At 39.4% G+C, this 144,179-nt stretch overlaps 1 protein-coding gene and 2 long non-coding RNA genes across 6 annotated transcripts in view; 2 read left to right on the top strand and 1 right to left on the bottom strand.

Moving 5' to 3' along the window:
- FGF16 (fibroblast growth factor 16) overlaps nt 1-5,186 on the bottom strand; it is a 12,264-nt gene extending 7,078 nt beyond the window's left edge. For 2 of the 4 annotated variants that reach the window (XM_074601218.1, XM_074601219.1), the window contains exon 1: nt 1-4,777. This exon is cut by the window's left edge. Coding sequence is in view for 1 of the 4 variants with exons in the window: in XM_074601217.1 (XP_074457318.1) it covers nt 4,473-4,959 (487 nt within the window). In the remaining 3 variants the exon portion in view is untranslated. The other 2 variants (XM_074601217.1, XM_074601220.1) reach the window with 2 other exon arrangements.
- LOC141748726 (uncharacterized) lies at nt 4,416-13,119 on the top strand. Its single transcript, XR_012589083.1, has 5 exons — nt 4,416-4,581; nt 5,981-6,059; nt 6,594-6,675; nt 8,943-9,107; nt 11,239-13,119. It is a non-coding gene; the product is annotated as an uncharacterized LOC141748726 (long non-coding RNA).
- Nucleotides 13,120-37,029: 23,910 nt separating this feature from the next.
- On the top strand, nt 37,030-116,561 carry LOC141748727 (uncharacterized). The gene is made up of 7 exons (XR_012589084.1): nt 37,030-37,130; nt 38,095-38,339; nt 42,163-42,366; nt 88,450-88,601; nt 101,638-101,830; nt 110,168-110,319; nt 116,392-116,561. It is a non-coding gene; the product is annotated as an uncharacterized LOC141748727 (long non-coding RNA).
- The last annotated feature ends 27,618 nt before the right edge of the window (nt 116,562-144,179 follow it).

Genomic DNA, 144,179 nt, shown 5'->3' with positions numbered 1-144,179 from the left:
CCCTGCAGTCGGCAGGTGCTCAGGGGATGGGGGAGATGAGGTATGGACTTGGGAGCTGCAATTCCTCAAGACAAACAGGGAAGCAAATGACAGAAAACATGCTTTATGGACCAGTGCAGACATTTTGCGGGCTGAAATATGCCCAACTACACGCCTTGGCCTGGGGACACATGTTACCTTCAGAAATGCCAGGATCAGGCAGGGAAGGCAGCCTTCCCAAGACAGGCCAGCACACCAGGACCCTGGCTCGGCTGTGCTTGCTCCCCCGTAGTTATTGTGGTTTCTTATCTGAAAAGCAGCACAAATGGGGAGGGAAGAGGCACGGGATAAGGGGTGTTCATCTGCCTCCCACGGGTACAAACACAGTCCTCAGCACCAGCATGTTTTTTTTTTAATTTGTCTTCTGTCACCCCTGGGAAGCACGGAAATGCTGCTGGTCCCTTTTAGAAACCAAGGGATGTCTGAGGCAGCGAAACAGAGAGCTTTTCTTGAGTATACCCACAAGCAGGCTCTGTACGTCGCACGTTAACCCAGGTCTCCAAAGATGTGGTAAGGAGCAACCCAGGTACGGCATTAGCATCGTCCCTCTCTGAGTGGGTGGGTGAAACACCCCTCGTCTGGTGCAGGTTGTGTGAATACTTGCTGATTTTGCAAATGAAATTTCTTCAAGGTGTGCCCGTGACAATCTCTTCTGACAATGTCCCTTGCAATATTCCCCTTTTCTGATCTCTGAGTGGCACTTAGAGACGTGCACAGAAGATGACTATGTCGAAACTGCATTAAGAACGTAACTTAAACCCACAAAAGTCAGGAGACAGAGTGAAGGCTGAAAAAATGTGGGCGGATATCCACTCTGTCCTTAACTCACTCCAATTGCTAGACAAAATTGCAGCTCCGTACATCTGATCTCCAGCAGCACAGGGAGCGGCCACTGGGGCCAGCTCAAGAATTTTCTTTCCAGTTGTAGCGGTGTGTTTTTGTGGTAGAACATGCTTTTTATTTCCTTTTCCTTTTTCTTTTTTCTCTCCCCAGGACTTGCCTCTTTTTTTCTTGCCTTGATTATGCGTTATGCTTTTTCCTCGAGCCCTTCTAGATAATATTTGGAGAGATTTGATTAAGACGCTGTCTGGATTCATTTACTACCAAAGCACTGAATAATCTCCTGAGCTTTGCCACCACACACTCTCGCCTTACTATAAACCATCCCTCAAAGACCAATTCAGCTCCTTGCACCTGTCTCTTCTTACATGACTATATTCAGGAGCAGGGGTACAGAAACATCAGATGTTGTATTAATGGCTACAAACCTAAAGCTTCGGCTAAAAACCTCAACAACTGTTCAGCAACAGGTGCACTTATGTTCTGAATGTCAAAATCTACAGCAAAACTTTCTCTGGAGGTTTCATCAGCTTCTCTAGGAGACTGTGTTACAGATCCATTAGTAAGTTCGTACCCGAGAAGGGCTTCATTTGCTACCTTTATTAGTCTGCAGAAGAAGCTCAAGGCCTTTTTTCCCTCCTCACTTGCAGTTAAGAGTAGCACCGTTGGCGTCATTTGTTTAATGTTGCTGTATAGCAGAGACGAAGCAGAAAAGCAATTCCTCCTGGCAAGGATTTTCCTGGAGAATTTATCTCAGTTTCATTCTCAGAAGGATTCTCATAGGGGCACTAATGTCAGTCCAAACCCCCTCCAGATTCTTATTTCTTTGTACGGGAAGATTCTTAGCAGATGCAGTGAGAAGAGATACACTTTTGAAAACACTTTATTCTTTCTGGGATGACTCAGGTGGAGCTGCCAGTTCAGAGAGAAAATTTGGGCACTCTTCTTAGTGAGAATGAGCTTTCTTCCAACGATCCTGGAGGGCTTCACCAACTTTGCATTAAGCCTCCTCTAGGAAAAATAAGCGGTGCTCCATTGTTCTTGCATAAATCTGTATTTTTACAAGTATAAAATATCACATTCCAGAAGACAGGTGTGATTTAGGAATGCTCCAGTCCTCGACAGATGAGAGGGAATAGTTACTGTGATTGCTCAGGCAGGGTGGGTAGATGATGCTGCCACCTCCCCTGTGCCCTATGGGCATATCTCCTGAATGCTGTGGTACAAAAGAATCCCTCCCTTAGCCCTCCCCATTAGGACCCTGGTACGCTGTTCTGCATCACCAGGGCTTTGGCTCTTTATTTTCCTCTCTGGAAGATTTGGGTGTCTTGCACATCTGGTAACTTTTGGGATGGCTGAGCATGGGAGGGTGCAGATACTGTCCATCTTTTCCTGAACCCCTTCCAGTATGAGGAGATAGGGATCCAAAGTCCGGTTCCACCCTCCATCCCATCTGCAGCTGGATACGTGCCTCTGCTGCGGTGTCACAGCCATCCATGGAGCACATTAATTATCTGCTCATGGTATCAGGGAGCACCTTCCAGCCATGTGGGCTCGATCCACCAACCCACCATACTGGATTTGTAAGTATTTCCCCAGATGCCCCTAGATTTAAGGCAGCTTTAAACTGCTGCCCTGAAACCCTCGTCTAGCTCTGTTTCCCTCACCACAATTTTGTCATTCCCCCGAATCACTCAGGCTGCCTATTTCTGTAATAAGTTACTGCTTTCTGATTGCTGCATGCAAAATTTAGGAATGCATTGATACATGACATCCTAATACGAACCATACCAGTAACATTGGAATTTAAATATTCATGGCTACTGAATGCAGATGCTGAATACTGTGTGCCAATACGTTATTGCTTTGAGTCTCTGCTGAAGCGAGGTTTAGTCCAACTTTATCTGAACGCGAGGATTCCAGCCTAATCCTTTGGGGCTTTGTCTTGTAATTACAACAAATAACTATTTATTTTACACTGCCTCTGGGAAAACCCTGAAGCAGAAAACTATAATATTTTATACCTGAAGTCTGGTCAAGTTTACGTTGCTGGATGCTGACTGCTAAAACACTTAGGGAATGCCAATGTTTCGATTTATTGAAGGCACTGTGTGACTTAAGCTTAAGTGTGCAAAATTCATGAAAAGTTTTAGCCCATTTAACACGTTTTTCCAAAGTGTGTTTGGAAATACGCTTATTTTACTCAATCTTTATGAAACACGGAACTGAGACAAATGCTGCCATTTGAAACTGGCTGTTTCTTGTATAAAGATAAGTAAAAAGAATTGATAGAAATACTACGTGGCAGATTGAACTAAAACCGAACAGATACAATTGCTTTCAGCTTCTCTTAAAGTGGAACCCCATCACGTATTGTAGCATGAAAAGGTTAAAAGATGTGTGCCTTTCAGGAGGTAATTAAAGAACGCTTTGCCCACGAGCCTATTAGTACCTGACTCTGACCCGCGGGTTATGACTTTGTTGTTGATTTAGGCAGGGACATGCTATGCACACACCTGGTGTTTATGGAAAGCGCGGTACGGAGATAAGCTTCTCCAATTGTTCCAACAACATGCCTTAAACTACCAACAATAGCAGAGCAGCAGCGTTTCTCAAGTATCAGAAAGGGCCAGTTGCAAACAAGTAAAGGCAAAAAAAGAATTCCTTCACCGAGGAGTTAAATCATTTGAAAACTATAAAAAGTCTTATGAGCACTTCTTGCAACCTGTTGACAACATAGCTGAGATCACTGGCATGGGACTTGTTGATAGCTTACACAGACACCTGCACTAGATGCTGAAGTAGCGGGAATTTTTCTTAGCTGTGCTCAAACTTACTGTACTTCTTCGGCTGTGGCTTGGGATGCATTTTTTGAAGATTACATATAGTCTCATTAGAGATCCCTGCTCTGGTGTGACACTGATACAGGCGCTGCAGTCTTCCAGCTGTATCCCGAGCGGCAAGGTAAATCCATGGTTCTCTGCCTATTGTTCCATTTTCTCCTTTCTTTCCGAGGTCCCTTAAGTGTTTTTTTCCCCCTTCAGCTTCCCCTTTCCTTTCCAACAACCTCCCCAAACCGAGTTTCTGACACCCATCCAGCCAACTGATCCCTGCCCGCTTTGGGGAGACGCTCTTCTAATGAAATTCATGCAAGTAAAAGACATCAGCTCACAAATATCTGCGGAGGCCAAAAAAAAAAAAGGAAGGGGAAAAAAAAAACCCACCCCAACCCATGAAAAAGCTAGGAATTTCTTTTTCCAATGTGCTCTCTCCTTTCTCTTGCCTCCTCGCCACTAACTTCAGAGGCACCGCTAGATCTGGTCACCCCCCTGCACACAGTTATTTTCAATTTTTAATTTTTTTTTTTCCCCTCCTGCTAAGGCACGTTTTTGTGCACCTGCAGAAGGGCTGAGCGCCGGGAGAGTAGGAAATTGGAAATAAAAACTCCCGCATTGCTGGGGAGTGAGCACATTTGTTTAGGAGCCTAATTATATCCGTCCCAGGATGATTTATAGGAGCGGGGGTAATTAGTTCTGTTCGCGGGGCACCTGCTGCCGGTCGGGCCGGCCGGGCCCCCACCCAGCACCCCTTACCGAAGCGGCTGTGGTCCTGCCGGGTGCCGTGCACCGTGCCGTTGGGGAAGATCTCCAGGTGGAAGCCGGTGCGGCAGTAGAGCTGCCGCCGCCGCAGGATGCCCTTGAGGTGAGCGAAGTCGGTGGGGGAGCCCCGCTGCAGCCGCCCCTCGATCTGCCCCAGCCGCTCGTTGAGGAAGCCGGGGGAGTCGGCGAGGGGCAGCCCCCCGCCGCCGGCCAGGGCGGGGGGGAAGCCGTGCAGGTCGGGGTCCAGCGCCCCCAGGAAGCCGCCCACCTCGGCCATGGCGAAGCGCAGCGGCCCCTCAGAGCGCGGGCTGCGGCCGCCCGGCCCCGCGCTGCCGCCGGCCCCGGCCCGGCCCCGCGCCGCCCGCGCCTCCCATAGCTGGATGTGTCCCGCCGTCGGATGCAAACTGCACTTTATATACGTACACACTCCCCTTACATTGACATATTGGATATTTAAATGCAAGCCACACCTCACTGGCATCCCCTTTGGCTATTGCTTCTTTTTTTTTTTCCTCCCCCCTCTTCTCTGATCCATTTGGCTTTTTTTTTTCTTCCACAAAAAAAAAAAAAAAGGCTTCACTCCCTCTTTTATTATGAAAGAAAAAAATGGCAGGAAAAAGCTACACATCTCAGTGAGGCATAACAGCTCTTGGCAGGTCCCCGCCGAGCCGCCGATGAAATCATGGAGCCCCCGCACGCACCCGGGGATGCGGCGCTGCCGCTCCCGCCCCGGCTCCCCCGCACCGCCGGCAGCCTCCGGCCCTCCCCGGCAGCCGCCTGCACCCCCCCGGAGCCGGCACGGAGGCGCCGGGCCGGTCAGGGTCGGGCCGGGTTGGATCTGTCAGGGCCGCCGCCGCCTCAGCCGTGCCACCCCCCCTCCCCCTAACCTCCCCCCCCCCCAAAACGGACACGGTGGAAAAAATAACACGTGGGGAGAGGGCTCGAGACGCGTTTTTCAGATGAACGTGTTAAAAAAAATTGCAAGCGATCATTTTGAAAAGCGATCCCGCCGGCTTTAAGGCCGGGTTTACAGGCGGCGGGAAGTGAGGGAGGGCGAGCGGCGCTGCCCGGCCCGCCGCAGGCTCCCTCCCCACCTTCCCCATGTTGGAAACAGGTGTTTCCGCGCTCTCCCCGGCCCGCCGACACCGTATCTGTAACGGCAGCTGCCGGCCGCTCTGCAGACAGACGGAGTCAGGCTCGGGGAGACGGGCGGGGGGGGAACACAGACACCGACACCTCGGGGAAGGAGGGAGGAAGGGCCCGGGCCCCTGCCGCCCCCCGCGCCCCCGCCGCTGCCCGCCGCCCTGCCCGCCAGGCGGCGCTGCTGCTCGAGCCACGGCCTCAGCCCCGCCGGCCCGGGGCGCTCGGCACCGGGGTGGCCGACGCTTCGTAGCTTCCCGCCGACGTGGGGCTGAGGAGGCCCCGGGAGGCTAGGGCGTCCGGCTGGGCTGTCATGTCCCTGAAGTGAGGTGTCGCCCACGCCCTTCTTCATGCCCCGCCAGGCACAGGCAAACCCCCAGAACTGCCCCGAAGCCACCAGCCCGCTGGAGACGCCCCGGGACAGCAGCGTCCAGAGCTGAGGTATTGGTTGTGCCTCCCTCAGCGGGTCTCCTCTACGGTGTATCCTCACCAGTGGGTCTCATCTCAGTGGGGTCTCTCCCTCAGTGGATATCTCCTCAGTGGGTCTTGCCCCTCAGCGGGTCTCCCGCATGGTGGGTATCCCCTCAGCGAGTCTGTCCCCTCAACAGGTATCTTCCTTCAGCAGGTTTCCCCTCAGCAGGCCTCTTCCCTCAACAAGTCTTCTCTCAGCATGTCTCTCCCCTCAGCAGGTTTCCCCCATGGTGGGTATACCCTCTGCAGGTTTGTCCTCTCAGCGAGTTTCCCCTCAGCAAGTCTACCCCGTGGTGGGTATCCCCTCGGCATGTCTCTCCCCTCAGCAAGTCTGGGTTATCCCCTCAGCAGGTCTCTCCCCTTAGAGAGCCTCTCCCCCACAGTGGATACCCCCTCGGTGGGTCTCTCCCCTCAGGTCTCACCCCACAGCGAGGTGCTTCTCCCCACATCCACCCCAGAGGGAGGGTTGAAAGGGCTGCGACATGCAGCCTCCTCTCCCCGCAGGCCCAGGCAGTGCTGTGCTGTGAAGATACGAAGGAAATTATGATATGACGACGTGGAACACCCACACGTGTGTCTGCAGTGGGTGAGGAATCTGGTTTTTAAATGGGGGTGGGGGTGTTTTTTCCTGTCAGAGCTGTGCCTGTAAAAGGGGTGTATTTGATGCAGAACTTGACACATGAAGCCTAACCCTGTGTTTTTTTTACAGAAATATAGTCTGCTCCAGAGGTAGTAAAATCTACAGAAGTGTGTTTGTTGGCTGTTTGTTTATCGTGTATAGTTACATGGAGATAGCACTGTCTGAGGAGTTCAAGCATCCCACTGCAAAGATTATGATTTTATTTCTGTAGTATCTACAGGAAGACTCAGGCGTGATGAGGTAACTGAAGGAAATAAACCGTGCCTTGGTGAAAATGACCGAGGTCCAAGATGTGGGGGACAGACACAAGGACAGAACACCCCAAATCCGGAATTACTATTAAAGGCATAATCCTGTAAATGCCGTGAATTTAATGCAGGAAATTCATATAATGTGAACGATGCCACTACAATCATATATGCTCTTTTATAAAGACTGGTTTTGCTGAAGTAAGTGGAAGTTTTGCCTCTGGATTCATAGCGGTCACCTTATTTCTGAACATGGCTGAAGGCTGATCCCAGAGTATTAGGAAGAGAGCGGGAAAAACAGCTCCTGCATCGAAGGACTAACCAAACTCTGCAGAGGCTTCTGCCACTGACATCAATAGCCTCTGGATCTGTTACAATATCCTTAAACCCAAATCCATACAAGCACTTAGAGTAGCACTTAGGATACTGAAAAAGGTAACAGAGTTCAATTACATTACAGTAAAATCCGAGATAAAGTAAAAACCATAAACCTGTGTTCTTAACTAATGTATAACAAAAGCAGCGAAATCCCCCGTCCAAGCTGACATTCCTCACTTAACTGTCATGATTATGGTCAGCTTTTGAAGTGTTTGCAATACATTTCATTGAGAAGTTGTACAGGCTGGTACTACATGTTCTATTTAGGCACAACAGGATGCGGAAAAGGTAGCTCTCTCTTCTCTTTTTTTTTTTTTCTCTAATTTCCTGGTTTATTTATGTTTTTACTCAGCTGAGGAAAAGGCCGAGGGATTTGTATCCTGTATTGCTTGAAGAAAAAAAGGCATGTATTTTAAATACTGAAAGATAGAATAACTCCTTCAAAAGAAGAAACATGTTTAGCGATTTTTTTCATATGTATTACATAGAATACAGTTGTGCACTCATGAATTTCTTAAAGGAGGACAGAAACTTGTATACAATTTTTGTCACAGAACATAATGCGTTACAGAATTAATTTTCTGCTCTGCTTTGTTTCAGTTCATGCAGTTCCCCCAGGTTTATTCTTTGATTACAGCTTGTATTGTCTGCCTTGGGAACTGAAACGGTTACTGCCAAACTGCTCTCGTTCAATTTACAGAAGAATTAGCAATGATATTCATACTCAGTTTGCTAAAATAGACCTTGCAGACCCCTTCCTGAACACTGTCAACGTGCACGCTTAGCAAAGCAGTAAAAATATTAATGGCTTTTTTTTTTTCAAAATAATTACTATTCATGGAGAACAGCCACATTTGATATCTGACTATAAAATTCAAAGGAAGAGCAGGACTGGGGTCAAAGCAGTAAATTAATTAGAAAAGAGTAAGATAAATAAAGGCAATGAACAAATCTAGATACTGCATATCCTCTGCCTGGGGCAATTCCATTTGGCAAAGAAAAGGTCAAGACAGCTGAAAAAAATTTGAAGTAGCAATGGCCATGAATGAAAAATCAGACGTGAAGAATATCTGAGGATAAAGAAACAACAGAGCCTTGAGCTTTAATAAATAATACTTTTGCTTCCTTAGCACTTCCCACCTCGGGATGTCAAAACAATTTATGTACGCTAATGAATTAAGACTCACAACCAAGGTCACTGTGCATCTCCTTTTTCCCAGACAGTCTCTCTCTCTTTCCACTAAGAGAAGTTGTTCAAAGGATATTGATGGCTTTCTGTATTTGTTTGGAATTTTGGATGCATAGCAGCCCTGCTGGAGCAGTAGCTCTGACCAAGCTTCTGTATATCCAGAAACCGGACACGTCCACTGTGCATGTGCGGGGAGCCCTTCTGCCTTTTGTTGTGTGGCAACCATCTGTGCCACACATGCAAGGAATGTCTGAGGTTTCCTGGCAGATAAATAGGGCAACCTCCTTTGTGAGGGGGTGAATAAACAAATTTTCTTAAGGGGAGCAGAGGAGGGTTTATTGGTTTTTATCTTTGATTGTTTTTACTTAAGATAGCATTATTATTATCTTCTTTTGTAGTACTACTTCCAGGCCCTAGACCCTGTTTGTGCTGGATAGTGCATTAAGAAGTGCGTAACAAACCAGCACCCTTGACCTGAGGAATCTCACTGGTCTGTCTTGTGGAAGGATTTCTAATGGAAGGCAACATGAGTGAGGCAACAGAATTTCAGTCAATGTATACAAGTACGTATATATTTTTTGTGGCAAGTTTAGACTTGGTGGCAGAATGAAGGTAAGGGTCTAAGGATAAAGCTCCAGACTTGCCTACCTGGGTCTACTGGCACTACGAGGTGCCTAAAAAAATGATGTGATTTTCAAAAGAGGAAGTACCCACCTTTTCCAGTTATTGTTTATTTTGGTGTCAAACATGGATCTACTGGTTTTAGTAATCCCAGTATGGATTAACAAGTAGGAAGCAGAATCGTTTTGTCTCACTCCTATTTGGAGAGAACTGATGTAACTAAGATCTGTGGTCCATAGGGGAACAAGCTATGTACAGGCATGTGCAAGCAAACATCAGAGCTTTGTTGACCCTCGTGTATGCAGTTTTGCCTTAGTTCTATCCCATTTGAAAGTTGCAGGTACTTACTCTCCCTGAGAAATTACACCTTTCCTTGGCATGGCTAAGCACAGGTTTGAGTCCTGACTCAAATTATTCATGCTAACACATCTCCAAGTACTAGATGCTGAATGAGGAATGGGGAAGGCTTCTTTATTGGGGTAAAGTGGTGCATAATACAGTCATCTCCATTTGTAACTTTTTTTCTTGGGATTTGGGTTAGAATTACAGGACTACTGAGTCATTAGGCCTTTGGTATTTGGACAAGTGTACCAAAGAATATGTATCTGTGTAATTCTACCCCTCAGTATATTACACACCAGTGCAACTTGCCATGTGGATACTGATCGATGCCCAATTTTTCTCTCCACAGTGTTTGTATCTTGCATGTACCTTTTGTGTTGTAGTTTATGCTGTAATTTCATGCTAAGACAGCAGCATTTCCTTCCCAGCTGTTGAGCCAAGGAGCATGATAGAAATTAGAATAAGGGTATCCTGGTAAAATCCCTTCATTGTTGTCTTCTTTTTAATTTTTTTTTCCAACCATAGTTTATGAAACAATTAAGAAAAGGTTGGTAAGTAATGGGTTTTAGCAGGCTTGTCAGCTGATTCATAGGTTCATAGCTGCTAAGGGGTGGTGGGGTGCCGAGTTAGCAGTGAGTCACATCCTTCTCTGTTTTCACTGATGGAGAAGGAGAAGTTAAGGAGGCCATTCAAGTTGCAAAGCATGTTCAGGATGATGGAGTCTGTAAGGAGCGAGATCTTAAAGGACTGTTTCACGCTATTGTTGAAAGCTTACCATGACTTCAAATTCTATCCTAGATCTAGGGCATGACTGAAAGTTTTAGTCTGTGTTTTAAAGCACTTGTGCAGTGTGGCCATATTCCACAAACTTGATAGGCAGTTACTTCAGTAGTTCTCCAGAGTTTCTTAAGCTAAGAAGCTCTCAGTCACCAGGATGTAAGTCATTGTGTGGCTTACAGCTGAAATTTGGAGCTAGTTCTTTCTACTGGATTTGTCTCTTTTCTTAAGTAATAAAAAGGAGGATAACATCATAACTCCTCTCTGGAAAGCATAGACTCAGAACATACCTAAGGAAACACAAAAGCCAGATCTAGTCCTGCTCAAATAAAAAATGCTGTCATTTATTATGTTACTCTTCTAAGTGTGCACCTTTTCACTATAGCAACCTTTTACAGAATTATCTGTGACCATGGAGGGTTTTGTGTTTTTATCTGCATCAGTTAGTATTAGTCAAATATAAAAAAGAGTCACAGCAAAGGTCTGTCTAGCCCCATATCCTGCCTCTTGATAATGGCTAATAACTTGTGTATGGAAAACAGGACGAGTATAGAGTGATACTTCCTTTGGTAAACCCTCCCAGCTTCCAGTGGTTTCTGGTTTAGGGACCTTCCTGAGCTGGAGGCTGCAGCTGTATCATTGTTTTTGATATTCCTTGATGGACCTTTTTCCTTGATGGACCTTTTTCCATAAAATTTTCTAATCGGTTTTTTGAAACCCACTTGTATTTTTGGCTGCCATAACATCCCGTGGCAATGAGTTCCACAACATCATTAGGTATTGTGTGAAAATGAACTTCCTTTTGTTTGCTTTTGAACCCGCTTGCTGCCTGCCAGTTTGAGTTGGTGCCCTATTTTTTCTGTTCAGACTACTTTAAAATAATCATTGCTGTTTACCTTTTCCATGCTGTAACAGCTTGTCTAGATCTTAATTGTTGTTCTCCTTGTTTTCCAGGTTGAAAAGCTCTGGCTTGCTGAAGTTTTCCCTATGCTAAGGCTTTCCAACATGTCTTGCATGGTTTTGGTGCACCATTTTTCTTGCCCTTTCTTTGTATTTTGTATTTTCACAATTACTGAAACTGTGTTCAGTATTGAAGAGATGGGCATACCGTGGATTTATACAGAGGAATACTGCCATTTTCTGCTTTATTATCATTCTTCTAAAATTTCCTAACAGGGTGGTTTTTTCCAACTGCTGACACTGTGCTAATCTTTTCAGAGAACTATCCGCTTCTCCAGGATTTCTTTCATGACTTGTAATAGCTGATTTAAAGCACAGCGAGAATGGCTTTTTCCTCATACATTATTTTTCATTTATGAACTTTGAATTAAATTTACTATTTTAACACCCACTCATGGTATAAATTTTAGGTTTCATTTTTGGGAATGGCTTTGTATCATCAGCCACCTACCTACAGCATTTCCAGATCATTTATGGAATATGAAACAGCAGTAGTCACATCACAGACCCTATTCAGAGGCCTCTGGGGAGCTCCCTACATCACTGACGTTGAACATCTATTTCTCTTGTTTATGATCTTTTCACCAGCTATGTCACTTATTACCTCTTTCACTCATCTTGCAGTAAGGCTCATTTATGAGCTAGATTTAGAACCATAGAATCATTTAGGTTGGAAAAGACCCCCAAGATCTTTGGGGGGGTCCAACAATTTCATACCATATTTCGTACCATAGTTAAGAGTCTGACAGTTTCCCATGTGGTACCTGTGGAGATTATCAGTTAACCCTCATATCATTTTCTTATTTTCATCTGTTCTGCTGCCTTAAATTCATTCTCCTTGCAAAAAAGGCTGTAGGCTTCTCTATTAAAAGATTCATTGAGCTTTCTTGCTATTGCCTAATCGCCTTATGGGAACATTTTTTAAATACCTCAGTCAACTCTTGGTGCTATGAACTGTTCAGACTGAGGCACAGATTTACACATTGGAAGAGAGTTTTGTATTTTTCTGTGTTCAAATTGCTTTGGGATTTTTTGCCCAGTACCTGAACTTCCCGGTACCTCTCTTTAAGGATAGTGACACAGGTTCTCTCACTGGAGAACTAAAAGGAAATATATTAGCGTGTGGGGTGGAGTTAGGAAGTTTGAGCTCAAAGTTATTCTAGAAGTGGGTGATTAGATGGGACATCCTAAAACAAAGAACAGAGGGACAGGAAAGGGAAAAATAAATTAAAAAATCCCTTTTCCTAATTTTGCTAAAAGGCTACGGTTTTGGCATTTTTGTTGAGTGAAGCTTTTCAGCTTCAATAATGCTTCACATGAGTAAAATTACTCAAGTTCATTTATATAGTACAGTGTTAATTTGTATAGTATGTGTATAGAGAGACATAACAATCTTTTAAAATGTAAATAATCTGATTTGCTAATTATTCTGTAATTATTCTTTTCTATATATAAATTCTTTATACTTTCCTAGGTTTATTCTTTTCCCTAATGAATTAGTTAATTAAAATACAGCATTATCCTCCTGTTGTCAAAAAACCATCCGGGTACTTTGCAAGCTTGACTAGATAAATGTTAATTGTATGAGAATTCCATGATCAAGCAACCAACTGCCCTACAAATCATGTTGCTTCATCACTGCATCTCTGTGGAGAGAGGAACTAACTCGTTATGAAAACCACTGTAAAGGTATATTTTTTATGAATTCTGCAGGTAGCCAAAGGATAGGGAGGACATATTCAAGAAGGTACAGTCTTGCTTGTATCTGATTGATATCCACTGAAATATGCATTAACCTCCTTCAGGATGAGAGGCTTTTTTTCAGAACAGCCACTTGAGTTTCATAACTTGAGTTTCATTAAAATCTGTCATGAGAAATCGGGAGTTAACAGAATCCAGTTTCTATAGCAAATGCAGTGTATAGTAATCACAGTTCAGGTAGACCGAGTTTCATGTGAGATCTCAAAATGTTTATTTTACAGCATCCTTTGCCATGTTTGTATAACATTGCTGTTGCCTTTCTCCAGATGGGAACATGTAGGAATGCAGAAGGCAGATGGTTTGCTCAAGGACATGAGAATCTGTCTTCAGTGCAGTTAACTGGTGCCTCGCTAGCCCTTATGTTAGCTGTGCTTTGGTCTGAGTAGTCACTTGGATTGTGTTGCATTCCCTTTGTGAGCTGCTAGCATTCCTTAATACCAGGTAGAGCCCTGAGCAGCAAGCACAGAGTGAGCTGGCTGCTAAGCCTTTTTTGTCCAGGGATCCTACAAGTGAAAGACAACTGCATCATGTGGGTTTTTGTGCTGAGGAAGGATAAGCCTCACTTATGTTTTCTTTCTCAGGTAATTGTGATAGGATTTATCTGTCCTAAGTATGTGAGGTGAGGAAGGTACAAAGGCTTGGTCTGCATCCTTCCTGAGAAGAGATTCCAGCATCAAAAATGAAAGCCTTGTTTTGGCATTGAGAGCTGGTGGTTCTGGTCCTGGGTGGTATAGCTCTGTCTGAAGCATCGCCAGCCTCAGAGTTTTGCCTATGGTTGAGAAGCAGAATTCAGGTTGACACTAAGAGCTTGTGTTGACTGTAGCGAGGACAGAAACACAGAGCTGAGCATAGCTGAGACTAGACCTCAGAAGTCTGGATTCTCAAACCTCTGCTTTAATAGCATGGAATTTTTATGGCCTTGATAAAATTAGGGCAGAAAGATGAACATCATTTCATGCAGTATTTTAAAAATGTTGGCAAATTCTGTTACTGAGGTTTTCTGAAAGATTAGAAACTTTTCAGATATCTCCCTCAGCAATAAATGTGTCAAAATGTGAAAATTAAAATATCCTCGGAAAGTAGGAAGCATCAGTGTGTCGATCGCTTTGAAGATCTTGCTGATGCTGGGGCTGTGGTTTAATGTAGTGGGAATCTGGTGTTCTTTCATTCGAGAAAACAGAATCAAATGCAAAAATGAAAATAAAATAACACTTCTGCAGCTTTCTTTGTAAACAAATCAGAAACCTTAAGGCCAGGATAAGAACACAGTGGCTACCAACTGGAATAACTCAGCTTAGGCTTGATAGAAGGAAATGATAGGTCTCAAGTATATGCTACCTCACAGGAAGATTGTAATGAATTCCAGCCAGCTTCAAGAGAAAAACAAAACCTATTGATTTTATTCCAAAGGAATAAAAAGGAAAAAGAACAGATGTATGAAGTCTTCTGTCCACTTACTGCAATCTGCAGTGCTGACTTAGAAACAGATAATGGCTTAGCTTTCTTTTCTTCTTGTGCTTCCTTCTGTAGAAATGCCCTGGCTTAGACACCAAAAAGATTAAATTTGGGGTAGTAGAGAGGAGAGGGAACAAGGACCTCACACAAGAACTGACCTAAACTCTGAGGAGGTTTGTATAATCTAATTTACAATAAAATGGTATTTACAATGTTATCAGACAAAGCTTAGCAGTGTTAAGTTAAACAGCATATAATGTGATTAGTGGGGGAGTCATGCCCATGATGTCATACACATTCTCTGAACTCTTGGAATGGGCAGATAATGTCTCAGGCATTTATTCTCTTGTGACACATAAGAAAAGCTCCGTAAAGATTTGGGGGATGGGAAGGAAATGTGCGTGTACACATGCTCGACAGCACACGTGTGCATGCAGCTACAGCGGAGCTGACAACACTACGCCTCTCCCTTTGGCGCAGAGCTCGACCTGTGGTTGCACCCTGCTAGATTAGTGCTGTGTAGTGGTAAAAACAGGCCTTTGGGAATAGTTTAGAAGCTCTAAATTCTATTCTTGACTCTGCCACAGTCTTGGTTTTTGACCGCTAAATCTTCTTTGCCTCTGGTAACTCCATTTTTAACTAGTAAAGGTAGTCAGCCTTATCTGTAAAGTGCCCTGAGTGAAGAGCTATATGTAGATGGAAACCACTGGCATTCTGTTCATTATGCAGAACAAATACAGCTAGACCACAAAGAGCTTTGCTGTAGATAACAGCAAGCAATTTCACAGTTAGTAATGGCCCATTCAGGGAAAATTAAATCTTTATCTTTCTGTCTCTCTGAGGCATGCAAAATGGTATTAAAAATTTTGGCTAGTCTAATTAATCTGGTAAGCAATACAAATCTCAGCTATAGGTTCACATCAAAGATAATCTAGACTGTATTTATTTTAAAGCATGTTTTGGTTTAAAAAAGCTCTTGCTAAAAGCTTCTGAATCAGGCAAAGCTCCCCTTAAACTTGAAAATTGTTGTAGTGGCTGTGAAAGGACAGATTCTGGAGTAATATTTTACTTCCCATGTCTACCAGGGACAATGAGCTTAGAATATAGCCCATATTACTTCATGCATGTTAATGTTTAATAAAGATAAAGATTGCATAAACGTTCTTTCTGTCATGGTGTGAAGGCAGTATAAATTGTTTAACTCTGGTGTAGAGATTGACTAGATAGTATTCCTGTTTTCAGTGATGCGTGGAATGAATATGGGCTAGACTTGAGTTCAAATGGGAGTTGCAGATGTGGAGAATGAGATGGGGCCTGCAGACAGAGCTGAAAAAACTTGAAGAAAAGCAGTGGGCAGGAAGGAACAAGTGAGCTTGGAAACTACGGCTCATGCAATGTCAACTCTATTATATGTTAAAATCAACTGCAACACTTGCATGATACCCATCTTTTATCACAACAAGTAGTCATTGTCTTGGCTGCAACGCTGATGTATGTTTATGGCATTAGCGTGGATTTGTTGAGAAATGCATACATGAATTTTATTTGACTGCAGAGGCATGCCATCAAGAATAAATCTTTGTTCAGAAAGGGTAAGCCAAACTTTTGTCTCTGTGGCTGATAAATCAGGAGCAGGGTCCAAGTGTAATCTGAACAGAGTGGAGCATTGGCCAGCTTGATCAGACATGTGGGATGTACTCATAACAACAGTGAATGAAAGCGAAGCCTACAGGTAGACACCTTTTAAATAATCAAGGCTGACAGTTTTACTACAGTAGCACAGTTTAACAGTTTATAGGTATGTGCTACATCATAGGTCCTGCTTATGTTAAATAGTGTGCAAGCATTACACAGCTTATTTAGAAGAGAACTTTTATTTCAGGCATTTTTTTTACATTTGTTAATATTTTTTTCCATTCTTGCAGTCATTACAAATGGAATATCTTATTGTTGCAGATGGTATTGCCAACGGATGACTCTGAATGATGTACCAGAAAGACATTTTAAATGACCTAGATTAACTCACAGAGAACTGGGCATCCCAGATACATTCTCAAACACAGAACATTTCCAGGAATGAGTACTTCTGACACTCCTTATTGAAGCCATTTACAAAGAGTTATCTGATATCTGGGCAATCAGAGAAGCTGTGTGAAGGCAGATTGCACACAGTGCCTTGAGTCTTGAGAACTGGGCTGGGTTATGGACACGCTGTATTACCATGGTAAAACATCCTGGGCCTCAGTTTACCTATCTGTAAAAAGTGAAGTGCAATGCTTTGTATAGCACCTGGCCTAGGAAAAGTGTGTTGAATGGCTAGTGACAAACGCCAGTTAGGGACATATACAGTCCTTAAAGTAAAAAACTTCACAAACTGTAGAGCCTGCATATCTCAATGAACAAAATGCCTTCCTCCCAGCTCTCACAGGAAGCAAGTTAATTGGTAGGCCAATAACTATAATGAGGCAGAACCTGGGGTTTTGCATGTGTATAGTGAGATCCTCCCCTTGGGGCCAAACTCCTGTTCCATATTATGAAAGCAGTAAAAGGTCCCCTCAGCAGGTGCTGCATAAAGGCATTTCAGCTTTGCCTTTGCAGTGCTGGAATTGCCAAGCTATTGCTTTCCTGAGTCTCCAAATGAATTCCCCAACTCAATGTGGAACAGCTGTGTGATAGATACAGCCTTGAGAAAAGGGGTGGCAAAAGAACACAGCAAATGGGGATTTAATCAAATAGCACAGGGCTGCAAAACAACATCAGCATGTTTCTACTCGGCTTTCCTTTGAGTAAGGGAGACCCTCTCAGTATCATAGCTCAAAGAAGAGAGGTAATGTGTGATCATATGCTGTTAAGGGCTATATTGTGTAGTGAGGGTAAGTGAGTAATGCTGGCTGTGTTTGTTAATGCCATGAATAACAGCATGGTTTACCTAGAATGATGCCCAAGAACTTTACATCCTGAATAAAGATCTTACAACTGCCCGTGTATTGCTGCTGCCTCTGTAGGGTTAATGAAGGAATGGTTTACCAAAGCGCCTAGGCTTTAGCCGTTTGAGCCAGGAAGTGAATTAGAAACTGCAATGAGATGGGACAAGTCTGAGAGGGTGGAAGTAATTCTTCTAGTAGAATTTAATTAGGACAGGGTAGCATTTCTCTTCCTATATGATTGTGGAAGTAGTTGCTTTCTACCTTATTGAAGCCTTCTGAAACCTAGTTTGCATAAAAAATGCTCTCTCAAGTAAGAAAAGATTATATTAAGGGCCACAAATGGCGAGAGTTGCTGGTTTGTATTTTTCCTTAAAAAGGGTACTTTTAACAATGCTTTTATTTAATACTTTTTGAAAGATGAGTTTGTTGTGTGTCAAGTCTACCTACATGAGTTTCCAGAGAGCTTCTTAAGAGCTTTTTGGAGTTATTCTACCTTGTCAAATACTGACTATGCCTGTTTGATCTGAGTGATTGCTTAGTTCTAAGTGTTACGTCTGAAATATAAAACAGACAAGAAAAGAAGTAAAATGAAGGAAGAGTTTGTAACAAACAGAATATAGCTAGCTAAGTACTGTGGCATGATAATGTCTTAGAAAAATCAACATCATTATGAAACTGCCATTTTTTCTTGTTTCTATGTCATAAAATTTCCTTGAAATTTTTTGGTTTTGAGTATGTGTGCGCTTTACAAAGTGATCAGAAGTTAAACAGTAGCATCTGTCAGAGAAGATAAATGACCTACCGGCAAATCATCTCAGTTAAAAGGAAGACAAAAATCTATGGAGCAGCGGAATGAGTTTTAAATTAGCCATTTCACTTAACTTTGCCCTAATGAAGGGCTAATCTTTGGACCCCTGCAAAACAAATGAGAGCATCTAGTTAGACCCAACGGAAACCAGTCATTGAAAAGGCTTTTTCTTTATGAACCTAATTGGAAGCAAAATAATTCCTTTGATAGCTGTCTTCATTTAACAGTATCTTTCTCTTTTCCTGATTTATGTACAGTAAACTAAGGACTCTGTTAATTACAAACACATTTGCCTTTTGCAGATTGACAACTAAATATGCTTCAGTGAACCTGGCTAGAGCAGTCGCAAATAACATGCAAAGATCTGCAGTGCAAGTTCTTTAGAGGTTTCCTGAGAAGAGCTTCATCTGAAAGGTGGTAAGGTAGCCTGCACTTAAAAAGCCTTTACTGTATATTGAGGCAGCAGTGTGTGCAGAGTTAAGTGGAGTGTGGGCCACTGTGGAAATTAGCTAAATTTACACAAGTTAAAATCTGACCTGGGATTTCAAGGATATTTTATTCATTAGATTAGCTTGTTCTTCTAAATTTTTATGTAGTGGCAAAGTAAGTATTTCTTGTTCTAAAATCTGAAGAAATGATAGAAAAAACATTGGACACTTGATTGCTGTAGAAGCAGGATTGTGCCTTTAAGGCAGAAGGAAGGAATGTGTCAGTCATGGCCCCTCTAAAACAGGGACTTATCTTGATTATGGTATTAGCTTGGTAGTAGAATATGATCTCATCACTGTGAAAGATTACATGAAATATCAACTTGGCTGGCCTTAAAACAGCTCTGTTCTCAGTTGCATTTTCAATTGCTGCAGCTGACATAGGGTTCTGTAATTTGAAGAGATGGCCATAAAGATGTTTTGCAGAATTTGGCCTGTGTATTCAAGTAAGAAAATTCGTGAATGGATAAAAGCATGACTGCCTCTGATGTTTTCTCTTTGACTTTTTTTTTTTTTTTTTAAGAATTTCAAGAGCAAGCAAAACTTAACACCCTTAACTTCAGGGTACTTAGAATTTATATCAAACCTGGGAAAATAGATACCTGTCTGATGGAAAGTCACTGAACTCAATGTAGGCTAAAATGTGAATTATTGTCCACCTTCAAGGAATGATAGGTTTGAAGGGGCTAAGTGTGTGAGACAGTTTTGAGCAGTAGGTGTTCTGCGTACTGTAATCAGAGGGACATGGGAATGCTGTTTGTGGAGCACATGATATGCTGTGCTTGTACCTTCAGCTGTATGTTTGCTCTGAAGCCTAGAAGCCAGATGGCATCTTTCTTGAGTGAGTGAATACTAGGTGTAAATTATTCTTGGGTAGTTTTGGGGAATCCATTTTGCTTTGAATTTGTATCCTTCTGTTTTCACATTGAAGATGGTATTTTTAAAGAATCTAACTCAACTTTCTCCCTTGAAATTAAGCTACAGACTAATTATTTACTCAAGACAGTAAGGGGTCTTCTGAGTGTTGGAACGGTCAGTCTGGCAGATAAAAACCTACCTGGAAAGTAAATTTCAGCTTGAGTACTTAGCTGACAAATCTGACATTTCAGAGGCAAATTCAGAAGGTCTATTAATTTCCTTTTCGTTTTATGTCAACATCTAAAATGCTTCCTAAAACAAGAAAAAATTGAAAAAATATTTCTCTGCTAAATCACATGGATGCCTGGAATCTGTATTATGTATTTACTTGTTTTACTGATCTTAAATTCAAAGACCACACCAATGCCCTGGCCCAAGAGTAAGGATGGGAAAAGATACTAAAAACCTGCAATGGCCGGGGTTTTCTCACTCACTGATTCCAGCCATGATCTCCTCAGAAGCTGTCTTATTTGGAGAAAGACACTTACACCCCTCAACTCATATGGAAAGAGGGTACAGGAAGCCCCTAATGTTTGCAGTGTTTGCCCATTTTTTTGTCACTACTTCTTCCCTCAAATTCTGCTGTCCACCCATTTATCTCCCCCTTTTTCCCCCTAAATTCAGTTTTCTTCCCCCAATCCACTTTCCTACTCAGTGCCTCTCCTTCCTCCTGTGGTGTTTGCAGGCATAATCCTGCTCTCAAAATTAGTTTGTGCTCCTTCTCCGTTTTCTGCTGTGCTTACAAAAAAAAAAAAAAGCACCCTTTACAGAGGAAAACTCTCACATGTGCTGTCTTCCCCTGCGCACCATCCCCTTTCAGATTTCTGCCAAAGCTTGGACTTGTATCCTGGCTGGGTGCAGGGCAGGTTCAATAGCTACTGCACGTTCCTTTGAACTACCTACCTCATCTGAGAACTTTCAGGCTAGAAAGCCGTTCAGCTATTCACTCTGTGCATATGCAGTGTAATCCGTTTGGCTCCGGAACATCATACTTTATGCCTAAACTGAGAGCCAAACACTTTTTATTATTATTTATTTTTAAAATGCTGTTTTCAGTTTGACTTCTTCAGTTGGGTAGTATGCACTAAATGAAGTAAATGTCAAGTGATGGAGGCCATTGGGGCATGATTGGAGCCATGGTCTGAACCCTGGGCCTGTACAAATAAAATATCAGTAGACCTGCCAAGCCTAAGAAAAACTGTTTTATTTCTAGGGATATCTCCCAGGAACTGGATTTGGATCATAGGCACTATTCTGAATGACTGTTGTAACAGATTTTGCGCATTTTGTGTATCTTTTCAAAAGCTGAGAAGAATTGCTTTAAGCAGAAAGGGGTTCTCAGCCTCAGTGTACTACTGCATTCATGTATTTCTCTTGGATTCTTTACCTGGAGACTCAGTGGCAGATGTGAATTAAGATGGTATCTGAAGACTGAACTGGGAAGGCGGTAGACTTCAGCTTAAAAGGAAAGTGGGTTTAAAAGGAGTCATGGGCTTTCTATTTTATAGGCGGTTAATTGAGCTAAAAGATGGTGCTATAGTCTTTTCTGAACTACTCTTTTTTGTAAAATGTGCATAAGAAGAAATCTCTGGTTAATACAACTGAAGTTATATAAAATAAATTAAAAAAAGAGCGATGAAACAAGGTAGCACTTACTCCTATATCTCTGTATTGCTACATAATCCTGGAAAAGAGCGCAAAAAGATGAATCATGAAGAAAAGAAAGTTAATGCAGAGCTTTCCAATACAGTGCAATGGATGTTGGCTCAGAACCATAGTTCATTTGACTTGTCTTTTAATGTTCTGAAATTTCTATCTATGCCATTCTCAGTGAAGATGCTTAGAAATATTGGGAGTCTAACCTGAAACTGAGAGGTGTTTTCTCTGCTACAAAACTACAGTGGCTATCATGAGGTGCAGTGACAACTGTGAGATAGTGATGAAGCACTTCCCTGCAGCTCTGCAAAGTGCAACAGCTTTTTGGGATGAAATAGAGTTGTGCATTGAGGATCTCAAATTCTTCCCAAGGAATCTCACAGATAGTTGAGAGTGACGACATTGAGTCATTTCTTGGGAGAGGATTTTGTTTTTATATCCTCAATACAGGGTGTTTCCATAATAGTAATGATTATTAGGCATAGAAACAAATGTATTCAGGCTGCAGTTTTGACCCAATTTGTTTTTCTGCTTTTTGCATTGGTATTTGCTAGTGTGAATTATGTTGTGCGCTTTTTCTTTTTCTCTCAATAACAGTATTTCTAATTATGCCAAATGGGAATAGCATGATCCAAGGCTACAAGCAAATCAGTTTCCTAAGTTTTTGAATTATAAAGGAAAGTGGTTTCTTTTCCCCTAAATAATCTGATGTTAATGTAACTGTAAGGTCATTTGTTTCCTCTCTACTGTACCTTCATTGAGTTGTGATCTTTGAGAGTTCAGTCTTGATGAAAAAATATATATTTCCTTGTGTTATTTCTTTTAGAATTTAAATTCCGTTAAGATTTAGAAAAAAAAAGTCCTTGAGAGACTGGGCACAAAACTGTATTTTGAATAAGTGCATATAATATGCATTAAGCTCTTGATTTTCTTCCTGTGCTGTCTGCTTTCAGATCTCTTCTACGTTCTCCTCTCACCTGGCTTCTGTATTATAGGCTGTTGTCCTCCCATTCTGATCTCAATGCTAGTCCCCTTTCTCATTGTACTTTCATAAACCATCACTTCTCTTGTTCAGAAACCTTCTTTAAATTCGCATCTTTCGCCACACTCAGAATCATTAAGCTGCAGTAAGTTGAAATAATGTCAGCTTCTCCCTCTAGTCTTCCTTGTCTGTCTTCTCTGTTTTGGTTTTCATACTGTCAACATATTAGGGCAAGCATCATTGACCTGATGTATATTACACAGTGTCTCGTTACTTTGTCTGTGGTAAGTTCTGAGTATTAGCGTATTGTTAGCAAAAAGTACTTTCTGCTTATCAAGCAAGATGTGTTGAGGGATGCAGAGTCTAGATCTGGATTGAACTAGGACGATGTTTTAAGGTTTAGGACTGAAGTGGAGCCGTATTTGAGAACAGATAGAGGTATGCTCACCAACAAAATTTTGGCCCTGAAATGGGAAGTCAACTTTTGGCCAACTGCTCCACCACTTGAGATTAATGGAGCTATTCCAGGTTGTTATCAGTGTAACTGAACTTTTAGTCCCTTTATAATGTCAAGTGTATGTGTGTATGTAAAGGCTTTTTAATTTTGTTTTAAAAACAATTGGGTTTTGGAAAATTTGGGAAAGAATTAAAGGCAAGAATTGCGCTTCCTGTAGTGCATCTCTTCCAGCACTGAAACTTCCGTCTCTATTGTCCCGTAATGATTTAAAGGCTTCAGAAACTCTGTCTTTGAGCACCTTTTCCCTTAGCTTTGTTAACCAAAATGCTATGACGTGTTCCCATCATGCTTTCACAGATTTCTTGCTTTCTTTTACTGTTTATTTCCTCCTAGCCAACTTGTTACCAAAATGAGTTAGACATGCGAAGAAGACATTAAACCAGAAATGTTTCTACACTGCTGGAAAATCTCTTCAGTAAGGCTGAAGAGCCCCTGGACTTTATTTTTCACTTGTTCTGATTTTACACTGATGTCATGTAATTGATTTCAGTGGATTAATTTGGTCAGCTTAGTGTCAGCCCCAGCGGCTATGGCAAACACTTGCGTTTAGCTTAACATCAAAGCTTTACCTGTCAGTACAGATGCCCTCCCTCATCCCTGGTAGAGAGAAAGTGTAACCCCCTCATAATCCCTCCTGTTCCCTAAACCTAAAAGTGCAAAAGTATTTTGATCAGACACTGTCAAGGTACAGGGCCTGTCTCAAAGGGGGAAAAAAAAAAAGTTGCTGAGGCAATTAACATTCTAGTGTTCTAGTATTCATCTAACCTTGTCTTTATGATCTTTATTTTCTTCCCTCCTTCTTAAGGGGGGAAGGGTCTGGCCTTTTTTTTGCCCCTGTGTTGTTGTGTTGTGAGTTTGGCCATGTGTCCTCTCCATCTACTTGCAAAGAGCTGCTACTGCTGTCTCAGCCATGGGACAAGGAGCTGATCTTTCCCAAGACCCAGTATATGCTGGACAGCTAGGAAAAGGAAGAGAAGAGGCAGAAGCCTCCAGGATTGGCAGAGTGATAAGTCTAGGAGTGGGACCAAGGGCTGAAAACTATCTTGAATGATGCTTTGAGATGAAGAAAATTATGTGAGGATTACAGTATTCATCATGAAGACTTTAGAAGCAGTAAGTTACTTGAAAACTATGTCTAGTGTATCAAGCCTGTGTGGTGATCTACAGTGGCATCGGAGAATAAAATGTATGTGGCAAAAGCTATGAAGATTGAGGAGTAGACTCACTTTTCTTGGAACATAAGTACACAATCTTTTGCTAAAGAGTTAGCAATAAAAGAATCTTGTGTGTGGATAAAGCATCAGCAATCTGCCTAAAATCATGCACAGATTTGGAAGATCTGTTCCTTTGTGGACAGAAAAACTACTCCTTTGGTAGGAGTCAGGGTTTCTCCTTGTTTCTTGTTTCAGGAATACAGATACTAATTTTATGCTAAAGATGGCTTAGCCACCCCTACTCGAGATGATGACTATTATTCATTCTGTGCTCCATATACATCCAGGCTTCAGCTGAAGTGTAGACAGTTGTCTTTGCGTTGGAGAACTTTTAGGGGGGTTTGTGTTGTTTTTACAGACCCACCAAGCTACAGAGCCTTATGCCTGTTTCATGTACGTCAAATCTGTGCTGTAGTTTTTTGTTTCTTCTAGGGGGTTTGAATTTTGTATAAATAAATCCTGAAGCATCTAGTTTTTCAGTCATGGATTAGAAATGTCCAGCCTGTGTTACACTGGCTTAAAGGAATTTGCTTTTCTTGAGCTGCTGGGACTGTGTACATTTTTCATTAGCTTTTTTCTTTTTTTCTTATTTTGCTTTTCTTGATCCCTGCTCATCAAATCTGAACTTAATTCTTGAATCAAATTCTAAATTCTGACGTTCAAAGTAGATTTGTGATTGGGCTGAAATAATTCATTCTGTCCATGTTGAACCCACCTAATCTACTTGCAAGTTGTATTCTTGCCCTTTGTAGTGCAACATTTCTGTCATCCAAGCAAGAAAAACAGATTTTCACATGCTTGGCTGATTCATGTAAGCCACTGTTTAGTGAATAGGCCCTTTGGTGTGTCATTTTTTTTTCTGCTTGTTTGATAAACTTGAGACATAGTTACTTTGAAGATTGGGCATTATCTACCTGCTCTGGGAACAGTTCAATGAAAACTGAGATTGGATCTCTGGGCTGCTGACAAGCTAATTCTGGACATTATTGAAAGCCTCAAGGTCAGTGTGACTTTCAAAAACAGAATAGAATTTCTGGTGCATTCATCTCTCATTTTAAATAGGTCTCTCTAAACCTGAGCTACACATTTGTAGTGGTATGACAATTCAAGCTTCTCATACATTGTATGAGAATACAATGTATTTTATACATATACGATATATTCTCAATACATTGTAAAGGAGTTTAAAGATACTGAGATAGAAAAGGAAGAAGACCTTCAAACTCTGGAGAGGTTTGACAGCTGGAGTCTTCGCCCTAATGAACCTCCATCCAACCTCTTGGCTGAAAAAAACACCTTATTGTGTTATAGTAACTGACGTGAAAAGAACTGATGAGCATGTGTTTTTTGGTAGACAAATAGAATGGGTTTCTTGAGTGACTGTTGTTATTTATAGCAGGTACCATAATAAGCCCATTTATTGGCAGTTTCAGTGGGGAGGTGAAAGAGTTGAAGAACAGGGGTGCTGAGCTCAGTTTCTCCAGAGCAACCAGAGGGTGTTGATCTGAGGCTGAAGGGACCAGTGTGATTCATGGGTCCTGCTCTTCTAGAATGCTCCGGGGAGCATCTGCCCCGAGAATTCACTCCTGACGGTTGTGTGCAGTTAGGGGACCGTACTGCTGTCAGAAGGGACTATTGGGTGGTTTCTGCTGTACTGCCAAAACATCCTTAGCTCTTTCATGGTTACCAATTAGTCTTGATCAAGTATTTAGGCAGAGTAGAACCCTGGTGTGTGTTGGAAGTGCATGGAAATCTTGTCTTGCAAGCAGAAAAACTGGCAAAGATGATACCTTGCTACAGATAATAAATCATAATTCACTCTCACTTCCATTGTCAAACACAGTTACTACTGTTACCTGCAGACTTTCATCTCTTGTTCAGACTTCGGGTTTTTTTAGTACTGAGTTTCTGCAAAGAAGTTGAAATAGGTCTTGGACTTGCTAGCACTTTCAAATCTGTAACAAGGCCATCTCCTTATGGAGTGTCAGGAGGAGCTGGGCTGGCAACCCCTACCCTATGAGATCAGTGTCCTTCAACAGGTGTTGGGTGGGCCAGGACAGAGGATCCACCTCTTTCTTGGGAAGTCAGCCAGAAGGCCTGCTGCTTTCACACTACACTCTTCTGCGTATCTCTGACTAACAAATAAACTCCAGGGTGTAAATACATTCACAGCTAGTTGGAGCCAAACAGAATTGTGAATAAAAAGACCATCACTTAGACACGCTTCAGTTTTCAAGCAATAGGGTAACAAACATAAACACAATAACACATAAAGCAGGAGATTTAGAAGTGTAGTCTTCAGTGCATTCATTTCCAGGCAATGGAGAAACAGCATGTTAGGAGAGAGAGAGAGGATGTGTCCTGCAAACCAAGAGATATGTGTTCTGATGCACTCGCTTTGTATGAATGTGTGCAAATTGTTATCTCTCTCTGTGCTTTGGTTTCTCCAGGAAACAGGGAAAAATTGTAGTCAAATGAAATATGTCATGTCAATTATTTTTCTTTCTTATGAAAGATCCTTCCTCTTTCTCCACACCCTGCAATGTGTGCCATGTTTTGCATGCTGTTTCTGAACCCTCTGACTTGCTGACCTTCTTTGGGCAAATAAAGGTCTGATGTAACTTCCCATGAGTCCCATCTGATACAACTTCCTTTTGATCCCATCAAAGCTGTTTTATGATGACTGGAGGGACTGCTGAAGAGCTCCCAAAGTTCAGTTTCTTGTGTGACCACTGTAGACCACTGTAGACCCCGACTGTCTGGAAAATCAAAATCGTCTCTGGAGTCTCTTTGCCTGTTGGAAAGTAGCAGAGAATGGCAGCTATATTTAAACTTTAATAAAGGTCTTTTGAGCTGTATTAGGAGTTTATGGAATGTCTGTAATAGTACATAGTATTAAAGTACATGTTAACGTTATTATTACTACGTTCAAGCAAGAGGGAAGATACTGCAACTTTTTATGTGCTTATGGCTTTATTGATTGCAGGAGTGTCCAGCTCCCTGTGCAGAGTTCCTGAAGAGGTGGTGTTTAGCTTGGGTCTGCGTGTTCAGGCCGATCTGTCTGAGTCTGAGATTACTGGCTGCTGAAATCTTGCCTTTGATCTTCCAAGATTTGAGTAGAAGGTGGAAGAAATCTTACAGGAGTAACTTCCTCCTTCACAGATGGTCCTGTCAGCTTGGGATGAGATTTGTAAAGACAAGACTCTGTTTTGGCCACGCTAGAATCAGATCTGGGTTTCTTCTGTATTGAAGTCTGGATAAATTAAAAACAAAGCAGCATGATACTTGGTTTTGAGGATTTCAGTCCAGACTCTTCATCCCCGAGTTTTCAAGAGGTTTAGATCTAAGGGTTGGATTTCAGGAAATTTTCGTTTAGGGAGTGACTGTTTAAAGAGTTGCAAGAGCCCTAGAAACCAGAGTTCTTTGTTCATAAGCCACGCACAGTGCAGACAACAGCAATAGCAGCAATCCGTTTCCCCATGAATTGCAAACAAGCTTAACCCTGAGTTGTAAAGACCGTACTCTGGAGAGGCGAAAGGAAATTCAATATCTGAGCTAAGTGTGTTCTGATTTCCTTGGAAGAAAGACTGCCAACTGTACAAAGTTGTGATGATGATGTGACAAGGACCCACCATCCACCGAGGCCTCCATGAGCCAATGACATTCGTGGAGGACTGCAAAATAAGCAGTCCCGCAGGGTGGGGGGCATGGAGGTAGGCAGTAGGCCTTTATTATTCTTAACCCCGCTATACTTGGATGCCTTGGAGAGCTTCAAGCTAAAACTTTTGATGTCTCTTTTACAGTGATCTGTTTCTCTACATGTTTTGAAATATCTGGTTCCAATGGTACTAAAAATTTGCTGTGACTGAGAACTTTTCCAATGCAAAGTACTTGTTAAAATATAACACGTGTCCAGACCAGACTTGAATAAGGATTGTACTATTCTTCAAATTATATTGAAAGTTTGGCAATTTTCTTGAGCTTGCAATGTAACTTTCCATTGAAGTCTAATTATAGACTTAAAAGTAAAAAGTCTTTCCTGTTTCATAAAGAATAATAGTGACCTTTACTAAGTCCAATCTCTATTTTTGAAGTTGGACATTCAGGGATATGTTGCTATTTGGCTTTTTTTTTTCCTTCTTTCTATTCAACAAGTGATTCTAAAACACTGTCATCTTTTCCAATCTGTTTTCTAAGCAATGTCATTTCTGTTTGTCAGCCCAAGCTTCATCACAGTCTGATGACTTTTCTTGCTGAACTATTTATGTTACCTTTCTATGTGCTGCATTTTGGTCTCCCTTGGTGTGGGTCTTGTCTTTTTATTCTTACGGTATGCTATTTGGCCCTGGCCTATGTTTATCTTACTCAGCCGGAGGTGGATGTTACTACTACTTTTCAATCTTGCTTTTCTGTTTGAGGGAATTTTCCTGTAGTAAGAAGCAGGTGGCATTTTCTGGTAAAGGGAGGGTACTCCCTCTTCTCTTGATACCAGTATTGTCTTTTCAGTCAGCCATTTGGAGTTTAAGAATGGAAATGTTGCTTTTTATTTACATATTTCTGATAATCTTAATGTAGCTGTCAATCCATTTAATTAAGTGAAAGCTCTGGGTCCTTAGCACTGCTGGAACGTAAGTTACTAACCCAAAGCTGTGTTTGAAAACATCTACGTCAACTGTTTTATCATAAAATCATATCATGGAATGGTTTGGGTTGGAAGGGACCTTAAAGATCGCCTAGTTCTATCTCCCCTGCTCGCACTCCCACTAGACCAGGTTGTTCAAAGCCCCATCCAGCCTGGCCTTGAACACCTCCAGGGATGAGGCATCCACAACTTCTCTGGGCAGCCTGGGCCAGTATCTCACCACCCTCACAGTAAAGAATTTCTTCCTAACATCTATTCTAAATCTCTCCTCTTTCAGTTTAAAACCATCACCCCTCTTTCTATCACTACACTCCCTGATCAAGAGTCCCTTCCCATCTTTCCTGTAGCCCCTTTAGGTACAGGAAGGGGCTATAATGTCTTCCTGCAGCCTTCTTTTCTCCAGGCTGAACAACCCCAACTCTCTTAGCCTGTCCCGTGGGAGAGGTGCTCCAGCATCTCATCATCTTTGTGGCCTCTTCTGGACTTGCTCCAACAGGTCCATGTCCTTCTTATGTTGGGGGCCCCAGAGCTGCATGCAGTACTCCCGGTGGGGTCTCACACGGGTGGAGTAGAAGGGCAGAATCACCTCCCTTGACCTGCTGGCCACGCTTCTTTTGATGTGTCCCAGGATATGGTTGGATCTCTGGGCTGCAAGCACATATTGCTGGGTCATGTTGAGCTTCTCATCAACCAACACCCCCAAGTCCTTCTCAGAGCTGCTCTCAATCCATTCTCTGCCCAGCCTGTATTTGTCCTTGGGATTGCTCTGACCCACGTGCAGGACCTTGCACTTGGCCTTATTTAACTTCATATGGTTCACATGGGCCCACCTCTCAAGCCCGTCAGTGTCCCTCTGGATGGCATCCCTTCCCTCCAGCGTGTAGACCACACCACACAGCTTGGTGTCATTGGCAAACTGGCTGAGGGTGCACTCAATCCCACTGTCCATGTCACCGACAAAGATGTTAAACAGCGCTGGTCCCAGTACCGACCCCTGAGGAAGGCTACTTATCACTGGTCTCCACTTGGACATTGAGCCGTTGACTGCAACCCTTGGAGGGCAACCATCCAGCCAATTCCTCATCCACTGAGTGGTCCTTCTGTCAAAGCCATGTCTCTCCAATTTAGAGACAAGGATATCTTGAGTGACAGTGTCAAATGCTTTGTGCCTGAGTTTATCCATTATAGAAATTGATATAATGCTAGGTGGATAACAGTGTCATCAGGCAGAAGAACCTGCATTTGCAATATAGTCTCAATATTTGTGAGTCTTTTTTTGAAAGACTGTAAGATTAAATCAAAGTACCAGGGGGGAAATGGTGTGCGTTGCTGCTTTTATTCATTACTCTCTCACATATTTTCCTAATGACAGTGTTTTTAACTCAGAAGCTGACTGATTTAATTTGTTAAAGGAGATTATTCTCACTCTGTCATTTGTGGAATACAGGTGCATTCCTGAAAAGTCTTAAATGTCTTTCTTGAGCAGCTCCACTAATTTCACCTTCTTGCAGGGTTGGGCCTACAGTTTATTTCTGATATCCCAGATATATTGCTTGTTGAGCCCCTATTTGTAGGAGATACTCTGTGGAAAACCTGCTTTCTTTGATTCTGAGGATCTTCACAAAATTCTTTCTGTTCAAATTTATTTTCTTATTTTATGGTTTACCACTACAAGTGAGACTTATCCTGTGCAACTGTGTTCAATCAGCGCAAGAGCTCAAAGCCTTTAGTACAAAATATTTTCTATTAGTGCTTAATACACTAGATAAATTAAATCAAAAGCAGCTATTTAAATCTTTCTGTAGCAAATACCAGACAGATTTTTCAAGGAAGGCTTGTGTATGTGCTTTATTTTTTTCTTTTATTCATGTTTTCTTTGTCTTTCTCTACCTTAAAAATGAGAGGCCAGGAATTGTACTTTTGTTGATGCCATAGACTTTTCTTTTTGGATCCATGTATTCCTAATGGTTCTTGGGAAATTAATCAGAAGCAAAATCATTGATCGTAGTTATAGGAACTCGATAATTAAAGACTTATTCCTTATGACATAATATGGCTAGACAGGTACTTTTTCATTTGGTAACCTTGAATTGAGATCTTGAATCCATTATGCAGGTCAATAAACTACTTTCTTGTAATGCCATAAGGTTTTGCCATTATTGAAAGGAAAAAAAAACATAGAAAAAAGCAGGTGAGGAGGACAGAAAAGGAAGGCTGTGATATTTTCTTCTTAAAGAATTTTAAGCAGTGGTGCGAGTCTTATCCAACATGAGGTATGTAAAATATTAGAGACGTTCCTTCTCTATCAAAGTTCATTTTTGCTCTTAAAATAGTCTAGATTTGGGTTTGAAATCTTCTATCCATAAGGTAGCTAAGACTTGGAACAACTCAGTCTTAGGAATCTCTGTAGTGCTTATTTTTACAAAGAAATACGCAGTCTGATTTTCAAACCGAAGGTGTCAGATCAATAGTAAAATCATGGAACAATTTGAGGTTTAGTAGCGATTCCTCTTTTCTCGTGTCTTTGTATGCATATGTGCTTTTTTTTAAAAATGAACTAACATCATTAGAGATTGGTGTCTTCCCTTTATTTATGTGCTGTTACTATGATATATTGTGGCAGCACTGAGAGAGCAGGATTCCCATATGCTGGGCAGGCAGAAGATGAAATTAGTTTCTTCAGTGAGGACCTAGTATTTGTTTCCTTCAGCCCTCCCTGAGGAGGAGGTGGCCTTGCTGCTGAACTTCCCTAAAGGGGGTGCAGGTTTCTGTTGTCACTGTTCTTAAAGCAGTCTGGTCTCCTCATATTCTTCACTTCCCACTAACCTGGCACGTTAACCTAAGTAAATGGGCTAGCCTAAATACATGTCGAGAGTGAATTCTGGGGGCATGTGAATGAATATGGGGGGTGTGTGTTTGTGTGCATTAATCCTGAAATCATGCTGAGAGAAACAGTGTCAGAGTCTGTTCTCTTGTGTCTTTCCAATGGGGGTACTCATGTCTGATTGTGATTTGAGCAGGTGAATGACTCGATAGCCCATTAGCAAGCATTTGACCTACTGTGTTCCCCATTTCCCTTTCCAGCTTTGACACTCCATATAATTTATGTAGCAATTACACTTTAGTTGTAACTCAATTCCTAGTTTTGTTCCTTTTACAGAAATTAGTACTGAAAGGCATTGTAGCGATGGAGTGCTTGGAATAACCACCAAGCTATTTGTCTATTTAATATACATTTTTCAAAGATAGCATTTTAATGACTGGGAGAACACAATAGGGATAACTGTACTTCAGAAGTTCAGCGTTGGTTTTCAGACTCTCTGAGTTTCAGGCTGCACAGTCAATGCTGAGTGATACCACTAAAGAACTGTGAAATTGAGAGCTACCCCGTTCCCCCCTCCCTATTCCCCTTGCAAAATAAAAAGCAGGGGAGAAAAACAATGCTAGTCTGACTTATTTATCTTTATCCAGTTCCTCTGTCAGTAAGGGGATGAAGCGAAAAATTCAGAACAAAGTAACTTAAAAAATCAAAGGATTAAAACCCCATGTATGTGATCCTGATGAATTGGATGATTCAGAAGATGTTAACCAGACAACAGCTGTAATGGAAGGAGAGCCTGTAACAAACAGGTTTGCTGATTTATCGGGGTAATCAAGCATAGAAGTGGGCAGGCACTGGGTGGTACAGAATACCAACATTTTTTTTTTTGTGCTGCCTGGGAGATATATTTGAACCTTTAGGGAAGAATTGCCCCCTCCCCCTTAATTCCCCTGAAGATTTTTTTTTTTTCCCGAAGACGAAAGCAATGAATGAGCGTTTCCCTGAATCTCATTTTAAATCTTCCTAAGTTTGAAATGGTTACTGCTTGTTTATTACTGTTGGTAATGTAACTGCTCTCACAGGGGACTAATCCTGCTTGTTGAGGACTCCATTCCCTAACATAAGGGAGGTAATAAGTGAAAGAAAACTGGCAAATATAAATCTCCAGATGCTGGGGTGCTTGGAGAAATGCAACAAATGCCCTATGCTGTTTTCAGTGTGTTTTAGTTTGATAGCAACTAATGGTCTTTGGATTGAAGATTTTTAAGAAAAGAACCCACCTTAAAATAGCTCTTAAATCCATCTCTAATGCTATTTTCCTTGCCTGCTACTGCTATGTTCCAGCCTCTCTTTCATGTGTAAAATCAATGGGAACACAATGCAGACAAAATTTAACATGACTTGACTGTGCTCATGTTCTTAGAGATAACGATCTATGTTCAGTGTGGTGGGACTGAGGCTTTCATCATGTTTTGTCCCTTATAATACACATTACATTTTAACGTGCTTTGCAAGTTTGCACACAGAGAATGTGCTCTGCAGTACGGGCTTTATAGTGGTGCTCCCTGAAATCTCTCAAGCGTTGTATTTGCTGAAAAATACCAAGTGTTGGTGTTTATCAGTCTGTTTGAGGGAGTTTTCTCATGCAGAGCTGTTGAGAGCTTCTTGAGATCGAATCCCTGAAGAGAAGTCCTATCTAACCTTTACTTGGCATTTTGAGCTTTTAGGTGTCTGGTTGCATCACCTATTTGTTCCTCTGTATTATTTCTGGGTATTTTCCAAGGTACCCCCAGCAGCATGAAGTGCTCATCTCAGTTTCCACTGAGCTGGTCTGAGTGCCATTCACACAGCACATAGCACCTTGCAAAGCTGCCTCTGTGCAACACCAGCCACAAGTAATCGACATATGTAAGTTCCAGCCACTTGTGACTGGAAGAAAGAAAGCATTCAATTACATCTCCCCAAACTTTTGTTTTCATCGGTATCACTATTTTTTTTCTTAGTTTTATGATCTTTCTCAGTAGCACTTTTGTCTGTTGTATGTTTGTTAAGAAAATAATTCTTGTTCGCTTGTTGCAAGAAGAAAGAAGTTCACTGCACACATGGGATAATATTTGTTTGATTTCGTGATGTGGTTCCTGAAGCCAGTGTGTGAAAATGTTGATATAGCCTCTTGAGATGATTATGACAGGGAAGTAGTCTTTTCTTTTGTGTGTGCATACAATTGCCCAGATTTACTTAAATTTTTAAATTATCATTATTATTTTAGTACTATAGGCTCCTTAGAACAGGCTTTTAGTGGTGGTATTCTTTGTTGTTATTGTTGTTTTTAACAAGATGCATGGTGTTGTGGTGAATAATTTCTCTTCAAGTGTTTCAACAAAGCTGTTACCAAGTCATGAGTTTGCTCAGTGAGTTGAATTCTCTTCCCTAACTGGATGCAAGTTCAAAACCATTGCCTATTCTTAGCTTTTGCTATTAGCTATTTCTGCAGCTGGGTTTTCTGCAGTTACTTGTGTAAGATTGATTTTTCTGTTAGTGAAGCAGTGCTTAAAGGTCCAGTTACAGGCTGAGAAGCCATTCCATTAGGCTGAATTCAATATCTACTTAAATGAGAAACATCTCAAAAATAATATTGGAATAATACCACGGAGCATCCAAACAAGCAAAAGAAATAAAAAACGAATGAAGAAAACAGACTGCCTTCTGTGCCTTCAGGTGGAGCAAATCTGGGCTTCAGTAAATATTTTCCTTGAAGTTTGTGATTTCATAGCTGAGCGACTCCCAACAGAACCACCTGTTTGCCAGCTTTTTACCAGTCCCAAGCTACTCCTTTCTCCCCTGAGCCTTCCTAAACTATTCCTGCTTTGAGCACCAAGTCAAAGCCCCTGAAACTACCGTGGCTGCCTGCCTGCCTAGAGGTGCTGTATCCCCTGTTCCCTCCCATGCTGATGTTAGCACCAGCTCTTTCCCTCTTGTTGGCCATTTTGGTCAACTGAGTCCATTTGTTCACCTTTCACCACAGAAAGCAATTCCCCATCTTCTGGGGCATTGCTCTGGTAGCAATTTAGCAATTAGCTCTGGTAGCAATTTAAGAAAACCTGGACGCCAGCTGGGACTTCCAAGGAAGAAAAATAAGATGTGTCTGAGACAAAACAGGTGCACCACAGCTCTGGGTTTGGTGAGCTCTAACAATACATCTGATGAAGCAGCAAAAATATTTTGGGTAACCTTAAGAAAAGCTGTCTCCTGCACTACATTATCATTAGTAATGGCACATTCCTGGTTTCAGTAAGTATATCAAGGATGTTTATTTTAAGGAGAAAGGGCACAGTTTATTTTGCACAGAACATGTTTGGGAATGTTTGTCATGATGTGTCAGTGACAATCCGAAAGACCCAGCGTTGCCCTCTTTGCATATCAGTGACTCCCTTGGCTCCCATCAGTTTGCATTCTTGGTATTGAACATGTCTCCCCCAGTGAAATGTTGATAATATTTTTAACAAAAAGAGCCTTCATATAATTGATATCTACAAGAAACGGAGCTCCAAAAGCATGTTTTAACCTGTGTATTTTGTAAACACAACATGAAAAATTCACAGAGAATTTCTGTTACATCCTGAGGCAACTGTGAGTCTTCCAAAGTAAAGGCTAGGGAGCTCTATGGTGTATGAGGAAGAGAAAGTGAACAAAGAGAAGCCAGATAGGAATGTACCAGTAGAACTTGCAATTAGTTTGTCTTGTGCACCCAGCAAAAACTATTCTGCTGTGGCTACAAGACAGACTACCTCGTGGAGGCACAGTATATACTGTCAAAAGGTTTTATGCTGGTTTAGGGACTTCACCTTCGTAAACAGCAGAAGATACACTGACACGGACTCTGATTGTAGCACGGATAATATCAGTCCCTGGAGTCCCACCAATGTAACAGTGTCAGCTACAGGATGTGCATTTTCCATGCCCTGAGCTGACCTTGGGTGTGCAAAACTTTGGCAAAGCTTTACAGTGTAGACATGGCCTAAGGCAGATAGAATTTGCCAAATGTGATGTTTAATGAGACAGCCAAATGAGTGTAATACATAGCAAGTTCAGTAAAGCCCCTCAGGGCTGGGGTCCTAGGAATGTGCTGTGATGTAGCAAAATAAGCTAGTGATCTTTTTCATCCACCTCTCTGGTTAGACTGAGCCTGGCTTCTCAGGAGATGCAGTAGGAGAGGCACAGGGAAACCGACAGACCTGCTTTTCTCCCTAGGCATTTAATGGTACCTCTCTGCAATGATCAGGCACTGTCCTTCTGTTCTGGTGGACACAAAACAGCAGTGTCCTCAGTCCACTATAGCCAAGAGGAAGGGCCACAAAACACTGCTGTACCTGACGTGGACAATAGAGTGGTGTAGACTGAATGCAGAGGTGGGCAAAGGGCATGTGGTATCATGGAAGAGAGCTGTCTGGGCCTTGGGAGGTTGTGTTGGCAGAGAAATGAGACAGTAGTGCAGAGGGACCACGTCCAGGCGAGTACTACAGACAGATGGCTAATCGCGAATTTACTCTCTTGTTGCGAGCTCCTGGTATAGGATATTTTATGTGGGATCCCAAAATTTGGACACTGTAATTTGGCACCACTATGGAACAATCCAGTATGTAATTTTTTTTTTTTATAAACATGGTTATTCTGAAAAAGTGTATTTACTGGTTTGAACAGGTTTAATCTCAAGTACTTGAGGTACAGTAGTTGCATGTTATTGTATACCCCTAAAATGTTTTGATACCATCATTACAAATTCTGTACCTCTCTGTGTAAGTTAACCTGCATGTCTGCCAAATGAGTGCATCATGTCATACAAACACACAATTCAAACTTAAAATATGAAGAAAAGACTACTGAGTGGATTTCTAAAGGGTCCTGAAGGACAAGAGAGGTTTTGTGGGAGGGTCTTTTTTTTTTTTTTTTTTTTTTAAAGGCAAATCCTTTAATGTTTTCTGATAGAAAAGCTGCTCACTGGTCTTTGTGGCTTATGGGTGAGGACCAGAACCCATTGATCTGTACACTGAAGGGAAGGCACTGATCACTGGGTAAGGCTTTCCTGTGTTTAGCACCTGCTGGTAGATGCAACACCTTTTAAATATCTCAGAAAATGACACTTGATTGAATTTTCTTTAATTTCTAGATAAAGTTCTTTTCTCCTTTCACACAGCTTTTGTTCTTTTAAATTGATTCAATCATAGATTAGAAGCATTAGAAACATATGGTTTGAGAGACCTCCTGGATGTGCATCAGACCACACCCAGCAGGTTTGTCTGTCTTTTGCTGGCAAAAGTTTAAACTGCAGGGAGAACCTAATGGGAATGCTAAGAGTTGCAGTTCTAAACTGAGCTCTCCAAGCAAAATCTCTTTGAACGTAAGAGAAATTAGTTCTATTTCATCAAGGAGATAAGAAAATAAACATGATCGTTTCTTGGCTCTGAAATACTTTTTATTCAACAAAGTAACCTCTGTTTGGAAAGGCATTTAGAGCTTGCCTGCTTGACAGTAGCTTGCTCTCTGACACTCGTCTTTAGATTGTAAGAAATAATAGACTAATGCTGTTTGTTTTGTAGAATTTGGAAATATGTTGAGAGATGACACTGTGAAGCAAACAGAAGTTTAAGCCAGAAGGAAGCCCTGGAGGATGGTAGCGTAGCCCTGCAATAGGCTAAGGTAATACATTAAGGCAGGGGCAGGCAGGAAGATTGAAGTCTGAAGTGCTGTTTGTTTGGCTCCCCCTTCTCCCATTTCTGCTCTGTGCGCACAACCTGGAACAGATTCCCTGCTGATATGGAGGCCACACAGTTTATTTCTGTCACAATCACATGGTCTTGCCAATAACAGGGGAGCATGAATCAGAAGCTTATTTTAAAACCAAAAATATATGGTGTCACTCTGTATTATGATAGCATCCAAGGACCAGTTAGGATCAGAGCTTCATCTCTTCCATGCTGAATCTATTACAAGTTGCACATGTTGTGTTATTGATCCTCTGAGAAATTTCAACCCAAGATGCAACAAGCTGTAGGAGGAGAAAGGAGGGTAAAGGAGCTGAAGTGTTGGGTGGTCTGCATAATGCTAGAAAAGAGGCAAAAGGCTATATGCTAAAAACTGTCACTTATAACTATTTAGGCAAGTAACTGAAAGATAAGACTTGGAACAGAGGAAAAGACCTTCTTTGTTTAACTAAACACTAAAAACATCTGGAAGATTTTGAGTTGATGTGGGTCTGGGGTGGGAGGAGGCGGGACAGGCAGGTGAGCAGATTAATGGCATTGTTGCAGCTTGTCCATATAGTGTTTGGGCTCTTTATTTCCTCAACTATTTATTTGGTGGGATATTGTTGATACAAACTTAATCTGTAAAAATAAAATCAATGTATTTGAAAAGGTCAGCTTCATGAGAATTGTATTATTGTATGCTCCCACTGTTTTTCACGGCTGGTGACCTATATGTGAAAGCGTGACTTACAGCAGTTGCAATTGCAAAACAAACTGAAGTAGAAATGGAGAAGCATCTCATGCTGAGGATGTAAGATGGGGAGGGGAGAGAATTAAACTAGTTTGTCATATAGCGCAAAAATGTCTCTCTCTTTGTCACATGTTCCACTTATTAAAGGCAATATTGTTCTCTCCAGGCACTCAAATTAAAACTCAGAAATGAAAAGTCAGAAAGGCAGTTAAGTGATCTGTGCATGGATGCCACTGCTGTCTCCAGAAGAAAAAATGAGTGCTCAATCAGAATCATAAATTTATAAGATTCTGGCTAATGATACTCTGCTTCAACCTGAGCACTTCTACTGGAACAGAAGGATATTCAAAATCTTCCTGTCTCCTGGAAAGTCCATGGAGTTGGAGGCAGTATCATGGAAACCTTGGTTAGGTATGTAGTATTCAGCAACTTCACAGATGAGCTTCCAGGAAACCTTTACAGCTTTTGTAATAAAAATAGCATTCGTATATGACTTTGTTTATGGTGGGGCCCCATAGTGAATTGTTTGGTTTTGTCTGTAAAATTTCTAGCCAGTTGGTCTTGCAAAGAACAAGTGTAAGTTGGAGCCTTACAGCATTTAAACTCTATGAGAAGGAAATAATATTTTAAGAGAAATCATATTATGGGCCCAGCAAGTTTGACAATGACTAGTGCTGCCAGAATTTTTAATATTATTGAATTCAACAATCTTTTCCATCAAATTCCAGAATCATCTGGAACATTCTCTCTTATGTGAAATAAATGCTTGTAAGCTGCCAGGTGATTAACAATGTTTGCTGAGATGTGAGGGTGTCTCAGGAGACTGTGCTTTGTTATGCTACTGTAATTTCCAGTAAAGATTTGGTCAAGACTTGAAACTGTCTCAAATGATGTATTTTGCAGCTTTAAGTTAAAATTCAGACCTGCCAAAAGGTTCTTGATTGTTAGTTTTTCTGGCTGAAACCACCTAATTTTTCCACTGTGCCTTGCACATCTAGTTATGGATGACCATTTTATCTCTCTGGCTTCAGAAAAGACAAACACTGTATCACTTCCTAAGTGTGAGGGGAAAAAAACCCTACTAAAATATTAGTAAGAATTTTCAAAGGATTACAAATTAATCAAATATTGTACAAATAAACACTGAAAGTGTAGGTCCTAGTGAAAAGATTTGCAGCCTAAAAGAGACAAGGCATCGGTTACCTTTGAAGGAGAGGGTAGATGTGGAGAAGTTAATGGTTTTGAGGAGGAATCTAAATTGAGAGGGCATTTGGCAGACAAAATGGAAGTCTAATCAAACATAAAGAGCAGCAAAAACTCAGTCACACAATAAAGCAAGGAAGAAACAAACTTAAGGAGACAGAAATGGGAAAAGCATAAGAACTAAAAGTGGAAATGAAACCAAAGATACCTGGACCGTGTAAGGGATATCAGAAAGACTCATAGCTAATAGTGTGAATTCATTAGCAATTTATTGCAGATACAGGATGTCATTGCAAAGTGACTAAGTGTTCTTTTCAAGTTGTGACCCACATGTAGCACCAATGCAGCACCTGCTTATTTTAATGCATGGGGATGCTTAAATGATGTTGGATCTTCAGCATTTTAAACTATGCAACCCTCACCGTGCTGGTTCATACGGCTCTGCAGAAATTGTAGTGCTCCCACGGGCACAATCAACAACTGTGCCTGCAATGTTTTAGCTGTCAGCGTGTTGGGTCCACTGAGTACCTGGGGTATTTTGCAGTGTAACTATTTTGTTTTCAGCGTTGTTTATACCATACTTTCAAAATCACTTGCAAAAGCACCTGAGTATAGGCATGTTCTGCTTTTGTGGAATAAATAAATGTGCATGGGAAGAAGTAGGAAACGGCAGTCATTGTAAACGTGATGGGAGGGTGAACTGCAACAATGTTTGTTTCGCTGACCCGGAACCATGATCACCAACCAACACTGATAAATATATACATGTGTGTGCGCATGTGTGTGCATGCATATATACATTTATAGTGAAACTCTAAGGGAAACAGCATAAATGTAGTAATTAATTACTCTAGCATACTATACAGTCTGCTTTCAGGTAAGAAACTATGTCTCCATTGTGTATGTATACTTATGTATAATATATTACATCGAATGGATTTTTTTCATGGTGGTAGGCCATTCTTTTTAAGACCTTAAATATTCTAGACTGTAAAGTGTAATTAATAATAAGTGGAAGTTTTGTTTTCATGGTAGGAAGCTTTTATTATTCTTTTTTCTGTTCGAAGACATGTTTTATTTGTTTTGTATGTTACGAAAAACACACAAATGATCTTGTGAAGTGTGAATAGAGATGACTCTTGGTTCCTGTAAGAAAAAGAATATGAACAAACAAAAATGTCTTCACTGGTAGCTGAATGGAAAACTTACTAGAAGAATCATTTTAGCTATGATTTTTGAAAATGTGAAAAACTAGGCCACTATTTGGATTTTCAAAATCAAGTTAGTGAAATTAGTTAAATCATTTAGTCACTTTTACATTTTCACAGCTGAAATACAGTTAAACAGATTTAAACATTATTTATAGAAAATAAATGCATTTGGAATGAAAAAAACATCAGATGCATTTTAACGTTGTTGCTTTCTAAGCTATGTAAATGCACGTTTATGAAGAAATGATGACTGATACTAGTAATTTCAGGAACCATTTCTTCTGTGTATTATCCTTCAGCTGGGGGCAGTATTATTTTTCATTCTTTTTCTAGTAATAGCGTGGTTTTGTGTTTTAACTGTGCAGAGTTTGAATTACCTTGCCCTAACTGAAATTAATGTATATGATGCAGCATTGGCACAGTAAACACCCATGTGCATAGAAATTGTGCACCAAATAAGAGTAATTCTTCAGAGCAGTATTAAGATATGACCTCGTTCTGACACTACCCAGAGATTATTTGTGTCATAGTATTAGCAACTTGTGAAGAAAGGTGAAAAGGCAGCAAGAAGGCTGACAGGTCTCAGTCTTTCCACACTAGTTAGAGTTTGGAGATTCCCCATACGAAGCAGATCACGTATGCAGGAAACTTCGTGCAATGAAAGGCCTTAGATGATAGAATTAAAATTTTTATTATTTCTGTATTAGACTCGGGTATTGAAGAGATTAGTTGCTAAGGTGATATGTCACCTCAAGAAAGTGACATTGAAAAGACAACTAATTTTGCTTGAAAAATAGTGACAACATGAATTCGGAAAGAGAAAATTCCTAAAATTCTGTTGAAGTGCTGCAGTGCCAGATAACTTCCCAGAACAGCCACAAACAGCAGACAACATGACCTGAAAGTCACATAAACTGAGGAAGTACCTCAAATAGATCCACCATGAGAGAAGCCAATTTAGTTTTCCAAGTCAGCAAGCTACATAAAGCTCTCAGCAGCCTTCATGACATAACCTGTGCAAGGGATACTGTCATCTCTTGGGCGTGAGCCAGTGTGGAGAGGTGCAATGTAGAAATCTTGCAGTGGCAGGAGTAGGAAGAGATGCACCAATTGACCTAGTAGATATTTCCCCTACTCATCAAAAAGGAATAGGCATGGACAAGCCACAGGGAGCACTATGCCACTAAATAGCTTTATGTCTAGTTATAGTGCCTCACCTTCTATTTTCAAGTGTCTCGTGAAAGCGCTAAGGAAAAGCAATGTAAAATAGAAAGAATGTAAATATTATGGTTCAGGGATATCAGCCCCAGTTCAAGTGCAAAAACCTGCCTTTCACTGAAAGCTTTGAGGGGCTTCTAGTTCAAAGGATTTCAGAGACGTGGAGAGGCAGTTATGTACATTACTTTGTTCTTCTCTATCGGTTACCCCTTATTGATGGCAGATAAGTTAAAATAAGGAAGAGCATCCCTCCTAAGCATTTCTGAGAGGACAGAAACACTGGCATGGGAAAGAGCAGCTACAGGGTGGTAAACACTTTTTCAAATGAAAGGATAATTTGTCTGCTGAGGCTGGAAGTGTCAATGTTGAAACAGTTCTTGCTCATGTCTCAGTGCTTCTGATGCAATTGGCTATTTCAGTGCATGATACAATACTCAGGAAAACCCCCCACAGTTTTAAGGCTTTATTTTAGGAGGGCTTTTTGCTCTTCATAAATGTAGTGATCTTTTTGTGGTTTTATCTTTCAGGATTAAAGGACTACTGGCAGATATTTTAGGACTAAAATGCGGGTTAGACTTTACTTTTTGTTTTGCCTTTTACAGAGTCTGATATGAATGGGAGTATCTGAGAACTGGAAAATACATCCACAAGACCACTGGAAACTGCATATTTTTATTAAAACTCAATCCTGCTGTGTTTACTGTCAGAGCTAAAAAGTGAACCTGGTATGAACAGAAAGTGAAGCAGAAAACTACAATTTGGCTTCCCCAAATCAGCGAATGGCAAAATCAAGTGAGCTCCTGAATGTAAGAAGTGAATACTTAAAATCTTTTTGCCTTAATCACGATTTTTATTGTTAAGGTCTTACTTTTAAAACTACATTAAAACTACAATCTCATCACATGTATCTAGATACTAGAAAGCAGCCTGCCTATATTCTAGTCAATTAATTCTTTGCTAAAGCAGCATAAGTTCAAAGATTTTCGTACTTTTCTGATTTATTTCTCTCATCTGGGTTTGCATAAGCTCTCTGTGCTGACAATATTCAAATGCTTTCTAATTTGTGATTAGTGCATAGTAGAAAGGGGAAGGAAGAATTGGCACGAGAAGCTCTTAACAAGTAGGTGTGTGTTTCTTTTTTATCTTTCAGCCAGGGCTTTGTCAGAGTGGAGGAGCTGAGATTGGTTAATACTCAGACAGGCTGTTGAAGTTCCAGTCTGGTTTTCTAATTTAGCAGCGCTACTGGATGACATAAATGGTAGGAATAATTGTAAATTCTATGCGGAAAAAAAGAAAATGGGAGTCCTTGAGACTGTAAGAAAAGGTCTAAAGTAGTCCTTTAAAAGCTAGAACAGCTTCAAAAATTATTATAGTCCCAGTTTGAGTGTTTTGCTTATATTTCAAGTGAATGTTTTTCTCACTGATGCGCTGTTTAAATTCCCCTTATGGTATTTATTTGCCATCTAGTTCAAATCAAGGAAATGAAAAAGACTGAAGGGTTATCAGTGAACTACCCTTGAAAAACTATAGACTGGACAAAGCCAGCAAGAAAAGTTTAATTCTTTATTTGCAGTTTCAGAATTTTTGTTATTGTTGAGAGGTTTTGAGATTGAAGTTTGTGAGAAAACTAAGTAGACTCTGTACTGCTTTCTGAGCGCTTTAGATACTATTATTCCTTCATCTAGTGATGGCTTCTTTCAGCATCTACCACTTTCTCTTTCTTCTCCTCCCTAAAACCAACACACAAAAAGTAATATTTAAAAATTATAAATTTGACAGGTTGACCAGGTCCTATCCTGTGTTCATGCTGCATTATCTGCTGAGTGTTTTCATCTGCCTGTGCTCTTACTCTTCTTTATGCTGCAGAGTATCCCCATACACAGTTGGCATCAGAAGCTTTAGCTTGAGAAGGAATGTCCAGCTCCTCAAGCAGAACAACATTGCCCTTTTGTTCCTCATGATGCATGAAATGAAAACTTGACTGGGTTAGTGGTGTGGATTGCTGTGTTCATTCACTTTACCTCCCTTCCATCCTGATCAACAGTTAAAAGGATAGATACTTGATCTGCAGCAAAAGAATGTTTAGTCTTTTCAGATCCTTTCTCATCTCTGGGAAGCCTTCACAGGAGAAAAGTTGAGGAAGAGGGCAGATAATGGCAATACAGGTTTGGGGAAAATATTAGTCCTATCATGTTTCTTGTCTTGGTTATTTTTTTTTTTATTATTTTTATTTTTTTCCCCCATGCAGTTTGAATGGAGAGGAACATAGGAGATTTAATAGAAAATCTGTAGCCAGTGTGCCCTACGACTTCACCAGACTCTTAGGAGATGGTTCCCTTTCCTCCCTGAAAGTAAAGGTGGTCTTAGTTTATCTTGCTTCTCAGCTAACCTGTCACAGAAGGACACTTCAATATTTGACAAGTAATGAGTTTGTTTGAAAAATATTCAGTCTTGCAATGGATCACATTGGAAGAGGGGCTAGCTGCACTGGAGATGGGGGGGACTCTGAGCAGTCTTAACTGATGGAAGAAGATAGGCAGGGAAGGAAAAAAACTCCCCTGCCTACTAAAATGCCATGTAGCTAGGACTGGTCCTGTGTAAACTATGAGAGCTACCTAGTACTGGCTTTTATACTGTACTTCAAGTGAGACGAAAGGATGGAAAACTGGTCGTCTGAGTTATTTTGAGGTTTTTATTATGTTCGGGGATTAATTTGGATGACAACAATGGTGTTTTTAGTGCAACAAGTAGAATTAAATAAGCAGTCTGGCAGAAGATCTGAGAAGCAGAAGGTGAAAATAAATAAAACAGAGCGGCAAAGAATGCAGAAAGAAACAGAAAATGTTCAAAGGCATGTAAATGCGATGCAGGCTGAAGCCAAATTCATATGCAAATGTCTAAAGTACAAATCTTCCCTCCTTTTTTTTCCTTCCCCTGACGATGTGTGTATATAGCCCCTGCCCCCTCTTGCGTTTACTCTCATGACAGAATTTAAGCAATGGAACAGAGGAAAAAGGAGGCAGATGTGACTATGTGGGAAGTTGCTTTGCCACTCAGTTGTGTATGGGAACCACATCTTTTTATGTATTTGTGGGAGGGGGATTTATTCTTTCAGCATTTTGAGAAAGACTTATGATTCCACCTGGATTTATGCACAATAGCTTTCCTGTCTCTACTCTTTATCTTTCTTTGAGAGCTCTCTGACTAAGTTATTTTCCTCCTGGGATGTATAAAGTATACTCTCACCTACACTGGGATAAGAGACTCTTGAATGCAAAGGCCTCTGCTGAAGGCCATTTTTAAGTATTGTCCATTCCCATCAAACTTCACTTGGAGCATATCTGTAGGGCCTTACTCAGGTTGGGTCATGTGGTAGGTCATTATAAACTCAAAATGGCATAGCTGTATGCTATGATACTCATTATAGGAAGTTCTCACCAAGGCTCTAAACTGGCAAGCCATTTAAGCTTTTTAATTGTAATGATTTTTAAGTCATCTCACTGAAGTCAGTGGTTCAGTGCCTGAGCTTAAAGCTGAAATCATGCTGAAGTGCTTTGCTGGCTTAAAGCCCAAGCTGGCTTTCAGTGTATTATAGGCAGCCTTTCCTGGGATGATGGTGAATTAGAATTGTGCTAAAGTATTTCTAGCAAGATGAAAAATCACCTCGCATCTAAAGGTTTTATTGCTTTTTCCGCTTTCTATGAACTCAGAAATGAGGCCATTTCTATGAGAAATGGCACTTGAGAATATGAAATTTCCAGAAGAAGTGGGGATCCTTTTTCTAACAGAAGTTGAATGCACTTTTTGAAAAAAACGATGCTCTCTCTGGAAATAGTGGTCCTGTATGACACTTTGGATGTGCAAAATTAACTTAAATGTGAAGTATGCCTGTTTCTAAATTAAATTTACCTTAGTGCCCCAATCCTGTACTGAGGTCTGCCCAGAGATGGTGTGATAGGGCTGATATATGCAGCCTGTGGCTCTGCATGTCTGTGTCCATTTGCTGCTGGGGACCTATGTATAGTGAGGTGATACGTATTTATTGTTCTCAGTGCCTGCTAATGGTTGTCTTCACAATTTGTCAGTACAGAACTGCCTGGTGAGTCCATCTGAAATCCTGCTCCTGAAGAAGAGGTTGGTTGGGGTTTATGGAACAGAAAGTAAGTCATGGTCAACAGTTAAACAGTATCTGATAGTTTCTCCTCTTCTTTGCGTGTTTTTCCAGATGCATTTGTCCTGCTATAGGCAGGGTACTCCTGAAGAGCTCTGTTCTGTAGTTTGTAGTTGCATAGTGAGTAATTTGAAACCATGTAATTTATTTAACACCATTTCTCTACTTAGCTTGCAGAATATCTGTGAGAAATATTCCAGGTCCCTTGACCTTATTTTTTTTCAGATTTGTTTTGAACAGCACGTCTGGAACATGTGTTTCATGTGTTATATTTCCTCTGTGGATTCATCTTTGACATTCAATGTGTGAACTTTTCTTATAATTAGTTCTGATCAGTAGAACTAGTTCAGGTACCACTGTAGATAGTTTAACTCAGTTTTCTTGTTGGCAGTCACAAAATACTTACAGGATGCAGTCTTGTAGCTGAGTGGGAAGGAGTGGAATTCTGCCCCTAACTGATTTCGTACTGAAGTGAGGGATTACTCATGCGCACTTTTGTATGCCCATAGCAGGTCTGCAAAGCCGATGGTCAAATATTTAGGAAATGCATTCAACACAAAAATTTCCACGGATCCTTGGGTTTGTGCATTAGTTGGATAAATCTGCCTGTCAGCTGGGTGAGGTTTTACTCCATGATTTCATGAGCACTTGCTTTACCAACATCTGTGAATTTAAAGTGGACTTACTTTCAATACCTTTGCCAGTTGGATTTGATTGTTTCAAGTGGCACCTGAAGAGGAAAACAAAAGGACCGTTACAGTGATTAGAGCAGACCCATTGAAAATCAAAATAGTCCCTTTTTTTCCCTTGGGCTTTTGGGTAGGTTTTAGGGGGAATGTGTGTTAATTAGTCATGGAAAAAAATCCAAAGCAGCAGGAGCAAAAAAAAAGAGACTGCTCCGGAAATGGTGTGAAGTTTTTTCTTTACATTTGATTGTATATCTTGCCTGCAGTTTGTTGCCAACAATTGCAGAAGCCTTGCCTGTTTTAGGAAGGGGGATGAGGGCGAAGAGGGCACTGGAGATGTGTTGATTATTTAATTTATGATTATCCTAGTAGCATTAAACACAGTACTGTCCATGCTAGTATCTGATGGCTTTTGTGGCTTTGAGTCCAAGGGCCAAAACAGCAGCAGGGGCAGAGAACATGGGCTGCGTTTTGGAAACGCCTTTTGTCAGGCGACCTGTTACACATGGGTCCAGAGACTCTTCCCCGCGCCCCCAGCTCCCGGCACACCCTCTGTATACATTCTGCGCATTCCACAAGTGACTTTGCTTATATAACCCTTGCTGCACTACCTTCCTCTCCCCACAGAGGTGAACTGCTGGCTGCCCTCACGTAGCACCACCGTCCTCACCCACCATCCAGGCTTGCTATGCACAAGCCAGTCTTCATTTCTGATTCCATTTCTCTTGTTCCTAATAGCTAAATATTACAAGTCTTAGTCTTGGGGTTTTTCTTTTCAGGGCAGAGCTAAGGCAGTTGTGTAGCAGCTGCAGAAGCCAAAGTGACTTTGTACTGTACTTTGCTGAATTGAAATCTTAAAAACTGTTCCTCCAGAAGAACTGCATAGCAGTTCCACTCAGCAACGTGGGTGATGGAAGGTTGCAGGCTGGAGCCCACCATGTGAGTCTGGGCAAACCTGTGCACCACCCTGCGACACCTCTTCTCTCTCCAACATAGAAGGAATGCTAACACACAACTTTTTTTTTTTTAAAAAAAACCAAAAAAAACAACAAAAAACCCCCACACCCAAAACACAAAAAAACAACCAACAAAAAAAAACCACCAAAAAACAAAACCCCAAACAACCCCCCAAACACCAAACCTCTGAGAACCTTGCACAAAGATGTGCTTTAGGTACAAATTGTACCTACACACATTTTAAATAGTGTCATTAAAATAGATTCACCCAGGACACAAGGTCAGGTTTCAGCCTTCCTTGCCAGGTGCTGGTGATCTCATAAAAGTGAACATTTTTCTGTTTGGCCTGCTCTACCAACGCTATCAATAATCTCTCTGGAATAATTGGTAATAAATGATGGTAATGATAATGTTGTCAATGCCAATAATGTTAATAAATATAGAATCTGCTACTCAGTGGCAGGTTGCACAGGTAATGGGAGTAACAATCTCAAAAGACTGTGTTCTAAAATAAGCTTACTGTGTTTTACTGGTTTGGGATTTTTAATTTTAAAATTTGGTTTCCAAAGATTTTAAGTGTCACCTTTAACCATCATCAGATTCATCTGTAGATATTTATTCTGGAACACATAGAATGGTTTTCATTTTCAAAGCTGCAGAGCATTTCTGGCTCCTGCTGCAGTCAGTTGGAAATGTGGGCATGCAAGAACTTTAGGAATGAATTGTTAGTTGTTGTTATTAATTTATTTGGGAAACACAAACAGTATGACTCATTAACTCATGTCTTGAAAAATGCTGTACTCTTTCTTCACAATAAGCATACTACTGGAAAGCACTACCTTCCAACATTGACTTTAAGTAGAATTTGAGCAACAGAATTATGAATGGGGACTTACTTCAGTAATCTGCAAAGCCCTGGAAAGATGATAATATACAACAGAGACAAAAACACAGTTCAAAATTGTATGCTTTTTCATGAAACCACCAAATATGTCTGAATGACATAGGACATACATAAATATGATGTCACCAGCTTGAAAGCCTGTCTTCCTGCGTTTTTTTGCATTGGTTCCTGATCTGGGGTTTTAATTTGATGTCACATTATATCCTGTTTATTTTAAAATTCTTGGCTAATTTACTTTCTTTTGCTGTAATTTCCATTTCCAAATTCTTTGATAAGTGTCAGCCAGTGCCTTTTCAGACATTTCCTCTGTATATAACCCAGAGAGCTGCTTAATCATATGTGCGGCAATATGGTTTTATTATTATTCATGTCTTCCTAAAAGCCAAAGCCAAATCTTAATTTGAGTGCACAACAGCTGAGTCTGAAAAAAGGAGAAAGAATGGTAAATCACTGTGGATCCAACAATTTCCTTAGCAACTTTTCATAATAAAGGGCTCTGTAAAGTACTTTTCACTCTTAGGTTCTGTCACCTGTGTGTCTTTGGATCTGCCTTTTTGCTCTTGTGACACTCTTTGCTCAGGCAAGCTCTGTACCAGAATTGAAGGGATGTATTACAGAAAGCTAGACTGCAGAGGAAATCTTCTTCCCACCTCTTCTTTTCTGTGTTTCCTTTTTGAAAGGGCAACTTCCTTTGGGAGAGACCTGCATGTGGCTGAGTCCCCACAGTTTACAGTGTCATCTTTGGAGATGGCAGCATTCCCAGTACCTATCTTCGCTGAGTGCCATAAGTACCAAATTTCACATATATCTCCTTAGTGAGGAATATAAATAGAAATCAAAACCACTTGTGCAAATGTGTTCTGTAAGTAAGCTGAAAAGGAATGCCTCCTGCCTGTATGTACTGTAACTCCTCTGTCTAGATACTTCCATTGATACATTCTATTTGCTTGTTGTAAATCTAAATTGCTATGTCTGAAGCTATTTGTAACTAGATCATCCAATATAAAATGAGAGAGAGAGAGAGAGATCATCTAGCACAGGAAATATTTTATTGGAATGGAGAAAAAATGGAGAAATGAACAAAAAAGGCATTACGTTTTTCACTATTAAACATTCTAAAAATAAACTGGGAACATAAAAGTATCTGATACATACTTTTTTTTTTCTTTTCCTCTCTTCTTCTCCTTCTCAGACATGTGTACTCGTAAAATTTAATGGAGTGGAATTGCCTGAAAGAACAGGACCATTTTTAATACACCTTTCTGTGGCTCCTTGGTACATATGTGAACAATTTTAATAAAAAATGTTGATTTGTAGTGATTCTTAGACATCTTGTGGTTGATCATCTGTACTGGACAGATGGATTCGGTCACTGTAAGCCAAATAAATAAATTAGCACTATCTTTGAAATGTATAGCCACACTTGGCATCTGCAGTTACCATACTCCCTCCCCTCAGTTCAGACGCCTTCACCTATACTGCTGAACTGGCCTAACTTTATATTCTGTTTGGCCTTGAGTTAGAACAGAGGACCACCTGCATGAAAGAGATGTGAAATGTTATGCGTGCCTTTGTAATGGGATAAAGTACCAGAGTACCAAGTCTGCAAATATTTTACTGAGCAGGTCATGTATTAAGTAAAGCACTGAAAGGTAAAATGATAAATGATGAAGTCATCGTTTTAGAACTGGTGTCCAGGTGGTGAAAAGCCAGAGGGCTGAGATTTAGAAAAAAGTGACTTCCTTTAAGCTTCATTGAGTTGGTGTGTTGCCTTCATTGTACAGGATGAAGCTGTACTGTCTTGGCTAGCTTTTTGGCCTGTTTGTGTATAAGTCTGCCTGTAACACAAGAACCTTGTAAAGGAAGGATATAGACGTGCTTTTGACTGTCATGATTCATCTTTTCAAGTGGCTCATGGGCTGCAAAAATACATTCTGTATAATGCTAGAATTTTACCTAGTCTAATGTAAATATTTGTGAAAAGCTTTAATTAATTCTGCCTGACAAGGCGAGTCATGGAGGCTGTATTTAGATATTTCCCCTCTCCTCCTTCCCCCCATTTTTAACCCACAAGCTGCATATCAGTACCTGTGATCTCCAAACCAACCCGACAGTTCCAGAGTCATTGGAAAGAAATTTGGGTGAAAACTTTCTGTCTTCTCCTGTCTTTTGGGGTTAGCTTTCTGCCAGATTACTTGATTGCAGAAAAAGTTAATAACTGCAGGAGATGAAGTAAAAAGTACTGGATTGGATCAGGGTATTTCATGCAGCTTCTCTGTTGCTTTCATTATAAAGTGTTGGTAGTGTAATTCAGAAGGAAATTCTGTTTGATTTGAAATTACTTCTCTCATTTGTGACGGTTCCTTTAGTTCAGTGTGTGATCTAGGTGCCCGGGTGTGAACATATGCATTTAGACTGATGTGGGTAGCACAAAGGTATGGGGTGGAGGGCCTATCAGTCATTTTTCAAAGCACTTGTGCTTTGTCAACTATGCAGCAAGCTGCTTTATTCTCTTTCTTCTGCCTGGGGCAGTGGAACATCAGTCAAGTATTTCCAGAGTGAAAGTCAGTTGTTTTCTGGTGGTCTAGAGAGCTGAATGTGCTTGCTAAAGGGTCAGTTCAAACCCAAGACTGATGCAAAGGGAGAAGTGAGATGGCATGGGCAGGAGGAGGGCAGGCTGGGGGAGAAAGCTGATCTTTCTGTGGCAGCAAGCTGTGAGGAAGTACAAAAGATAGTCTAGCAAACTGGCATAATTTAAAGAGAGTTTCAAGAAAAGATTTCAGGTTTGAATAATATGCATATGTAATTACTTCCCTTAGGCTCCAATCTTAAAGAATAAATTGCACAGATCTTCAAGAACGGTAGCTTCCTTATTTCTCAGGAACTTTATTTCTGAGGGACAGAATTCATCTCCTTATATTACCTGTCAATGGCCTAATGGGTTTCCCATTTCAGCAATGTCATTGCCTTCTTTCGTAAGTGGAAAGCTCATTGTGGATTAAGAAGCACGAGTAGTGGCTGATTGCCATTTTACTGGCAGCGCATACTACCTGGAAGCCACTAGCTTGTTGCGCAAAAGGTCTTCTGATGGACATAAATTCTTTGGTGCCCCTGTCTAGGGCACAGGCACTGGCAAAGAGGTAAGACTGTAAGACTGGCTGTGCGCTTGCTTCGTGCCAAGTCTTGAACATTGTTCTGAACCCTCTTTCTGTTTTGAGAGAGGAAAAAGTAGGAAAATGCATACCTTGCCTGGACGTAGGGGGGAATTAGTCTTTAGGCAGGAGAATCACACAATTACCCCATGTGAATTTTTTTTCTCTTTCTGTGTTTGTAAGCCTATAATAACACTTGGAAAGCACACAAGCAGTCGTGGCTCCGCTCCGAGTGAGGCAGCGTTGAAGCACAAAGTAGGCAAATTTGAATTTGTTTGGAGACTTTTCAGAGCTTCTCATTATCTCATTTGTGCATTTAATGATTATTGTGAGTGCAAGCATCAAGAGTTTTTGAGGTTTGGATGCCTCTGGCAGTGGTTGGAGGGACTGAGACCTACCTGCAACATGGGCACGCAGCCGCCAGGTGGCTTGGTACCCCGAGAAGGAATCCTGGTAAACAGTGGGGACAGAGATGGCATGCAAGCAGTGTGGAGGCCCAGTGGCATGTCTGCCACCAGTCACTTAGTGCAAAGCAAAAGCCACTATTGATTAAAGACACCCAGAAAAGGCAGAGTGCTCGCTGCTTGGGAGTGAGTCCTTATGGCAGTAAGACTTTTCTAGAGAGGCAAGCCATTTGTCAGAACAGCATCTTTAGCTCTCTGTTAAGCAAGGTGGGGGAAGGATGATCTGAACGCATTGGTGGTAGACATTATGTGTTGATAGCCTGGGGCATTTTGTGTGGCCAGAACAGGCAGTCATATGTGGAATAGATGATATGCTCATTTAACATGGTGAAGCAGGAGTTTGAGAAGAGCTCAGGTACGTTAAGGGTAGAAATATCGCTGAAAACCAGGGGGCTTTTATGATTTTAAGTCGTGTATGAGCTTTGGAAAATTATGTTGTCTCTGAACCCCTCAGCAGAAGCTCTCAGCTAATAAAATTGTTCAAAGTAGAAAATTGCTCTTCACACAGTGGTGGTCAAAGTGGTGGAGTCTTGGGTCACTCTTGTAGGTACTCAGCAGCGTGGGCTTCGCTCTGGAGTCTGTAGTGCTTAGACAAGCTGAGTAACTGGCAGGGCGACCATTTGCCTGACAGTTCATGAAGTCAGTACAGCACACTCATGCATGTGTCATAAGGCCATTCCTAGCTAAAAAGAGGGAGAGGCTAGATAATAAGGTTAAAATTTTTTTATTTGTAATTTGCTTTTATCACAATGAAACACGGAAGTATGAAACTCAGGGCTGCTTATAACTTCCTGTCCAAGGCACTGCTTCCTTCTGATTAATATGGCCAAAACAATAAAGCAGCAGGATGCAGTAAGGTGAAGAAATTAAACCACAATAATTGAGTAAAAATTTTGATGAAATAAAAAAATAAATGAAAACCTTATGTAAAAAATATACAGAGAAATCAATCCTTTCTTTCTGTCTTTCTTTTTCTGTCTTTCTTGGAATCCACCCTGAACCAGATGTTGGGAGTCTGTAGTTTAGTGTTTTTGGATCACTGCCCAGACTTTTACCTATCTTTTCAGCTATTTACACGGGTTTTATTTCTCCAGCTGCGCTTTCACTGATACTGTACAGTCACAGACCTGCTAAGTTGGGAGTCACTAATAGAGGGAGTTACTGTATTTTCATTGAGATGAACAGCAAAACAAAACATTAAATGGAAATAATTTTGTCTTTACTCAAAGAGTAAGAGGATCAGGCTTGATGAAGGGTGTGAAGAAATCTGCTGTGGACAGTGATAACACAGAAAGAGGGAAGGGAGTGGCACAGGCATTTTCTTTCCAACACCATCACGGAGAAGGAGCAGACAGCTGCTGCTGCTGTGTATGGGAAAAGGTGCAGGGAAATGTCTTTTGTTTAAAACAGACTAAATTTCCATTGTGTTGTTTGGCTTTCAGTGTTTTTAGTTTTGATGATTTCTATATTTTAATTTCCAGTAAAAAATTATATTCTTCTTTATATGTTTATTAATTTTTAATTATGATGAAATTTTCGTTGGATTTTTGATCCATAAAGATTCAGTATGGAGGAAATAGAAGACCATTGGCATAACTGCACGTAGTCTCTGTGCTCTGGGCATAGAGAGATTCTATCATTTGTCTCTTGTGTATCAATAGCAAAATCATGAGTTTACATGTCAGTCCTCTGAAAGACCACTAAATCTAGTTCATAGGGTCGCTTATATAGTTGCACTAAAACTTTTATTTTGTGTTGGCATAACATTTTGCACATTTCTAAATTATAGCCTTCCAACTTGTAGTGGTCTCAGCTGTAAGGTTCAGACTGGAGAGAGGAGAAAGTGTCTCAACAGAAGATTGGTAAGGGCTCTCCTGAGTGAAGAGGTATAATTTTTAAAGGTGTCATGTGGCAGTCTGCCTAAGAGACTGATGCTTCAGGTTTGGTCCTGACTCTGGATTTAAGCCAATACCCTAGAGGTTAAATATTCCATAGCCTGTTACCAATCCCTTGAGCAATCTAGTGTCTCCAGGTGCTAGTCTTTTACACAGACTTCTTAGCAAAAGCAATTTCATTGGCAGTAAGAATCGGCTAATTCAGTTCAACTGGAATTTTTTAATGAAGTCTCTCATACTGGTCGGGCTGAGGATCATCTAATGGAAGGAAAGGCAAATTAAGAAAGGCAAGGGAAAATGGGGATATTCTGGAAAGCTGTTTTACAGTGCTGTGTCTAGGAAGAGGTGGCAGAATAGTATGCCTAAGAATGGGTGTGATGAGTCCAGGTGTCTGAGCTAGCTAACACCAGTTTTGTTACTGAGCTTGCTATATGACATGCAGCACTAATTATTTCATAAACAGCATTAGCTGTAAGCCTAACTGTTTGAAAAAAATCCCCCCAAACCATAACTTTTCAGGATGGACATAAAATGGATGCCTGAGCTATTGTCACCAAGCACAGCTGACAGTGGTGGCCCTATTCTTGAAGTGGATTGTATCACACAATCACCATGCTTGTCCCCAGTAGGGGGGTACACTACAAATATGCAAAATTTGACACAAATGTGGATACTCATGAATGTTAATGCAGTACTAGTAGCTTCCTTTAGGACAGTATTTCTTAAGGCAAGCTAAAATGAGACAGATTAAAAAAAAGAAAAAAAAAGTGTTACTAACTTTAGTATCTAGTACTAGATGGAGGTGGCCAATAGGTCAAGAACATGTATTTTGTAACCCAGACTCTCTCATTTACGTTCTGAAGTCAGTTACATGTTTTATCTTTAGAGCTAAGTTTTAGTCCCAGAGTTCTGTTCTTCTACACCATTCTCTACTAAAGACACTGTCTAGTACCACAGCATGAACATTTATATTAGTGCCTTTTTAGCATGTGAATTTTGATCCCTTTGATTCACAAATAGATTATAGGGAATTTTAAAGTTTTTTTTTTAAAGGACTGAAAAAGGGCACAGTTTATGTGTAAGAGACACAATGGCTTGAGTATTCAGGTTTATACATTTTAGGTACAGGGAAATAGGTTTGTGCAAATGTGTATGGTCACATCAGCCAAAAGAGACTGTTCAAAAAGCACTCTTTATACATACAATTTATGCAATTTGTTAATGCTGCGTTGCATTTTAAGGGCCTCTTGAGGCCATCAAGTTTACCACTTGGGTAGATGCTGTGTTGCTAACATGGCTCCTGTTAAAACCCAAAGGCTCTGGTTCTCTACTTACATTTTGATTGTGATTCAATCCTCATTTCTACAACTCACATTTCACTATTTTCTTCTCTTCAATTTTTTTCCCATCCCAGCAGCCATCTGGTACTTTCTTCTGTCAGCCAAGTTTCTGTTCTTTACCTGGAGCCTTTCAAACAGAGACTCTAGAAGAGAGTGGATTAACAGTTGTCACTGGAAAATGAGTTTACTTCCAGCTGGAAAAGCTGTGAAATATAGCTATTTATTGATATGTTATACATTTCTTTGTGGACACTTCTAATTCTATTTGAAGGCAAATACCTGGGAATAGTTTTCCTTAGAGTTAAAAATGTGTGAGAAGACCCTTAGTATCTTTAAAGTGAGTTGGCTGACTTTACTTGCTCATATTATGCATGGGGGCTCAACATAACAAATGTGTTCTTTAGCAGACAAGTATTTGGGATTAGCCAAAGATGAGTTTTGAGACTTTAATCTGGGTCAGATTTAGTAGAAATGAAAGAGATTTGTGGGCATCCTACTATGCTTACTTTTCTTTTTCTCTTTCTTTTTTGTCGTAAACTCTGAAGGTTGTATTTGCCCTGCATTATCTTTGTCCCTTTTATAATAAAAGTAGAAGTGCATAAAGCACTTGAGAAGCAACCTATTATCTTTCCTGTCTGTGGTTTATTATAAGCATCCAAAGAATAAAATTTGCTTGCGTACTCCTAATTATTTCAAGAACTGAAATGTCTAGGCTAGCAGTAAAAGTGTCATGAAATTACTGTAAGGTTGCATGAGTTTTGGCTGTAAATCTTATTCACCTTGACTAGATCTCATACTTCAATTCACGGGGGTATAAAATACCATTTACATTGGTTCTTAGTTCACTTAATCATAATTAAGTGACTTCAGAGGGCAATAATTCCTAGAGACTCTTTCTTTGATGTGACACAAATAACAAACTGTGTTTGTAATGTGAAGGTGTTCTACTTCACTTTTACATTTGCCCTAGCCTTATACAGCATATAATGTTCTCTTTAGGTATAGACATATGCTCTTGTTACATGCACCATATGGGTCACAGATGTGGCTGACATGGCTGCATGACATCTTTTTTAATTTCATTGCACTATACTAAGGCTGTGCATTTTCATGATGGTTTGAAGGGATTTCTGTTCAAGGTTTTAAATTTTTTCACCTCAATGATGACTGGGGCGGAGGGGTCCCTCTTTTTCTCCTATCAGGTTATGGTGTGTTAATAAAAACCCTTATGAAAGTAATATTCTGTTGCTGCTGAATTCATTGTCACCTTAAGCATGGCTTCACTGCACTGTACTAGTAGTTCCTTTTTTTTTTTTTTTTTAATTCTCAGTTCCCTGTATACCAAATATCTGAGCTTTGCCTTGCTTTTCCTCTTCTGATCACAGTCAAAGGGTACTTTTTGGAAGAAGTTCCATCTATAGATTCTCCATGAACTTAAAGAGTTTGAAATCCAGTTTTAAGTTTTGCAACTACATTTTGATTTAAATGCAATTTAAGAAATAGTTTTATGTTAAGGAACATATTTGGAAGTAGGGGTTTGTTGCTATTCAATTTTGTCATAGTTGGGGGTTTGTTGCTATTCAATTTTGTCATAGTGTATACAGTTTTACTGATGTGAAATGCTAATATTACCTGTTAACGCAAACCAGCTCACTTTGCCTGTCATCCTGAACCAGAATGACAATATGTTGCTCTCATGCAGCATCTTCTATCCATGCACAATAACCTATGAATATTGCTACCATGGTAACTACTGTGGACCAAACTCAGGATTTCCATGTAAAGAATACAGATCTCCAGCTGTGAATGGGACCTTTGAATGTTATCTCAGTCAAAATATCTGTCTGTCTGTCTATCAAACTAACTAACTAAAGGCTTAGTGAACTCTTAGTTTTATTGTGTCTGGTTGGAGGAACAGAAGTTAGCTGAACAATAATGCTGGTTAGGAAGTGAACTAATAAAAGTTCCAGGGCAATACTTGTTATATATTAAAGGCTCTCATAATTTATTAATGGATTTTTTTTGTGTTGCCTCCAGTGGAAGCTGGATTAGTTCCAAGAGGAAACGTATAGTTTATCATATCAAAGTTGAACAGGAAACTATTTGTGTTCATCCAATAGCAGCAAACATACCCATGGAAGATGAGTGCCCAAGTTAGTTTAGAGGTAAAGATGTGTAATTACTTGCTTATGTCTAATAATCAACATTGGAAAGTGAATAACCGCAAAATGGCATATTTGTATTAGGCAATTGATTCAACACTATCCCTGTTCACCCAGTGAAAGATATCCTTGGCAAGACTCATTGAAAACTATATGCTTCAACCACCTAAGCTGTTTTGTTATTTATTGTGTGTAGCCTAATATAAGGATAAGGGGGCTGAGCTAGCACAAAGCTCCAAAAGACAGGGCAGGAAAAGCCATGGATGGAGGAGCACCTATCAGACTTAGAAACAGTCTTTACTGCAATTCTTTTGTGTGGTCTGTGAAAATCCTAACGCCTATCAAGTTTGTACTTCTTGGGGTAGAAAAAATTGCAATTAAGACCAAAATTTTTCATTAAAATATTTTATACATTGAAAAAAATTCTTTCTTCTTTTCCAAAACATGAAAAAAAACCATCAGGCATGCAAGTATGGCATTTCTTTTTCACAAAGTGAACACACCTGAAACCAAACACTGAAAGGACTTGGGCTAAAGTGGAACTGCTTCTAGAACTCTTGACAACCCAAATAGTAAGTCTTGTTCCTTTCTCTGAGATAGAGGATAAGTGATGAGGGATGTTTGGGGATTTTCAGTGCACATTTATTCATTAATCTGAAATTTCTTACTTCTGCCTATACGATGAGACAAGAAATGAGAAATATACGTAAAATAAGTCTTTTTTTTAATTTTCATCTAATGTCTGTTCTTTTCACATAATTAAAATGCCAGTACTTCTAAAATGCAAAATGTTTTCCATAATTGACTAGTCACAGGTAGTTTAATGAAACAAATAGAATAATCTATTATATCCTTTGTACCACATATTGTTAGCAATATCCTATCCTCCGTCTCAAGACATACAAAATGCAGAATCAGAACTCTAGATGAATAACTGTGAATCCTATATGTATTTCAGTTACCTACTTTCTTAATGGATATACGGAAGCTACATTCAGATGTTAAAAAATAGTGCTAAATTATGTATATTTTCTAAAGTAAATGTTTGTTAGTAGGCAAACGTAATGAGAACACACTTTTCTTTCGATAAATTTGCTGCACGTAATCCAGATGCTTTCCTACTCTTACTGAAAGCCACTCCAGTTTTCTGAATGCACTTGGCAGTCTTTTAATGCAGTTATTATCAGTCTCACTTAACTTTCCATATGACTTTACAAGACATCTCTAGCAGTGTATGGCACTCTCACTTCCCATGTACCGGCAGCCACTGGAATAGAGTGCGGTGGAGCTCAGGAGATCTCTGCTGTCTGAGTGTCAGCGCGCAATTTGTTCCCAAGGCACGGGGTGGCTTCCTGTCACTAATGCTATCTATGAGATCAGGGCAATTAATTTTATTAAATTTGGAAAATTTTCTTTTCAAGTTTGACCTTTTATTTGAATATACATACATTTAAATTTGAAAAGCAGAAGTACATTGCAATTCAAAGGAACTCATTTGTTCAAAATATTTTAGAAAGGACATTGGGATAGTTTGAAAAGGTTTGAGCTTTGTTTTCATGGGAAATTTGCCCAAATTAATGTGCTTCCACGGTTTCTGTTTTGCTGAAACAGCAAAGAGTTTTCTCACCCCTCCCTGCCCAAATCATCTCTTCTTGATAAACCTTTTTCCGAATCTTAATGATATTGATGGAAATTAGATATGAATGATATTCATGTGGAAAGAAGCAATTCAGAAATGAGTTTGAATTGACATTCACCAGCGTTGGCAGACATAATTGGCCTAATTATACTAAATATGCCTCTTTATTTTGCAATCCAGAGAGGCTGGGTACTGTGAGTGGAAGCATCTCTGGCCTAAACCTCTCATAGTTTTTCGTTTTTCCATCAATGCATATAATGCGTTCAAGGTCTTCCTCGATTCTTTACAGCTCCTAAGAAATTGTTTTAGATTACTGCATTGCACCTTTTGTCAAGCTTATATTGTAAAAGATTCTGCAAAGGCAAATAGTCCAATTTCTGCAGAATAATCTTTATTAAAGGGCATGGCCTTTCTTCCTCCTTCTGAAACCTTAGAAGAGCCATAGGCTTTGTATCCCCTCCAGACATTAAGGGGTCCATTTCAAAGCAGTGAATGTGGGAGGTGTACACACAAATCTTTCTAACAAATAACACGATTTATTTTTTGACTTGACCCTTTTGAGCATGACTTTGAAAACTTATCCGAGAACATCTATCTGAAAAGTCTTCAGTCACCACTCTCTAGGATAGAGAATTTATGGGCAAGCAGGGTTTGGGCTTTGCTTAACCTTATCTGTATGGCTGGAAGGAAAGTAAAATATAATTAATTGTATCTTGGGGCAACTGCTGCCTAAGTTCACCATGGCAGGGTACTGTTATACTGGAGCCTACTTATATATATAGTAGAAGGGATGCACATAGCCTTCCCACAGTACAAGGAACTTGTTTCCTAGCCCTGTTGCTAGCCCATAACATCTTGACACACCATGCTGTTCAATTGACATTTCATCCTGTCTGCTGCTTTTACATCAGCTTTTTACAGCAATCTGGAATGTAGTTTTTGGAGAGATTGTTTCTCTGACTCCTATTAAGGTTCAGATAACTGAATTTCAACTTTAAACCATGGCTATTCTGCATGGAGGAGCTTCTAACAGAAAGAAGGGAAGAGAGACTAATGACTGCAGAAGACACCTGAGGGAGGGAGTCTATTCCTTAGAGCAACGGGTATATGAAAGATGTACAGACAGGGCTGTGATGATAGTCGGTGGGAGATCATTACGATGGAACTGAGATTGAAGTATGTGCCACAAAGATTAATGCTGAGTATTGAAAGGCAAGGCTAAAAAAATGATCCCCAGGTCCATTCCCGGTTTTTCATATCACAGGAGTCATTGATATGAACAGCCACAACAGAACAACTTGAAATTCCCCTGGCACATTTACTTGCTAGACCTGCCTGAACTCAAATGGGTTGGTACTAACCCTTCCCTCTGGGGAGTCCATAAAGTCTGTGGCAGGTTTCTTAGTGCTCTGTGATGTTGTCAGTCAAACCCAGGCATTTGGCAAGTCTTGTAGAGAATTCCATGAGCTTGGCTTAACCAATGCAGAGATCAAACTTGTACTGAAGGTGGGAGATGTTTCATGTATTCAGGACAGGTCCTGTAGAAAAAGCATCTGAGACCTAGTGTGACCATTTCCTAAAGTGCTTTCAGACTGTCTGTGCCCCAAGAGGTTCTGAAAAAGGAAAGAACCGGTGCTGAGCCAGAAGCAATCAAAGGAAATAAAAAAGCCACTGAATGGGATAAGTCATATAATTATATAACTGGATACAGTGAGAAGTAATTTTAGCAGGTCGGTTTTTGACTGTGCACACCAGACATTAAATCTCCAGTATCCCAGCATAATTCTTTAGTCCAAATACCACTATCAACTCAGAATACATTAGGGGAGGGGAAAAAAATATCTGTTACCCCTTAAGGAATGAGGGGTTTTTTTGGTTGTTTTTACACTGTAAAAAGCATTCACATCTAATCTTGGATGTAGCTGTAGATGAAGGATTTCTTTAATAGTATATTGCTGCTGATATATGGCCTCCAGAAGGTATACTCCATCTGGATGCATGATTCATTCAGATAAATTACTTATCCAATCCTGGGATCTGTAGTAGAAAAGCAAGCAATTAACCTTTCCTAATAAGAGCCAGAAGTAGGCCTTAAGGAAGTTAAGATGAAGCAGGTAGCTGGTGTTTAGTTTCCAGAGCAAGTTTTAACACCAGCAGATGGTGCTAAAATGTCCATTAAAATCAAAAAAACCCAACAACCCAAACATCTCAAATTTCCTTAAAATCATAAACTGTCAGGGAAAGATAAATTGAGATACTTTAGCTAATTGCCGTGGAAAGTTGAATCTAGGGTGATGTTAGTCATCTTTTTACTTACACTGGCATAACACACATGAAGATGTGTGTAGCCCTTCTTTTCTAGTTTGCTTTCAAGATGGATCAATTTTCCTTGAGTCAGGTCTTTACCTTGAATGAGGTGACTCAAGAATTTCATGAATTTTCATTCATATTCAAACTGAGGATTAAAAATTTTGATGTATAACTTTGCTCATTAATTGAAGGAAAGATTTAAGATTTTTCGACTAATTTTCACTCCGAATAAGTGCTTGAAACAGCCGGCAGTTGTTTTTCTAAGGATATTTCTGTATAGTTTTGTTAGTCACTAAAGGGAAGCTATGTTATTTTTTATGTACAGAATCTCCTAATATCACATGAAGAATAACTTTAAAAATACATTGTAGAGGAGTTTTGTGGTTAACTTGGAGAAATTTAGTATAGGAATGCATAAATTTTCAGTTCTGTTTCAACTGGTCACATTGGTCTGAAATGGATAACTACTGAAGGCTGCTAAAAAGTGTGTTAGGAGGTTTTCATGAGGCAGACTGCAGCCACCCCAGGCTGTCTGCATCCAGAACAACAAATGAAAATCTTCTCGACAGCCTCGGCAAAGGGGGCATGCCACTAAAATGGCTCTTTTCCTCTTAGATTAAATCTAGTATGTATTTGCATGTGTTCAGTAGCAAAGAGAAAAAGGGTGTGGGGGTGTGTGTGTAGATCACGGAGAGTAAGTGATCTCGGAACTAGGCAGAGTGAGTTTCTTTCCTAAATACCTAATAGTTTAGTTAATACCCACTTTTATTTGGTTCACTGTGTTTGAATCTCATCCCCTCAGGTATGACTGTGTGATTTATGTAACAATTGTTTGAAATACATGGATTAATAATGATGGCGATTTAGGGTCATGGCTAGGCACATTTCTTTAAGCAGCATAAAGAAATTATGCTGAAATTTCTGAGCGCTAATGCTACAATAGAGCCCCAAAGCAACTGACAAGGCATTCAAACGCTATATTCTATCTTAAAATATACAGCCCTAGAAGATTTTGGAGTTAAGGACTCTGCAGCAAACTTGGTTTAGATTTAAAATACCCCAGCTTCACCAACAGTGACTATTTTATGTCATGTCAGAGGATGAAGCAATGTATCAATCCTGTGAGTCTAGAGAACCTGCAAAGCCAAACCTACAAAATGAGACCATCCTTTCAGGGATCTAAAAGTTACTCCCAGCAAGATAATTAATATAAAATTACTTCTAGCAGAGTAATTTTATCTAATATATCCAAGAGTGGTGAGCCACATCCTGATGTCTGTTACATGTGCTTGTGACAGTCTTCCCTAAATAAGGACTGAGAAGCACTTTCAGTTTATCCCAAAATAATGTAATAAGGCTTCCAAATATTTATTAATTGTGCGACCACTTGTGACTGCACATCTATACCTCTCTGCTGCTCGCTTTATGGATACTCCTCTGCAATGGTCATCTAGGTGACTGAGTAATGCAAGGTGTAGGTATACACAACAACTTATTATAATATCCCATTTAATTATTTTTTTGGCAGTGATGGTGTATAATTATTTACTGACCTATCGAATTGGTTACTGAATTACTGTGAAATTCAGATTCTAAGAAGCACTGTCATTTTGATAATTAGAGGCTCTGTCTTACGAGAATGTGTGCTTGTTAAGTTGTAATTTGCTTAAAAAAATAATTAAAGACAGAGGTTATTTAGGAAGGAAGGCTTAAGACCAAGATTATATTCAAAGGAAATTAAAGACAGGAAGCCCCAGGGTATTACAGCCCTGCCATGCAGCTCCTATTAAAGAAAATGAAGTCTTACAAGCAGCACAAATAGTGATGTCTGCCATAAGGCTGCCCAGCACTTTCTATTATAAGATCCTGTTTTCTGTTGCCTATAACTTTGCCAAACTTAAACCATTTGGGCCAAAATTTTCCATGCTGTCTGCCCCGGGCAAATATTTTTGAAAATTTACTCTAAAACCCTCAGCCATTTCTCCAACTGGGGTTAGGAAAAAAAAAAGATATTGTTTTGCCCATGTTTACAGGGATATGTGTAGGTATGCATGTATATATGCCCATATGTATGTATAAATAAGAAAGTCTGTCTTTTTGAGAAATATTAGTGCTTCCATGGTCTGTAGTGAGGACTTGAAATTTGGCCTTTTTTTTTTTTTTAATCTGTGAAATGACAATTTTAACATGTTCAGGGGACAGTCTTTTGATTTTGCCAACTATGTTTTTGGGAGATGCCACCAGAGAGCTCCAACGTGGAAACAGCACACATGCAGTCCACCTGGCAGATAAACTGAGCATGGGCTGAGAGGACTTAACAAGCAATTGGATCCCCTGGTTGCACTGTAGCTGTACTAAGTGTGGACAGAAGATTAGAATACAAGAATGACCAACTCTCCTAAGCTCTCTGTGCTCCTCTGGACTAGTGCTAAGGCAGTGGAGGAGAGGAGGAGCTTGCCTTACCATATTGCAAAACGTGAAGGACAGTGGAAGAAGGAAAGAATGAGAGGGCAATAGACAGAGGTAAGAGGAAAGAAAAAGAACTTAAGAAGGCAAGGATATAGAAACAGTGAACAAAATTAGTAGTGAAAAATAGGAAAAGGTGCTCTGGAGAGAGCGTAGAGAAACAGGGATAGAAGTGCTTTATAACCACTACAGTTCTGCATTTGAAACCCAAAGACGTGGTTTGTTTCTCCATCTCATTCTAGTGGCAAAGTCAATCAGAGTATGTTGTGTATCTCGGTAGGCTGACCACCTGGTGTGGTGTAATTCTACCTGATGATATTTAATTTCCATTGTAAGCATTTTAAAGAATTTAGTCAAGTCAATAAATACCCCCCTTCTCTCTGTAAACTGTTAAAATAATGTTTCCAATGTGAAGTCAAAGGTCTTATGATGGTTAATTAAGAACGTAAACGTTATTTTAATAGCTTGTGGGGTGTAATTGTTCACTTAGTATGTCCATTTGCCATTCACCTACAGCTTTCGTCCTCTGCCTCTCCTACATCACATGCTCCCATCTTCCTACTCATCACTGCCCTCTTCAGTGAACTTCTTTGCTATTCTCCTCCCGTCATATGCCCTTATTCTGCACGTTCCTTTTTCATTTCTCTTTTTAGATCATCTCCCTCAAGCTCTAGTCTCTACATTTGCACTTTCTGTTCCATTCTCTTTTCCTTTCATTACTGTGAACAGACACAGCATTCTCCTATTGCCAAAGGCTGTATCTTGGTTTCTTTTTCAGCCTGGCCTTCTCTTCTCTAGAGTCACATAGGCTGTCTGGTGGTAAATCTTCCCGCCTCTTCCAATGTGGTGAGCAGAGAACCTGCTCTGATCATAACATGTACACTCACATGCAAAGGCTTTTCTGGGCTCCTTTCAGTTGGTGTTTTACTAAAGCAATGTCCTCCTCTCTGGTCATGTCTTCTGCAACATTGCCCTTGCAGTGTCCATTCAAACTCTGCTACTTTGATCATTTTCCTGGCTCTTCATCCTATTTCACATGTTCTGCTGTCTTGCTCTTCTCTCTTCCACTTCCTCCTTGTTCTATGTCTCAGATGGTACTGCATCATTATTTAAGCTGTCTTCACTTTTCAGCAATGCAAGCTTTTCCCACATGACACTCTACTCCTGCAATCATTTCCATGCTTTCTCTCATGTTGTGAGGTGTCTAAGAAAGCCTACAAAGCTACAACTTTATTATTATTTGAAACTTATTTTAAAACTAGCTTGTATCACAGTGCTACTGAACAATGCTGTCTGACTAGGTAGTGGCATGCCAAATTATATGAGCATCTGTATTCAGATTACTGCTGCCTTGTCTTTCCATTCATTCTACCCCAACTTAACCTTTTATCCCCTATATTCCTCTTGTTTCCTGAAATTAACCCAGATTGTAAGGTATGACCTGCCTTTTTTACAATTTATGCACAGTACCTTGCGCAGTATATCCTTCTCTGATCCTTGACTGGTCTCAGACAGCAGCATGATATACGTAACGTTAGAAATAATTGATGCGACTTTGAAAAAACACAGTAATTTAGAAATTTGCGTTTTGAAAAATTAGTCTTAAAGGAGCCAATCTGTTTCATCACAGTGGGACTATCAAAGCAGTAGCACACTCTCTTCTTTATGTAATTAGGAGAAAATACCCTGTCTTATTGTTGAGCATTGGAAATATTTTTGGAGATTTCTTTCTTTAATCTTACATTGTGTATGTTGTCTTTGCAACAATACTTCTTGCTATGGTAACAACTTTTTTTATTGGAATCCAGAGCATGAATGTGTAATGCTGCATTGACCCTATTACTCCTGAGAGAAATTAACTTTGGGAAGATTTGTTTTGGCCAAACTTTCAAGGAGAAAACAAAGTGTAAAAACGTGCATTAACTGAAAAAAAGGCTTACTTTTAAGCAATATTTCCAATTATTATATGCTATTGTCCTTTCATTAAAGCCTTAGGTTTGAAGAAATTAGCTTATTTTTTAATAAATGACAGGGTGGGGAATGTTATTTTGCTCACATTATTTTATTCTCATCATTTTTCACATCAGAAAGTAAACATCTTCTTTCTTGAGTCAAATGAGCAACAGCTGGATCTTCCTGTGCCCCCTCCCATTCTTCCAGTTGAGGATCAACATCAGCTGTGGCTTTGTGCAGAGGCACAGTGTGGGATCAAGACTGTAATTTAGCATCTCATTCAGCTGATATGAATATGTAGTTATAATTAGGAGCTCCAGGGTCCATCGGCACATGTATCAGCCTGAAATTTAAGTTGTATTTGGATGTATTATAAGACTAAACTCTCTAGTGGGTAATAAACCTGCAAGCCAAGAAAAGCCAGAGGCGAGAACTTTGTCTGGAGGTACTGTAGGACTTCCCTGGAGGTCCTTCAAACAGTGAATCATCAATGTTGAAATGCTTGTAGCTGAATTCCCAGCTCAGGCTCAACTACAGAAAGAGAAAGAAGAAAACTACAGACAAATTGGGCAATTGAATTGTCTACTCAGGGTGCCTAGTACATGACAGACTTTTTGTAGAGTCAGGATAACAGTCAATAATGAGTGCAACAGTGTCTAACTGGTCCTAATTCTGCTGTATGCCGAGGACTTTTTAAGATGTTCCAAGCATCGTCCTTTCTGTCTAAAGTCAACCTGTCCAGTGATCAAGAAAAGACAACAGTGTCTAGGGCTGTCCATCTGGCATCAGTCTTAAAAACTGTTCTTTCCAGAGGCAGGATCTTGCATTCCATAAGTGGACTCTGCTCTCCGATAATTTGGAACAGAAAGGGAGTAGTAAATATTGCTACTGTTAAAGCTTTTTTTCCTTTTTGTGGCTTTGTAGCTGTTGTGACCTTCTAATACAGGTAAGGTTTTGAACTTTGTTAATGATGGAGTGGTTTATAAATGAAATTCAGTGTATTCTTTACCCTTGTCTCTGAACTGGTATTTACTAGACATTTTTGTCTCCGTTCCACCTTTCAGATGCCACTTGTTTTCACTACATATTGATACAAATAATGCAGAAAGAGACTAAAACTGTTGTCTTTCACTCAGGCAAAACTCCTCGGATGTCTGTGGGTTCAAATCTCATTCACAAAAGTGCAGCTATGATACAAAAAATATATTTTTTAAAAAATATGCCTTTAGTTGTAGCTGGTTGCTAGAGGTATATGAACAGGTGTTTGCTGCTCTAAATGTAGATGGAACTAGGTTCTGTTGTATCTGCTCTGCTCCATGTAAAAATGTGAGAAAGCTTTTTGTATGTCCGGTGGAGATTCAAAAGTCAGAAAATCTGTGAGGACCTTAGCAGTCCTTTAGGATGAAAGTGTCATGTAAGTGTAATATATAGGTTTAATATAAAGGATGAGGAAAAAGTAATTTCATTGTGATTAAAAAATACCTCTTGGCTCTTCTGAATTCCCAAAAATTTCCAAACCAAAGCATTGAAAGAGTACCTGCATAAGGTTGCCTGAGTCACACAATGTTATTCTAAACTTATCCTCAACTTGCTTCTCAGTAGTTGTTTTTCTTTTTTTTTTTAAGTTGGACAGCTGTTTGCTGGACTGGATCTAAAATTGTGCAAGGGGCTACACCTAAACTGAAGTCCTGTGTATTCCTCAGCTCTTTGGAAGCTTTCCAATGGCAAAAATATAAAAGTTTGAGGGCTAACCTGGAAATGATTTTTACTTATTACTATATTTGAGTATGGGGACTTTTCAGATTTTTTATTTTATTGATTATTGATCTTGAAAATTTGCTGCTAAGCCAGTAAGGAAAATTTCTAAAACTTAAAAATTGAACATTTTGCTTCTCTCAGAACTTGGGACCTGATAATGACTTTGACTTCTATGTGGGATAAGAAATGGACATTTTGGACACATTTGTGATTTTTTCAGCCTTCTGGTCACATAGGAGAAGAAATACCTTTTAGTCACTGGTGTCAGCCTTGCCTTCTGAGCTTCCTTTTCAGGATTTTTTCCTATATCAGCAGGGCCAAGCTTAACCTGCTTTCCTTTCTGCACGGCTTTTTTATTTACAAAAAAATCAGAACTTTAGATTAATTATTTTTTTCATAGTTGTGTCTAAATCCCATGCATGTTCCTAAGCAATATTTTTGTTTTCATTGAGTGTTCAAATTCTGCTGAGTGATTGCGATCTCCATTTTCTCCCTGTGCAGAGGGCTATGGAGGAATGAATGGAACAACATCCTAAAAGGGGAGAAACTGACAAACAGGAAGGCATATCCTGGCTCATCATTTATTATTTATGCTGTATTTGTTTTGCTTATGTCTTGTAAATCTAGCAAGTTCAAAGTAAAAATCTACGATGCTATGTTTTTTATAAATTTTACAGTCAAAATTCACTAAAATTGGCAAAGTGACAAAGCTGGTTATAAACTTGGTGTTATTTTCCAAGGAACATTATTACATAAAAGAATAACTTGCGCATTGCACAGGCCAGTGCTTGGTGAACCTTGCATAAACATTTATTTGTCATCACATTATAAGATCAGATAAGTAAATGTGAAGTATCATCTGGTATCTTCAGTACCTCCATGCCTTCACATGCCTCCTTCGCGTACCTTCATGTGTTACAGAAAGGGCTACTAGGGTCCCACTCAGCCTAATAAGTTGTGAGGCTGAAGAGCTTTTCCTCAGAAAGGAGACTGATGTTTGAAAGCAGGATTTGATCCATGTCGTGAATGTCTCTGAGGCTTGAAAACACATGCTGAGGCTACTCAGAGTCACTGAAGAAGGTGATTTGTAATTATATCTGACAGCCTTATTGAAGTTAATAGGCTATATAGTGAGTGAAAGTAGTCCATAATAAGAAGAAAACACCTCTTTGAAAGATGCAGTCCACTTTGATAGTGGATCGGCTCAGGAGCATATGCAGGCCTTCCATCTAATCCTGTCTGAAATGATGTTCTGAACACACACCTCCTTCAGCTTGTGAGAAAAAGGAAACCTATTGTGTGGATGGAGTGAGGACACCAGCCATTGAAGGTGCCCTGTGGAGCTGCACAAAGATTTCAAGGTAGCTCTTTGTCTTCCCATTTTCATGACTTCCAATGAGATTCACACAAGTTTGAAGTGAACACCATGATGGGATATTCCTTCTCACAGAAGTTAGGAACTAGAACTTCCCTTCTGCCAAAGACCATGCTTCAGTTGCCTCAACTCTTGTAGCATAGCCATTACAGGAAGGCTCTGCCTTCAATTAAATGTCAGCACTTCATCTTCAGAGGGGCCACAAATCAATTCTGTTTTGAGATATGCTGGTTGGCCGTAGAGCAAACTTTGGGTGAATGTGCAACTAATCGTCTCACCATGGCTGTGGTGACTAGCCAAGGTTTTCTTTGTGATTTAGTGCCCAGAAGAAGGAGGAAGATACATTGATCAAATAAATTTTGCATTATTTTATGAAGTAATTGATTAGTATGTAATCTGACCTGAAGCAGCATTACTGAAAATAGCACTCCTCCAACCACACTGTAATGCTAAAACAGGTGGGATGGAATTGTACCATCATCTGATGTGAATGCCAGCCAGGGCTTAGAGGACAAGTGACCCTTTACAGATTCAGAGATAGTCTTTCTGCTGGAGACCCTTTGATCTAGTGGTCATGGTGAGCGACGGCTTCCTTGAATGAGACTTATCTACCTGTGGGGAAGGGCCTATTAAAGGAATAATCTTTCATATCCACTTGAAGAAAGGAATTTCACAAATGCAAAAAAAAAAAAGGTATGTGTAAATGAACGTGTGCTAATGGGAACTGTCATCAAGGGAATCTTGTGCAAACAATTCCCAAATGGATGCAAGATGCTGTGGATAACCAAGATTGGCCAGCTCTGGAAGTAAAATAAAGCACCCAGAATGGAAAATGTATGTTTAACAGACTTGCAAGAAAAAGCCTTAACATCATATATGGGAGAACGAATATGCTTCCATCTTCTGAGATATATGGGTAATCTGTAGGGCAGAAAACTTTGTATCTCTCTGAAATGATCTCCAGATGCCATATGTCAAAGCATACAATGTAACAACTTTAAGCTAATTCTAGATTAAAGAAATACAACTCATTTCATAGTTAAAGAAAAAAAGAGAGGAAGTTGGTGGTCCACTGAGAATTATGCTAGTCTTTCACCTCTGGTGCACCTGGTTTCCTTTCACTTATTTATTTAGATACAAAGCTACATCAGATGCTTGTGCGAATACTTCAGAGCCCTCCACTAGGTATTAAAAATGGACTAAAGCAAAAGAGAACAAAGGACATTTAATATACAGTGAAGGGATCAGATGGGACAAAGACTTTTGGAAAGGTACTGAAGGATGTGAGTTCAGTAATTTCATTCTTCAGCTCTTACTCATCTGAGTAATAAAAAGAGTGCTGCTTTTAAATGAGGCCCAGAACAGAAATTTCAGCAGATGCTGTGGGTCTGACTTGCAATGTGTTGGAAGACCACCCGTGATTGAAATGGCATGCAGGTACTGAAGGTCAGGAGTGGAATGTGTTTGTGGAAGGATACGAGTGCTCGGGACTATGTATGTTGCTTGCCCAGCCCATCAAGGGGAGTTGTGAGATTAGTTAAAATCTGTACAGGTCTTTGAGGACGTACTTGAGGCTGAGACTGTGGCTCACGAGCACAGCTATCTGCCAGAAGGATGCATGACACAGGAACACAGTTGTGGGCCACGGATGTCAGTGGAGCTATGGTGCTGACTCTGATGGATGCTGCATGAAACCTTAGGTCACACTTCGCTTAGTGCAAGTGGCTCACTCGCTCCCCTTCTCAATAAATAGGCCCATCCTGCAGTAACAACAAGTTTTAAAGAGAAAAATGCACTTTTAACAATACTGGCTGGACCTAGGAATTGAGAAAACTGTGCTGTTTTGAGGATTGATGTAGGGCTGTCTATAACCAGGAAAGAATTCTGCTTATGTCTGTGGAAATATGAATTTTGCACATTAGGCTCCTAGACAAAGTAGCTCTGACTATTTATGCCATTAAAAAAGCAGACATACTTTTTCATTTTAAAGAATCTTATATGTGAGTGTAAATTGTTGATTTCTTAATGTTTTGGTGTTTACATATTGCCGCTACTTAAGAAAATGGGGCCAATTAAAAGTATTTGGCAGCTGCGATTCATAAGTTTCCTTGCTTCTCTATTTTTTCTGTTCAAATTTTATTTAATTATAAGATTTTTTTAAATTGTTCTCTAATTACCTAGGCCTATGTGTTACGCAGAAGGATGTTGAGAGACATGTGATTATAAAATCCAGATTGCTGTGTGCTGATATTTATGGCTTTCTCTCTCAGCACTAGCATGAATAGGTGCTAAATTTTGTCAAGCTAAAATGTATCTGGAAGGTTCCTGGTAAAAAGCAATTTGCATTTTTGGATAACAAACAAAAAAAAGGGCAGATACAATTTTCCAACACCTGCCCTGGTTTTTAACTTCTTCCGTTGAGTCTGGGTATGGTTCAGAATTGTTTTTTCGCCTTTCACTGGGATGCCTAAAATTGGCTTCTGACAGAAATAAAATATTAGAATAATTGGATTTCTGTCCTTTCTCATTATATCATTTTTTGTTTCCTTCAACATACAATCCATAGAGAAGATGTTTCTAACCTGAAAAATGTCTTTCAACATAAGCTTGTTCCATCTGCTTTTGGAAAATAAGAATATTTTATAATTATACAATTATTGTGCTCAAGTTACTTGTTTTCTATTAAAACATTTTGTACTCTTAGAGGTATCATCTAAAAAAGATTTAGGAAAAGTTAGAATAAAAGGTCACCTTTCTGTCTAAAGTTGCTTATAGAAAAAGATAACTAAACAGACATGCTCTTTTGAGAATGATGTCAGAATTTCCCTCTAGATACCCATTTTTTTTTTACTAACTTATGATGGAATTACATCATTCATCTTAAATATTGACTAATAGAAGCCCTTGCTAACTCTTCCATAGCTCTGGTTTAATGGATGAACTCTCCACTGGTTTCTCAAAACTACTGCTAGGAGCTAGCAGCTAGGAGCTGATACATTTGAAATAAATTTTGAACATTATGTGAGAGGTTGCCATCAGTAAGGGTCTGGTTAAAATAAAATGAATAATCAGCTAATATTGTAATTGGTGTCTGTAAAGATATTTGGGGCTGAGAGAAATTTTAGTGGGATTAACTGGATATAACATACTTTTTCAATTTTTAACTCCTATGATAGTTTGAAATTAGGAAGGAATGAATAAACCCATAGCAAAAAAAAAAAAATCATCTGAACTGAGAAAAGGGAAAGCAGTCAGAAATAATCCTAGCGCTGCTATGCTCTGCTTTCTATTTATATTCTTGCATGTATCTACTTGGCTTCATGATAAATACAGTAAAATTGTGAGCAGACTAGACCTGTGGAAGGGCGAGCGCTGCTCTCGTCCGGGATGTGCTGGGCACATTTTCAGGATGGGGACGGCATTCCCCAGGCGCGGGCGGGGGCGGCGGGCAGGACTCTGTGCAGTCCGGCAGGGTGCACTGCACTAACATTGCTAAAATCCCACTAGTCAAACTCTTCGGTAATTGCGGTTCCTTCCCAAGGGGCTTTGACTAAGAGCACAGCTGCATGATGAACGTGCTTACAGTAGGGCACTGGCAGGTTAAGAAAACACTGACTTATGTCTGAAAATGGTTCTAGGGTCAACTGCTACCAAGACGTGAAAAACTAGCTTTGGAGAAGTGGCTGTGTCTGAAGGAAAATCCTGCGGTATGATGCCAGGGATTCAGTGAATTATTAGGTTTGCAGTATGTAAACAATATATTTTAACTTAGTTTATGTGTGTATGGCTCACTCCTGGAAGGAGCCATGACTCCCACTGGCTTCAGTGAGTGCTGCAAGTGCACAGAACCGCTGTGGCTATGGTTCGTAAGTGCTGGGTTCAAAGAATAGTGAAGCTCTGGATTAACCCTTCCAAAACCAGAATTCCTGCAAAAGTGCTTCTAATTTATTGTCTCAGCTTTGTATATACAGGCATTTACTTACGTGTAATCATTCTCTGCATCTCTCCAGAATGGTTTTCATGTGCAGAGAAACCCTTACTCATGTGCAATACATGCATGTGCAGGGTTCAGTCCTGTGCCGCATTTGATTGTGTGTACATATGCAAATTCTGTGCTTGTCCAAGAAGCTGTATCAACAAAGAACAAATTCTTGTATTACACACAGAAAAGTTGTGTAATGGAAACAAAAACCTGCATATTTGATAATTAGATTGGATTAGATCCCTATGCCCTAATGTTGGCAATATATATTAAAGAAAATGACTGGGTTTTGATTTTAAGAAACAACAAGTAACCTTTTCATGGAGCTTATGAAGTCAGCTGGTACTGACTGATGATTCTCTTGGCATGAAAGATGTGTTCAAGGGAAACGGGTGTGCCGATCCTTTCACTTTCTAGCCTGGAAAGATGAATAGTCTGGTCCATGTGTTGACATCTCATGTGTGGCAACTTTAGATTTTAGCAAATACATTTTGTTTTCATATACCTTCTTTTATTGTAGAACAGTTTGAGGAACCATGTTGTTGTTTTGTTATAAGGAGCAACACTATAGTTAACAAAGAGTATAATACATGAGGGGCAAAAAGGGGAGGGGGAGGAGATAGAGGGTCACACAAGACTGCTTTGCAATACTCTCTTCTTACACATTTTGCTCCTTAAAATGTCACCGTAATACGGAAGCAGGCTTTTTGCTTCAGTATGCAAGCTGTATCAACGCAGGCTAGGGAATGATGCCACTAAATCAGGTGCATAAGCACTCTCGCTTGTCTCTAGGCAGAGACAGAACTGCACAAATAAATTGTTCATGGACTTCTAAGGATGACTGTTGTTTCCTTCTCTTCTGTAATGTTCATTGAGCGCCTGAGCTTCATCTCTCTCATTTGGCCATTGGATGAACATCCCAAGCCTCTTCCTTTCTTACGAAGCTTGAAGCCATTTTAGGTACATTTTTTACATTCTGGGCCAAAGCAGAATCTTTTTAGAAACTATTCATTCTTGGATGAGGATCAGTGCTGTTGTTTTTCTTCTGATGTTTTGCTTAAATGCCATTTAATCAACAAGCCTGATATTATCTTTCTGTACTTACCTGAACTACTTTTGCAGATTGGTGATTTGCCTGCGTTATGCACAAGGTATAAAAAGGCTCTTTGTAGCAAAGTCTGCTCAGGACCAGCATATTTATTTGTGGTGTTTATTTTTTTCTGAAGTGCCCACGATTCCAATCAATGAAAGAGACACAAGAACACAAGTGAAGATGGAGAAGGGCAATTCTGTGGGTATATCTCAAAGTAGATAATATTATTTTTAATATTTGATGTCCAGACCTGACCACTACTGCTTACTACCTTTCATCCTCAGCTGCATTGGTACAGGCAGCAGAGAAATTTATGATTCTGAGGGCACACTGTCTAAAACTTGCTGATTGTGTGGAGATATCTCATTGCTTGGCTAATGCTGGCGGATAATCCACATGCCTGAAACAAACGGAGAGTAAAAGCAGAGAGAAACATTTAAAAGTTTTGCTAGACCATAGTCTTGGTACTCTTAGGATAAGACGGATAGAAATGGCTGTATATGCTTTATTCAGATGATGAGTGAGATTTGAAGCTCATATTCAGTTCTGGTATGGGTCCAGATTTCAAGATCTTAGATTCTGCTTGGTCTGCCATCTCACATAATGGGCAGGGGAGCCTGGAGAAAGACATTGCAGCTCAGTTCATGGGACTGACACAGGGAGCTTCTGACAGGGCGGGCTCCAGCCACTGCTCGCAGAGGTGGAGGAGGCTGTGCACCATGTAGCTGCTCCCCTCCTCACGATCAGATGTGCAGCCCCCGGCACAATGGTAAAGGTTAATTTGTCCTGCTTTCCTAAGGGAGACTTGAAGGTAGGGAAAGTATAGGAAGCCAAATAATGATGATAGGACATAATAGTCCTAGCTGTTCAGAGTGGAATGATCAGGAGGGAGAATAGAAAACGTGTATCTAAAAAGCCAAGTGTGAATTCAGACACATATACTGAAGGCTTTATCTTATGAAAAAAAATAATAAAAAAGCAATGCTGGTTTATATCTGAAAGATGATTACAAAACCAAAGATGCTGATGGGACATTTATTGTGTGTGTACTGTGGTCATATTTCCTGGAACATGGAGGAATGTGAATAATTAGGTTTAATATTCTGGATTATCTGAATATTTTTAGAACTGGAATTAGAGGAAGAATAACAAGGAGATTCCTTTGCAGAAGTGTTTATGCAGATTGTGTTTATAGGGGTGAATAAATAAAAGCAGCAGAGATGAAAAAATTTCCTAATGCTCTTTCACCTCAGCTGAATCTATACTTGTCAGGGAAGGTAAGGCTTAAAAAGGAAACCCTCTGGAAAAGTTTGAGAGCTGCTACTTTAATCTTCACCTTCTGAGAAGTTTCAAATATCAAGAGCAGAGAGAGAGAGAGAGAGAGAGACCGAGTCTCTAATTAGTGAAGGAGGCAGGTAGGACATTAATTGATTTGTTATGCTACTTCTTTGACCTGTGCTGTGTTTGAGAACAATAGAAGAGCTGTAATGTTCTTCAACAACAGAGTAGAGCTTTTATGCAACAGCAACTTAGAAACCTTTGATCACAAACTGTTACTGATCATAAATCTGTAATTTTTATAGTAGTATTTTTGCTACATGTATTTTAATTTTATTCATTTATTCTTTGTTTAGAATTAGTTTCACAGAGTTTGGGCTACTTTCTCATTTTACACAGTGTTTAGAAAGTCCTGAAATCAATGTCTCTCTTCTAATAGTGGTATAGTACAAATCCAGTAACGTTCATGAGAAAGTGAGATAGTCTGGTTTTATGTGTGATGCAGGCCATTATAAACCTGAAAAATAAGAAAAGGGGGGAAAGAAGGTGACGAGAGATAGAAGAAGGGTTTAGTTTTATCTGCCCTGGATTGCCATTTAGGGTCAAACTTACTATGTAACAGTGTCTGTCATGGCTCCACAGTCACAAATTTCACAGTGAAACATTATACTCTCACTGCATAGGCCTTTGAAAGTTGCCTTCAGTAAAGGTGTTTAATAGTGCTAAGAGTTTAATTAATGATTTAGAACTAGAGAGACATTTACTTTCAAGAGAGTACATAAAAATAATGCTATAAAAGCAGTGTATGTACTGTGACAGTTTGATATCAAAAACTATTGGCTTACAATAATGTGTGGGCTTGGTTGATTGTTTGTTGTGAAGAACAAAAGAACAGAAAGGCTGTTTCAAATTCTAGCCCTAAAAGCAGAAGCATTGACTGAGAATTTAATGAAAAGTGCAGCACAAACATACAAACATATTGAAGATCTCAAAAAAGAAAGGGCCAAAAGGTCCCTGGTACTTTGAATGTAATTCCTCATGATCCTTTTAAACCTTTTTTTTCAGAGAAGGACTGCTTGTCCTAGTCCCAGCAGCCAGTTTAAAAAGGAATCAGACACAGCCTGACTTTCAGGCAAAAATTAGGTATCTGTTTGTCTACGTTCCCTGTGTAGCCAAAAAGGAAAGACCAAAATGATCCATTGCACCATGAGAGACGGCTGAGATAATCAAGATGTAGTGCCCTGGTTAGATGAATCATAGAATCATAGAATCTTCATGGTTGGAAAGACAACAGGCATTCCCTTTAAGAACCACGCAGACTGTCCCTCTGAAGGAAAGCTAGTATTGTACAGATGTAAATGCTCTGCATAACTCAGACATACACAACAGAAAAATTATTAAAACTATTTACACAATTTGATCACAAACTACCATGATGGTATACAAAAGTTAATTGATTAATTGTCTGAAGTACAGAATAGCACATGTTTAAATAGTTAAAAATATTGTTAATCTCATTTTAAAGGTCATGTTGGCTATTTGCATTTGTTTATTTTCAATAGGATTAATAGGAACATCCTGGAAACATACAGGAAATTTGCAAAATGTATCAAGGTTGGGCCGTAGGGGTAGCAGGCAGCACCTTGATACTGCAGCTGTTCTGAATTTTTTAGCTGTATGCATGAAATGACTTAAGAGTGATGTGTATGTCTGAAACCATCACTGTATATGTTTTCTCGTATGTATATGTTAAATACACAGGGAAGCATGGATGCATGTGATACACAAACAGAGCACTGTATTTGTAAGTGTACTCACGTACTTCTTTGAAAGTGACTTAAACATTTGTTGATCAAGTAGCAAATACTGGAATAGAAGAATATACATTTTATATATATATATATAAGGGGATACAGGCACAGAAAATTATAAAGATAAACTCTGTTCTGTTAGCCTTTTCATTCATATAAACATAAGGTATGTAAAATTTGTTGATTTTTTTTGCATTTTAATGACAATGGTAAGTATGGCATACCTAACTGTTTCAGCATAAATTAACTTCACAATCAAATTCTTAAAGCAACGATCAAAGGCATAATACATATCTAATAATTATTTGCATAGTTGGACCCTGATACAGGTTGTTGCTTCTATGAGAAGAATATTTTTGTTAAATACTGTCCTTTTGTGGCAGTTTCTTCTAAGGACCTGACAGCTGGTTATTTTTGTGGGTATTAAGCAAAGAAAACCCTTAGCTCACATATATGCAGGTCGATATGACTAGTTCCTGATACACACACAAGCACACTATATTTGTATATGTATATACATATATAAGTTGTGTATAAGTACAACATTTGACACAAATATAAATTTCTGAATTTTTATGTCCCTGATCTTGTAATATTCCATGACTATTTGACATATTAAAAATCTGTCATGATATTTAGACTGTTAACACCATTACAAAAGCAAACTTTTTTTGGATTTTTCTCATTACTTTCAGGGCTATCAGCCCTCATTGCACATCCTGTTTTGTGGAAAGAGAGGCCAGTTTCAACAGGTTTGGATTTCACATTTGGGAGAGAGAATTAGTAGTTCAGAGACTGTTCAGATAAGGCTGACCTTAATTGACACAGTGGTATGTTAGTTTGGGCTCAGTGAAGGGGAAAAAGAGAGAAGCAATATTGCCAAGTACTTAAAAATCATGAAGATTTCAGTTTAGATTTTCTACAGATGACTTAAAACAAAAGACACACAAATTTCTACAGTTATGTATATTTTGTCTCAGTGACCTCACATCAGATGTGAAAAGCAAGAAAATTGTTTTGTAGCTACCAGGATACTTTTTTCCCTAGGGCCTGAGGGCTATGCAGTTCATTCTTCATGCTCTCCTGCTGCTAATAAAGCGGCAATCTCCAGGTGATGTCTCCATGGCTGCCTGTGCAATCCCGTTATGCCATAAGCATAGTCACTGCTGGAGGGGGGGACGACACTCACTCTCCTCTACAGCTTCTGCTTCTGACCCCTCTAACTCCTGTTGCTTTCGTGGCACTCAGATGGTCATATTGGATGGCTCAGCCTTTGATTAAAAAGCACTCGGGTTTGCTTGTTCTGTCTTTCTGGATTAAATGGGGTTTGCAATTGCTCAGCGACTGCATTTCTTTTCTGCCACTCAAACAACTTTGGCAGTTAGAAACTTAAGAATGATCTCTAGGTATAAGCTTCTTACAGGTGCGCGTGAGTTTTGGCAATGGCATATGAATTGCCTTTGTTCGTCTAGGCTGGCTCTCTGCCTCCAATATTGGGAAAAAGGCACAAGAAATATGACAGTTGCTAGCTTCAGAAAAACTCCCCCAAAGGCAATGTTCTTTCCTAATATCTGGTAATTAAAAATGCATGTCTGAAGGTTTATTTCCATTCTAATTCTTCTCCTGAAGCTCAAAAATATTTTATTTCTTAGTAATGTACTTCTGGATGTTGCTGCCATTGATGAAATATTTTGTTCTTTTTGTATATAGCTATACTCTTGGTCCTAATTATGTCATGGAGCATTAGGTGCTCGTGGAAGAAACAGATAAACATACACTAGGCAGCAGCAGCAGCACATGCTCCCTGTGCTATCCAGCCAACATTCCTCAACTCTGACCTGAGGACCACCTCTGGAGATAAGAGTCCCTTCTTATCAGTGAGTCCTCGCTTTCTCTGCCAAGACTGTGAGCAAAAAGGACATTCAGAGCCAACAGTATCGTTTTTGTACAGCAGGGACTTTTTCACGAGAAACTCTTCCATGATCAATAAAGTGATTTCATATATACCACCAGAAAATTTATATTGTAACAAACTTATGTTCCCATTTCACCTAGGGCTTGAACCCTGAAGAACTGGCAAATTATCAATTCTGTAACTCATTTGTTTCCTCAAGACCTGGCCCTTATATAACTGTTTCTATCTGAAATGTATCGTGAATCGCATACATACTAGCTGCACTTTGTAAAACAGTAGATGTTATTACCACTTTAAAGATGAAACCTTAGAACCATTAAATATTTTCTAAAAATCAGACAACATTTGAATTACTGTCTCTACTTTTACCTACTCTTGACGTAGGTAGTCAAGTTATAAAATTAAAAATATTCTTCATGTGACTAATTATTTGCTCAAATCACAAATATTTTTTTCCTTCATAGGTAGTTGGCATGGTAATTGCTAGTTTTCAGTTGTCAAAAATCACTACCTTGTAATCAGAGAGGTGGCTGAGACCAGTTGTCTTAAAAGCTTTGGTCCTGCAGACTTGCTCGTCTGTTGTTCAGTAGCAACATAAAATATCAACACAGGCTCTTACAGTGACAAATCATCCTGACTAACTCTGCAGACTGCTCTTTCCATAATGTTCATGAAAAGATTAAAAATTAGTTGATAATTTCTCAATGAATCAGTCTGTACTTTCCAGTCATGTTTGCTATCATTTTCCTAGGATGACCTTAAAACATTTTATAACTTTATTTCATGTGTCTGTCTGAGTATAAAACTATGGTCATGCATCATTTAACACTCCTCGACTGAGAAGGTCGATGTTTTGGCAGAGCTGGGTGTTAATGTCTTTATGGATGGAAAATTTGGGTTTTATATCAGTAATTCTTCAAGATGTGATACTGGGGTTTAGGGATCTAATCTCTTGGAAAGCTTTGAAAGAAAGGCTGACACTTGTGGCTTATGCAAGTGCTGTTTAGTTGTTTGCTTGAAACTGAAACTCTGCAGAACAAGAAAATCAACATTGTTAGCCTACCTCCAACATATGTATTTATAAGATATCCACATTCTCTTTATATTTTATTTTTAAGTAAGACTGAAATAAGCCTGAATTTTGAAATATCTTTCTCTTGAAATATTATGGAATATTTCTTTTTCCTGTTGTGGAATATTTATTCCTACAGCCTGCATCTACAGTCTCACAACACAGAGAAAATAAATGTGATGTTAAATGTTTGGAGCAAAACCGACAATTTCACTTTTGCTATGGGAATATGATGGGCTATTTTCTGGTTTCCCCAGACGCTTGTTTGAATTTACCTTGGAAATTGTGAGGGCTTCAGGTTTGTACTTCTCTTTATGTGATCTGTCTGTGTATTTTACAGAAAACATTCATCCTGATTTGCTTTGGCAATTACCTTTGCCTTTCTCCTCTTCTGTGTAAATTAATGTTTCACTATACAATAACTAGAGATTAGTTGATCAAAATGGCATCCGCCTTTCCACCCTCTGTGGGCCAAAATCCTGTGGGATCGATTTTTCAAGATACTACTACAAGGCAGAAGTGGGGCTGTAGCCTCGTTGTGCTGTGGGACAGAGAATTCCACAAAGCCTGAGGTCAGGCAGCTTTGTAGGATTCTTCTTAATGCTCCATGACACTTTGGATCCGAAACCAGTAAATCCCAAGTTTCCTCCTCGTGGGCATTACAAACAATGTCTTAATTTACCAGCACTAAGAAAATTCTTTTTTGTTTATAACAGTGGGGTTTTTTATTATTATTTTATAGCAGAAAAATACAAAAGCGGGTCCTACAAGGTTTCCATTTAAATTTTTAAAACAAAATGAGCTGGCCTGAGTATTCTACAGCAGGCACTGTCAAGACAATTCTGTCTTGAATACTTTCTGTTTTAAAAATATTCTGGCCAGAATAGATGTTTTTACATTTTGATTGGTCTTTTTAAAGTGATAGGCATCTGTTGTTGAATATGTTGAGATGAACAGGGAAAGTCTTTTCTGCTAATTACAGTGTTAGCACTTATGTCACACTCAAGATTTATTCCCCTGACTTGGGGGGTAGGTAAATAGATAGATTCTCCTCTTACTGCGAAGGGAAGGGCAGAGGTGGAACACCAAGGCAGACCCAGGGCGTGAAGTCAGTGGTTCACAAAGTTCTGTGCTCGGACCACTACATACCATTTGCAGATACTGGTTCATTCAGCTCTCCAGAAATCTAATCATTTTAGGATTTCCAGTGTCTTAAGTTCACAGGAACGCTGATTACCATGCAGAAGTCCGGCTATTTCAAGACAATTAAGAGATATGAAGAGAATTGGTGGAAGAGTGAATCAGGGGTCATAGTCTAGTTCAGTATACAGCCAACCAGTGCTCAGTCTGATAAATGAAAACAAAATACAAAGCTCAAAAGGAGCCAAAAAATATCTTAATAAATAATTAGAGCTTGTATGTTTCAGAGAGCTGGGTTTTCTTGGCAACACCAGGTGCTAGTCATTTCTGAACAAACAAGATTGAAATTTATGTCTCACCGAAGCAATACTGGGAAATTTATGTCTCACTGAAGCAATACTGGAAGCCCGTTTGACGCACTGCACAGAGACCATTACCGATGGTCTCTGCCAGATGAAATTTCCTCCATGTGCCGGAGGTGGGCAGAAATGTGGTGCATTCACAAGATGTGCCTCGGGATGCAAGACCGGTCCGTTCCCCAGAAGAGGCCGGCCATGCTCCAAAGGCATTGCTTGTATCAATGAGTTCGTGGGACACTGCCAGGGGACACCTGCCATTTAACTAATGAGGAGCTGGCTGACTTTTACATGTGCTCCAGTGCTCAGGGGCGTAGAGCTTCTGCACCCATTCATGTCAGTGGGGTTTGTGTAGGTTCAGCAGTTGTAAAAACAAACAAACAGGCCTGCAGGTAATAGCTTTCTGCAGGAATGGTTTGCAGGTGCCTGCAGTGAGGTACAGCAGTTTGCTCCTGTGTGATCTAGAGAATAAATGCATTTGTACAAGAGGCTGGCCTTGGGAAATGCCTCCATCATCAGAACTACTACCAGCCAGTTCATGCTTACAGAAAAGCTTTGCCACAGCAAGGTATTACTAGTGGCATCTGTAAAATGGACACCTGAGGCGCAGGAAGCGGGCAGTGTTACCTCTTGGCTCATTCGCATGTGCTGGTGGTGGTCAGCCCAGGCTCCTCTTTTAAACCAGTCCAGCGGGATTTTCCCTTCTTGTCCCCCATGGGACGTTCCTCCCTACCCCCTGCAGAGACAGGCAGGGCTGGGGGTGGGCAGCCGGAGGGGCCCTTGAGCGAGGGACCAGGAGCGGAGCCGTCCTCACCCTCCTCTGCCTTTGCTGCCCCGGGCAAATGCCCCTCTCCTGCCCCCAGTGGCCTTAAAACGCAGGTTCCCACTTCTGCACCCCTCACCTTCATGCAGCTCCTCCTGTCCCCCAGCTGCCAGGGGAAGAAAACAACACCAGGTGTAAAATTAATGCTTTCTGCTTTTTTACAGCGTTGTCGCAACATCCTTTTCTCCCCTTTGGCTTCAAGGGGGCTGGGTTGCTGTGCCAGAGCTGACTGCTTTACGCTTTGGGACCTTGTGCTGTGCTCTCACGTTAAAAGGTTTGTTTGCTTTAAGAAAGTATGTGCCGTCATTGTGAAGGAATGTATAAAATGTGGTGTCAATAAGCTTAATTGGTGTGAAGGCCTGATTGGGTTTGGGGGGAGAGGTGCAGGTACTGCCTCCTACTGAACTCTGTAAAGAGGCCTGGCAGCTTGGCTTTGCTGGAGAGAGCTCCAGAGCAGTGACCAGAGGTGTGTGAGGAAAATCCTCAGCGGAGGGCTGGAAGGAAAAGTGCAATTAGTGGTGGTCTGTTGCTGATGGCAGTCAGCTCTGATACACTGAGTAGGGTTGAAATGTGTGGAGGTGAGCAGAGCTAGGAGAGCTGGTGGGTCTGGGAGGAGAAGCTTCAATTGTAAAAGAGAGGAGGCTTTCTGGATCTGGGGTAATTTGGGATTCCTAGGGATAAGCTTGCCAGCTGAACTGGAGGGTCTTGGTTCCTGCAGGTGTGGCACAGCCTTCTTAGGAAGACACTTCAATGTGCATTTGATTAAGAAGAGAACGGGCAGAACAAGTGGAAAATAACAGTACATCTCAAAGAAAATTCCAGTGGGCAAGGGCTGTTAGTTGGCTTTAGATAGAAAGGCTGGGCTGTTCTAAGTGATCTGCTTTTTAGAGGTAAGCAAAAGGGGTACAAGTGTACACTTCAGGGTGTAAGAAATTAAAGGACAGCACAGCTGCTAAAAAATTAAAGTTGATGTATTTGCCTCTATAAATGCAGCATGTTTGCCAGAACTCTACAGTTGGATTAAACTCAAAGCATATGTTCTCTGACTTCAGGATTATCCCACACTGGGCTGCATCCATCATTTCTCCTCTCTCCTCAGCAAAACCGCTGAAGTTCTGTAAGCTAGCACATTCATTCCTTGCACTGCTTTCAGTTTACTCCTTAAACTTTTTCTCCTTTTGTCCACTTCTTAGCCTATATAGATGCTTCCTGATTTCTTCCTCTTTCTTTCTGATATCTTTAATTCTAATGTATTTTCCTTATTATTTTGCCCCTTTTGCAGTGCTGAGACATTACTCTGTCACTCGTTCAATGCATTTCCAGATGAAGTTCCTTTATGTTCTCACATTTCCTTCACATTTTGGAGAGGCTCCTTAGAAGGACCCCAAAATAAATCTAACTTTCTTCTTTCACTTGCACACAGTCACCAGCAATAGGCTTCTGGTTTCCTGAGATTGCTTCTGTTTGTAGTGATCAATACTTGTTCAGTGTTTCCCTGCTGTTTTCAATCTTGTTTAGATTGTAAATTTTGGATCAGAGACCTGTTGTTTTATTACAATTATTGAAAAACTAGGACAATTAAATCTTGTCTTGTACTTAACGCTCCCACTGAATCCTAAGCTGTTGATAACAAAATAATTCATCAGAGTGAAATTCATCTTCCTGTATAGGGTATTTGCTACAGTCAGTGCAAATCCCTGAAAAAGATTAATATTTTTTCAATGAAACATATAACATACTGATGACTTCAGGTTGTCCACTGATCTTTGTAATTGGCATGAAATCTAGGATGGCTAGGAGTCAAAATCCTGTCTTTTTGGCTTTGTGTGTGTTCTGCTGATTGCCTGCCTAATGAAGTAATTAGACAGGGCAGTTTCTTTGTGTCATCCTGCAACCGTGTCAAGTTATTCACTAAACCTCTCTCTGGGAAAGTACGTTGGAAACATTTAGGTGAAGATTTTCTTTTCAATACAAATTTGCTGCTTTGTGAAACCTATGGATGTTATAGGAGGAGATCAGTTTCAATGAATTTACTAGCTTTAAAATAATGTGGAGAAAAAATGAAAAAGTCCATGATCATTCTAGCTGTTTCCAGAATGAAAGACTCCAGACTTTCCTCTTGAAAGTTGTACTGGTTGCACTACGGCAATTAAAGAGAATATGCTGTTTACATTTAAGTGTTCATGCCAGTTTTGTTTGAGGTAATTTTGATTTATAAAAATTTGAGACTTTGAATTCTTGTTTTAATTTTTTAGTAAGAAAAAAAATTATTTCTGCTACTTAGTACAACTGTATCTTACGAATTCTATTAAACAGAGTTGTGAAAACTGGATTTGCTGCTGTTATATGAATATACTTATTTCAATACAGAAGCTTATTCCTGCCAATGGCAAACTGTCAGTGACACAGATTTTCTTCTCTGTTCTTGCCTTCTGTTTTAATATTCTCAGACTGATTTGTCTCATCTGCACCTTTTTTCAAAATCGGCTTTACCAAAGCTGTCCCTTGTTCCAAGGAGACCTCTCTGTCTTTTTTGCTTTGTGTAAGGCCATGTTCACAGTGTACTGACCTTGAAGATTGCCATTATTTTAGCTACCTGCTTCAGTACAGCCCAGGGAAGTGGTGGAATCGTCATCCCTGGAGATATTTAAAAGACAGGTAGACATGGTGCTTAGCGACATGGTTTAGTGATGGGTTTTGTCAGTGTTAGGTTGATGATTGGACTTGATGACCTGAAAGGTCCCTTCCAACCTAGACAGTCCTATTATTCTATGATTAATTATTTCTTATAGCCATCCTAAAAGAATGGCAAGAAATTTCAGCATAACTGGGAGCTATTTCCGTGTTATGACCATGAGATAATGCCTGCTGTGATAGGTAGTATACAGCTACACCTTCAGTTGTGTGTAGAAGGTGTGGTATTTATGTGACCCTCCCTCCCGTGGTATTTATGTACCCTCCCTCCCATGGTATTCTTCACTTCTGATCCAGAGGAGGCTTCAGATCCACGGTGGGGGAAAAGAAATGCACAATTTGGTATTGATTATTACAAAATTTAAAGTGATGGAGAAATAACAATAGAAATTATTACTAAAGGCTTAGCACGTACAGGCACACTATTTAGGGTACCATTCTCTCCAAGTAACTGTCACATCATTAGGGTTTTTCAGAGTCCAATAGATTAATGCCATCTGAGATTCTCCTGAGCAGAAATACTTTAGAAAACAATCATGGTAAACAGGTTGCAGGTCTCAGCTGCAGGAGGGTTTGTTGTCATGCGGAAGTTCCAGATTGCACACTGGTAATTCCAGATCTGTATAACCCAATGATCCAAATCCCCTATACCCCTTGGTAGTTGGGTTAGAGCAGGATCCAGAACTGAGCACTGTTGTACCAGCAACGTGGCTAGTGTTCACTCTCCTGCATCCTGCAGCATGGGATTTTTGCATAGATATAGATTACAGTTAATCGGCCATAAACCTTGGGAGCTGAGTTTTCTGGGGACTGATTGCCAGGGGCAGGGTGTGAACTGCTGGGATCTGTCCACAGGATGTGGAAAGAAACCAGAAAGCAGCACAAAACTGGGAGGAGCAGTCAGGAGCATGGCCCAGAAAGGTAATAGCAAAAGGGCTCTGCAAGTTGCAGAGCAGAAAGAAAAACTGGAAATCATGCATGATTAATCTCCTTGCTGTTTTGTCATTGTGTTGGGGAAACTTGACTTTATAAACTGAATCACACCAAAGAAGTATCTGGTTTGTATTATCAGTCTTGTCTCCGTATGGAAACAAGTTAGATCAAACATCAAGATTTTTTATTCTTTTAAGTGCCATCATGTTTTACTACATCTTTTGATATCCCTCATAACCATTTTCTTCATTATAAATGATTAATTCACTAGGCAGTCAGCCTCCCTTGAGTATTGCAGGGTTCTAAATTGCTTATTTTGCCAGGAAGTATTTGTTACTGGATCAGAAAAGCTTGACTGGCTAGTAAGGAGGGAATTCTTTCTAATAAATATTCCTTCTGCGTAGAGCGTGCCTCTCCATTGGAAAAAAGAAAATTTCTGAGAAGTGTTCTAACAGTGTTTGTATTTGTAAGAAGCACTTTGTCATTCCTGCCTTGTGAAGATGTTCTAAAGGACAGACATAAATTTTAATCTAAAGAACATTTATGTTTTTTGATAGGGAAGGAAATTTTATAATGCACAATACTACAGAGAGATTCAGATCTATAATTCATACTTTAATACAGATACAATATTAATATTACAGACTGAGGTACTTCTGAGGTTTTTCTGGACTGTAATTTCTGAAACTGCCTAGAGAAAGGCAAAGATTTTCTGATTTTTGTCAGTATAATTATATGGCTCCCAAAGGATTTGTTCCTGTTTCCACCAGTCAGGAAAGAAGTAGTAAACTCATAATACACAACGAATAAATTCCACTTCCTGCCTTCAGATCTCTCAGTCAGATGGATGAAGAAAGATAATCGAAAAAAGCACTCAAACAAAAGAGAGAAAGTCACGTTTGGTCTTTTTGGAGAAAATGAGAGTGGAGCTGCTCTAATAGTGGCTGTAATAAGAGTTGTTTCAAAGGGGAGGGGTGGCGGGAGGTGGGACATTCACTCTGCCAGATTCTGATTTAAACCTGAACACAATGGTGAAGCACCTGTTGTGAGCTGAAAGCTTTTCTAGAGATTTTGGTGCTAATTGTCACCTCGCAGCTGGAGGATTAAGTGTAACCTGAGCATTTGGCGCTGAAGTTCTTATAGCAGCCTTGACAAGTATTGAAGGGAAAAGTTCCTCTCTTTTTTTCTACAGTTAATACCACAAAATGGTGTTTTATAAAGTTTGTCTTTAATCTTACCTTGCTGCGATGTCCTTTCAAGAAAGAGGAGTAAAATCTGCAAGCAAAGCCACTGTAAACGCAAGGATGTTGTTTTAACTTCAAAACTGTAATTTTACTAAATATTATATTGTATACAGAACTGAATCAAATCTTCCTTTCTCTGTACAATAGGTTCATGTGGTTTTTTTTTTCCTCTGTATTTTAAGAATGCGTTCCATTGTATAAACATACTTAATCTAAATTGATCCTCTGCTGCCTGGAATCACTAAGCTAATAGAACAAATAAGAGTTCATTTTATGCCTGGGTAAGACTGCATTCACTTCACTGAGCCACAGTGGGATCAGTGTATTTGAATATGATGTGAATTCTTTTTTTTTTTCTTGTCTTGTCACAAGAAAACAGAATGCCAGTTTCACAGTATCAGTCTTTTATCAGTCATCTGAAGACAGGCAACAGAAAGCATCACTAATGTAATGGTAATTGGATAACATACAGAAGAAAGAGCTGCAAATCATGAAATGAGACTCTCAAAACCTGGTTCTCCTTCATTTACTCATAACGCAAAGTAACTGAAAATTTCTCAAGGTTTACATTAAAAAGGGGTCACAGATGATAGATTAATTCAGTGTAAATTGGGGGTTCTTAATTTACTATTGCCTAGACTCTTTAAAAATAAATAAATAATAAAAAATAACTTTAAAAAATATTTCTTACATGAACACTGCAACATGTGTTCTTGGAGAACATTAGATACTTCGTAAGCAAATCAAAATAGTGGCATTCATTACCTGCTCTACTTTTCGTAATTTAATCAATCTATATTAAAAAATCATTGTGGAAGCATTGAGAAAAATAATTAAAGAATAGTGTTTCCTCCAAAATTTTGACTATAAAAGATATTGCGCACATATACACTATATAAATATTTATTAGGTGTATGACAATTTTTGTCGTGTTTAAGACATTGCAGCATTGGATTAAAACATCAGAAAATTGCATTGGACTATATTGTCTCTCCCCTTGGTAACACTGGATTGTTCTCTGAAGTTGTTTTATTTCCCGTACTGTACAAAGCGCTTCAAATTTAGTCCAGCTCCTGTCCAAAAAAATATGGATTTCAGTAGCATTTCTGTTCATTTTCTTAAAAACAAGAACTACAAAAGAAACTTAAAACACTCTTTTAAGTCAAAGAAATGGTATTGGGTTGTATATATAACTCTTAACTTATGCTCCTAGCTTGAACACGCTGTAATTTTTTTTTTCCTCCCTTCTAAGGTTTTCAAAAGGGAAAATATCCCAGGCTTTACACCATTAACTAATATTGAATTCTCTTATTTAGGTTCAGACCTAGTAATGAAGACACAATTTCTGCAGTGAGGAACCAGATGTTGACTTTATACAAGTTACTAATGGAGAAAGTAGTAACACCTGAGAACAATGAGTGCCAAAGAAAAAAAACTTTTGTGTACTTTAGCTGTGGCTTCTACAAAGGTAAGATGCAAAACCCTCATCAGAAGTGAAAAAGTGAATATTTTATCTTGAATATTTCAGTGAAAGAAACACAATTTCTGCAACTAACTTAGCAACTGGGTTTGTTTTTTTGGGGTTTTTTTGTGTGTGTGTGTGGTTTTTTTTTTTCTGACACTGTTTGGAAGGGTGGAATGCATTACTTGTAATTGTCATCCAGTAACCTTTAAAAGGCTTCCCTGAAAATGCAAAAGTTTTCTAATTTGTCTGATTTATCTTATTGTTCATGTTCAGTAATATCCAGTGGGTTACTTACAACTCATTAAATGAGTAGACGTACTTTCACTGTTCACATAAAATGGGAGTATTCTTCAGTGGGATAGTGATAAACCAAAAGGAAAAAAATAATTTCAGTATGGTAATTGCATCAACTTGTATTATTTTGTCTCAGCACGGTTGCAAATACAAATCTACTAAAAAGAACCAGGCAAAAAGATACATACATACATATATATATATATATATATATATGCGCAACATTTTTAAAAGGCATAGTCATTTGGTTGTGTTAAAAGCTGCTAATCTAGAGGCCTGGAAATACTTAGAACTTTTGTATTTTTGAAAGATTGACTAACAAAAAAAAATATAAAAAATTAAAAGGAGTGGTGAAAGGAAATCTTCTTGTTGAAGAAATGTAAAAGTAACATTTTTGGCAGGCCACTTTGGGTGATGTCATTCTACAGAATGTGCTAAAGTCTGTTATTTTACAGCAGGATCTGATTTCTTAAGGCAGGCAGAGTCTATGGGCACTTAGTGCTGCTCTCAACTTTAGCCAGCCAAGATCTGTGCTTTTTTACATCTCATTTGATGGTAATAAACCATGCACACTTTTAAATATGGGACTCAAAGGCTTTTTTTCATATATATATACACATACATATATGTATATGTATCTATATATGTTTGAAATCTTTTGCACACTGTTTATTGTGTGGGTTTATCTCTTGGCTGAGGATATGCTCATTGCTAGTGTTGAGTATTCGTTGCCTTCTGTACTGGGTTCTGGCAGATGAGACCACTCAAAGCAGACTTGCATTGGGAAGGCAGGAAGAGCCTTCCCCCCACCCCTCCTGCTGCCAGTTCCTTGTGAGGTGACAATTCCTTGCTGTTTCTCCCCAGATGCTTGCTAATATGCAGTCAGTAGGATAACAGAGTAGCTACAGTTCAGTGTACGTTTGCCTTCTCATGAGTGAAAATAGGTCTCGGCTCTGAACCATGCTAACTTGAGTGCAGACCTTTAGTAAATGGCAAAAAACTTTCCTTTTACTACTTAATGCTTTAAATACAGTATTAGGAAGGTTTAAGGATTGTCCTGTTAAGGGCCAGTAACTGTAGTTCGCTTGTGTTTTAACATAAGGGAGTATTTGTATTTTTTACATTTTGTGACTACTTTTATGATACCGTCTGCTCTATCCCACCTATTTGGACCACTGAGCCCAGTCATGTAGTATAGATACTTTAAAACAAAATTGTAAAGAATACAGCTAGTAGCAGAGAATACTCAGGGCCTGATTCTGGAGAAATTTTGTAGACTGCCAATGGAATGACATGTCACTTGGGATAAATTAGACTGACCTTGTGATTATTGCATCTGAAAGAAAAAATGCTGAATACCTTTCACTTAGATTCTTTCCATTTGCATTTTGCTTCTGATGAGAAATACCACTGCAATAGTCACAGTTAAATTTCTGTTTCTAGGAATATATTAAAATAATGTTTTATTAATCAAGATCTCAGTGTCTTATGACCAGCTTTATTTCTTATTCTTGTTTACTAGCATGAAAGTACCGATTTGGGATTTAAAGATGCAGGCGTTTTCTACATCAACTAAGGAAAATCTGTACGGTTAGTGTCTGGAAAGGAAATCCATTAAAACCTCTGAAGTTTTATGAAGTATTATTGCTGTTAACAAAATGCATATATTTGATCCAAGTTTGGTGGACACTTCTTACTTTAAAAATGACGTTTATATAATATTGTATATTCGTAAGATGAGTTAGTCCTAATACCGAAAACAATATTTTGGAAGATTTGTGTCGTTAGGCAAATTATACTAACTCTTTGGCTGTGGAATCACAAAAGAATAACAATTTTATTATAGTCACACCTGGCTCAGCTGCCTATTATTAAGTTTGCTTGACACATACCATTAGAAGATGTTTTCAGTTGCTTAAAACATTTCCAGATATTGACTTTTTGCATGAAATTTTCCATGCTAGTTGTCCATCAAAGTCTGATTTTTTTTTTCCTTTTTTCATATTTTTGAAGCTTAAGCCAAAACAGGTCTGCCAGTTCTGTGCACAAGGCTACATAAAAATACATTATTTCTTCAGTGCTAACAAATTCTAGTGTGTTCCAGGAGTTTTTTGTTTCTCTCCCCCCGCCCCCCTCCCTCCCCCAGACCCGTGTTTTTCTTTTTACATTCTAGCAGTTCTTTGTTTTGATGTAGAAAGCTGACATTTGCTTTTGTGTTAGAGATGTATCCTTTCCTTCTCAGTGAAAATCTACTGATACTTGGCCAAGTTGGAAGTGTGTGTTATCCCCTTTCGTAGTGGCATACATCAGGATGACTATGTACTGTTACTATCAGTTACTCTTAGCTCCAGTGGCAGATATAAGGGCTGTAACTGATGATGAATCATACAGGTGCCAGCACGATGCCACATGGTCGACTTTCTGATTTTTTTCAAAACATAACATTGAAAACGTTAAGGTTGCAAATTAGAGCACATAAAAGTTATAAAATGCTAAACAAAACTTTTTCCCATCCCCTTGCATGTGTGCTTTTTGGCATACATACATTCAGTCTACCTTTTTTCTTCTGTGACTGACGCTTGTTAAGGTGCCCATGATGGACCTGCTTTGAGGAAAAGACTTCGCAAATATTAAAGAGCTTAGTTTTCTGTAGAATCCTTGCCTCACTTTTTGCAGCTGTTAGAATGATGGATAGGGGTGAGAGGGACTGCAGAAAAGGGATCATCTCTTGGTAGCGTAGATGAACACTGTTCTGGAGAAATTAATTCTGTGCTGATGCCTGCCCTCATGGTGCTTTGTGTCTCTAGGTGAGGTGTATAAACCAAATTGGTTGGGCTCACAGAATTTGTGTGGTGGTGGCTTTCTAGGTATGTTATTTGAGGTCCTCATGTACAAGTGCTAAGAAGGTGTCCAGCTCTGACTCGAGCAAATCAATAGAAGCTATGTTTTTGATATGTAAGGTACTCTGAAAAATATGGTCCTGGGCATCTTGAATCAGATCATTAAACTGCTGAACATCTTTGACCTTGCTATGCTTCAGTGCCCTGTTTGAAAGTGCCAGTCGTTTAAATGAAGTGGTTATAAAGATGAATTAGGGTATATGAAGCACACATGATGGAAAACATAGGGAAAGGTTCTATAATGGTGGAAAGCATATCAGGACATTGATTTTTATCCTGAGGAAACAGGATGGATTATAGCAGAGGAAGTCTATGGCAAGATTTGAACAATGTAGATAAGACAAAAATTTGAATAGTTGTTCTTCACATCCCTCATTTGAGTTCTGGATAAAGAATGGTTCTGAGACAATTTTAAATAATGTTTTAAAATGTCTATAAATGGAAAAATGATTTGGCAATAGTGAAAGTTTCAGACTTTGTAAGATGCAGTGCAAAATTTTATCTGATTCTGTTCCAAAGTAGTTATCAATACTCTTTATTGGTACCATGAGCCATTTAACATTTGATATACTTGTCAGGTGTTGAAGGTCTAATTTATTAAGACAAAAGTCATTACCAGCAGGGTCAGTTTACAGTGTCACTGTAGTACTCCTTGGCTGTTACAACCGAAGTAGAAGTTTGGAGCTTTGTACCTGGTGTTGTCCAAATACCTACACTTTTAAATGTAATTATTTTAGCAAGTCTGAATTAACAGAATGCAAAAGCATTGCTTGTGTTATGACTACTAGACATTCCTAATAAAAAAAAAATCCATGTGCATTTGAAATATAAAAGGCTTAGTACCTAATTGCAAAATGTAAACGGTAAGTATAATGGAGGCTTCTGTAATTATTTCATATATTTCTTTTCATGTGTGTATGGTCATGTATATGTACAGCTGTGTTTGGATGTTTAAATGCATTCTTGAAATACACTCTGTCTTCTGCAAATTATCTCAGTAGCAGCTGCTGTCTGTCGCGGAAGCCAGGCATGGTGGGGTAGAGTAAGATTCTTCCCTGTTCTCCATGAGGCATAATGTTATTAGGCTGTATTGTAAATCATAGGGAGACCTGCTGAGTATGCTCTGCAGTTATGATTTTTTTTGGTTATTGCTGCACAGAACCAGGATTTTTTTGCTTTGAAGTTTTCAAAGTTCAACTGTATTGACTTTTTTGTATGTGAACAACTGGTAGTCAGAAGAGATATTAGCACTGATTTACTGGAAATACCTATTGATTGCTATCTACCAAAGCTAAAAAAAGACTCAGTTAAAATCAGGAGTGTCCTACAACAACCTCATGGATTTGTAGGTTACTACAATAAAAGTGGGGAAGTAGACACACCTTCATTTAGGGGAAAAGCTGGAATCTACTGCCCAAGGAAATATGAATAGTGGGAAAACATCTGAACAGAATTACTGAATAAAGTAACTCACATTTTCTGTGTGGAGAAAACATGTACAGGACTATTAGCCTAATGCAGCTTTGCGCAGTGTAAGTTCCATCTTCCTCCCTTGTAGGAGTGTGTCTGTGAGCTTTATCATAATTGTAACCCGCGTTCTTCCTTTCCATCATAGGACTAACCTGGTTCCCCAGAATTTAGCCTTGCTAGGGGTCTTGTTTTAATTTTACAATGTAAGGTATTTCAGGAGCAGAGACCATGTCTTATTTATTGCTTTTATGAGTCATTTAGTTCATTTTTGGATGCTTGACAGATAATAATGTGTTTGATTGCATCATGTGGTATACCAGGTCTGTAGGAAAACAGACTTTCAACTCTGTAATGAAGTCTTAAGTTTGATTTACTGTTTACTTATTCGACAGCAGATGCTAGCCAGAATTCAGATCATTTAAATTCTATGAACTGACTAAGCCAAAGGCAATATAAAATCAAGTATCATCCGTGTACATCTAATAGTTCACACAATGTAACGCTGTCTAGATTTTCATCATTAATGTTCCCGGACTAAGCACAGAACACTGGCTAGAAGAAAACCTGGACAGATTTCATCTGGAAAATATTCATAGTATCTGAATGTTCTATAGAATAACATGTTAATGGTTGTCATTTTGCAGTAGTTCTTGTACAATCCATGTTTCCCAATTATTGAGCCCTACTGTAAATAATACAAAAAAAACCAAAACAAAACTTTTTTCCCTTTTTAACCCCCACGCCATGTAATTTGTCCTTGTGTGGGCTTTGGAAAGTTGTATCTGTGGAAACATCAACAAATTAATTCCTAACAGGAATAATTGAGCTGACAGCTAAAGAGATGCCCACTTTCTCAAGCACTAAAAAAAAAAAATAATTTTCTTTTATTTTTATTCTCCATTATTAATTTTCCCATTGAGTGAAGCTGAGTCTAGTGCAGAAAGTCACACACTGCTGGGATGCTACTGGCCAGATCTGGGGACATTATGTTCAGGCTAAACAGCAGAGGGAGGAGCACTGTATTCTTTTTCCTCCTCAGGGACCTGACAGTATGGTTCATGAAAGACATAGTTCTTGGGCACATGTTAGGCCAAGTAAATCTGATCAAGTTGTTGCTTGTCATATGAGCAATGAACCCGACAGTGTCCATGGGTGTAGAGTGTCAGAAATGCAAGGTATGCAATGCCTTTGGTTAAACTCTTGTGAAAGACATGTGAGTTACCATGTTTTGTCTTACTGTTGTAATGGGGTTGCCACAGCTTAATCAATTTGAGTAGGTGCTTTGGGATCGAAGTGTCCAATCATTAGTTCCAAACACAAAAAGACAGCCTCTCTGCTTGGCTTGATTGGACTAATGCTGCAAAAGCCAGCATTCAAGTTGGCACTAACCAGTGCTACTATTACTTCCAGAAGAAGAACGGACCCAAAGACAGAGCTTCATTCTCTCAATCAGAAATACAATTGACTTTCTGTAGCTTGCCAGCCTACTGTAAGTTGGCTGAGCCATGACAAGTGAACATGAGCATGCTTGAGGGTTGTCATAGGTGGACGCTAAAGTGTATGGGGATGGCTTTCATCAGGAGATCTCCATTATGAAACTAAATGGGAGAAGCAGAGCATTAGAAGCCTCCCCTCTAAACACAGGCCCGCAAATCAAATGCATGTGGAATGCAAATATGGGTAGCAGAATGTCATTGTTTGAAGGTGAAAGTGAGACAGAAAATGGATGAGAGAAGTGTCAGAAAGGAGACAACAGACATGGTCATAAGCGCCCTGGTAGGTAGGAAGGGGAAGCTGAGAAGGAAGGAGTGCTTGGGAGTGAGTGCTACATAAAAGAGGCTGGAGCTGGTGAACAGACAACTACTCTTGATTTCTGCTGCAGGTAGGAATATACAACTTCATGTGATCTTTGCAAATGGGAAGGGTACAGTAAAGATACTTGGCTCTATCAACTATTTCCTGTCTTGATTCATTCAAATGTGTAAGACCCTGAAGTCTGCCAGCTTATTTGGGTCACAAAGAAGAAATAATAATCAGGAGATGGTTGAGGAGCTCAAAAATTTCCAGAAAGTATTATGACTAAACTTGGAGGTTTCATGAGGAGAAGTAGAATAATGAGTAAAGCTTTCCCAGAAAGGACCAAAGAGTGCTTGTTATAGTATCTGGGTAGGTGATGAAACCCAGCCCTAATGCAGCAGTGTGAAATGTTGAGGACAGATCTGTGGTTCCTCCTGTCAGGAAACAAGTTCAGTGGAACACAGGAGACCAGGAAAGCTCTGAGATTTCTCAGCAGAGATTATCTATGTCACAGAATCACAGAATGGTAGGGGTTGGAAGGGACCTCTGGAGATCATCTAGTCCAACTGCCCTGCCAGAGCAGGGTCATCTTAGAGCAAGTTACACAGGAACGTGTCCAGGTGGGCTTTGAATGTCTCCAGAGATGGAGACTCCACCACCTCTCTGGGCAGCCTGTTCCAGTGCTCTGCCACCCTCAAAGTGAAGAAGTTCCTCCTCAAAGAATTAAGGAAAATGGAATGGAACATTTATTGAACTTTTTTTGGTAATGAGGGGATTTCCAAAGTGGAAAGGTCAAAATGTTCAAGACCAAGTAATGCAAAACTAATTTCAGGTATTTGGTTCTCATTTATATCATATCTCAGGTGAGTGGCTGGACAGAGTCACTCAAGTCAAGGAATGCTGCAGGATTTACTCTGTGAAAGACTTTGCAGGCACTGGGTATGGGGTTTTGGGTCAGTCATCAATTTCAACCTAGCTTAATACTAGCAAGAAAACTGGGAGAGCATCTGTTCAGGTCTGATTCAGTATCTTGCAGCTTGAGAACTTCCCATTTTAGCACCTGCCTTTCCAAGGAATAGGAGTCTAGGTGCTGGTGCTCAGTTGCATTTGGACTTCCAGAGCAAGATCAGAAAAGGGAGACGAAAGGTCCCCCCAGGAGACCATGGAATTTGCCACTGAATTTTAATCATTCCTTGGAGAAGTTAAAAGAAATTGTTGTTAATGAGGATGATGAAAGCTGGAAACTATTTTTGTATGATTTTGTCTTTTAATACCTGATCTTAATCCAACTTGTGACACGTGAAGATTTACAGAAATAATACATTGTTTGTGAAAACAAGGAAATGTACCACTGATGCAAAAAATGGAAAGGAACAGGTCGGTCAGATGCTGGTCCTGTGGAAAAAAATGGATTACTAGAACAAGGACTTCTACAAATACAGAGTGAGGCAGTACAAAGTGTCGTAAGCATGCAGCCCTCTCCCAGCCTGATGAACGGAGAGCAATGGAGCTCAAAAAGCAAAGTTTTGAGATACCGGTACCAACACCTTTAGTTAAGTGGCCAGTTAAATACCAATATTGAGGGTTAAACTCTGAATGTATAATGAGATCTTTGCTCTACACAGTACTGGTTCAGCAAGAGTTACTAGGCTGGAGTATCTAATACAACTGAAGAGAAGTTCCAAAGCTGAGTTGTGTCATTAGCTTCAGATAAAGACACTATATGGAGACTTATGCCCATCCAAAACTTGAATTGTTTATCAAGATGGATTTCTATAATTTAAAAAGAAATCTGTGTAGCTATGAAAATGAATGAGTGAACTGGTGTTTTATTATGACTACTGTCTTCATAAAAATGTGAGATATATTCGGGTATTAAAAGCTTTAATAATGTGGTTCAGATGAAGGAGGTGAATCATAGGTGATTGGGGGTTTGGGTTGTGGTTTTTGTTGATAAATTGTTGTGTTTCAAAGCATAATAGCACTATAACTGTCGTTTCTGAGAAAAGATAAAGGGAATATCTGAAACTTATTTTGAAGTCTGGAATCATAGCTGTGGAAGTTCCAGTATTTTCCATTCTAACTGAAATAACTCAAATTTCCAAATTTCAGCTCAGTTCTTGGATCAATAGTAGGTAATAATATTCTCGTTGAGTTATCAGAAGGCTTGTTCCAGAGACTTCACATTTAGTTATATTAGACACAATCCCAAGCTTACAGAAGTAATTCTTCATTCCAGTAAATACTATTGCTATTATCCAAAATGTAACGCATATGAGGAGAAACATTTATATGGTAATCTAGGAAGATTTGGATAACTCTCTTACTCATTATAATTGTTTATATTGTGTGTCAAATTCCTTGGAGAGTGCTGAAACTTTATCTATGTCTGTGTACACACTCAACCTGCTCTTCACTTTTCCTTTCTAACTACATACATGTTTCTTGCTGTTATAACAGCACTAGTCATGTAGACCATAGGTCATCATAAGCTGCCAGGATAATGTTCTCCATATGTCAAGATGTTTGTAAAGAAACAATTTGAGTTAAGCACTCTGTCAGACCAAAGTTTTCTGAAATATCTGTTGCGTTGCAACGACACAAATGTTGGATTAAAGGCCAGGTCACTTCTCTAAGCATTGAATAAGTAGTTTCTAAGAAACAAACCCAGAAAGAGCAGGCAAAATTGTGTTTTCACTGAAGCCTGTGATAGGGTTTACAACATTTTAAGCAGGGTTGTTACTTACTTCCTGGTTACTGGTAGTATCTTGAGCTGTAGTTCCTGCCAGGGCTTGGTCTCATATAGTTTCTGACCACATCTGTTCGAAGCCAGAGGACTAGCTGGCAAAGGAGCAGAAATTCTTTCAACAGCTCTTTGAGTAGGGATCAGCTACTTTGCATGTACCATGGGGTGAAAGCATTTACACAGCATTACCGCAGCACAGGTGATGTACCCTAAAGGTTGATAACTTAGTTTACCCTGTGCTAACTTGTTCACATATCCGTGTTTTAACTTTATGGTAGCCGCTTTATTGTGTGAATCAGCTGTAATTAGTATGAACAAGATATTTATGTCATGTAAGGGAAACAAATCCTATTTTAAGAAAATTTTCATTAGGTTAAATATCATTATGGTGAAACACACAATTCTGTAACTTCCTCTGAATGCTTAGCAAACAGCATTTTGCTTGCCCTGTATTCCTCTTTGTGTTACACAAATGGTTGGAGCAGAAAATGGTAGTTAAAGCCAGGAGCGTGCCTAATAACTGGTGTGATAGAAAAGCAAATTGGTAGCTCAGTACCTTTTTAAAACAGCTGTAAAGTTTTTACTTGGTAGCAGAAGTCAATTGATTTTTTCCTTTCTTCCCTGCTTTACTTTTGGTCTGTAGTCGAGGATATTTTTTTTTTTTCTCCTGCCACAGCTGTCTGCAAAAGAGCCAGGTTCAGCAGCTCACACCTGTGTAAGCATTTGAGGTAGAATGGTGTGAATTAGCCAAAAGCTGCTCAGCTGAAACTGTTACGCAGTGAGGTGACTGAGGAGGGAGCTGCTACTGGGAAGGGCTTCCTGACACGGAAACTAAAAATATTTCTTAAAATCTAATTCTCTGATTTTTTTTGCTTTGACAGTGTTGTGTGTATTCGGGGCTTTTTCTAGAGAGCTATGTGGGATTTTTACTATCTTGTCTAATTCGGATATCAGTAGAACTCCTTGGCTTCTGTTCTTGGAGTCTTTGTCGCTTTTATATATGCACGTATTGCATCAATACAAGATTGTTAACAACTGTTAACTTGAAATAAAAATTGAACTTTCCACAATGGGATTTCCCATTTCTATCATTGCAAGTTTTACTTTCAGATGAATCAAAAAATGTCTTGACTTTTCACTTGGAAACATGTCTGAGAAACAAAGTGTTATTTGTGCTCCTTTAGATAGGCTACAGAAAATCATGTTCCACTGTTGAACCTGCTCAATCTGCAGAAAGCCTATTTTTATTCCCAGATTTTCTATGCATATGATTTAAGAAAGAAAATTAAATGGGAACAGAGTGATCATATTGCAAATGCACGGCTTAAATATCTCAATTCTGTGGGCAGTTTTCGGCTCTATTTGTTATTTATTCCTTGGTTTTTGAAGCTACAGAAACAGAGGTGGTCTCCTTCTGCTTTGCAGTCCTAAGCATCTACCTTAGGCTTTCCTCTTCCTAAGAAGTAAGTTTCCACAGGCATGGAACCTACAAGACGTAACAGTAGCCAGAGAAATCCACTCCGTTAATAAGGACTATTTGGTGTATTAATACGCTAATGGGAGGTAAATTCCAGGTTTCTTATTGGTGTTTGTTGAACACCTTTTCTGAGATATTTGAAGCTGAAGCAAACTCTAGTGACTGAGGACCCAAAATTTGGTTGGAGAGGTTGTCATGTTTACCTAGATGTTAACAGAAACTTTCTGAAATAGAAGCTATTCTCAAAATATAGTCCAGGTGGGGAACATAGAGCTTTTTTAGAAAATGTAATTTGTAGATAAGCTGGTAAATTCATAAAACATTTAATTTTTAATCTGCTAGTTTTGACTGTGCACAGTTTTATGTTAATAGCTATGTGTATGAACTCCATTGCATGAAAGTCAAAGTCCTCCAGTGGAGAGTAAATCGGTTCGGTTCTTTCCCTGCTTGAATGCATTGGATGGGCTAGAGTTGAAGCAGGTATCTTCTGAGGAAGGTGGGTGTTACTTACTATATTTGAGCACCACCTTGGCCTTGGAATGAGAATTGCTCTGGGGGAAAATGGCTGCTTTGGCAAAAGGAGAAAAACTGTTTCCTGGGATTAACAGCAGCTACTGCTGCTACTGTTATCTGGCTTTTGTATTTTTGCTGGCAAAAGTTATGTTCCTGCTTTATTTAATTCCAGTCAGCTAGTCTCATTCAATTCTGTGAGGTAGTGGAGTCATGTTATTTATGGCCGATAATTGTCAAATAGAACAATTCATTAAGCTCCTATATCAGTCAATTCCTTCTTATTTCCTTTTAACTCAGCCTTGTGTGTTCCTTTATTGCTATCTTAAAAATCTCATAACTGCCAGAAACTGCTCATTTTTGTATTACCTTATGTGTTACTGGAGACCTTATTTTTCACTGCCCGTTTTGGCTGGAATTTTCATGATGCATGGGAGAAATTTTACTTGCAAAACCCTGTCTCAATACTAAATGGTTTTAGAGGGATAGGGCGTCGTTCAGGAGCCCTTCCTTTAGATTCTAACTATTGAATACTGCCTGTATTAATATGTGATTTTATATGAGACTTAGGAGTTGGATGTGATTTTTCCTTATTGACATGTGTCTGATTATCTTTGTTGTATGTGGCTGGAGTTTGTCCAGTGAACTGTCATGGATAACTATGAATATTTTATGTTAATAATTCAAGCATGTTTTCAGGCTGGGTCACTAGTCAGCTAAGCTGGGACAGTCACTTGAGTTGGGAGAATCTTCTGTTTTTATGGTACTTTGATTTAGTCCAGTTCAAAAATTATAGACCCCGTTTAGCAATGTGCACCATTATTAAGGGACAAAAAGAAGCTATGTACTATGTTAAAGGAAAAAACCAACCCCAATCAACAAAATAACTAAACACAAAACTAGATACTGTAAATAAAGTCTTTGCAAATTTATACCCTATGCAATATTACTGCCTTTACTGCAGATGTACAGAGTGGGAAGCAGTACAGTGTTGGTTCCAATGACTGCAATGATTCATTCTGTATTTCTTTTCTTTCCTTTCTCTCTTTTTATTTTTTCAGCATGAATGTGGCACTTGCAGAAGTCAAGGAGAAAAAACATTTGGCTTTGGCAAGCATAATGTGGGCAGAGAGTATAAAATTCCATATGCAGCTGTGCCAGTGTGCTTCAGTCCTAACTTACAACATTTCCTGCTATTCCAGAACTGGGCCTGTCTTAGAGAGATTGCCAGTCATGACACTTTTTATGGTGGTTTTGTGCCCTGCGCAAATGGGGACTAGAATGAAACCAGCAGACTAATTTTAGTTCATGATCTTAAGTTTTGAATCCAGGTCTGCAGGAGTGAAAGATTAGTGTGTATTAGCTCATTGAAAATTTGAGCCCATTCTCCAGCTGGGCTGTCTTGACCACCTGCTAACTTGTTGATATGGTGAGAGATTAGGTTCTTTGGGTCCAATTCTGACCTCATGTACCCTGGTGTAACTTCAGTGGGTTTTGTAAAATCAATTTCAGTCGTCTAATTTAAACTATAGCAAGGCCTAGCTCTCTGCTTTTTAATATTTTAAATAATACCATAGCACATTTAGTGTTGTTTGTAGAAGTTTTTTTTTTCTCCCTCCAGTTTCTCTGCTTCCTAAGCCTTTCTTTATCTACTCATCTTGTTTTCCATAATACCACCATAAAGTAGCTTTCTTTGTTGTTTCTCTGCCATGATCCTTTATTTTTTCAGGGATCTAGAATGTACCTACAATTCTGTGCTCATCTTCTTGTTATCTCTGCCCTAATGAAATTTCATGGCAATAATTCAGAGACAAGATAGAACATTCTGTTTTGTCCTTGCTTCAGAAAAGGAGAATATTGGTTGTATGAGAGAGTTCTGAAAAGGATGCCGTGATCCACCTACAGGCCGACTACCTTATTTCAAATCCCTTGATGCTCTGTATGAGTCCTGAATGGAATTTGCCTGCTACCAGTTTGACATGCGCTTTAAGCAAGTCCTAAGACTCGCTGGAAGCAAGAGGGAGAGACAGCCTCCTGGGTAAGTCACTGACCTGGAATGGCTTCATTTCCTTGCTCTGACACAGATTTCCTCTGCGGTTTTGACCATATAATTTAATTGCTCAAAGCCTGAATTTTCTTATCAGTATGCTGTCTAGAGATAACAGTGCCTCCTTGCATCCTAATGGTACTGGAAATAGGTGCATGCCAGCTTGTTTGGCAAAATACACAAAGACCTTGTTGTTTCAGGAGAACTAAATCTTTGCATACCATCAACTCTGTTGACTTGTCCAGCATTTACAGAGGCACTCATGTGGATTTTCAGAAATTAATTACAACTTCTTCTTGACTGTTTACTGGCAAGAGGAAAAGAAACATGTGAACATAATATCTTTCTCTGATCTAAAGGCTGCTTTTAAACTGTTTGCAATAATGGAATTGCTTACTCATTTCTAAAATGTTCTTATTTAGAAGAACTAATATTTTCTTATGTAGAATAGAATAGGGATTTAACTTTTTGAATTTGTAATCTGGCACCACCGTATTAGGTGTTATTTCCTAAGACACATTCCTATGTAAAGAATTAAAAATCCTTATTCTTGACCTGAATAAAATTCAGGTACTTGTTTTCAAATCTGAGTGAGAAGGGCTGTAAAAACCTGTTAAGAGCTGAATGCGAGGGTGCCATCTAGTGCTTCATTAATCAACGCATTTACTGCAACCTCTGCATTTCTGCAGCTCACTGTTACGCTTCTTCTCAAAGGGCTTAGAAAAGCTTATTGCGAGTTCTGAAGATAACGAATCAATGGTGAATGAGCTGCCTTCTGCTGACTCGAAGTGCTGAGAAATGGCATGGAAGAGAAAGATGAAATAGTATTTTGCTAAACTTTACATGAATTGAGTGAATAACTGTGAAATCCTGGACTTCAGTTTCAAGGACAACATGTAATATATATATGAAAAGTCACGACAGGTTGAACTTAAAGGATCTAATTCTTTAGCGCATAATGTTGTTTGAAAATTAAGAGATTGGGATACGTGTACTGTATCCCAATGCAAACGCAGTGTGAGTAAAAAGAGAATAAAACCATCATGCTTCAATTAAAATGAACATCTAGGAGTTTGGGAGCTAATCCAAACTAAAGGAATCTCTTGAGTCTTCAGTATAATCTGGGCTTCCAAGTTTTGCAGCTTCTGTCAGCGTTTTAGGTCTTCTGTCCATGAGTTCTGTTAAAAAAAACCTACTGATTTGGGAAAATAAAAAAAGGAACAGACTTTTTTTTATTATTTTTTTTTTAAACTTTGAGCACATCACAGGTTGATGTGAATTCAGAAGCTGTTTAAATTTGTATACACTGCTTAACTTCTTTTTTGGGTTTGATTTTTTTTTTTGGAAAGTGAAAGACTAAATATGATTTAATGGTACAAACAAGTAGCTGGAGTTAAATAATCAGATGTCCGTTTTGATCTTTATCAGGATGTGATGTCACTATGATAATACTGATTTCAATGAACTTTGAACTTAACACTGCTGTAGGTGGTGTTGGATTTGGGAGTGAAGATGTGCATTTAAAGCAGAATCTTGTAAACAACTTCATAAATATCGGCACAACCTTTTCTTTCTGTACAATGAAGTTAACAGTATTCTTTTTGAAAGGAAATTAAAATGGAAGAAAAATCTGTAAGTACCTTTGACATCACTTCAGTGGATTTTTTTACCTCTTTTTGACACAGTTTGTTTTGTTTTTTAAATAAAAAAATCCAATACTGCTTTCCCCACATTGGTTCAATAAGTGGTCTCTGAAACCCAGATTGAAAGTTTCCCTCTGATCTGACATTGCATGTTTCTGTGTCTTTGCTTTTTGACTGGCCTGCTCACGTGCTAAACTTGCTCCTTCTTATCCTCAAGAAAGTGTTTTTGAATAACGAAGTAAAAGCCCTTCCTTAAGAGAACTGGTCACTAGCCCAATTAAAGAGGAGCCTCCCCTACCTCATCCTGGCAAGCAGAATGTTTTTCTGGCATAGAAGTTCTCCGGTCATGCCAAATAACCAGTATGGGATTTCAAAGGCCCTAATGGCTTTTGAAAAAAATACAGTATGTAAGCCATTAAAGTACTGGCTCTGGAACTGTTTCCCAAGTAGATCTGTGTGGAAGCAAATGGCAACTGTTGCATTTTGACAGTCTTAAAGCTTTTACTTTAATCTCTTGTCCTTCTTAGAAATTTCCTATTACAGGATCTCAAAAAGTACCTTAGAAGCACTAGTGAATTAAGCACTGTAGCTTGGCTGAGTCCCACTTTGTATTAACTTACTGAGTAATTACACATGAATCACTTTTCACAAATGTAAAATAGGAATTAAAGTACTTGGATGATAATCTATTTGGCACAAATCTGTCTTTTGTTGCATTCTGCAAGAGCTAGCACAGCAGGGGCACAATTCTAGACTCAGTCCTGGAGTGCTACCACAACCCAGTTACTGCCCTGAGAGTAGTGCTGCCTTTCTCGGTGGTGGTATGGGAATTCATACTCAGATATCACGATGGAGCACAGAATCACAGAATTGCCTAGGTTGGAAGGGACCTTTCAGATCATCATCAAAATTAATTGGAATAGAATGAAATAATGCTTATGAAGTAGTTTTGGTTTAAACTTCTGCTGTAGAAGATCTTACATACTTTAAATTGGTGGATGTTTGTGTTCTGCGGTGATGAATATATCACAGATAGTTATGATTTGTTTAACATCCTGCCCCAATGAATAGCCAGAATTCCTCATCTGTTTGAATCGCTTGTGGCATTGCATAACCTTCAAGAAGTACATGGATACTGTTTTCCGCTAACAATTCTTTTGGAGCAAGCACTGAAAGTTATGAAAATCAAGGTTGAACCAAGGTTCATTCTCATGAACAGACATTCTCATCGTAAGAAGGGAAATGAAGGAAATGCTCAGTGACTGAGGACTTTGGAGTGCTGCTCAACCAATTTGGCTATTAACTTAAGTCAAAAGGATTTAATTTTTTAACATTCAACCTAAGTATGAGACTGTATTCAGTGCTATACCCTATTACATGAGGCACTCGCTGCGTAGTAAGAAATAATAGCGTAGGTCTAATGAAGACTGTGGCATGGAGGCTGACAAAGACACCTTATTTCAGTTGGACTGTGTCAGAGGAGATCTTGATGCCGGAGAAGGACTTATCAGTAAAAATTTATTAAATGTAGTCTTCGAGCTGTATCATCAGGTCATTCTGAGAACACAGTCTTTAGGGGAAGAAATGTGCTGCGAAGGAGATGCACTAACTGAATGCCAAGTGTATCTATCTTGAATGCCTGTTCCTGTAGTCCCCATTTTTGGTTCAAGTCAGGCCAGGGATGATGGTGAAGTAACCCTCTGTGGCAGGGTTTGTGATATGTTACAAGCCAAACTGTTTTGTAAGTGAATATGGAATTAATCGGGGTGTGTGGGGGCAAAATCTCATCAGAGCTAAACCAAAGGTGTATCAAAACTCTTTTCCTTCTTAGTAGACAGCTCTGAAGAAATCTTAATTGGGTGGTTGGTTTGATTCACATCCCAGCTCAGCACACCCTGAAGAAAGCTGCCCAAGTACACCTTTTGTTTGTTTGTTTGTTTCTCATTTGCTCTCAGGTGTAGTTTTCAGTGGAGAATGGCAGCTCTGGCAAATTTTCTTGTGCAAATGACTGGTTTGCTAAAAGTTAGGTATGTGGAGCAATAGAAGTGTGAGATTCAGAGCTGTACACAGCAATGACCTTGCCAAAACTGAAAAATACGTCTCCTCCAACTATTTTTCTGTGCCCCCCCCCCCCCCCCCAAAAAAAAAAAAAACAAACCTCAGTGATGTTGCATGTAACGCTGGCTGTTTAAACACAGTCAGCTTGCAAGTCTGGTTTTGGATTTTAACCAGTCTTCTTTTGTGGAGGGTCTAAGACATTGGGTTTGGGCCTGGGCTCCTTCTGTATATAATGAGAAGCACTTATAACCTTGTGCTATTTGTTTCAGGCTGGGAGAGTAGAATATTCATGTTTACAGGGAATGGAAACCCCATTTGATTTTCTTGGAAGTACATATGATGCATTCTGTCCTTCAAGGAAGAGCCTACTTTTCTTTCTTGTCTTCATCTTTGCCCAAACCCAAGACTCCTGCTTAGTTTAAATTTCATGATGTGAAATACCTAACCTGCTTTCTTTCTCTTTCTGAATTAAATTGCTGTGCTGAAAGGTTTTCATGGGGAACAAGGAACTGGTGAATTTTGGATTGCACAACTTTCTGTTAAAAGCTGCTGTACGTAATGAAACTTCTTGTTTTTTTGGAAGAAAAAGAGTTGCTTTTTTCAACCTCTGGAAAACCACAGTCTATTAAAGAGATTACGTTCCTGTCAGGGAATACTTTTTACTTTACTCTTGCAGGTGATGCATTGTCACTACCAGCTAGAATGGAAGTGCCTGTGGATTTTAAAGAGAGGGGGCATCTAAGTATGATTAATGTCTTATAGAGAAGGATTTTGAGAGTAGCTAAACTTAGGTTGGCTATTGCATTGCTTCATTTTGATGGATTAATAAAGAGATGAGGGGTTTAGAATGAAATTGTGTCTCACGCAGATTGTTTAAAGCTGAAAAATCCCACGGCACTTTGTGCCAGCTGTTTGAACACTCAGGAACTCTACACAATTATTAACTAAAAGAATCAAAGATACCGTAAAAGGGAAAATAGTTACCTAACGTGAAATGTTGCAAGGTTTTACATTTATAGTCCTACTCCTTGAAAAAAATACCTGTGGTTTTGTTCAGCTTCTGCATTTTGCTATTTGAGAGAATGCATCTTATTTCAAAACCTTACAGATGATTGGTGGAGATGAAAAGACGGATGGAGCAGAGAGTGTTGTGGGGTTAGTAATAATTATCTGCAGGTAGTTTGGGATTTATTTTTAATTCAAATGATAATACCTTTAACAACAAAGCATTCTTAGAACCATGCTAGGGCATTGATTGAGCACTGAGTTGCCGGAGAAACTGCAGGGCATTGCATTGATAAAGAAGAGGTGGGAACAAGATGAGAGCTGCTTTGGGGAAGGATTTAAGATACAGTCAAGGGCATAAAGCCAGTGCTAGATTACGGAAAGCAGCCCTAGTGTAATAAGATTAATGTATGGGGGAGATCCCATATTTTAGACTGCTTAACTCTGGAGAGTACTTACAGGAACGCATGTCCTAGCAAGGACGACTAGAGTGAGTGAATCGGCAGCAGTGAAGTGGTGCCATGCTGTAAAAAAAGAATGATTAGCGACCTATTTAGCTTGTCCTGTTCTGAACTTCTGCAGGTTGAGAGGTTCTTTTGTGTGTGTCCTGCATACACAGCTTTCTTATTTTCTTGAATTTAAAGAAAGGGTTAGATAAGGAAATAATCAGAGATTGTATCCTGAGAGTACTCCCTAATTGCACTTGACTGCATGGTCCCTGCAGCTGCAGACATTACCAACCTTGGTATTGTCTAGTTGCTCAGAATGGTGTTTTTTCACTGTTAGTACAGTTTGCTTTGGCTTGCTGATAAGTAGATATCTATGGCAAGCCACAGTGCCCAGCCAAAGGCCTATTTTTGTTCTGAATCAATATAGCTTTGCAAGCGCACGTCCAGGATCAACAGAGATTCGTGGAAACTTTTGCTGTGCGCCTAGCAGCAAGGGCTTTGTGCTCTCCAGAAATTGCTTTGTCTTTCTAATCTGTATGTTCTTAGTAAAGCACAAACCAGTTAAGGGGTAAGTAGGGGGGAATATTAAAACTGTGTGATATTTCTGGAATGAGTGCAACGTTCTGGCACCTACAATATAATCCTTATTGAACTTCTCCCCACTCCATCTCAAGCACAGGTGTGCAGTCAAGACACAGCTGCTACCAGATGGCTTTAAATTTTCAGAACTGTTAAGGAAGAATCCGGAATAACACAGGGAGAAAAGACATCCATCCACTTTCATAACTACAGAAAAAAGATTATGTGCTATGATTGCAACTTTTTTCTGTTTTAATGCACAACTGTTTTAAAATAAGGTGAAAGTTTACCCCAGTGGAGAAAGTTAGAAATAAAAAAAATAATGAACTGGCTTGTCCTGTAAAGCACATAGCTGTTGGGAAAGCAACCTAGACATTCCATGATCTTTCCATGATCACCAGCAGATGACTGTCCAGCCTGATTCTTGTAGGCTGATAAAGCAGGTTGGTCCAAACAGTCAGTTGCAAGACCTGAATCCTAAAGTATCTTCCAGGCTGCATTGCATACTTGTGGATGGAAATGACACAGGGTGCACAGGAGTTTCTACATTATTTGTCTGTCTTGGTGCTGACATGGGAATTATTAATTACTCTAGATAAGGTGTGAGGTCTTATAGCATAGGACCTTGTTTTATCCAGTGAAGAGCAAATGCCTAGGGAAAAATATTGCAATATTATTTTAGGGATACTTTGCCCAAACTTTCTTCCAAGAATTTGGGGTTCAAGAACTGCTTCAGACAGATTGTACTTTAAAAACCTCTGAATTTCTTTTTTTAATTTGTCTGATCTTCCCTCGAACTTCTGTAAACTTTTAGCATAGGCAGCATCTTGTAGTAAAAAGTGTTCCACCACTGAACTATAGGTTATGTACTGTGAAACGGAGAAGCTGTGTAAAATTCAGATGGACCAATATTTTTAACAGGAGCCTAAATTCCTGTTTCTGAGCATGCTGGAAGACCTTTTTGGCAAGTTGAGAGCCCTGATGCTCTTTTTGCATGAGCTGTCTTGGGAACCATAAATGAAGTGTTCTGAGATTTTTTTTTGGACCTATAGCCATGCTGAGAGAACACTTACAAGAGTTAACCACGGACAAACTGCTTCGTTAACCCTTGTGTCTTCCTTACAAGTAAAACAGGAGAAGGATCTGTTCCTCCCTCTTATACATGGAATATGGCAAAAGTGAGAGAACAGTTTTGCACCTGTTGAAGCCGCTCCACATTGCATATAAAAAAAGGAAGGTTCCCTGTACTGTGTAAAGGTAGAGTGACAAGTCTCTGGTTTTGTCACTGGGCTTTCATGAGAGGCAGGATGGGCGCTCCAGCCCCTACTAGCAGCACCATTTGTGTTTAGTTACAAGGCTTGTTTGACTGCCTTAGGGGGTAGAATAAAGGGATTCAAAACTTTCTGCTACAGTTTCCTGTACAACTGTTTTAACACTGTTCTAGAGAAAAAAAGATGTGTGTATACAGTGGGAAGGAAAGCTGCAGCTGACTTCCTTTTGAAATAAAACAATGAACCTCTGAGAACTGTTGGAAATTAGTATCATGGTGTATTTTTCTGGTAGCAAGTAAAATCAAATATCCTTCTCTAATAATGTTTTCTCTCTCTGGAATAATTCATTGTAATATCTTTCTAAATATATACTCAATTACCCCAGATAAACCTCATCCTTGAAATCTCAAGCCTGTGTCACAGTGTATAGGATTATGTGCCATATTAATGTGTTATGAGAGAAATAACTGATTATGAGAAATTTAAAAAATGTAAGACTTTGAGGCTTAGCAATGAAATGGCTGATGCTATTCAGTGTAAATAAGTGCTGCACAAAATTATGTATGTGGGGAAATGATACCACTATCTTCACATGTAAAAATGTGATCCCTACCACTTAAAAGCAAGATCTTGGGGGTGATGAAAACAGTTCCATGAAAAGATATTCTTAGTATCTGGCAACTGTGGGGGGAAGAAAGTAAATCAATTATTGTGAATTGGTAGTATCAGGTTAAAGATAAGTCTGTGACTTGCCTGCTTCTTGAGAACCACCTGTATCTCTGAAAGGACATAAAAGGGGTGAAAATGTAACAGGGAAGAACAAAAAAGGTGAAAAAAAACCCTATGGGTAGATCAGCTTCGGTACTAGAAATGAGTAAACTCTTCAGTTTGGAAGGAAAACAGATAAAATGGTGGATATTTGCAGTCATTAGTGGCACAGAGGGATTCAAGTGTTTATTACTTCTCCTAATGTAAGAACCAAGGTATATCATATGAAGCTAATAGGGGACCCATTCAAAATGGGAGAAAAGGAGGTTCTTCATATGATGAGTAGCAGACCTGTAGAACTTGCCAAAGGACACTGTGGATGCTACAAGGTTATGGAGGTTTCAGAAGAGACAAAGCAAGTTCATGAAAGAGAAGCCTATTGAGGATTAGTAGCTTGGAGTTGAAAATAGGTCGAGGCTGGGAAAGAGGGGAAGTGTCATATACTTCCCTTGATTTCATTCCTTATTAGGTATCCAGCTGAGACAATTATTTGAGATAGGCTGGATGGACCTTTGAGCTATCTATTGTGCAATCTTACATGTGTTTCTCTTCTAGATTCTGCCTGTATCGTCATGTACGGCTGTGTAGAGTGGATAAAAAAACCCTTCTGCTCCAGTTTAATGATGGTAGTTGTTCTGTCTGCACAGATGTTAAATAAATACCCAACTCTCTGCTACACTGCATCAGAGGCCACCATGAGCAGACAGGTAAGTAGAACACATTTAGAAGAGATAGCTGTAAAGAAATGGTCTTCCTGTTGCAGGTGTCATTTCCATTCCAGCTGTCTTTTTCAAGATTAGAGGAAAAATGCCAGCTCTCTTTGCTGGTTGTCTTTACCTTTGAAGTGATGTTCTCAGTACAGCAGCTGATTTTTCTGCCATCGCAAAATCTAAAGCCTTACAATACAGAGGAAATAATAGCATTTTCTTAACTCTCTTTGGTCTCCTTGCTCTGTGCCGTTAGAGATTAATATTATCAGTGTTTTCTTAGTAATGCTGTTAAACATTTCCAACAAAACTTATTCTTGGCATTTCCTATAGATTTTGCCAGAATTGACCCAATATGGCTCATGTTTCATACAGTGGAACTTATGGCATAATTTTTTTTTAGAGAACTTGAAATTAGTCTGACAAGAGAACTTTTTTTTTTATTATTATTAAAAAAAAAGTAAGTTGTGAGACTTCTAATGTTTCTCAGTTGAATGTTTCGGCATGTCATCTGTTCAAAATTGCTTAGTCTAAAAAGACCAGGATTGTCTTAACTGGATGATTTTGTGAGGAACCTAACCTCCACTAGTTGGGTGTTCAACCTGGGATTATTTTAGTTTGTGAGCATGATATCTACTTCTGTTATCAAAATGGAGATTGCAAACTCAAAGTTGCCATAATGGAGGAAACATATGTAGAGAAAAACACTGAGAAGCAGGGTGAAGGATGGGCTATAGTTGGTGCCGTTATTTGGTAGATTCATCTTTGGAGAGCAGAGGCAACTTTGAAATATCTCAGATTCCTGTGACTGGTGAAGCTTGTCTGAGAACCAGTATCTTGGGAGGTGCATTTTCAGGAAAATTACTTTCCTTGATTGAGAGGGGGAGGGAAAAAAAAAAGGAAAGAACGAAAAGGAGGTGTTTGCATCTCCTTCCAAGTCACCAAAATCAAAAGAGTCATTTTGGAATGGTTCCCCAAATGTGCATAGGCTGCTGCTGTTGCTGCAGTTATACTGTAAGGTAAAGCATGAAGATGTGAGTAGCTAAACAGGGGGCTATGAAACTTGAAATGGAAAAACAAAACTTTAAATAAATTATATCCCTGGAGATAGAGATACTCAAAAGAACATACGATGTATATTCCAGACTCCTTTGCTTCGCTTGCGTGTGGAGCTGGATCTGACTCATTGAAAAGCTACTAAACTTTTCATGTTCATTGTCATGGCTCTCCTTATCAATATTATCTTCATTTATGTGAAAAATGAAATGGGTTTGCAGTTTGTAAGATTGATGAGAAATGGAAATAATACTAAAAGTACTTGTTGTCAATTATGGTACAGTTTATTTTCCATTGTTGCTTGGTTTTGTTTGTGAGTGGCTTTTTGGGTTTGTTTTGTTGTTTTTTGGTGTTTTTTTTTTTTTTCATTGTTGTTGGCTGTTTGGTTTGCTTTGTTTAAATTTCAAATTGATTTTAAATGCATAGACTTTCCAAAGTTCTTCTAGTATTTCTGGAGAATACTTGTTTGTTTTGTTTTATTGGAGGGGAAAGATACTATTTCCACCAGTAATCGGCTCTGTGTTAGTACTTTGACTGAAGCGTTTCTGCAACTGCTTTTCTTCTCTGGAACTGACTAGGTTATGAAATCAGGCTTTATAAGCTGATCATCTTTATAAGCTCGATAAGCTTCCCATCGAGTAAGGGAAAATGATGCCCAAGTGTTTTAAAGAAATAATAAATAAAAAAAATATTGTTTCTGCCTTCTTTTTGTTGTGGTTCTGACAGGTTTTTCCAAATCGTCTGTAACTGGGGGGAAAGGATTTTATCTTCAGTTGGACAATGCAGGGGGTGGGGGGGTGAAATCTGAATTTTTATACGATGCAGTTATCTTCTAGGGAAGTGTCTACAATATCAAGAGGAGTTACTCCCCCATCCCACCAGTGGAATGCATCAAATTACTTCTCATAACTCTGAAATTATTATTATTCACCTCTGTTACTGGAGATCAGTGGGAACATTATGTTTCCTGGTGCCCAGCACTCTGGGTTTTCATGGAAAGAGGGCAAACGCTTTAGTTTTTCCAATTTTTAAAGCTTTTTTGGACCTAGGAGCTGGCAGAAACTGTCTTTTCTTTTCATATGAGTATTTGATTTGGCATGGAATACTCTGGCTGGACTTGCTTTGTATTAGAAGTATTCCTCCAAAGAGATATAAACATGTGATTTATTAATCACTGGTATTTTATTTTAAGAGATAAATTTCTGCCTTTCCTTCTTCTTGTTCAGCATGTGGACAAGGTTTACATGTTGTCACTGTTGAGGTTGGAATTAATATGTTTAAATATGGAATTAGCTCAGGCTTGAGTGGATTCTGAAGCTGGACTGATCCAGATGTTAACAGTAACTGGTATCTTAATAGTTGCAAAACTTTGGAAGTCAATCCTGATCATGTGTAGATAGATTTTAGCTAACTCCTGGAATCCTGATGATGCAGAACAGCAAGAACCAGAGAAAATTCAGTGCCCGGTTCTTTGGTGCTAATTCATCATACCTTTTATCTGATGCGTGTAGTTAACAGATACATTTCATGATGGGAACTGATGTCTGTGGCTTTATTTTTAAACATGTAGGCTTATTATCCTACCTGATTATTTCTGCTTAATATTTAATATGCAGGAAAGGGGTGCTCTTTCTAAAATACTAAGGGTTGTTTTTTGTTTGAGCTTTTTCTTCTTTCTGGGTCAGCCTGTAAAAGTCAGTTTTGTTCCTCTTATTCCATTATGTTCAAATATTATGCTATCCAAATTCCAAATACCATGTATCCAGCTAGTCTCAAAGTGTTTGGAAGGAGTTTCTCTAGGATGATTCACTGCATGTAAAAAGAAATATGTATATGGGGAAATTTTAGGTGTCCCAAGCTTTCTACTAGAGTTACTGGTTGCTGGCCCTGGGAGAAGCTGCTATAGGTCTTGCATATCTTTGGAAAAAGATTTGGCTCTAGCTTAACAACGAAAGCTTAAATTTTATGTTCTTAAATCAGAAAGTTTAGGCGTCGGTTTCATGTAGCACATAGGCCCAATACCTTAGTGATAGCAAATGTTTGCTTCAAGTTCTGCCCCATCCTCCTCGTGTCGTGTGAACAGCCCTGGCAGAGCACGGAGAAGCACTTCCAGAGCAGTGCAGCAAGAGCTTGTAGCCATGTTTGTTCTTTGTGTCACAGACAGACTTGATTCTTTGTGATTCAATAAGGCATAACTTCTTTCCATTTACAAAACTTCCAATTTTTTTCCTTTCAATCCTTCACTCAACCCTACTCTGAAGTAAGAGTTTTTTTATTGATAAGAAAATATAAATAGGAAACTAAAAGAACTCTTTTCCAAGGTCAAAACAATAGTTGTGATCAAAAATTCAAGCTTTTCTGAACTCCATTCTTGGGTTACTATATTGCACTTTTCTCTGCTGTGCGTTGTTTTTCTTGTGCTGTTGAGGCAGCAACATGTGCTGAAAAAGCCTAATTCTTAATTGATTTCACTCTGAAATCTTCTGTCGTGACACCCTTTTATAGCCTCAAAGTATTCCCCAACTTGGGATCCAGTGACTGTGGAAATAATACTTCTATAATGTGTTCTGTTATTATTATTGAAAACCACTGAGTTAAGATAATGGAAGTGACCTGTACGTGTAATGTTTTTGCTTGCTGGCAGAGGCGTGCTGCGGCCTTGGGCCTAAGAAAACCATTGACCTGGACATTCACTGACCAGCTCTTCTGAGGATCCAGTACAGGGTCTTTCATGACATTTTGGGTGTACCTCAAATTCTTGCCCAACCCTTTGGAACAGTTCAAAAGAGCATTGATCGTGTCCAGTCCTCTGCAGTAGGAGGTGCCAAAAATATAAAGGTCTTTTTTCATATTTTCCACAATGTTGCAGAGCTATTAATGTAAATTACAAGAATATTTTTTGATTATCAAAGCAAGGTACAAAAAGGGAAAATGTGTTGCAATCCATATAAATCATTTGACTAAATCACTCACAATAAATCCAGTGTTGGTGAAGCCAAGTTCCTCTACCTGGCACCACAGTTTGCTCTTTATGATAAACATTTACTTTCCTCATTTGACAGTTGGTGTTTGCTATGGGCCCTCTTCACCTTGTTCACATCCTTGTGATCTGTAGCTATGCAGCATTCTGACTTTGGCATTATAAAAAAAACACCGAAACTGAAAATTGAAAAACAATAGGGAAGTTGCCACAGAAACAGTTAAATATTTGACCCTGTTTACTGCCAGCTTAGATAAAAATCAGATTTATTTCCTTGTGAAGAAAAATTCTTCAATACATTATATGTGCACTGACAGTCGTAGGTTTATTGCAGCCCATTGGAATAAGGGATTTCACATGTGTTGCAGTGGAGGGAACATTTTAACCATTTGCTTCTGTTTGCCATCTGTTTTCTTTACCAACTCGGTGCTTGTGTGAATTTCACAGCTGCAGATGGTATTTCCTAGGCCAAAAAGAACACAGGCTCCACTGCCTCCTTCCATATGTCCAAATTAGTTACACCAGAGATGCAAGGTGTTCCCTCCTGCCCTAGGTGCTTTCCATAGTGATTCAGTAGGGCTCAGCCCCAGTCTTCCCTCAAACAGAAGACTGAATTGACTGGGAACAGGGTACCTTGCATGGCAGTGGGTTGAGCTGCTGCTGCTGCAACACGAGAGCAGTTGAAACGTCTAGTTTTTGTACAACATAAAGGAAACCCTTTGGCTTTTCTTCTGTAAAAAACTGTTATTACAAATGCACACCTGTCTTTCACTGCCATCTAAGACATTGACTTAGGATCTTCCTAATACAAATACTAATTAAGAACTAAGGGTTTTTTTGTATATGTTCTGTTAGATGGGAATGAGATCACTTCCTGGGAGTGTTTCTTTGATCTGGTGCTGCTTAAGAGTTGGATGGTCACATTTCTATTTTGGTGAAGCCGTTCTTCTGCTTCTGAGACTGTACTTTGTCCTCTTTCTCACGCAGAACATTTTCCGACGGGGATGGCTGAGAGAAGAACATATAATTTGTAGATGTGATCAAGCACTCTGTGTGTGGTTTGAATTTTAAGAGCTCTAGTGACTACTGTATTGCTGAAGTTGTGAATGCTTGGGAAATGAAAAATTCAATATACTTGCCAGTTGGAGACAGGTTTATCTGGCTTAAAAGACCAAGCCCAGGATGGAAATGGGGACAGATGACTTGTAAATAAGGACCTATGCACTGTGACAATTTCATTTTTGTTGTTCTTTCTTTTAATCATCAAATTGAAGGAACTGTCTTTAAATTAAAGGCATTATGTGGTTTATTCAATATGTACAAACCAAAATACTTAGCTGTCTGGGGGCTCATTTGTTTGAGATCTGAACTCTCCAGAAATACTATTCCTTGAAGCAGCAGCAGAAAGGAAGATGATGTCACTTTGGAAAGTATCACCTTCAAGAGACAGCATATGTGAGAGTGAAGAGAAACAGTGGCCTTTGCCCTTGGGATAGGTACAGGTGAATCTGCTGCCTATCTTGGCCTGCATCTGACTCTCTTCCACTTTGTTGCTTATACCTGTCCAAGATTCTGAGCAGTGATACTTAAAAATGCAAACAGTGTGTCAAGCTGCTTGGCAGAGAAAAATATAGGGTCAGCCTGTGTTTAGAAGACTCAAGAGAATTGATTTTATTTTCCTTTTAGCTAAGTCCTGCCTCCCTATTCATCCTAAGCTTAACCATAACTTCAAAAGTTACCCACTGATGCCATATACATAGTTTTCAGGTTTTTTTCTCTCTCTTCCCTCATCCCAGCATCAAAACCAACTAATGGTAGCTGCATAACACTAGTGTGTGTAATTAATAACTATTAAAATACTTTCATTTATAATTGATAGGAAAACACAGAATTCCTATATTCACATCTCTGTAGGTATATTTTGTTCTGAACTGTACCTATAATGTCCTTAGGAAAACCTAAAATAAATTAAGCAATGGTATAGGATAAATGTGTTGTCCTTTCAAGAGTTAGATATGTTTTCCATCTGTTTTCAGTTCTTGAATCTTTCCTTATGATCCCATGCCATTGACTGAAGAACAGAAGAAGTTGACTGTTAAAGCTGTATCCTGCACAGTGCTGTTGCTTGACAAACGCCACTACCCTATGACACCAGGTGAAGGATTTTGGCAGTGAATCAATGCAGCGAAACTGATTCTAGTTTGCATACGGGAAGTCTATTGTATCAGATGTGATTGATTAAGGATATTACAAAACATCAGTAGGTGAGCAACAGATGCTTCAGAGTTTCGTTTCAGAAAAGTGCTCACAAATCTGACAAAAGATGACAGTTCCAGGACTGTCCAGGCCTCTTGGATATACAAAACTGGGTTACGAGGAGAACATTTTTCATGCAACTCTGGATTCAAAGTACTGTGAGCCTTGCCTGTGATCCCATATAGGCACATCAGAGCAAACGTCAGTCTGTGGGTCATGGTCACCAGCAGCCATGAATCCAGAGCAGTGCGGATGCGTTGTCAGTGGTCTCAGTGAGCAAAGCCTCTGCAGCCCTGTTTTCATGAATGATGATACCAACTTGATTAAAGCTATCTGGTGCAGGTCAAGGGACACTGTAGCCAGAACTGTATTTATGACTTAAACTTTAAGAAAATAAGATTGTCAGAATGTTAATCTGGAGTTGCTGTAATCTCCACTGAGGAAGCAACCTTTATATGAAGTTGCATTTGTCATTGTAGCTATAGTGTACACGGGTATTTACAGTCAGGTATTGCTGTGTGCAGGATATGACTATACCATCTATTCCTATGCTGGTTTGCATATACTATAGCACTGGTGCTAATTGACAATGATTGGTTTTGTTTATGGTTTAAGTAATGCCCATTTTAACTGTTCTCAAAGTACTGTGCAATTGAATACGGTCTGACAGTAGTGTATCCAGCCCAGCTATGAGGTTTGTATCTGTATTTTTCTGATCAGACTCTTTTTCCTTTCTGTGGTGTCAGTGAACTGCTGGATGCAGGTGCAAGTTGGCGTTGAATTTTCCAATTAATTGTCTAGTTCCACAGCCACCTCTCCATCTGGCTCAGCAGGCAGTTGCTGTCCTACAGGGGCTCACGGCACGAATACCGGTGTTTGACAGGCCAGAAGTGAGATGTATTGGCAGAGCTGTGCTGGAATTGAAGAGTGTTTACAGATCAAGACTGAGTGGATTGACATTGCTATGTGCAGGAAAAATTGCCCTTTCTCTCTCTGTCTGGCACTAACTAGTCCATCATTTCTGTGTGCTAAAGCTGGTAACGACTGTGTATGTGATAGTAGAAGAACATGGGTTGAGACTGGCAGCCAGGAGTGTTAATGATTGTAATCCTGTTGCACTGACTCACTCGGCGACCTCGGGTTAATCACTCCACCTTCTCTTGCTAGTCAGCTGCAGCTGTGAAAATGGGCAAAAGCAATACTTCATCTGCTTCCAGATGCTGAATCGGAGCTGAGTTTTCTTGGAGAAGCAGCTCATGCAGAATTATTAATTTCTATCATAAGTTAAAAGAAAAATGGGCGAAGGTGGCTAGTTAACTTGTTGGTAGTTTGTTATGGAGTTGTCTCCATCTGAATGTGATGTTGACAGTATTGCAATGTATACTTATAAAATGTATGTTAAACTTTTAGTTTATTTTGCTAACTGTGATGTTTTGAAAAGCAACGTATGAGGTTCTTTTCATTCAAACTTTCTCCAAAGGGGGAAGTATATAAAACAAAAAGTTATAAAGCACTTCCATTTGACAGCTGCATGTACGTCTCCTACTATAGTGTTTGAACTAGAATAGATCCTTGTATGAAAGACTATGTGTTTTATTTATAGATATTTGAAATTAGTTACTCATGTGTTATGGGGGACAATGAATACCGAGGGCATCAGTCCAATACAAGAATTTTCTGTAGTGCGAATGAAAGCTGCTTTCCTTTGGTTCTGAAGTATTTTTTGAATAATTGTGGTTTGGAAAATCAAGTACACATTGAGTCCATTGCTGTATTTCAACTGTGTATTTGATTTTCAGATGAGAGCACATAAATTGGCACTTGGACTCTGGCATTTAAATGATTAAATAGTCCTTTCAGAGAGCTCAGATGCAAGACGAAGACAACTTTGAATGTAGGTCTAAAAGTTAAAGTATACATTGGGATGACCACCTGCACTGAAAAACTGGAGTTAAGGTGTAAAATAATCAGCATTCAAAAGAAGCTGACCTGAAACCCTGAGTATTTGTTAATTCAGTTTGGATCCAAATTCACCTTTAATGAATATCCTAAAAGCACAGCATATAGTACATTTTGGTTTATTGTCGCTTTTGTCTGGATGTGTTTTTGTGCAGACCGTGCATCAATCTAGAAATATTTCCCCTTTAGAAAGTATTATCTCTGAAGTTGTTCATAGTGTTGCATGGTGTTGTGGTTTCTTTCAGAGAGATTTTTTACCTGGTACGTAATACTTGTTAACAGTCACATGATATCCATCCAGTTGGTAAGAGTGCAAGTCAGGGCTATCCCCTCAGGCAGACTTCATTTAAACACTCTTCTTCGTGCCAAATTTCCAGGCATTTTTCTCTTCTAATGAATGCATGTGGTTTAGAGTGGAGACCTTTCTAGCCTTCCTCTCCCCTTCCCCCCGGTTCTGCACCTATTTCAGTGCTGTGTACTGCATGGGGGTTTTACTCCAATGTTGCTCTGAAGTGTTTCAGAAAACCTGTCAAAATGATTAAGAGTCTGAAATTCTATATTACATTAATGTTTTTAAAGCATTTTATTCAACAGACAATATAATATGAAATATAACAGAAAAAAATCAAATACTGGCTCTTACATAACGCTTCTTGAGGGGCTGCTGTCACTTTATTGAAAGCAAACATTTTGAGAAGTGTGTCTAGCTCTGCAGTGTGAGGGGAAAAAAATTGGAATAGTCTGTGCTGGTGTCAAGTCATTTTTTAATAAACTGAGAACATTTCTAGTTTTCAGTCTCCATTAGAAGGTTTTCTTGAGTAAATTTGACTGTAAACTCACACAGTTTATTTAAAAAGGACTTCAGGGCCATCTGGGATTTTGAAGTTTGGGGTTTTAAAATATTTCATTCCTTACTGTGATGAGCAAGAAACTTTTTTGGAAACACATCATGTTGGCTAAGCTGGCAGGGCCATCCAGCTCTTGAAGGGAAACTGATTCATTTAATAACTTTACCCAAGTGGGGAGAAAAAACATAGTACTAGTAAAGTAAGAAAAGAAACCCCTGCCTGAATATTTAATGCCTTGGGGTAAGATAGGACAATGATGAAAAAGGTGGGCAGTTCTGAATAAAGAATACAAGACATGAACCAAGATGATTTTCAGAACCTATTTATAATTGAGTGTTTTCTTCCCTACAGATTTGGGTTTTTAACCTTTTAATTTGGGGTCAGACCTAAAGATGTTGAACCCCCAGGGAATCACTGTGGTGAGCTCTGTGTTCTTATAACTGTTTATTTCTTTATGCTTTAACTCATAATCCCCCAGAGATGGGGACAGGGTTTCGTTCATTTTGTTTGGTTCACTAAAGATTGTTACAAATAAATTCATGCGATGTCTGATGGTCGTTTTATACCCTGCCTTTCTCTGTATTCTATTCTCTTAAAGTGAACTCAGTCTCAGCAAATAAGGATGGCTGATTCTTAAGGCATTTTGCCCACCAAGTAAGTAGAATCAAACTACACCCGATTTCCTTCCAGCACTTTTAACTCACCTGTTCTTGAAAGCCCCAGTGATGCCATTCCAATCTTTTATCAGCAATTTAGTTAATTAAGCTAGAACTGTTAGATAATTTCTTAAATGTCTAATCTGAATATTTTGTGATGAAATTCAGTCCTGTTTCTTCTACCTACTCATCGAGTACTCATCCTTTTTGCAACAGCCCAGTGATGTATCTGAAGACTGTTATCCTATCTGCCTCCACCCCTGTCTCTAGACAGTATGATATCATATATTCTTTTTCAGCTTGGTATCTCAAGGGAATTAAGTTTCTGTAAGTTTTGTGGAAAAGAGGAGTTGAATAAAGGAAAGATGTGTGAATTGGTGCTCTTACAATAAGACATGTATGCAGAATTCAAATGTTACCCATTCTGAGGCATCATCTTGCCAACTGGCTGGCTCACGATTACTAGCTGGTCAGCCAGTATAAATTTTGCACATGCTGCCTGTTATCCAGACAGATAGGAAAGCAACGTGGGTGGGAGCTGGAGAGCTTGGGAGGTGTGAGTGGGGAAAGAAAGGAAAGGGGATGCCGAAACAAGGACTATCTTAGAGAAAATAAATGCAGAGATTATTGTGGTGGAGAGAATAGGACTAAAGGAGAACAGAATTTTTTAGTTTCAGCGTTTACTGTTGATGTTAAGACTTGTTTTGAGCAGGCGTGGGAGTCTGGTACACATCCTAGGACCCAAAATTCCTGAACTTTCCTTAAGGTCATTTTGTAGTCTGAGCCAGTCTAATTATTTTATAATGGGATGTAAATTATTTGGAGAATGTATTGAACTGAGCATTCAGACTCACAAGTTTTGTTCCATGTTCTGCTGCTGGAATGAGAAGAAAGAGATCTTTATATCAGGATTTTCGTTATTAAATTGGTGATAATTATCTGTATTTTGAAATACATGAGTGAAGAACACTATATACATACTGAGTTTATCAGCCTATATCTTTTATCAGAAGAGGGAAAAATGTTGACTATCCTACAGAAGCATTATATAAAGAAAAAAACAGTGCAATTTGCCTAACAAAAAAATACCATGTCTCTACAACTGAGATCTTGGTACCTTGCTCTTACATGAGATAACATGCCAATCTAAGCATTTCAGCAATTATGTGATTTATACTCGGTGTTTTTTTTTTGTGATGGAAAAGTATGGTGATCTGTAGAGGAAAAAATCAGACTTGTCCTATGAACTTATTTCAGCACAACGCCAGTCAAGAGAAACTTTAGAGAAGTGTGTATATAAAGGGGAGGCTCACTGCCAGGATTTACTTACAGTGATTTTGTTTATCTGTGATATGAGATGCTTCTTGAGAATCTATAGTTGGCACTTCTCTGTTGATCAGGTTGGATGCAAAGAGTTTTAATTGGAAGAATGTTCAAGAGTGGGTAGGTGGTAACTCTTAAGTCTGGGGGGAATACAGCAACAGCTGAAAAAAACCCAAATGTGGCATTTCTGAGTTGTACATAGTCTTCAAAGTGATGTTTCAACAAAAACTTCTGGAAAGATTTTTCTCAATAAAACAGTCTACATGACTCTGTGGAAATAATGACACATAGGCTTGTGCCAGAGCAGATTGATAGTGGAAGTGTGGAAAAAGTGTAGGAAACTTTGTTCTTGTTAAATGGTAAATTAATTTGTGTTGCTTCCTTGTTAAATAGCAGAGGTACCTGCTGGAAATAGTTCATGAGGAGATCCGCAGTCAGGAATCAGAAGCTCAAAGAGTAATTTCCTTTCAAGGTAAAAGTTTTTGAAAAAGGGTTGTGTAGGAATGCCCAGCACAGTTGAATAGTATGATTTCCAAAGGGCAGACTTCAGCCTGTTTAGGAGCATGGTCGAGAGTGTCCCTTGGGAGGCAGTTTTGAAGAGCAAAGGTGCCCAGGAAGGCTGGTCATACTTCAAGCAGGTGCTCTTAGATGCACAGGAGAAGGCCATCTCCATGTCTCGAAAAATGAGCCGTCAGGGAAGAAGACCAGCCTGGCTAAATAGAGAGCTTTGGCTGGACCTCAGGAAAAAAAGGAAAGCTTACATTCTCTGGAATTGGCAACTTATGAGGATTATCAAGATGTAACAAAGCTATGTAGGGGGAAAATTAGAAGGGCCAAAGCTCAATCAGAACTCAGCTTGGCCACTGCAGTTAAAAACAATAAGAAGAGATTCTTTCAGTATATCAATAGAAAAAGGAAGACTAGGGAAAATGTAGACCCACTGACGAATGAGATGGGCGCCCTAGTGGTGGAAGACACAGAGAAGGCAGAGCTACTGAACGCCTTCTTTTCTTTGGTCTTCACTGCTAAAGCTGTCTTTCACGAATCCCAGGCCCTGGAGGCAAGGCGGAAGGCCTGGAGAGAGGAAGATTTTCCCTCAGTTGAGGAGGACCAGGTCAGAGACCACTTGGCCAATCTGGACATTCATAAGTCCATGGGCCCTGATGGGATGCACCCTGATGGGATGCTGAGAGAGCTGGCAGATGTTATTGCTAGACCACTCTCCATCATCTTTGAAAGGTCATGGAGAACAGGAGAGGTGCCTGAGGACTGGAGGAAGGCTGACATCACTCCAATCTTCAAAAACAGCAAGAAGGCGGACCCAGGGAACTACAGACCAGTTAGTCTCACCTCTGTCCCTGGGAAGGTAATGGAGCGACTCATTCTGAATGTTATCTCCAAACACGTTGAGGAACAGGAAGTTATTGGAAGTGGTCAACATGGATTTACCAAGGGTAAATTGGTATGGTAAAGTGGTCATGCTTGACCAATCTGGTAGCTTTCTATGATGTTATAACTGGTTGGCTGGATGAGGGGAGAGCTGTAGATGTCATCTACCTTGACTTCAGCAAGGCTTTTGACACTGTCTCCCATAACATCCTCATTAGGAAGCTGAGGAAGTATGGGCTAGATGAGGTGACAGTGAGGTGGATTGAGAGCTGGCTGTGTGACAGAACTCAGAGGGTTGTGACCAGTGGCATAGAGTCTAGTTGGAGGCCTGTAACCAGTGGTGTCCCCCAGGGGTCAATACTTGGACCAATTTTGTTCAGTATATTCATTAATGATCTGGATGATGGGACAGAGTGTATGCTCAGCAAGTTCGCTGATGATACCAAACTGGGAGGGGTGACTGACACCCCAGAGGGCCGTGCTGCCATCCAGCGTGACCTGGACAGGCTGGAGAGCTGGGCAGAGAAGAACCTAATGAGGTTCAACCAAAGCAAGTGCAAGGTCCTGCACCTGGGGAGGAAGAATGCTAAGCACCAGTATAGGTTAGGGGTGGACCTGCTGGGAAGTAGTTCTGAGGAGAAGGATCTGGGGATCCTGGTAGACAGTAAACTATCCATGAGCCAACAATGTGCCTTTGTTGCCAAAAAGGCCAATGGAATCCTGGGCTGCATAGGGAAGAGTGTGGCCAGCAGGTCAAGGGAGGTCATTCTCCCCCTCTACTCTGCGCTGGTGAGGCCACACCTGGAATACTGTGTCCAGTTCTGGGCTCCCCAGTTCAAGAGGGACAGGGAACTACTGGAGAGAGTCCAGTGAAGGGCAACTAAGATGATTGAGGGACTGGAGCATCTCCCTTATGAGGAAAGGCTGAGAGAGCTGGAACTCTTTAGCCTGGAGAAGAGAAGCCTGAGGGGAGACCTTATTAATGTTTACAAGTATCTAAAGGGTGGGTTTAAGGAGGATGGTGCCAGAATCTTTTCAGTGGTTCCCAGTAACAGGACGAGGGGTAATGGGCACAAGCTGGAATATAGAAAGTTCCGATCAAATATGAGCAAAAACTTCTTTACGGTGAGGGTGACAGAGCACTGGAACAGGCTGCCCAGGGAGGTTGTGGAGTCCCCTTCTCTGGAGACTTTCAGGACCTGCCTGGATGCAGTCCTGAGTAATGTGCTCTAGGCAGTCCTGCTTTAGCAGGGGAGTTGGACTAGATGATGTCTAGAGGTCCCTTCCAACTCTGAAGATTCTGTGATTCTGTGAAATGAAGAGGTACTCAGTGCTAGCACAGCCTTTTCCACCAGTGAATTTAAATATTTATAAGCAGGTAATGAAACTTCTACATTTTTTTTTCACATTTTTCATAGGCAAGGAAAGAATGTGCAAAATGTGTTTCTAAATTATTTTGGCAAACAATCCCAAGAAGCATAACCATGTTGAACAGTTGCATGGCTGAGGAACCAGGCTTCATTGTTCTGAGTTTTCCATTTAAACCACTAAACCATACTTCTGAAGAAAGCTAACAAGTAGTATGTTAGACTCCTATATGATGATCAGAGGGCAGGAGCACCTATGCTGTGAGGACAGGCTGAGAGAGTTGGGGTTGTTCAGCCTGGAGAAGAGACCTTATAGCAGCCTTCCAGTACCTAAAGGGGGCCTACAGGGAGGATGGGGAGTGGCTCTCCATCAGGGAGTGTAATGATAGGACACAGGGTATTGGCCTCAAACTGAAAGAGGGCAGGTTTAGATTGGATATCAGGAAGAAATTCTTTACTGTAAGGGTGGTGAGACACTGGAACAGGTTGCCCAGGGAAGTTGTCGATGCCCCATCCCTGGAGTTGTTCAAATCCAGGCTGGATGAGGCTTGGACAACCTGGTCTAGTGGGAGGTGTCCCTGCCCATGGCAGGGGGGTTGGAACTAGATGATCTTTAAGGTCCCTTCCAACCCAAACCATTCTATGATTCTATATTCAGGTTGATATGAAGCACAGTGTGTGTCCATTTATGATACAGGGATGAGCAACAGATGAACCAAGCAAATTAAATTACCTGAAATTTTACCAGAAGAGGGAAAGAATTTTCTGTTAAGTTTTTGAGAGCTCCAACCCTATTCAAAAAGGGCATGTGTGCACACGTAAGAGAGCAAGTCTGTGGTTAATAATTTCCTGCCCCAGAGATTCCTAGTTTAATGTGGGAGTCTGCATGATTAGACAACTTTCACATTATTTTAACTGGGAGGGATATTGAAATGTTCATCCTGCTTTGTGCTCACTCAGGGTGAGGTGGCTGGTCAGAGCACAGCGATGACATGGACTGCACAGCCCATGGTATGCTCATGAAATGATTCAGGAGCTTGTGATCTATTGGAAAGCGAGCACTGGAAAGACTGAGAGTCCTGGGTATAAATATCGTCTGTTACACCGAGAACTTCTGCGGTTCACTGTTAATCATTCACACACTTGTTCTCTTGTCCCATTCCTATTTCTTTTTCACTGTACATCAGTTAGTACAGACTGGATGCTGGGGTAGATAGGCTTTTGGTCTGAACTGCTAAAACTGTCCTGGTTTTTTTTCTTCTGTCCTTCACTTTCTGTATGTATATACTTACCAACCAATTTATCATGGCTTTTAAAGACTAATTAGACAGCATTATTGTGCTTTGAATGTGAAAAAGTATCTGAAGTGCTAGTAAATAATTCTCAGGAGATTTTCATGCTCAGGTGGTACAATGTTCCCTTCACATACGTGCATTCCCTCCAGTAGAAGTCCAGTCTGCAAATCCTATGGCTTCACTGAAATAAATAAATAAAATTTATAAATAAAAAACATATGTGCTCTTCATACTGCTACAAGTTTTAAACATCAGGTGTCCTTTGAAACTGAAATTCCATCAGTGTGTCCTGCAGCATCTACAGGTGGCTTGTGGAAATAAATTTCATTGCAAATAAGTTGTATTTTGAATACAAAACTGAAATAGAAGACTATTTTTACATGACAGTTCTGGAACATGATGTCTTTTGCTTGAAAGTGGTTAATAACAATAAAAATCTGAGGCAGTCTCATAAGAATGTTGCTCATTAAGAGCAATGTTAAGGTGTTTATGTACGTTGTAGTAAATGAAAGGGCATTGTGTAATTCAAGTGTGGGAACTGAGGGAATGCACAAAAATAAATTCAGCTAAATTCTGACATTAAATGTCCGAGAAAGTGTATCAGAGAATCAAAGTGATGCTGTAAAACCATGACTTTTGGAACTCTACTAGTCTTTATTTTCTTGCCCAGATATTTCAATCCACCAGATTGAATCCACCGATTCCAGGATCTGATCGTAGTGGTTGCTTAAGAAAAAGGTTTGATTTTCACTTTGACTCTGCAGCTGTGTAATTTCAGTAACTTCAACAGAATTTGCTACTGGTTAGTAGTTATACCAGTTATCTCCAGATCTAAATTGGAAACGGTGGACTAGTGGAAGCTGAAAGGGCCAGGTGGCAATTGTGATATGACCTCTCCTGTTGAACGGTCTTATTTATTGAGTCTGAAAATGGCACTAGTGTTCCATTCCCCTGAAATGATAAGCTTAGTAATGTGACACACAAAAAGATAGTGAGTGGTCTTTCCTGTTCCTCACTGTGGGGAACAAAATGAAACTCAAGCCCTTAAGTCTCCGTGTTAATAGTCTGAACTGAGAAAGGGGAAAAACAAGCTGTGTCTTAAGGATGATGCATCTCTCCAGCAATTCACATTTTTCCTTCTATTTTTCCATTAATAAACATCTGCTCCACTGTGAGGCTTTTCTCTGAACATTTGGAAATATTTTAATGCCCTTAAAATTGCAGATTTCTATTAACAGCCTGTGCTTTCCTCTTGCTTTGGTATCCTCACACCTGTTTTGCCTTTGGCACTAGGCAGTGGATAATGAGGTTACCTAATGTGTTGACTGTTGGCTTCAAGCTCTTTAATAGTCCAGCAGGATGCCTTTCCTGCACTTGTTTGGTTTTTGTGTGGGTTGGTTTTTTTTGTTGTTTTTTTGTTGGGTTTTTTTTGGTTTTTTTGTTGGGCACAGGAGAGAGATGATGTGTAAGGAGTCCTTCCTTCTATAAGCCTTTGTGTTACTATGTTTGGTATTGTTTTGAGCTGAGTTTCTGATATATCATGAATTGAAGGAGGGATGTGTCTGCTTTCAGTAGGAAAAACTGCTTGTCTTGTCTTTGACATGGCGCAGGACTTTTTGTGGGAGGTGAGGTGCTCCGGGTCTCATCACTTTTCCTACCAACAGAAAACCATGCTCTTAGAGACTGTTCAGCTCCACGATGGAAGTGGTCACAGCTGCTTCTATGGCAGCTGATGAAATTGGCTGCAAAATGACAGGCAGCCTTCTTAGCAGGAAGAAAGAATGCAAATTCTCTACCTCTTTCTACCCAGATCTAGTAGATATGGTAATAACCACTTATTTTAAAAGCACCTTTCTACTGAGAGATCTCATCTTACAGTTGTTGATGAATTTGTCTAGTGATTATTTTTTATTATTATTTTTTTATTATTTTGCTCACACTCTCCACACTTTTGAAGGCTTCTAAATCAGGCTTTTTTAGGTGTTGCACCTGATGTATGGAAGGAAGTATATAAAAAGACCCGCAAACCAAACCTTGTTATTCTTTTGAAGGGCTTTTTAAAGTTCTGTCATTCTCACAAACTTGACAGCAGTTTAAATGACGTGCTGTCATGCTAATCAGGTGGTCTCAGTCTATTTGCTTCTGATCCCCTGTTCTATATTGGTGTGTTATTTTGTGTCTTGTGTTTTAGTACAAAGGGAGAACCTACTTTTAGTTTGTATACCTGGTGCACCACTTCTTCTAGAATTTACTGTTTTGCTTGATGCACTTTCTAAGCCAAATCAGTCTGTAATATACCTCATTGCCATCAGTGAAGTACCAGTAGTGTGAATTTGGGCTCTGTGGCTGTAGCCTGCCCACTGCAGGCAGACTGACTTTGATACAAGCTTTTTGTGAATGTTCCGCTAAGGATGCAAGTTAGAGTCATTCTATGAAATCCCAGCATGATGCGTATCATAAAGCAGTTCAGTCAAACAGCAGAAATAGTCGCATCTAATTTATAGTGCTCGCTGAGTGAAATTCACCTTTTGTTTTCATCAGTGTTGATAAATTTGGTGCAAATGAAAAAAAAAAGTCAGTATGTATGTACAGAGGGATATGTTCTTAATTCCTTAGTACCAAATAGGCATGATTTGGTAAAATCTATGAAAATATTGGTTTAATGCTTAACAGTACAGTCATCAAAACCACAAATAGCACATTAAGAATTGTGGTGAAAGGAATCAGAACAAAGCATGAAAGCAACACAGTCTGTTATGTAAATCCTGAGTACACTTGTATGTCTACCAGATTCTAGTTTCCTCTGACTCGCAATGTAACAGAACTAGAAAAACTTTAAAAAGGCCAAGGATAATGAGAGGTGTGGAATGGAGGAGAGCTGGAGTAGCCTTCGACTCTCCAGGCTGGGAAAGATGGTTGGAGGGAGTGCAGGGAGGAGCTTGTTAAGGGCAAGCAAGAAATTATTATTTCCTATTTTTTTTTCACAATTCAAGAGTTAGGGGACATGCTATAAAATTAATAGGTAAGATGTTAAGACAAAAAAAGGACAACTTATTTGAAAACTTCTTAAAATGAGACAATTAGTATGTTTTTTTCAATAGCAGAAGTAAAAGCAATGGAATAAACAGGGTGTTTCTGATGAAGGTACCTATAAAATATGTAGCTTTGTGTGTGTGTCCAGGTTGTCCTTACCATATGTGTTAGTGCTAATTCAAGTCAAGATTTCCCTTTTCTTGAAGGCATGGATATGCAGCAGTCTCTGCTAGGTGGTATGATGTTTAGGAGAAAACAATAGAAGAGGGAAACCTGTATGTATAGAAAGATAGGAAGATCTTTAGGACGAGAGGGTTCCTTCCTGTTGAAGTTTGGAAAGTTCCTGTTGAAGAATCAGAAAATTTTTGACAAATTATCTCAAAGGTCTCATAAAGGATCCATTTTTAGACTTACAGTCATAGCAGCTTAACTTCTTGAACTTCGTTCCACACTTCACCAGCGTAACTGGACACAGAACTGGTCTTTATCTATATTTCATAATAGGAGCATATTCTTATTTTTCAAACAAGAAGGCAATTATTTTTTTAAAGGTTCTCCAACTTACATGAAAAAGCTCGGAAAGAAATCAGGTCTATTTAAGGTTTTGCAATTGCTATTCAACTGTTCTGAATTTCTTTTGCCCAGTGCAGCATTCAGAACCCTGATTCTTCTCGGCAAGATTTGGAGTTATGATTTTGTGCCACCCTATAGCAAAACATTAACATAGTTCTTAGAATTTGGTGAAAAATGTAGGGAAAATTAAATCCATATGCTACCCCCTGAGGCAGACCTATATCCCCCCAGTTACCCTAAGCTCCTGAATTTCATGAACCACTTTTTTTCTTGTTAAAATTAATACCATATTTAAGTTAGATAAGGTCACATGTTATTTAGTCCCCAGTGAAGATGTCAGAATTGAAATGATTTACAGTGGAAATAGAATTGTAGTGAGAGAATTACCGCTTGTTATTGCGGAATGGTGAGATGAGGCAGTTGATTATATGGAGATATAATATGGTGATATATATATATATGGAGAGATAAGCCAGAACTCTTTGATTCTGTTGATGCTTTACTCTGGATGGGCTCCCTCATTTTGGAAGCTTTCATTTTTTTTCTAATACTTATTTCAGTATTATTTTACTGAGAAAACGATGTAAGTTTCTAGAACGAATGAGTTTGGCGTCCATGAGAAGTGTTTGGTTGATACTATGATCTAAGCTTCAGCAGGCTTCCTGCCCACCCTGCCAGCTTGACCTGGAAAGGCCATCTTTAGAGTTGGAAGAGAATTCATGCAAAGGCTTCTTTACTGATGTTTTATATAATTATAATAATAGGTGGCTCTGTTATTAGGAGAGCAGAGTGGGAGCGTGGATTCCTGCGCCTTTTAATCAAATCGTTAAGAAAGACTCCTTTCTCAGGTTGTTATATCTTGGAAATGGATGCTTTGTCTAGGTAAAAATGAATGAGCTTTGGGGTTTTTTTGGTTGTGTTTTTTTGTGGTGTGTTTTGGGGTTTTTTGGTGTTTTTTTTTTTTTTTTTTATTTTTACCACACTCAGAGTGGTAGCTCAGTCCAGGTTGCTGGATATCTGGGAATCCTGGATGTGCTCTCTGTGTGTGCAGACAATCTCTGCAGCCTGTGTACAGTGAGCCCAGCAAGCCTGGGAGGTATCAGCCCTATTCTACATGGGCTGAAAGGAAAACATGCACTCAGCTAGTAAGGTTGATGCATCCTGGAGCTCGGATGTTGCAGCACGTGTGAGCATTTTGCTTTTGGGGGGGAAAAGCTATCCTAACACACAAAAAGCACAAGTAAGAATGTCATCAGCTTGGGAGTCGGAATCGCTTTTATGTCTGACTCGCTGAATTTCGATAATGCATTTCAGTCTCCCGTGCTTTTTTCCTTCATATCTGTAGTCTGTTTACAATATGGGATCTGTAGAGAAATTCTGTTCCTTAGTATAGACACAATGCCCAACACAAGGAGGGTGGGAGTAGAGAGAAAGTCTTGATCTCAGTTTGGCCCTCTGGGAAATTTTGTACTGTAAATAGAAGTAGTAAAAACTATCAGGTGATGACACTTTTTGGGCTGAATTTTTTTGAACTGGAGACCCAAAGGTGAAATCATCTGTATTGCATTACCCACCACGGTGCTGTCCAGACACTCTTAACTTTCCATGCATTGACAGATTACTACTTGAGTAGCACACTCTGTATTGTGGAAAGACTGCTTCTTTGCCCACAAACAAAGCTGAATGTGTTGCTTTGGAAAGCCGTTGTTGGGACACTCTTTCATGAGCTGCCACTAATCCTGAAGGATTTCTTAGGCATTTGTGTTTTTCAAAAGGAAAAATTAATTCCTTAATTTGAATGCTATAGCATTCTGTGTTTAACTCACAAGAAACAGCAAGAACATGGAGCAGTGTTTTTCACAGATACAATATTGAGAGTACAAAAAATAGACAGTCTCATATAGTTGACAGCTGTTCAGAGTCAGCCTAAGAGTCATCTTTGAGAATTGCCTAGATTGTTTCTTGTCATTACTCCTTTTCTTTTTCCTACTGCGTGTTCTCACCTTTCCTTCATTCCATCCATCTATCATCCATTTTGCTTCATGTTGTGCCATCTCCCATTAGAATCATAGAATTGTTTAGGTTGGAAAAGACATTTAAGATAATGAAGTCCAACCGTTGACCTAACACTGCCAAGTCCATCGCTAAACCATGTCCATCAGCACCACATCTCCATGTCTTTTAAACACCTCCAGGGATGGTGACTCAAACTTCCCCGAAATCTTGTATTTATAGGAGAGCTTCTGTTACGATGCATGAATCTTTGCTATGTAGTACATTAGTGTACATGTTTGTGCTAACATGCTTTGGCCTGGAGTTACATCGTCTTCTGCTCATAACCCCTCATTAGTAGTAGAGGCCCTAGCTCTTCAAGTTCATTTAAATCTCAGGTGAGATGAAGCCCCCTTCTCTAGAGCAACGCTGTTTGCAACTGACTTCTATAGGTCTGGCAGCCTCACCATTTTAAAACTGCTGCTACGTCTCATCTGTTAGTTTAAACAAATTTAAGCAGCTGTGCTGAGCCTGCTTCTCTTACACTTAGTACAGTCTCAGCATTCACTTGATAATTCATACACCATTAGGTCTATGATTTTTTTACTCAGACACACAGCTATTTTAATTGTTTAATTGTTTCCGGATATGCTGCTACAGTTAGAGGACAGTGTCCATTTACAATAATAACAAAAACAATAATAACAACATACATTTCAAAAGTTTGGGAGTTCAGGTTTGCTTATAGATAGAATGACCAGTGAGCTCTTCTATTTAGCTTCTGAAATGTTTTACTCATTATTCAGTGAAAAGTTCAAATGACGCTTCCTGTGATGATTTTTGAGTGGTTTTGTTCCACTAAAGAGCACAACTAAATGAAAACTTAGACCAATACTCTTAGGTTTTTTTCCACATACATAGACTAAATATTGCATCATGAATTATCTTTCTTTCAGATAATGGTCCTCTAACATAAAGTCTAGACTTCACTGATGGAAAGATGATGCAAAGAAAGAATTTTGAGGGGGATCCCTTAGTTTCTGTCCCAGACTGAGCTATCTTTTCAGTTCTAATAATCACATGCACAGGGCCATTGCTTCTGATAAAGTGGAATTTTGATTGAAAAAGTCTGACCCACAGAATGCTCTCAGTTAACTACACCTGTGCAATGCCAGGAGTAGCCAAGTTCTCTTTCCCGTAATTTCTATATAACTGCGAAACACATAAATTCCTAGCCTTGACCTTTTTGTGCATTCCATACAATTTTGGCATAGGAACACATTTGCTTCAAGCCCAGACTTGTGTTGCAGCGTAGCAGATCATGGGCAGGAGAGCGATGCAAATGTTCTGTGCGCTTGCACATTTATATCCATTTCTTCAGGGACCATAAAGCAGGATTTTGTATGTTTTAATATACAACTTAACTTTTTCCCGTAAGCATGCAATTTCAAGGCCATTTGTCTCAGATGGTTATTCGTCTCGAACATGTGTAGTTGGATTGCATCTTGTTAACATTGGCCCTCTCATTTAAAGTCTGGAACTGCTACACGTAAGGCTTGAACAGAGGCAGAGTATGCAGGATATAACAGAGACATATGGAACCTTATTCCTGCATCCAGTTTCTTAGCAATTAAGAGAGATTTTTCAGTTCATAAAGCTTGGAGCTGAAGATAGTTGAACCTGCGCGTTCTCTAAACAGGAATTAAATTCTTTCAGCTGAATGGAATTATACCAGTTAAAGACAATTTCAACAATATATGATCAATCTAATTTTAAAACAGTGACTCAAAATGTTTGGCTGGCTAAGATGCTAATTCCTGAATTGCTTACAGTAAGGAGGCCAAAACCTTTGAAATTCAAATGTTGAAGAGTAGGTTGGAACCAGGTGTTTGGGGTGTTTTTTTCCTTTTCCTTTGAAGGAAATAGCAGAGGTATTTATGAAAATATGCTGCAACAGTGATCGGGATAAATTGTTAAATTTTTCCTTAAAGAATGCAACTTAAAACTTTGACCCTTCTTAAAAAGAATTAAGTGGTGATGTGGATTTGCTATATCATAATCTTCTTCCCGATAAAATAAGGAGAACTGTTTGCTGAACTATGAACAAAATTGCTACCTGTATATCTGTATCTGTAAGGATTTTCTTGGTTGCTGAACAAAGCAAAACCTCCATTTCAGCACTTTTCTCTGCAGATCCCTGACAGCACATCCCTACGGTAGTCCTGCTGCACTCCTGATAGGGATGTTCTATATAGTGTGGTAATGAGCTGATGTCAAAATTATCATGGCCAATGATGAGATGAGAAGAGAGTCTTGACTCTGAGAATCATTTTGGGAGTGATTCAGGATGGAAAAATTGGAAATCTTTATAGTAAGGATATGCCTTTACGAGCAATCGATCCGTGTCATAGATTCTTAGATAGCTGTATGTCTCTAATAAAGTCAAGGCATGTCTTTTTTACTTAGCATGGCATCATATGAAACAAGGTGAAAAGAATGAGTATGTCTCCTGTGACTAGAGGAAAACTTGGCTGCAATTCCTGATCAGATTTCTGACGGGAAAGCTGAAGCTGTAAATAAAGATCTGTTATTTGGAATAACCTCAAACATAATGGTTCTTGGCTAAATAACAATGTCTGATTCCAGTTCTTCTAAACAATGTTTGCTTCATTTAAGTAACCTTAAAAAGAGCAGCCCAGCAAATCCTCACTCCAGCAGGTGTGTCATCAGAAGTTAACAGAGAAAACTTTACAGTTTGCTGTGTGTCTGTGATGTATTTGTAACATAAATATTTTTTATCTAAAGTGAGAAGTAAATAGATTTGGGCCATCCTGATGACAAACTTGAATGACATTCCGTAAGTTTAAATTCAGTTTGGATGGAAAGTATAGATTAAAATGAAGCAACATAAACAGGAACCTGTTATAGTCAAACTAAAAGAAACAGCATAAAAATGTGTTTGGTTTGGTTTGGTTTTTTGTTTGTTTGGTTAGTTTTTATGTGGGTTTTTGTGGTTTTTTTTGGGGGGTGTGTGTGTGTGTTTTGTTGTTTTGTTTTGTTTTTGTTTGGTTGTTTTTTTTTTTCCCCAAAGTCTAATTGAAGCCTTCTGATACTATTCAGAATAGGAAATTTCCAGTTCCGAAGCCTGAAATAAAATATGTAGGAAAAAGACTCGCAGACGTCAGCGCATTTACCTAAGTTTCTGTAATCTCTTTACGTGACAGCAGTACGGATACACCCTTCACTGCTCTCCACAAACAGCTGTGCATTGAAATGCATGTGTTAGCTGTGTAGTTTTTTACTGTCATCTTGTGATGAAAAAAAGCTGCATAAACAAATGAGAGGAGTGGTCATTTAAGTCTTTGATGGGAAGAAAAAGTAGTTTGATATTTGATAACTCATATTGTCATTAATAAAGGATGCGCATTTAGTAGCAACTGAACAGATTAACTTGTTCACTGGCCAAGAAGCAAACAGTGCTGAGTTTCATTTGTGTCCTGAGAATCAACTAAGAGATGCTGTTGCTTTATGCTGACTGGTGAAGAGGGAAGTGAATACTTGTGTATGGTAATCAGGATTTAAGTATCTTTAAATAAGATATTCTTCAATTGAATTACAAGATCCTTTTAAGAAAAACAAAAAGACTGTGCAAGTTAAAAGGAGATGGGGAAGCAGCTTTGAAGGTAAAAATATTCTATTTAATGTCCTGCCTGTACTCACTGCATCTGTCTGTTTCTCTCCAGGGAATCACACCTACACAATGTAGGTATGTAGGAAAGTTTGGCTTGTTGTGCCATGCTCAATTACAAAAATCAATTAAGTCTTATGTAACCTATTTGGACAGTGTGTGCATAGCACAAACCACATCTTGTATCTTTTGTAAGTTGATCAGGTTAGTGTTTTTCCACAATTTCTTTTAAATACTTTTCTTTGGAGTAGGTTGGCACTTGCTGTCATTGCACTATAATCTTGTTAGTCTTGTTTGTGTTGTCTTAGTTCTGTAGTAATGTTAGTTTTAAGTTTTTTACATGGTTTTAAATGTCTCAGGTGCTTTGGTACTCCTTTCTCCCTTTCTGCCTCATGTGTATATATATTTGCTTTGCATGTACTTGCTTTGAATTTGACTTTTTTCCCCTGTAGGTATTATAGAAAGCATGACTTCGGTTCTTTTGGCTTGTTCTGTTACCAGCATACCTGAATACTTGGCAAAATCCCACCACTCAATGAATGCTGAACAGCTCCGGGTTTCTTTGGGTAGCCAAAGGAAATATAAAATTAATTAGCAACATAATTTAGGTCTTTACCTGCCTTGTAAAAGTCCACAAATGTTTGTACTATTTAGAGGCTTCTGGCTAAGATCCTGTTCTCCTGTTTGATGTCCCTTCCAACCCTATGGTTCTATGATTCTGTGATAGCGAATGCTCAAATGCTGAAATTCAGCTGAATTGCTGAAAAGTTGACAATTAGTATTGGAGATTCACCTAAAGTCTTCCACTGTTTTACGTATTCATTTGCAAGTCAAATTGCTTTTGAAGTGAAGTAACTGCTAAAAAGGAAAGCTTTTTTATTAAAAATTGTGTTTTAATATTATGAGTGGTGTTTTCCCAGCTGAGGACAATGAGCTACCTTGGAATTGCATCTGATTTTTTGTGTTGGGTTACTTTTTGGCACTGATTGTTTTCACTACACAAAAAAAGGGGAAGAGAATTCCAGTGGAGTTGCAATATGTTGAAAACACCTTAAAATCCATTTTTATTAACTTAAAACTATTAGCCATTAATCTAAATCTAATTATTTCCCCTATAATATATATATATGCTAGTGCAAAACCAAGTCTTAAATATACCCACTGTCTGAAAAGAAATTGTAAAATCTAAGTGATTAATCAGAAGTGTCTTTGAAAAGGCAATACAGCAATGTTATTGTTAATGATGTGTGACACATACACATATGAATTGTATTGTATTGCATGGCTGTATAATTATGTATAAATGTAAATACTTTTGCCGTAGTATCATTCATTTCCATATTCAGAAAGAATTCTACCTGAGAAGGATGTTCTTCTCTTATGAAGATAAGTGCTATATTGGGACCACTTGACTATAATGTTACAGATCTATGTAATACAACTAAATTGTGAATGGAACATTTGGAAAAATGAAGTGATATAACTCAATCATTTCTGATTAAAGACCTTTTTGCTTTAAACTGGCTGATAATCTAAGAAATGGACATGACTGTGAAATGATAAAGGCTGCTGAAAACTGCTTGCCAAAGGAAACCATTAGGTAGTAATGAAAAAAAGTAATATCAAATACAAATTTGTACATCACAGAAAATGTGTATAATAAAAAATAGAATTATATATCAAAAGTAATTGAGACACCTGTCAAAGCATAAAGCATACATTCGGCATAAGAAGTGCCATTCAAGCATACAATAATGGTATTTTGCTAAAAGTTTTTACAGCTCAAAGCAAAGGGAAAATAAATATGGGTATATTACTTTCATTAATATATTTGTGCAAAACTGCAACGTTAACAGAAAAACAACGTCATAGGCCTGTCCACTTATGAGTTATATTTCCTGCTGCCTCTTTCTGAAGGAACAGGGGTAGCCCAAGCCATAAAATGCTGCCAGGGATTATATTTTATCTGAAGGCTATGGAACTGGTCAGTTTTGAGTAAGAGCATACAAATACATTTCTGGTCACTGCCGCACAATTTTGCGTGTCTGTTGTGTATGGGATAGTGCCAACTGTGAAGCTGGCTAGCTGGAAGTCATGGTGCCATTTTATTGTGCATCAGCATGCTCCTCTGTGAGGATGGAAGATGACATAGTCTCTTCTTTTTCAACAGCCTGGTTGGTGCGAAGTAGACAGAGCAGCTAGTTAGCAATGCTTCTTTTTGTGTAGTGTAACATTTCAGTGGATTATAATAGAAATGTCAATTAAAATAGTTATAGGAAGAAAATGGGTGGTGTTTACTGTACCAGAAAGAAGTGCAGGGATGGCGTGGATGAAAGCAGGAAGGTGAAAACATGGGCATGAGACAGAGAATAGTCATTTCACTGTGGAAGAGGATTGAGTCCTTTGCTGTGCTTGGTGTTCCCGCTGTTTTGGATAAGGATCCTAAAGTCTCTGTGTCTTTGTCCATCAGCTACAAGGAAGATTAATTCATTAATGTTTTTGAGGTGTTTTGATACTATAGTGATAACTCAAAGTAGCAACAAGTCAGAAATACTAGTCTGAAAGGGAAAACTAAGGTACAGCTGAGAACAAAACTAGGTGGTCCCATCTTTATTATGATGCTTGAACCGCAGTCTAGTTCATCTGTCAAGGCAACTTCTCTCTTTGAGAGCAGCAGAATGAGTATTTTTAATTACACAGCATTCAGGTTTCCCTTTCTTCCTCACCCCCTTTTTTTTTTTTCTTTACAGATTTTTAACAGAATCTAACAGATTTTTTTAACACTGCCTTATCTTCTTCCAGGAGGGAAGAACAAAAGTGTAGGAATTTCTTCAGGGAAATGAGAGGGAGGGAAGTAGGACTAATAGTATGTGTTGGGGGAAGAAAAACACCTGTGAGATTTATCTTTTGGCATAATATCCCTTCTCAGATCTTTCATGGTTTGAAAGAAATTAGACTTGAAAGAAATTAGACTGGAAGGCAAGAGTCTTTTTATGATTCTGACAAATCACGCTTCATATTAGAGGTCTACTGGAAACTCCTGCAAGTTTTATTCTTTCTTACTTTGTTCTGGGATGTCTATCACGCTGAGTGTTAGAGAAATAACAATTGTGTCATATGGGACATCAATAAGCTCACATCTGCAAGTACAGATAACAAAAAGAGTTGTTCTATTTGTTTCTTTGTGTAACCGCAGCACAGACTTCAGACTACAGCTTCAAACAGAGTTCATGTTTTGCATGGTGCGTATGGCGTGTATAGCTTTGTAGGTGAAGCTTGCATTATACATCACTTGTCAGGGATTACTTTTTGTTCTGTTGAAGTATTTATTTCAATTGAACTTTATTTTTCTCCTCTTCTCTCCCTTCCCCATAGATGACTTTATTTCAGTCTATTTACCTTTACATTTTACCTTTATAAATATAAACCTGATTCTGGGACTGTAGAAACTCGTTCAGGGAAAAGTCGTAAGGGCCTTTGCAGCCAAAGGTTTAAATTTAGTTTGCTCATTAAAGAAGAAAAAACCTGAACATCTTTCTTTTGATACTAAAGCTCACTTTCTGAGCAATTGCCCAATTTTGGCCATTTTTGTGACATCTCTCTTAACTTTGGCAGTTAGGTACAGCACAACAGCTGTCATCCCTTGTAGGCTTTACAGCTTCTGTCAGCACTGTAGAGTTGTCACACGTCTAGTATCAATGTAATCAATGTTAATTAGTTTTGAAGGACAGAAAGCTTTCGTCAAATTTGGATTAGGCCAACGTATCCTTGCTGAACTGAACTGTGGTGTTTCACCCATTGTAACTATCATATTAGAGATCAATGTTTAAACTTAACTTTGCAGGTATTTTTAAGAGTTGTAGAAGTTCAACCTTATAAATTTGCCATCTAGTTTCAGCAACCCCCTGATTTTGTGATAAAGTCTCATAGGCCTGCAAGAGAAGAAAGGTATATTTAGCAGAAGTGGCCTTAAGGCAGTGCAAATCAGCTGCAAAGCCTGAAGTAATATGTAAGGAAAGTCACCAGTGTCTTGATATCAAAGCCCAAGACAGGTAACTGCTTCTTGCTGGAACACAGTGTTTACCCTGAGCATTAAATTTCAAATGATAAATGTTGATACAAATTCTAGGTTCTGCCTAAATTACATTTAACAGGGTTTTCTTCACGTATAAAGAGGACAATTAACTCCTTCAGCACTAGTCACTCTGTGTCCTCTGTGCCTATCTGACATTGTTGAATGCTCTGTGTTCTCTCCAGAACTTGCAGGTAATGAGAAGTCCCACAGCCGTTCAGCCACTTTTAAAAAATGAAATCTTAGCAACAGGACCTCTCAGCTAAAGGGGTAACTTTATTAACACCTTTCTAGGCTGAGTGTGTAGCGTGGAGTGGAATCTAGTACTGCTCCTAGCAGCCCCATTTGCAAGTGCAGTGTGTAGATACAGATAAAAACATGTAGTGAAGCTTGATAAAGCTATCTTTATGAAAATGCACATACAAAGAATCTTATTGATTTACTCATATACTTAGCAAACAGAAGAGAGGTCAGTTGGAAATGCAGATCTGCATCCATCTCATATAATTTCCTGGTACACTAGTTCTCAGCGTGGATTGATTATTTATTTGGAAGTTGTTATTGCAACCATAAAATAGGTTCAGTTGTCATTTTGCCTTCGTAAGAAAGAAGAGAGACAGCACAACATGTAAGAGTTGGCAGCATCTTGTAATGTGCGTTTTCTGTCTAGCTTGTTTTGTTGCATATAAAATAACTATCTTTTGTGAATGACAAAATGCGTCAGTCTTTCATCTTGGTAAGTTTATAAAGCTCAGTCAATATTTCTCATTTTATATCAGGCTCTGATTCTGGAATTTTGATGGGAATTTATCCCTCGGAGAAACTGATGGGAGAATCTGATTCTCTGAAGGCCTTTTGTACTTAGAGTTCATTTGTCTCCATTAGTCCAAATATTATTTCCTGGGTTTTAGCTGAATTTGTAGTGGTGGATCAAGATGGTACAATGTTTCCTTTCTTTTAAGGTTCCTTAATCCTATTTTCAGGAAGAAATAGTTCAGACTTCATTTTATTTCCTTGGCAGGGGACCAGTTTTAAATCAGGACATGTATCCAGACAGCAGACGGTCCATAAGATGCTGAGCAATAGCTGACTCGAGCCCTTCATTAGGGTGACGCACACTTGCTCAGTTCCCATTTTCCTAGGTTGCATGGTAACCAAAAGGTCAGCCTTATTCCCTAAACAGTGGAAATCAAACGTAAGTTCACAATACTGAGTATTTTTCATTCATCAAATCCTTCAGGGCCCATTCATTGCTAGTGTACGTGTTCGGGCGTATCTTTAGTTTTCCATGATTGCTTTGTACAGCTGGACGGATGTGCAGTCTATGTGCAGCTGAGACAGATGAACATCCAAAGCTATCCTGATGGTTCAGCATGCAATTGCAGCTTCCTTGCAAGAGAGTGGAGTCTTCCAGTTTTTTTGTTGTTGTTGAAGCAGGGTAATTAGGTATACATGGAAATATGGAAAAAAAACCCCTTTAAATGAAGGTAAAACTGTTGGTATTCTACTACTGCTCATAGGACTACTTATAGGTAGCATTTGATTATCTGGAAAAAATATAAGAGAATCAATTTCCTTTTCTGACAAACTTAGTGACTGCTAGGATCAACAAAAAGCAAGCCGAAACACTATGTAATAAATAGCTCCTTTGACCTGCTTTTACACCCGTGTTTTCATATCGACTCATGTCTTACACAACTGTAAATGATTTGATAATAAAATCCAGTGTATCCAGAGAGGCTTTGGAGTTCTTTTTAGAATTTGATTACCTAAGAAGTTTCTGATCACTTTTCTGATTCAGTAACTGATCCCTTTTTACTTAAATGTGTGTTTAGCTTAGCTTCATGTGTCTGCTGTAGTCCTTTTAGAGAGATCTGTGTCTGCCCATTCTAATTCTAGTCTTAGAGTCCCACTTTTAAAATTTACAGCTGGTTAGAAAATGCATTACTTGACCTCTTCCATGAAAAATTTGGAGTTTTTCTTTTTGTTACAGACCTGTCTATCTATGTTTTCATTTAGATATAAATTTGAAAATTTGTTAAATTTCTGGTCAGCCACAGTGAGAAAAAATTAAATGAGTAAAAGGGTTGGTTTATGGTTAAGTACGTGGATTATGCTTTCATAAAAGTAAATGCCTTATGTTTATTGCAAATAGTATCAACAAATACAAGCTGATTATCTTTGACTTAAAATTTTTTATATGGTGGCTCTGGAGTTACTAACTGTAAGGTTACGCTGATAAATGCCTTTTTGGACATCTGATAGACTCAGCATGCCACTTGGAAAGCTCTTGTGTTTTATTCCTTGCGGTAATAGATAGGTGAACTACATTTGTTTGAGTGTATTTTTTTTTTTTTTTGTAAAGTTAGAAAAACACTTATCCAGGTCTTGATTTAACTGTCTGTTGTTAATAGTAACCTCCAAATAAAAAAAGGTAAGAGACAAGCAGTAATCATCTGTGACTTTTGGCATTCCATGAGGAAGACTTAAACTTCAAAAAATGGCTTTACTTTCCTCTTTGCTGTCGTCTTAGTTTAAATGTATAATTTTATCAAAGTAACTATTGCAAAGATTAACCAGTTTTTTCCATGTGAATGAATGTGCCCTATATTTTGAAACATTTTCTGTTTTGATTTTTCATCATGATTAACAGTTAAGTGAAAAACCAGCACTCTGCCTTGCTTGTCAAATACTTGGACAGCGTAGTGCAACCGCTATGGGAAGCATACACGTTAAATGCCTAGCAAATATGTCCTTTTACTGGAAGTTCTGAGCTAAAAGTGAGTGCTCTTAAACACTGAAACCTCCCATAGATGCCTGGAGGGCCATTGCAAAGTCATTTTCAAGGCTTTAGCGAATGAAACAATGGGAAATCTTTTGGCAGAGGATTAGAAAGAGACCCATTGCACCTGGGTCTCTGCTTTCTTTTGGCCAGAGGTTATCACTTCAGCAGAAGGAAATTTGTGATTACACCTTCATTGCTCCAGTTCATTCTGTGTCTTTATGGAGAGTCTTCCACTTCTGAGTGTTACCATAGATGAAGAATTTAGAAATTGGAGACAGGTCTGATAACCTGCCTTTTTAGTGGTAAAAATCTGCAAACAATGCTAGTATGTTCTATGTGCTAAGTAACAAGTGTGCATAAACCAGTGATGTACTCCCTGTCAGGACTGCTGCATTCCCAGATATTCTTCCAGGTTTGTAAGGTGTGCAACCCTCTGTGGTACCTCGCCAGATGCCAGATGAAACATGCCCGTGTTTCCTTCCTGTTTTAAACGCTTTTTTCCCCAGGTAGGGCAGCAATATTGAATCTCCAGTTATAGTGGGTCTTCATGACTTTTGCTAACAGAAGACCATCTCTCCAGTTGCCTTTTATCTTCCTGCTCATTTAAGGCTGCTGTTACTCTGTTCTGACAGATCTATCGTTCTCCTGTCAGAAGTCTTAGTGTCTTCTGGAGGCTGGTGTTCTCTCCTTGGTCTTGTAAGCAGAAAACAGCAGTAATGTTTCTAAACCATGTCAGTCTCTTCTATGCCAAAGCAACAGTGGCCTATGTTTACCCCAAGTTTATTTCACTGCCTTGTAAATTATTTGTTTTAAACAGCTATGGCCTTTCAACACTGCAGATCAACTTTGCTGCAGATTCTGGTCAGAATTTGGCCTGCTCTTTATTTTTCATTTGCTCTAACGTACAAGAGATCACACTTCCAGAGAAACGTTAAACTTGTGTGTATGTGCACATATGTTTTCTTGCCAAAGTACTAACGATAAAAGAGCGTTTCTGACAGCAGGAAAGTTTTCTGCTCCATTTCTCCCTTTACACAAAAATATACTGCATCTTATGTATTTGATTTACAGTTACCTGTGACTCCTAACAGAAACAAACTTTGGTGACAAGATTCTTAAAAATGTACTTCTATTTGTACAAAGAAGCCCTAGGAGACCCCGGCGCAGTGACATTTCCCAACTTCTACTGAGGAGAATAAAATGCCATAAGGGCTGAAAATTGTGGGTCTTTTATCAGTGGGTAGCAAACAAGGGTGATGGCCATCTCAGAACAAACGTTACATCTGTGTAACTGAGTAACTTTTTTTTGCCCATGTTCTCAAGGGAAACTGAAATCTCTAATATCCCCTGAGCCCCATTTCCCATTTTTGATAGGGTCATGGCTGTTTTTTCACCCTTTTTAGTCTTAGCAACACCAGATTGCTCTCTGTGCTGCTGTTACATTAATTATCATTCATCTTCATTTGTAATGAAGATATTAATCTTACATAAGTTTGTGATAGTTTTGGCAAACTTTTACAAGGATATGACAGTCACATCACACACCTGATCTATACTAATTTGCTCCAACCTGAAGCACTGCAAGTGCTTGGCAAACCTTTGAAAAAATTTCTAAGCGCCAGTTTTTTTTCTTCTGCAGTAAGCTTCTAACTTAGTCTATTTTCTTTCTGTTTGCGGGCTCGCTGTCTTGTTTCTTAATGGTCTTCTGTTCCCTTAGAAGGGGAGCTGGGTCCAAAACTCAGTCTGAATTCTTGGACAGGCGTTATGCCTGGAGCTTCAGATGGCACAAGAGTGAGAAGCTAATACTCTAAAAGTGGCCATGGACATAACACCATGTTTTGATCCCAAGCTGTATCAGATATTTCCATCTACTTTTCAGTTTCCCAGGATTCTTATTGCATTCTCATTTTGTAGTGTTGCGGGCATAGGTTTTGGTTTTTCTTTCCTCTTACGTAGGGTTCCAGTAAAATGCTTCCCCAGCAAAGGGAGCAGAGATCCCTTGTTTTTCAAGACCTTCACCATCCCATGGAAAAACTGCTTTCCAGTGATGACCTGAGGTCTGATGGAAGAGGTAAAAACATAACAGAATTTTTATAAATAGCTTTACTGTGATCTAGGATTGTGACTTTTTAATTCCCTCAGTCATTGCTTAGGAATTGCCAGACTTTCTGTATTAGGTAGTCTTATCTTCTTGAGAACAGGTGAGCCCTTCAGTATAATGACACAAGTGATTAATCCACAGATACTGAACATGGTTAGATACCAACTTCTGATGTTTAAGACTGACATGGTCTTCCACACTGGTCAAAGATATGGAAATGCAGCATGATGCTGTCCTGTTACTTGGCTAAGCTTAAAGCAGTGATCCCACCAACAGAAGTCACTCAAAATACAGTTCAGTCCCATAACCAGTGGGAGAACAGACCCTGTGTCTCTGGATTATCTTGTGTACTGTCACCTACACTGTGTTTTGAAATTCATAAATAACTTGCTTTATTATTACAATAAAGATCTGGAAGTGACTGAATAACAGTTGGCGATCCTATTAAATCTTCTGCTTTTGGTGGTGAAGGCCATGTTTTTCCTAA

This window comes from Larus michahellis, chromosome 9 (assembly GCF_964199755.1).
Source record: "Larus michahellis chromosome 9, bLarMic1.1, whole genome shotgun sequence".
NCBI lineage: Eukaryota > Metazoa > Chordata > Aves > Charadriiformes > Laridae > Larus > Larus michahellis.
This window is presented reverse-complemented; position numbering and strand designations above follow the sequence as displayed.